Genomic DNA, 139,938 nt, shown 5'->3' with positions numbered 1-139,938 from the left:
GCAGGTTTCGAGAAGGGTTTTAAAGGAATCTACAGGGTTGAAACCACATTTTTCCTTGGTACCTTTGTGGCTTCCAGCTCCTTGTCAGTTACAACTAGCTCTGGGGAGTTCTTTTTAGAGAGAAGCAGGATAATGAGTCACTTTTTCAGGCACCAGCCCCGTCTCTTCCGCAGGGGCCTCTCCCCCTAACACATTTTACTTCCAGCCACCAGTTAGATAATTGCCAGTAAAGCAGCTGACATTTAAGGGACATCTCTGTCTTCTCGACAGGTCGTTTAGGCTTTCCTGGTCCCATCGGCTTCAAGCGATGAACAAGATGTCCGTTCCAGCCTAAATTCCATCTTGGATGGTTCTAATTTTGCAAGTGATGCTAAACATCAGGACTTGTACACTTTGTTGGCTGAGGTCTGGCCAGGCCTCTGTTATTTGCTTGCTTGCTTTGGCTGCTCAAAGCAAACGATGATCCTCTCCACCTCCATGCCTTATTGCATGCCACGGAACATCATGGGGAGAGCCCATTCAATGAATTGAGGATTGACCAGGGCATGATTTTCAGTGCCTACGACTCCTTGCCTTCTCTTCTCTTCTTGTCCGTGGAATCACGCCCTGTGTCCCCTGTATGGTCTTCCTCCCGAAATGTTGGGAGCGACTGAGCCTCTGAACCAGTGAGCCAGATGGCCTTGGCAACTTTGTGGGTGTTCAAGGATGGCCCTACCATTGGGTGAAATACAGCAGTTGCCTGTGGCTTCAAATGCTGCAGGAGGAAAAGAATGCAATAGAGCAGTGGTCCCCAACCTTCGGCCTCCAGATGTTCATGGACTGCAACTCCCAGAAGCCTTCACCACCACCTCTGCTGGCCAGGATTTCTGGGAGTTGAAGTCCAAGAACATCTGGAGGTCCAAGGTTGGGGGCCACTGCAATAGAGGACCTTTTCCAGATGACAACTTCAGCGTTCTCAGCCAACATGGGGCTTCTGGGAATTGTAGTCCCAAAAAGTAACTCTTCCAAGGCCTTGCTAGAGGACAGAGCGATATCTACAGCTCTTTTTGTCCGGGGCCAAAATTAGACTGCTGCCTTTGACTGTGCTGGAGGACATTGGCATTTCACCTGATGGGCTTTCAGATTTTTTGGACCTCGAAGCGCATCAGCCCCAGCCCACAGAATGAATGGTGAGGGATGGGCTGAGTTGTCATCTCAAACATCTGCAGTTGGATGAAACACCCCCAGGGTGTTTCCCCTCTCCCCACATCTGCATTTTTAAAAGCTCTTTCTCTCTTGTTTAAGAAGAAATTTGCAATTTTTTGCAAGTTCATAGAGTGGATTAATGGATAGTAGACCGTGCTCCATCTTAACCGAAAGGCTGGAAACAGTGGCATGTTCATACAGCTAGACAAAGGTACAGATATATATATAGAGAGAGAAAGAGAGAGACTTTTCACCTGTATGCATCAGCCAAATTCGGAAGCCACAGCACTTTACAGCACGGGTTCTTAACCTTGGGTTACTCAGGAGTTTTGGACTGCAACTCCCAGAAGCCTTCACCACCAACTGTGCTGGTTGGGGTTTCTGGGAGTTGCAGTTCAAAAACATCCGAGTAACAAAGGTTAAGAACCACTGCTTTACAGGATGGAGAAGGCTATGTATTCTACCTGCCAGCCATGTCGCTGCTAATGATGAGAAATATGTCAAGAAAGACAGAGTGATAACTTTTAATACAACCGCAAAAAAGAGGCATAAAAGTGCAATCAATCAATCAGGTTTAAAATGTGTAACTTTTCTGCTAAGATGTTAATAATGCTGAACAGCAAGGGGGAAAAATGCCAGAGTACACTATCATGAGGAAAACGGCAAGACTGCACAGTCTAGCTATATTAATTTCCTTAAGGAATACGGGCACATTTCAAGATCTTCAAATATGTAATTGGTAGCGAGAATTGCAGATGATGCCCTTGCTTTCACATGGTTTCATTTGCTGTCTGTTTCACCCTGGAAGTAAATTCAGTGAAATGTTAATTCTGAGCTACCAAGCTTTGCAGAGAGCATGTTTTTGCTTGGCAGGAGAGTGTGGAAATTGTCCGAGGGTTGTTGTTGCTGCTGCTGTTGTTGTTTGGACTACAGCTCCCTAATCCCCATGCTGGGTGGGGGATTCTGGGATCTGTGGTCCAAAACGTTCTGCTTGGTAGGAAGCCCTTGACGTGTTGTCAAGTCAGTTCCGACTTATGCTGACTCTTTCCAGGGTTTTCTAGGCAGAGAATACGCAGAGGTGATTTCCCATTCCCTTCTTGTGAGGGTGTCCTGGGACTGTGCAGCTTGTCCAAGGATACACAGGCTGGCCTTTCTCCCAGGAGGCACACTGGGGAATCGAACTCGCAACTTCTGGCAAAATTCCTTTGCTACACAGTAGATGTACAGGGACTTACAGAGAATAGTTACAAGTTCCCCAGAGAGCCCACACCTTTCTCCTTAATGGCATTTAAAGTCTCAGTAATGCCCACTGAGACATTGGTAAGAGAAAGAATAAAAAACATTTCTTTGCTTACAATTGTGGACAAGTCAACAGCAAACAAATGACGCCACTGCTTACAACAGGCTAAAGAGAGAGAGAGAAAGAAGCTGTCCTCAAAAAGGCAGGGCTCTCTTGGAATTCAGAGGCAGGAAATCACCACAGGCCAGAAAGGTCTCTCCCTAGCCATACCTACTATGGGCAGCATGGAAGATTGTAAAAACTCCAACAAGCCCAACCGACAGAAACAGGATAACTGTTTCATCCATCCTAGTTTCTCTCTTTTGCAGAAGGTTGTGTAGAAGCATGAGGCCGTGTGGCTCATCAGGGCTTCAGCCCATTAAAACCAAGCAAGAGGGAGAGAAATGGAAAATGCTGGTTCCCTCCAGCACTTTGGAATGCGCTCCTCCCTGTGCAGTTGGGCTCCAAATCCCATCACCCCCAACCAAGTCCATTGTTGTCTGCACCACTTGAAAGCTGCCAGGGAGGAGAAGACCATGAGCACAAGGAGGCTAAACCTTGCAAATTGACATTCCTTTAGAAGAATGGATGCAGGGCAGGATCCAGGTTGGAAGGGTGCCACCTGGGAGTGGCGTGCAACCCCCCCCCCCAGATCACGTGGCATTCCCACACTTCCATGTCTTGCTACTTCAAAAGGCACCTACCTTCCTTGCGGCCTCTGGGGGTGCCACAAGGAGCAGATTTGCTATTGGGGAGAACCTTGATTTCCAAACTGAAAATGGCATTGCAAAGCGGCATCTTAAGGAAAATAACACCGTGGTCTCTTGCAACATTAACTCATGGAATTAGCTTAGACTGCAGGGAATACACAACCCACAGCTCCCTGTTCTAGCAGAAAGTGTGGTCCTGATTCTTCGGCATCAGGGCATGTGCACGAATGCATAAATTCCCTCCTGGTTCCTTCATATTCTGTAGTTGTGGCTTTTCTGTCCTCCTTAACATTCTGCATGAAAGGTCAAACCCAGTCTGTTACCTGCGCTGTTGCTACCCCATCAGTCCGCTGATAAATTAGCATCCTTGGCTTATGAGGCAGTTATTGAATGGGGACATTTAGTCAACAAAAACTCTGTTAAGCTTCCTTCTGATGTCACCATCCCTGGATTGATGAGCTAAAAACAGTTTCCATAGCCACCGATGTACCAAGGTTTGTTGTGGTCCTCCTTGAGGATGTGTCTTGGTCCCACCAAGTGGTTTCCTGGTGCAATGAAAAACCTTAAAGTTACATGAATTCGGAACTGATTTTCTAAGAGTTACTTTGCCTTTCCAGTTTGACTCCATCCTTCCTCTGCCGAAGGATTCAGAGAACATCCTCATAAATCCTTTTTTTCCCCTTTAAAAAAAAAATTCTGCCAAGATGTTTTATTTATCCTTGTTTTTAAAAAAAGCACCCACTGCCGTTTCTTCAAGGCATTCAGGATAGTGGTTAGAGCTAAGCCACAGGCAGAATTTCGAGGCGAGAAAACCGGAACTGCAGGAAAGCACAGATAAAGAATGCAGTCTGAAAGCAACTGCCTTTGAGCTCGTACTGCAGCCTCCATTTTGGAATGGCTTTAAACAAGGAAACCCGGCCCGTATATCTGGCTGTGGATTTGAGAACTTATTGGTTTAGGTATCTGGTTGCAGAACCAGAAGTTGGGAGTTTGAATCCCCACAGTGCATCCCAGGAGAAGAGACAGCCTATATAGCCTTGGGCCAGCTGCACAGTCCCAGAAGGAGAGAATGGGAAACCGCTTCTGAGTACAGTGGTGCCTCGCTAGACAGTTACCCCACATGACAGTTTTTTCGCTAGGCATTGGCTTTTTGCGATGGCTATAGCAATTTGCAAAACAGTGAGTCCTATGGGGGAATTTCGCTGGATAATGTTTGGTCCCTGCTTCGCAAACCGATTTTCGCTAGACGACGATTTTGACAGCTCCTTCCGTGCTCGCAAAGAGGTGTTTTTTGGGACCTAAGCTTTGCAAGACAGCGATTTAAACAGCTGATCGGCGGTTCGCAAAGCGGCTTTCCTATGGCCGATCTTCGCTAGACAATGACGACTCTTCCCCATTGGAACACATTAAACAGGTTTCAATGCATTCCAATGGGGAAATGCTTTTCGGTAGACAATGATTTCGCTAAACAGCGATTTCAGTGGAATGGATTATCATCGTCTAGCGAGGCACCACTGTACTCTCTATCTAGAAAGCCCTGGGAAGAGTCACCATGTCAGGATGGACTTGACGGCACATGATAATTATCATGTTTCTTCCGTACTACCCCAGCTTTGTAATGCTTAGCCTGATGAAAAATACTGCTGGGGGTTGGGAGTTCAGTTCCCCCACGGTGCCTCCTTGAGAGCAGCTAGACCCAGTGATCCATAGGGTCCTTTCCAGCTCGGCAGCAATAAGAGTCCAAAGCAGCTTCTGCCTGAGCTATTTCAGTGATCTAATAAAGATATCACCCACATTTATCTTTACATTAAAAAGGGAAGTTTACCTTACCACTTTCTCATGAAATGAACTACGAGCCCTCCTATACACAATCCTGCTGGAGACATCATGGGATTTATTGTTCAACCCCCTAAATTCTCAGCTTGGCTGAAATTCTAGAGACAGACACTCTTATGACAGTGAACAACTTGGATAGTCATAGAAATGGGGCCTGTTTGAGGGGAGAATGAGAAGATGACTGTGCTGGCAAATAATACAGAAATTGCACCAGATTGGGACAGTCAGAGTTATATTATTTCCCATTGACTACCCAATGTACAGGTCAATGGGAATCAGCTCAGTGTTTCCCCCCTCTAATCCAAATTTCTTCCCTCCACTGCTGGGGCTTCTTTTTTTTTAGTAGCAGATGCATTCACAAGCTATCTCAAAGACCATGTCCGCCCCATTATGAGCCGACTTGGGTGTTGAGATCATCAGGAGGTGCCTTTATCTCAGTCCTGCCACCTTCACAAGTGTGTTTGGTGGGGACACAGGAGAGGGCCTTCTCTGTGTCAGCTCCCAAAGACTCTGGAACTCCCTCCCACTGGAAGCCAGGCTGGCTTCATCTTTGCCGTCCTTCTGCAAGTAGGCAAATATCTTTCTCTTCAGACAAGCCTCCCTTCAGGAACTGGCTGCTTGAATGTGATTTTCAGATGGCTCGCTACGCATGGCTGCTTTGACTGTGTTTTTTAGTACTGCTTGTGTTTACCCGTTTCTCAGAGTGGTATTCGTTTGTTCCTTTTTTCATATTTGTGTGTATATATATATATATTGTTTTTAGCTTTAATATTGTACTTTAATGATGTCCGTGCCTTTGTACACTCCTTGTTCCTCTTTCAATCATGTAAGCCGCCTTGGGTCCTTTTTGAGGAGGACGGCTGGGGGGGGGAAGTATTGTCAATAAATAAATAAATCCAGCCGGGGGACCACTTGGGCAGATGTGGAGGGATCGGCAGCCCATTTTATTTCAAGACAGACCACCCAGCTGCTCCAGCAGCGAGAGAGGGAAGGGCGATGGACCCCCTCAGATGGGAAACGGGCTGAACTTGCTTTGAATCCCCTCCTTTCTAAACCTGGTGCCTGCGTTGGTTTCTTTACCTCTGTCCTTTGCATTCCATTTTTTTTCCTCAAAAGAAGGCTTCCTGCCATTGAGTGAGGGCACCGAGGAGGACAAGGGGGGAAGGAGACCGAGGAATCCAGAAATTGCGAGAAAGGCTATTGCGTGTGTGCGTGCGGGGCGGCTATGACTCCTTGAATCCGTCAGCCAGCATGGCTACTACAAATTCTGCGATTTCTCCGCCTTCCTCCGAAATCTCTTTTTCCAATAGCAAAACTGAAAAGATACCCCCCTGCCATGATCTTGCACACATTTGCTCGGCATCCCAGAAGACAAGGGTATATAGACACGCTGCCACACAGGGGTGGATGATGTGTTTATCGGCTCAGCAAGCAAAATAACCTCCACTTTTCTCCCACCTGTGGTCTCTTCCCGCCTCAAGATACATTAAAAGCCGTGTATTGAGTTGGGCCTCAGGGCGAGCAGAAGACAGTGTGGATGCCAGAGAATGGAACAAAACTGCCAATAACTTATTTTCCCCCACCCAGAGACCTGAAATGGCACCATTGGAGTGCTTATCTCTGTTTGCCAGAGTGAGATCGTTTCTGATTTTCCCCCTCCAATACCTGCAACGCATGTTTTGTACAGGGATAACATTGGCACAAGAGGAAAGAAACATCTGAACCACAGAAAACAAGCCAACACAATGCCTTCAAGGTGCTCCAAAAATGCTTCATTTTGTCTGGTGTTTTTTTTTTAAGTTTCTTAGCTCAAGACCACCCTCTCGACACAATTCAAGCTAAACTAGATGTGACACGGAATGCTTCTCTCCACTCATGTAGCTTCCCATTGAACGCGCAAGGTGTTGCCGTTCTTGATTTTAAAGGCAAAAAAAAAAAAAAAAAAAATCAGATTGCAGGAGGAGGCTGATCAAAGGTCTCAGAATTATTGGGATTACAGGTCTCAGAAATGGGGGGGGGATCATCTGTACTTTTTAGTTCCTGATGTTAAATGATGTGGGGCAAGTGTTTCCTCAGTGTGAAGTATTCGGAAGTGATCAACCTTGCCCTTCTTCTGGGGGGGGGGGTGCTCTTAAAATATTATCTGGGTGGTTTACAGATTAATTTTGCAGGCTACACATTGCCCTCTCAACAAGCTGGATGCTCAGAAGACTGAGTGAACCTTGAGTTGGCTACCTGGGATTGAGCAGAGTTTTGACTGCAGTACTGCAGTTTAACCACTGCACCACAAGGCTCTAAACTGACTGGGAGTGACGAGGGGCTTCTTGTTGCTCGTTTAGAAATACAGTGGTGCCTCGCTTAATGATTACCTCGTTAAATGACAAAACCGCTTGACGATGAGGTTAAAACAATGTTTTACTGGTAAGAATTCACTTAACGATGATCGGTTCCCTGCTTTGGGAACCAATTTTTCGCTAAACAACAATTTTGAAACAGCTGATCGGCGGCTCTCAAAATGGCCGCCCGTTGTGCAAAATGGCTCCCCGCTGTTTTTAGGACAGATTTTTTCGCTGTACATGCACTGGAAAATGGCCGCCCTATGGAGGATCTTCGCTGGACAAGTAGGTATTTAGCCCATTGGAATGCATTAACTGGTTTTTAATGCGTTTCAATGGGTGTTTTTCCCCGCTTGACAACGATTTTACTCTACAGTGATTCTGCTGGAACAGATTAACGTCATCAAGCAAGACACCACTGCACACAAATATTGCAGCCCTGCCTTGTTTGGGCACTTTTCTCAGAAGCCAGTGCACCTCCTATTATTTATGTATTATTGTTTTTATTTACATTGGTGTATGCTGACCTATTGTGAAAAAGCAATAGATGAGAGATTCATTCATACGACAAAGGCATGTATCATATCCTGTTGGTCATAAATTATGAGATTAATATAGTTTAGTAAATTCATATTCTGCATTTTCTGTTTTTTTCTGTGCTCGTGTGTTTTTGCAAACTGGCAAAGAAACTAAGGATGAAGAAGCAGAGAAAACCTATTGTTAGTACCGTACATGTAGAAATGAAAGACAGTCAGCTTCAAAACTAATGTACATTCTAATCCATCCAGGGAGAAACAGAGATGACTATATTAATGTTTCAATTATTCATACAACCTATGGGCTAAGGCAGGGCAGATGTTCCAGCCAAAAGCTGTCACGGAGCTGTCATTGCAAATTTTCATGTTGACTCACAATTAGGAAATTTCCCCAACTCTTGAAGGGAACACCACTCAAAAGCTCTTAAATCATCTCTCCCAGGACATATGCAGAATATGTAATCCTGTGGTTTTTGTTTTTAGGACATATGGAGGGGAGAAAAAACTTTTTGGAGTATAAATCCCTCAAACCCTAATGTAGCATGACCATGTTGGCTGGGAGATGTAGTTAAAAATTCAGCTTTCCAAGTTCGGACGTTTCTGAACTACTGTGTCTTTTAACATAGCTCAGTGATGCGCTAAATTGAAAGTTGAGGTCTGTCACCTTGACGTCTATACTATGGCCAGAATGAATTGCATTTCCAGAAGTTACCATCCATACTACAAAGCTATCCCCACCCACCCAACAAAATTCAGTGGGTCAGCAGAGGCCAGCGCCGATACAGCTCCATCATAGAAAGTAATAGTCATTCTCCAACGTGGGGCCCCAGGTGGTCTTGGACGACAGCTTCCAGAAACCCTCGCCAGGCTATGCCCAACAACATCTAGAGCCCAACGTTCGAGAAACACTGCTTTATAAGACAAAGCTCTCCTCAGAGATTCTTCTTCCGTTTGTGACCTTATGAGGGGGATCTTGTCAAAGGTTTGCCATAAACTTGACCTCTGTTGAGTTCGTGTTCTGGATTCCGGTGAAGGTTACAGGATTCTGGCTACAGAGCTTCACCCTGGCCCATCTCTCTTCTAGAATCTGGGCTGGTGTGGACACCGTGGAAATGTAAAATGGCAGCTGGAGCCAGAAGCTCGAGAGGAACTTTGGCCATCATTCTCCATTCTGTGAGGTCTATCTACCTTACAGACACCTTAGAAACACCTGAATGTGGGTCACCTGGGAGAAGGCTTCCAATTGGAAGGCGTTGAGGGTTGACTAGGCCTAGCTCCCTGCAGACTTCCTGTTCAGAAAGAAAGCTCCCAGCGAGCACTGGGACAAGATTTGGAAACTTGGGCCTACGAGATAGGCTTAGCTAAGCCATGCTTGCTGAGGAAGGGGCTTTTCAAAAAGTATATTTGTAAATTATGTGCTGATTTTTAAAAGACACAGAAGGCTGTTACCTTCCCACCATAGTGGTACCTATTTATCTACTCGCCTTTTTACATGCTTTCGAACTACTAGGTTGGCGGGAGCTGGGACAAGCGACGGGAGCTCCCCCCGTTGCGTGGATTCAATCTTATGACGGCTGGTCTTCTGACCTTGCAGCACAGAGGCTTCTGCAGTTTAACTCACAGCGCCACTGCGTCCCTAAACCAGAAGAGGCTACACTTATGGTAGAACAAAAACAACACACCTTGTCGAGCAGAGGAAGGCTGAAAAGGGTCTCCCACCAGGACCTGATTCTGGCTGGACCCATTGGGAAGTCACTTAAGAAACTTCAAAGCAAAGATCAAAGGATAATCAAGTAAAATGGGGCAATATGGACACTGGACAATTTTTGTCCTGTGGAGAAATTCAATCAATGCAACGTTCATGTCCATCCAATTTATGTCCTACCACATGTAAAAAAAAAGAAAGAAAGAAAATCCAGCAAATGGCAGAGATAGCACTATCAAAGTAGTCCAGTTCTGATCAAAAATAGCCCGATTATCTTCACATTTTAATTTGGTTTTAATTTTGCCTATATCTCATATGCGTCCATCATTTTAAATCTTGCAATGCTCTGATGCAAATAAAGAAAGATTGCTAAATTGTGCTTGTCTGGATAAAGGTAAAGGTTCCCCTTGACATTGAGTCCAGTCATGTCCGACTCTAGGGGGTGGTGCTCATCCCCGTTTCCAAGCTGTAGAGCCAGTATTTGTCCAGAGTCAGTTTTCGTGGCCAGCGTGACTAGACACGGAACGCCGTTGTCTGGATTACTTCTACATAATTAGAGCAATTGCTTCTAATTATGTCCTTTTTACTGGAGAAAGGTGGGGGAAAACCAAATCAATTAACAAATGAGCAGGACATTTAGCAGCTGGATTTATACCAGGGTGGGCAAAATGTAACCCTCTGGAGGTTGCTTAACTGCAACTTCGGTCATTCTAGGCAGCATAGCTAAGGGTTAGGAATCCTGGAAGCTGCAGGCTAGCAACATCTGAAGGGTTGTTTTCCCCCCACCTGATCTAAATGCAATAGTGACATGGCTGGCTACTTCCACTTCATCAGCAGAAGCTTCAGGAAAGAAGGAAGAATTTTCAGCTGCAGTTGGATCCAGGCTCTCTGACCTGTGCTGCTTCTTTCTGCTGTGACAGTGGTTCCCAACCTTGTGTCCCCAGATGTTCTTGGACTCAAACTCCCAGAAGCCTTCACCACTAGCTGTGCTGGCCAGGATTTCTGGGAGTTGTAGCCCAAGAACATCTTGGGGACCCAAAGTTGGGAAGCATTGTCCTATAGTGCATTGGTCCCCAACCCTGGGCCTCCAGATGTTCTTGGCCTACAACTCCCAGAAGCCTTCACCACCACTTCTGCTGGCCAGGATTTCTGGGAGTTGAAGTCCAAGAACATCTGGAGGCCCAAGGTTGGGGACCACTGCTATAGTGGCCTTGATGCCAGTTGGTCACTGATGGGAGATTGTCTTCCAGCCACCTTACCCCTTACTCAATCCTGGAGGGTGAAAGCCTTACTCCTTTTCCCTCTAGTTGCTTGTCTTTGCTGCTTTCTTGGAATAGACAAGGAGTAACAAGAATCAGCCACGGCATCTTTATGGATTTCGGATAGCTCTTCCGAAGGGCAGTGCTGAAACATGAGTGTTCAGCATTGGGAGCTGTCCAGGGTACTGAATGCTGGATGTTTCCTATCTGACTGGGAATTACTTTGGAGATGTCCCTATGGTTCACCTCAGATGAAGAAGAAAGTCATTTGGCTCTTTCGTCCACTTTTTCTTAGAATGTCCAGTATACCTGGACCTAAAAATCTCGCAACTCAGATCCATAGTTTTCAGGATAGATAATAGTCTCCATGCCAGTGGGACTGATAATGATACTTATTTTATTTATTTATTTACAAGATTTATTTTTTTTAGTCGCGCCATTACTGGTGGTCTCCGAGCGGCGGATTACAGTATTAAAACTTTAAAATAGGCAATATTATAATAATACCCTACATTAAGAACAAATACTGTATTTTGAGATGTCAAATTAGCACCAGATAAGTGTCTGTTTTTAGACATTTTTAGAGCTAATAGTTAGCATCAATGTTTTTTTTTGTTTCATGTGGTAAGATTTCATCTCAGTGTTATTTTTATTATGTGATATCCTATCTCGTTTCATTTTTACCTGATTGGTGATTGTGTGATAAACTGAATATTAAAATGTGGAAGAAACTGAACTAGCAGATGACCCCGATTTTACCGATATAAAATTTAACAGATTTTATTGATATAAAAATTGAATGGATGCATGAATGAATACTTGTGTATTTTATTGTGAAGTGAGAGCTATCACCCTAGCGTATCTGGTAGTAATGCATGCTCTGACTACATTTCCTAAATTACATTTCCAAATGAGGCAACATGTTTGGGGGAGTCACATCCTCAGTTTTCTCTAGATTTGCTTTCGTAGTTATCTTTCTGCTTCTTCTAAAATTTTCTTTACCAGGAGAAAGTTTTGATTGCCAGTTTTCTCGCCAACTTTCCTTCCTTGGAGTACTTTTAACAGAAGAGTAATAAGAATATGGAGGAGAGGAAGAGAGATGAATCAGGAGAAAATGAAAGCAGAAAACTTCAAAGGACCATCAGATCATAAGATTAAATGTATAGTATTACAAATACAGCCCTTTGAATTATGTGTGATAAAACCTGTGTTGTTATATGCTGTCTTTTCTGACTCTCCCTCCCTCTTATCTTTCCACCCACAGCTAAAGACCCATCGCTTCAGGCGAGCTTTTAACCATCACGACTGAGTCCCCGATTGCCTTTTAAGAATTCAGATCCTTTTTAATGTTTGTTTGCTTTGAATTATTCAGTTCCATTTTAATGAACATATAGTTTGTTTTTTAATGTTTAACTTGTTATGTTTCTAATTTCATTCACGAAGGCTGACCGACGAAGAATTGATGCTTTTGAATTGTGGTGCTGGAGGAGACTCTTGTGAGTCCCCTGGACTGCAAACAGAACAAAACTACCCATTCTGAAAGAAATCAACCCTGAGTGCTCACTGCAAGGACGGATCCTGAAGCTGAGGCTCCAATACTTTGGCCATCTCATGAGAAGAGAAGTCTCCCTGGAAAAGACCCTGATGTTGGGAAAGAGTGAAGGCAAGAGGAGAAGGGGACGACAGAGGATGAGATGGATGGACAGCATCATCGAGGCGACCAACATGAATTGGACCCAACTCCGGGAGGCAGTGGAAGACAGGAGGGCTTGGCGTGCTCTGGTCCATGGGGTCACGAAGAGTTGGACATGACTTAACGACTAAACAACAACAACAACAACATGCACTGACCAACATTTTCCAGATATTTAAAAGGTAAATTTGGACAAGTTGAGTGGAATGTTTCTAATTTCATGCCATTCTCTTCTCAGTCCAAGGATATGTACTTTAAGAGCTATAGAAAAGAAGCAAAAAGCACTCAACACAGTGACTAATACAGCCACTTATACATCATGGCAAGGGCCTTATTATTTTTTGCTGGCAGAAGCGTAAGGGCATAAATTGTGCTAGTAAATAGCTGTGGATGGAATAGCTAAAAACTCACTTTCCTGGTCACCCACTGAGTCACAAGACGGTCACTTCAAGCCAGCAACCTGTTATTCAGCAGCCATTTCTGGCCATTATGTACACCATTACACTTACACCAGAGTAGATCTCCAATCCCACTGTAGGGGACTGTTGACCACGAATTATTCCTCCACATCTCTGTAATGAGGAATGAAAATTGATGACTGTCCACAAGGAACTCTTCTGCTCTGGCTTTGATGTTAGGCTAATGGAACCCCAACTGCCACATGTCCTCACTCAGTTATGGATGGCTTTATCCTGTTGCTATAGTTATTCTTAAAAGTCCTGTTTCAAGCTTTGGAAATATGCTTTTCTTTAAGAAGAGAAATTACAACGCTGTTGCTTACCAAGAATGCTCGTGATGATTCACTATACCAGTGGTTCTTAACCTCTTTGAAAGAAACGCCCCCTTGAGCCATTGAGGAAGTTATCACGGTGATGATATCTTATTTATTTATTTATTTATTTATTTATTTATTTATTTATTTATTTATTTATTTATTTATTTATTGAAGACACTTAAATCCAATGACCCCTGAAAACAAAATTCAATTGCAAGAAAATGAAATGACCCCAAAAAGTAACATTTAATGATTTAGTTGCAAGGGAATTTTAAGACGCAAAAAGAAATATGAAAAGGGTATAAAAACAAAGCGCAATGCAGGAATTAAAAATTTCAAGACGAAAACTCTGAAACTAAATTAAGATTGGAGGAAAATATATATTCATGCACACTGTAAAAAGGCTGCAGCCATCTTCACAGGTGTGGCTTGCTCCAGCGCCCCCCTACCGCCCCCTTCTGCTCCAGCGCCCCCACGCTGCCCCATTTCGTTCTACCGCCCCCCTGAAAAATGAAATCGCCCCCTGGGGGGCATTATCGCCCACGTTACGAACCACTGCACTATACAGTGGTGCCTCGCTAGACGATGATAATCTGTTCCACTGAAATCGCTGTTTAGCGAAATCATCGTTTAGCGAAAAGCATTTCCCCATTGGAATGCACTGAAACCTGTTTAATGCGTTCCAACGGGGAAGAATCGTCATCTAGCAAAGATCGGCCATAGGAAAGCCGCTTTGTGAACCGCCGATCAGCTGTTTAAATCGCTGTCTTGCGAAGCTTAGGTCCTGAAAACACTTGTTTTGCGAGCACGGAGGGAGCTGTCAAAGTCGTCGTCTAGCGAAAATCGGTTTGCAAAGCAAGGACCAAACATTGTCCAGCGAAATTCCCCCATAGGAATCACTGTTTTGCGAATCGCTATAGCGATCACAAAAAGTCATTGTCTAGCAAAAAACTGTCATGTGGGGAAACTGTCTAGCGAGGCACCACTGTACCTGAGATCCCAACGCATCTAGATCAGTGGTTCTCCAACTTGGGTCCCCAGATGTTCTTGGACTGCAACTCCTAGACATCCTGGCCAGCACAGCTGGTGGTGAAGGCTTCTAGGATTTCCAGTCCAAGAACATCTGCAGACCCCAGTTTGAGAACCACTGATCTAGAGTATTTTGAGTCAGAAAAAGTCCTGCGTAAACAGATCCAATATCATGAAAATGTCACGAATCCCCAGTTAATGCTCTTCAAAAGACCTTTGGCACTTATTGACTGGAGATCTGGAAAGCACAATGATTATTATTTGACTTTATATGGGCTTTGCTGGGCAAAGTCAATTAAGAATAATTACGTACCGTTAAGTCATTTCTGGCTTATTGCCAGAATTTCCAAGATACAAAGTACTCAGCAGTGGTTTGCCCGTCCCTTCTTCAGGTAGTGCTCGGTGCAGCTTGCCCAAGGCTACAAAGGCTGGCTTTCCCCCATAGAGGCACAATTGGAGAATTGAACTTATGAGTCGGTGCTCCAACATGCTGAGCTATGCAGCTAGCCGAAGTTGGGGTGGGGGCGGGGGGGAAGGTGACGTTCATATGTTTACTGCTGCAACACAAAGTTTTACATTCCAAAATGTGTAGGCAATACATTAGCACCCCCATATCCACGGGGGATTGGTTCCAAGCCACCTGCGGATGCAGACAGTAAATAATAATGAATGCTATACATAGCATGGTAAAAGGAAAACAAATCCAGAAAAACACTAGTTTCACCATGTATTGCCAAAACTGGTAAATACACCATGAAAATATGTATTTCTAGCATTTTTTTTTTCCTTTTCAGACTGCAGGTAAGTGAAATAGTGGATACCGATCCTGCGGATATGGGGGTCCTACAGAGATAGTAAAACATTACCTTTTGAGACTACAACATCCAGGATCCTACAGATTGTATGGCCATTGGATTGTTAGCTGGTGGATTCTGGGATTTGTTTATAAAAGTAACCTTTTCACGTTCTGGGAGATGGGAGGGTTCAAACCTGTGATCCTGCATGACACAGTACTGACTCAAGCCCAGGGTCCTGGAGATCAACGTTTGGTGAAAATATAGGTCTCTCTGTGTTTTGCACGAAAATTCTGCAACCACAACAATACGGTCTACCAGCTAGCACATTCAGCATCTCAAGTGTCATCATGATCTCTGAAATCTGCACATCCAAAAACTGCTCGTATTCTAGAAAATGAGTATTTCTACATCAGCTTCTTTGTACTTGATCAATTAAAAGTTAGGAAGATTGGGCTCCAGTTTCCCTATACATAAAGAAAGAAAAGGGGGGGAAGGTTAGGACCCCCATTATATGCAACTTTTAAGTACTTAGGAAGAGACCTTCAACAGGGAAAACTCTTGTATGTGAAGCTTGTACTTTATCTCAGCAACCGTTTCAGCCTCTTCTCCTCTGTTCAAGTGGCAATTTTAAATTGAGCCTAAATTCTTGAGAAAGATCACACCGCAAGTATTCCTGTATTGTGAAATTGCATTTCACATGAGTGGCTCTTTCACTGTGTTATCGGTTTTGAGGATGCTCTTGAAAGTCTATTACTCACTTGTTAACTTCAGCAATGAACTTCATGCTGGGAATATTTGGTGACATCAAACTGAAAAAAGAAAGAAAGAGAGAGAGAGAGAGAGAGAGAGAGAGAAGGTGAAGTTTGCTGCCTTGGAGAAAATAAATAAATGGGAAACTTGATGTATAAAATGGCCTTGCCTGTTTTACCACTCTTGCTATTCCTGGTGCATTTCTTTGTATCTTGTTTTTTTTTATCTTGTTTTTTCTTTCTTATTTTCATTTTCGGGTTATCATTTATCTTATTGTTATAAAATCTGTATTTACTTTATTTGTTTGTAAACCACTCAGAGTCGTGCCATGCACCAATGGGGCAGTATGAAAGTGGAATAAATAAATAAATAAAATTTAGGATTGTGCTTTGAGCTTGGAAATCATCTGGAATCTGAAGTGAAGCAGGGGTAGGTGTGAATTCCTGAACAAATCCGAAACAAAATGAGGAAGCCCAAATTTATGTATAAAGCAAATTGGGGGGGGGGGCCTCTGGAATGCAGAATATTCTTTTGATGCTTTAATAAAGCTGGAAGTGTAACAATAAAAACCAAAACGACATCTAGCCGGTGCAGGGATTCACAGAGCAGAATAGCTTCAAGTACATACCCTTTTATTCCACTCCTTTTCCTCATCAACTGGTGCTTAAAGTTTCAGTAGCTCACGGTGAGACATTAATAGTAAAAAAAGAATTTTTAAAAATTCTTTACTTACAGTTGTGAACGGATCAAACAGTAGGCTATCAAAACAACTGGTTGCTTTCAGCCAGAGGCCTTAAAAGACGTAATAACTGACAATAGACAACAGAGAGGGAGAAAACAGAGGAGGGAGGTGGAGTTCTCTTTGAAAATTGAAGGGAGAAGAAAGAGAAAGAGAAAACGGATGAGACTTTTCCCTGTGCATTAGAGGCTGAGCAGCAGTTGATAGCACTGATTATCACACATAGCCTATCCCAGCTCCGAGCCCTTTATTTGACTCCTTCTCATGCTTTTTCACTATTTGGACAAATATTTTCCAGTATTCAGATACAAATTGATGTCCGCTACTCACAAATCAGCTCCAAGCAGAACAGTTGTCATTTGTAATTCTAATCCTTTGGGTCAAATCAGGGCAGATGATATTTGCCCACCTTTAGTAGAAATTAACTTTTCCATTTTCTTTTGCAAAAAGTTACATTTTGAGGCTACAGTTCTCACAATCCTCCAGATAGTTCTGGTGAGGTACATCAGAATTTACTGCTGTGTCACTACAGATGACTCCTCAAAGGAGTGAGGGGAAAAAAGTATCCCCATCCATTGTTTGCTGCTAGCGGTGTAGTGGAGACAGGGGCACATAAGGGTGAAGCCCTGGGAATTTCTGAATGGCTGGGACCATGAGATCATGCACCAGCCCTTCACTGTTCTTTTTGAGCTTAGCTGCAATTCCCAAAGCAACCTGGAAACAGCTAGATTTTCCTAGGAAAAGTAAAGTTGCAAGCTATCCCTGCTGAAAAGCAAAATATTTGATAGTGATCTGGTCTTGAATGGGTAATTAAGAGCCATTAACTTTTCAAAAGACCTGTTTCTTAGCATGGACCTACTGGACTGCCTGCATTTTTAAAATTCTTCTTATGTGGTGCAGAGAGGCTGCCTATGGGAGTCTCACCATACACCTTCTGGGCTAGGACATTGTGTTTTTATCCACTGCAGATATGTTTGAGACAAAAACTGTCCAGCTTTTAAACTTCAAGGGGATCTCAATGTTCTTAGGCGAAGGTGAAGGATGCAGCGAGTGGGAAACAGGAAAGAGGTTCCCTCCTAGAAATCATTTTGGAAAAAAAAGCATCATGTCATCTGCAGGATTAGCAGCTTCCTTCTGTTGCAAAAGAATCTCAGGGGAGTCTTGTCAAAGCCACCTGTTATGAGACTCTGCTGATGTGAGCTGTCGGTTTCTCTGGACAGCGGGATAGGCGGAAAATAAAACATGGTGTGATGAAGAGTGGATGAAGGCTAGGAACATTAGTTCTCATGCATAAACGTCTCTGGTGGTGAGAAAGTACAGCGAAAGAGTCATATTTGGTCCTTGGAAGTAGGGGGTGTAACATCCATGGTCCTCCAGATAATGACAGGAGGACATTCCAGAATTCCCTTTCAATTGGCTGATGATGGACGTGGGCATTCTTCCATCTGGAAGGCCACACATTCCTAACTCTTGTGTTGAAATTTCCTTCCAGGAAGGCAGGGTACCCTGGGTGGCGTAGCGATAGAGTGATTGACTTGGATTCTGGAGACCCGGGTTCAAATCCCACACCCTACATATCTCAGCCATTTTGAAAGCCCTATTAGGGGCCCTACAAGTCAGTTCCAACTTGACGGCACATGACACACACGCATTAGGGATGCTCCAGCAGAAGACAGCAGTGCGATTATGCGTGGTGCACACCACTGTCCTGGAGGGCAAATGAAAGAGATGGAGAATCAAGCGCTTTAAAATTATTACGGCTCTTTGTTATCATTTAACCCCTGCATTCTTTTCTTTTCCAAGAGCACAGAGCTCCTGCATTTTAGCTTTCATCTACATGCAGTTATGGACTTTATACACAGTCTACTATAAAAAGGGATTCCCACTGTGGTGTCGTAGATAGAGTGATGGACTTGGACTCTGGAGACCAGGGTTCGAATCTCCACTCGGCCATGGAAACTCACTGAGCTAGTAAAACCACTCCTTAAATACCTCACTTACCTTGAAAGCCCGTCACGAAAAGTTAGTTCTAACTTGGTGGCACAGAACACACACATTATATAAAAAAAAAATAAGCTGAAATGTGGATTTATTGTAAGATGCTTAAAAAAGTTGAAGTAATGAGTGACCTGTGAAGGAGCACTATAATGCATGTTAAAGACCAAGACTCCTGAAACACATTAGTTACGGAAAGCTCAAATGCTTTAGTCATTTGAGAAATGAAAAGCCGAGATTGTTACAGCTGATCATTCAAGGCAAAAAAATAAATGTGAAAAGAGGTGCAGGCGGGAGAAAAAACTGATAGAACTAACAGTTTGGATACAAAACAATATCATTGATTGCTGCAACATCCAGAGTCAACATAACGGTGATGAGACCCAACTTCCTATAAGAAAAGAGAAACAAGCTTTATGATGATGCCCTGCCCGAGCGTGCATCTCAATGTAATCGCTGTTTGTCCTGATATTTAAATTTCACTGAGTTGTCTTTGGGAGCTGATTATTATTTTTTTCTTTTACCTGAAAAATAAAGGGATAAAAGTGTAACATAATCATAATTATTGAAATGTATTGGGTTTGCATGTGTGTGAAATATTATGCCAGTCATTTGGAAATTTAACAGGATTTTTATTTTATTTTTTACATTTTAATTGTGATTTTAGCCATTTTGTGTTATCTTTGCTTTGCAATACATTTTAGCTAAAAGCGTGATACATCTGCGATTAGTGTATGTCCTATGTGTTAAGACCCACCATACTTCTGTTTTGCTTTACTACATGAATACATTTTTTTAAAAAAAAATAATTCTGAAGGGTCAATGCATATGTATATTTATTTATTTAAAATATTTTGACTTCGCCTTTCTCCTCAAAAAAAGCTATCTACATCACTGAAAGACAACATTTAGAGCTATAAACACTAAGGACAGAAATATTTAAAAGGAATATGTATATGTTTTCGTTAGTGCATCCCTCAAATAAATCCAGAAAAGAAGGCACTGCCTGTTTCTCCTGGCCCCGCCCACTTCTCCTCGTCTCCGCCTTCGCGCCTAGTTTGAGCCCGGCGCCTTGCCGTAGCCACGTTGCCATAGAGACCACAGCGCTGCGGCCTTGTCTTGGAAAGCGCCGCGGCCAAGCCTAAACTAGCGTAGCCAAGAGACCCTCACACAGACACCCCCCCCCGGAACCAAGTGAGGCTCCCGGACCCACCATGTCCTTCCGCGACCTCCGGAGTGAGTCCAGCGGTTGTTTTGGGCCGGGGAGTCTTCCCACCTTGGGGGGGAAATGTGCGTGTGGAGGGGGGGGGGGAAGAGTCTGGAGCCATTGCTGTGAGCGAAGGAGCCGTTGCCTACTCGGGAGTAGCATAAGGTCGCCCTTTCCAGCCTCCGAGCGGCCCCGAGTCCTCCCGTCGCCTCTCAAGCGGGCTAAATTATCCCACCTCCTCTAAGGACCCCAAAGCAGAAGGAGGGGGGGGTTCCTCGCAAGCCCTCGCCTTTATGTCAGGCTTATTTATTCATTTGAAATACTTGCACCCCATCTTTCTCCTCAGGAGGACCCGAGGCGGATTAACAACAACCTTGTTAGGTCGGGCAGTCGGCGAGTGAAGGGTTGTTGCCCCCACCCCGAGTTTCATGGCTGGGGTGGGGGGAGAGGGTGTCCTTCAAGCCTGACTTTTCCAATCTGGCAGTAATTGGGCGGGGTATAAACAAACAAACAAACAAACAAACAAACAAATAAATAAATAAATAAATAAATAAATAAATAAATAAATAAATAAATAAATAAATAAAGTATTTGTGGGCCCCCCTCCCCGCTTGTTTCTCAATTTGAACCCAGCCTCAGAAACGAGAGTTGGCGTCTCGGGGTGCCTCAGGGCATGTGCAGAGAGCCCCTCGCCTCCTCATAAGCGGGCTTAGTTGGAAACCCTCATTTCCAAATAGGCTCTGTGAGCAAAACCTGCAAAAATTATTGGCTTGCAAAGGGGTGTGTGTGTGTAAATGATATGTATTGTTAGCCTTTGCCTATCAAGAGATCCCTGGTTGTTGTTTTTTTCCAGAGTTGGTAGAGAGAGGGAAGCCATTACAGAAACAAAGGTTTGGAAAAGTATTAAAGTTCATAGTTAATTAAAAAGTGTGGCGTTCGCCCTGGTGGCCCCTGCTTGTTTTGCCCTCACAAAAGTCTCACTTCGTTTTACACACACACACACACACACACACACACACACACACACACACACACACACACACACACACACACACACACACACACACACACACACACACACACACACACACACACACACCCGTGCCCCCTGGTTGTTGTTTTTTTCCAGAGTTGGTAGAGAGAGGGAAGCCATTACAGAAACAAAGGTTTGGAAAAGTATTAAAGTTCATAGTTAATTAAAAAGTGTGGCGTTCGCCCTGGTGGCCCCTGCTTGTTTTGCCCTCACAAAAGTCTCACTTCGTTTTACACACACACACACACACACACACACACACACACACACACACACACACACACACACACACACACACACACACACACACACACACACACACACACACACACACACACACACACACACACACACACACACACACACACACCGTGCCCCTGTTTGGCTGGACCGGTAAAGTATACTTCTGCCAGCTTTATTGTAGAAACAGCACACCAACGGATGACACAGGAGCATGCCCCTTAAGAGCTCCAGTTTGAAACTTGTCAGGTGCCTTGCAAACGGTATTTTAGCAGGAGACAGCACCATCTGGATAAGGGTTTCTGTGACTGCTGCATATGGGTCTTGGTCAGAGATTGAGTTGAAGCACATTGAAATTAGGATTTAATTAAATTAAACAGTTGCTTTTAGGAAACAGAGCTGAGAATGATTCCTTGACAAACGTGCATTCATTAAAACTATATATGTTTGTGCTAAAGACTTTACAGAGATGATGAGGGCTCTGGGTTATCCCCGGCTCATCTCCATGGAAAATTTTCGTACTCCAAACTTCATGCTGGTTTCAGAGATACTGCTCTGGCTGGTGAAAAGGTTGGTACTTTATCTTCATTCCAATATAAATAGAGTAAATGGGGTAATGATTCTTGTAAAGAGCTTGAATCTCTGAAAATGAGCTGATTTAAGGATGCACTTGAGATGTTGAAATATTCAGCAAAAAGTAATATAGGTTCTACTTTCTGAAATAACCTCAATATTATGTTTTGTTTTGTTTTTTACTGAAATTTAGTTATCACCTTAAACCTTTGTCTCCTCTAGTTTTAATTCAAGCATATTTTTGTATTTACAACACCAACCACAGTGGACTTCTATTGAAATTTAATATAGACATTTAACAGAAGAATTTCGTATCAGTACACAAAAAGGCAGTTCTCCAAACAGTGGTCAGATAAAGAGGAATACAGTAAATATAGGTCTCTGCTGCTGGAGGATGAATGCTCCAGTTGTGCTTTGAAAGCAAGATTTTTCATTACCAACTAGGCGAGAAGTGATTGGTGTTTGGATTGCCCCAGAAAAAAATGACAAAGCACACTGCATTTCTTTCTACTCAAGAGCTTTATAGGTAAAGATAGCAGTGCTAGGCGTTTTCAGTTTAACATTTATACAGGGTGTAAGGTGAACCCTAAGCTTTGATAATCAAGTTGGATGCAAAAGTTTGTAAAATCAGTCCTGAATATTATCTTTTACAACAATCCAAACCATCAGGTATTGATTGTTCTGCGGGCAAGATGTTTGGTTACTTTCATCTGGGGCAGTTTTTATTGCATGGCGTGCCACCTTATTTGTGATCTGATTCTTTGAGCGAAAACCTGCTGAAGGGTTGCTATAGGAAATTCTGTACTAGCCAGGAGCTTCAGGGAGTGTCCAAGCTCAGGATATTTTACCAACCTCAAAGTAAAAACCTGGGAGGAGCATGCACTGGATCAGAACATACTATTTCTTGTGCGTCTTGAGAGCCCTTAAGCGAGACATAAAAAGGGTGCTGCATAATACCTGTTTCTCCCCAGCCTCTAGTTAGTATTTAATGTACAAACACAGTGTCAGCCTTGGGAGTTCTTTTTGGCCGCCATAGCTTGATACCCTTCTTTGGCTCTTTTCTTAATTAGTTTGGGTTGATCTTGAGGTTTTTGATATGAATTTGCTCTGTCATTTTGCAGGCTCTTCATACAAAGCATTTCAGAAAATATGTGCAGCTGGACCTGTTGTTTAAATTTTCTGGATTTTATTTATTTATTGCAGATATGAGCCTCAAACGGATATCCCTTCCGATGTTGAGACAGAGCAGGACCGGGTTTTTTTCATTAAGGCAGTTGCTCAATTCATGGTAAGTTTATTTTAGGGTTCATCATGAAGGGATGTGGCTGGCAGTTTATTTCTTCCCTATAGCCCAGTTTTTGACATGATTTTATTGATCTGATGAATTTAAAACATCACCTTTTTTATCGTGGCCTATGTTACAGATTTTAAAAATCTACATGGATTTTAAAAAAACAATCTAATAATTTGTGTAACAGGACAGAGAAGATAAATTAGCACATGATTAAATGTAAAGATTTCGTTCTTAAGTTGCAAGCTGTGGATGGGTTCTCAGACTGAAAAGGTCTTTGCTGAAAAGGTCTTAACTGCAGTCGGAAATGCTGCTCATGGCTTGTGTTTGATCCCATTGGATTCAGGTAGCCAGCTCAAGGTAGACTCAATCTTTCATTCTTCCGAGGTCTGTAAATTCAGTTCCTAGCTCAACTGGGAGAGCAATATGGAGCCTGCATAATTAAATGTTAAACTATCCAGGGAGCGCTTTAAGCACAGTGGGGTGGTATATAAGCAGAATATGTTTTGCACTTTATAACAGCTTGTTTAAAGAAGCGGTGGAGCCATAGGCAAAACAGCGTGGAGAGAGGAGGCACATGTGTAGGCATTTGTGTGCTAAGCTAGAGAGCTCTCCAAGCCATGTGGGGAACTGGAATGGCACTATGTGAAGTGGAAGACTGGATTACCTGGATTACCTCTGATTCCATAGGCTGTAAGACTATGAAAACTCTTGGTAGAGATTCACTGCTCTAAATTTCTTTCGATCAGGCTGAATTGATCTGGATCCATACTGCCCTGATCCAAACCATTCTGGATTAAATCCAGATCCAAATTGGCACTCTTGATAGTTCAGCTGGCTTGGTTTCACAGCCTGGTTTAAAATCATTCAATTAAAAGTGCATGACCTATTATGTTTTCCCCTCTGCTGATATCTGCTGATACATGGAGCACTCAGTGCTCAGCAACGTCTATGAAGAACATGCTAAAAATGAACACAAACTATAATACTAGTGGATTTGAAGGTAGGTGAAGGTGGTGAGTCAGAAATGTGGAATGAAAACAGTTCAGGGAGGTCTTATATATTGCAGGGCAATTTGGTTTCCTTATATCAGGAACTGCCTCCGCCCAGCTGTGTGTCACATTCAGGTGTGTATGGTTAGCTACTGAGAACCAAGCTTGTTTTTTTCTATGTGTAGCTGTGACAAATCATTGGGCTCAACCAGCTTCAGTTTTGTAGTGTCACTTTTTGTGATGAAGGGAGAGAGAACTCCCCAACCGGCTGTTACATACATCCAGGATAGGTAACCTTTGAGATTCAAAGAGCCACAAGTGCTGCTGGTTTAAGGGTTGAAGATTAGGAAGGCAGTTTGCTGAGGAGAAGTACTGTATTAAGGATGTGTTCCTAGCACTGTACTAAGGCTCAGTTAGTGCACCACTGATAGATATGAATCATGGAATCAATTATGGGCTAGTACCAGCGTGGAGCAGAGGGGGTAGGGCAGGAGAGATGTTGTGTATGCTGTAATAATACATAAAATGGAATCAAAATCCTGTTGTGAAATGCTGGCTGAAATTCAGTAATGTAAAATTATATTATATCAGGCTGATGATGTCATCAGCCACAGTCGCTTTTTTAAAATTACACATTTCCAGTCCTCTCCTCCCTCCAGGTCTGCCTTGTGATCACTTTCATCTTGGAAAACCCTTTGGAGGCCACGAGATGGGAGGAAGTCTTTCATGTCCAAAAATCAGCGCTGCTCTTCCTGGCAACGGCCCTTTTCCAAAATGAAAGACTCTCCCCACCCTTGGCACTCAAAGGCTTCCCCAGCATGAACCTTGAAATGTGCGAGGTGAGGTGTGGAACCAGAAAGGTTTAATTCTCCCAGAAGAGCAGCTGATGTCATCTCGCTTGTACGACAGAAGGTTCCACGACAGCATTTCAGGCAGTATGCACGTAAGGATAATCATACATCTGACTTTCACATTTTGTGGTCTTTTAGTTGTTCCCCCAATCATCCTATAGATCAGTGGTTCTTAACCTTTGTTACTCGGATGTTTTTGAACTGCAACTCCCAGAAACCCCAGCCAGCACAGTTGGTGGTGAAGGCTTCTGGGAGTTGCAGTCCAAAACTCCTGAGTAACACAAGGTTAAGAACCAGTGGTATAGATTGTGCAACTAGAGGATAATTGATCATGCCTCAGGCAGCATGATGCCTCCCTTCATTTATACTTGTGCTTTTATGCATCACCATAAACCATAAGATTATGGCTATTGAACTATAAAACATATTTCTTCAAATGTGTGTTGTTACACACTGCTTTGACTCTCTGTGTTTCACTTCGTTGGTTTTATTTGTGTGTTGTTGTGTGCAGCACATCTGGATAAATGTATTCTGAGAGTACCATTCCAAGATGAAGATGGTTTTGAATCTCCCTTAAAGCAATAGACTTAGAACATCTGTTGACCTTTGCAGAGGGCTTTGCAATAGCTGCTCCAAGCATGACTCAGAACTTTGATTCCTTTAGATACTGGCTATGGGCTTCTGCTAAGAAGTACAGAAAGTACATTATTTTCTATTTTAGTACTTGGACTCTGTTCCCTTACCAGTAATTGATTTTTCTGCTTTGTGTTTTAAAGGGATCCAAACTACCTCATTCTTAACAATACCTCTAGAATGCTTTTCATGAACCATCTGGTGAACCTGTGACTATAGGTTTTCTGCTGAAATAAAAATTAAATTATCTTTCAAGACTTTATACTTGCCGTTGTCATGAAGCAGCTCTTCACATCCTTACTGCAAGATGAAAGTGAATGGGAAATACTCTGTCTGATATTTTGAACATATTCTTTTGTGCTATTTTGAAATGCCTGGTTTGTTTTAGTTTGGCTCTTAGTGTTGAATCTGACCCTTCATGACCTCTCAAGAGAGAGTATTAAACATTGCTCAGGTCAGTTTCATATCTAGAGACTCACTATTTTTTATCCATCTCTTTTGTTCCTCATTTCCGATGTACAGTACCTACTTTATCATATATTAGATGCTCCCTGATTATATGAGCTTTTATGTTCTCTAGAGAGCCCAGCTTGCAGTCCACTAATAATCTAGTATTCTATCCATCCAGTGATGTGGAGTCACTTTTAATTCCTGCTTTTGGACAGAAGTTACTTTTTCATAACTGGTAAAGAGTTTGAATGTCGATCTCACAGGCCATTCATGTGGAATTGTCCATGTTCATTTCAGCATGATCTTGGTATGAATGCACTGGATGAAGGCTTGAAATGAAAAGTATTTTATAAAATACGGGAAAGCTGCAAGAGCAAAAACAAGCTGAAGTTTCGATGCTTTGGGGTTTTGTCCTTTTGAGATCAATTTCTTGTGATTGCTTGTTTTAAAATTTTCTAGTTGCCTTTAAGATGGTGCAGTGGGGTGTTATTTGGCAAAGCAGTTTGATGTTTGCAGGCATTAATGTGTAATGGAAACTTCTTATCCTGGTTAGGAGAGGGAATTGCTCCCTTTCGGGCTCAGGGTTTCATGAATTAGCTTTCTTCTAACCCCCTAATCTTTCATTGTTCTCCCTGTGATCTTACCTCTGTGACTTAATTGCTTACATTATGCTTTAAACTAAAAGTATTATCCCCTGAATCAAGTGTTCCCTGAAGCCTACATATGATGACTAACTGAACTTTTTCAAGTTTATATTTACAACAGAATTTGTAAGGTTCATGTCTTTATTTAAAACAGAAGGAGACAAAGGAGCATGTAGCTTTGTTCATATAGCGGGAAATGATGGTTTCCCATTATAAATCCAAACTAGGTGTTGAAAGAGCAATAAAATAAACAAAATAAGTTCCCCTTTGAAAAATATAAATGGAGTAAATTCAGCCTTTATATTTTTCAAAGGGGAACTTATTTTCTTTATTTTATTACAGGGTCTAAGGTGAACCCTAAGCTTTGACAATCAAGTTGGATGCAAAAGTTTGTAAAATCGGTTCTGCAATTTATACCAAGATCCTGTTTCTGTCCTACAGCTTTTCTGAACCCTGTGTAACCCTTTTTGTCACGTGGAAGCTGCAGGAGCTAAAAAATATGTATTTTAATTACCAAAAATCACCCTTGTCTGCCAAGAATGTTGTCTAGTAGTGGCAGTTTTTGTTAACAAAAGACTACTTTCTACACAAAAAGTTTTTTATTATGAAAAACTGCTGCCATTAAGGCATACAGAAAACTCTGTTCACCATTCCACAGAGCATCTAGCATTCTGGGAGTTGTGATCCCCAAAAGTAAATTTCTTGAGCTCTGAATGTGGTGAGGCCTGGGGTCAGCAACCAGAATGGCAAGCTGGCTGAGAAAGAAGTTGGAAGGCTGAAGTGAAGCAGATTGGCAGAGAGATGAGAGAATAAGAAAGTAGCCAGGCAAGCAAAGACAACTAGCTAGAAGGCAACTGTGAAATATTTGGATCTGGCCAGTCAGTGCCTGGATGAGAGAGCGCCTGGAAACTTTTTGTGCATTGCACAGTAGTTCCAGCATGATGAGATGTAAATGTAGTTTTTAAAAAAAGAGCAAAGCACTACTTCTGTCTTTCCAACAGGCAACTAAAGCTCATATAAAGCTCAACACCAAGAAGCTCTATCAGGCAGATGGCTATGCTGTGAAGGAGCTGTTAAAGATCACGTCCATACTTTACAATGCCATGAAGACGAAAGGGATGGAAGCCACTGCAGTGGAGGAAGAAGATACAGGCAAATTCAAATTTGACCTTGGTTCAAAAGTAAGGAGCCTGGTGCTTTTTCTCTTGTGTGTGTGTGTGTGTGTGTGTGTGTGTGTTTTGCATCTTGTCCTTGTGGTCTCTTAGAGTGGCTCTTTAACCTCAAGGTAGTCCCATAAAATAGGAAAAGACACACTGCCTTCGTGAGGGTATCTATGAGAACTTCATGGAACCAAGGACTTCCCACATCCAGACCCACCAGTTCAACTTCTGTATAACACTGAAATCAGGCATTTCCTCTCCTGAATCCTAGCATTGGGCTTGTATTCTGCCTCTGTGGTCATTAGGGAAAGCCGACATATCACAGTAAAAGCTGCTGTGATGTATTGAAGCACCCAGGTCTTCTCAAGAGTCCGTGGTAGTGTTCTACATTCAAATGGTTCTCTGCTGTAATGTAAGACAAACAGATGCTTGGTGGGCAGCAGGACTGTTGGAAGCAACCACTTCGTAGTCTATAATTTCTGATTCTGATTAAGTGCTGCTGTTGCTTTCAGTGTCACGAGAGGTGCATTACAGGCTAGTTGTTGCTCAATTATTTTGTTTCATCGTGTACTCGTTTTGAAAGGTTTGTTTCCGTATTTAACACTGGGAGCCGAAACTCAATGGATAATCACAGACTGATGTCCTTTGTGTTGAGTCTGAATCAGCAATGACCACAGAGTTGTAGAACGTCCTGACCAGTGAGATTTACTATCAACATCTAAGAGTTGTCACCGAGAGCTCGCGCATACACCAGCAGTGCGTGGGACTTAATATACTGAAATATTTTAGTTCATTTTAAAATAGATGAGCCATTGTTAAAATATGTTGATTATGACATGCTGAATTGCATGAGTGCCATACTTTTAATCATGCTTCTTTTGTCGGGGGTAAATGCCACTGATTGCAGATGGGATATTTGTATTTGGAAACTAATATGAATATCCTGTGCTCAGATGACCAGGATCCCCCAATCCTACCTACCCAACTTGGCTGGCATCCTGCTCATCGGGCCAATTTCCAACAAAGCCCGGCTGCTGCTTCTCTGGCCACTCCAGACAAGTGTCTCCCTACTCAGCTGCTGAGCAGCCAGAAGAGCAGGAAGGCAGAGATATGGCAGCCAGGCTTCATCAGAGATTGGCCCAACAAGCAGGCTGCCAGCCACACGTGTTGCGTTGTGACCTGTAAGCGGGCAGATTGGTTCGGGAAGGTGGGACTGGGGATCCTGGCCACCTGGGCCTGAGACATTTGTATTCGTTTCCAGATATGAACATCCCATCTCTACCACGGATGTCTTCCTTCCATTTCTTGTCATTGTGCCAAAAAAGAGGAGGGGAGATGTATGTTTGATTGAAAAACCTGATAATTTAAATCCCTCTGTTTTGCTCCTAACATCTTGGCTTGCGGTTGTTGTGAGTTTTTCAGGCTCTTTGGCCGTGTTCTGAAGGTTGTTCTTCCTAACGTTTCGCCAGTCTCTGTGGCTGGCATATTCAGAGGACAACACTGTCCTCTGTTGCCCAAAAAACCCACAACAACCATTAGATCCCAGCCGTGAAAGCCTTCGCGAATACATTTTGGCTTGCACTTGTTTTGAGGATGTGGCCTAAGGATTGTGATCCAGCCTGGGTTGTTTTGGGTAGCATCGTGCATGATTTAGGGCCTTGACCCAGCCTGAGTTCTGTGCTGCTGCTTTTTCTTCCAAGCAGAAAAGGGCAAGAGTTGGATTAATAACATAAAATGAAGTTTGGCTTTTTATTCAGGAGAATGATGCAAAGATATCTATTAGCTTGTTTTGGGACAGGTCTTTACAGTTGTAATAGTAGCCAGTGGTGTTGCTTTTGCTAGCCATATGTTCCCCTTCCCTGGCTTTCATAAGTGGCAAGATAAAGCTCTTCTTCTCATGTTTGATCAGATTGCAGATCTGAAGACTGCCAGGCAGCTTGCTTCAGAAATCACCTCGAAAGGAGCATCTCTATACGATTTACTGGGCAAAGAAGTGGAGCTAAGGGTAAGTTCGGAAAGTGAACTTAAAGTTACTGGCAGACAAAGTTGAACACATTGTCTTCAGACATGCATGTTTTGAAATCTCCTATTTCTGATCTGTATTTATGAGTCTAATATTGCTAAATACTTGAAGTTCAGTTAAAAAAAACAAATGTGCTCACCTCTTTGTCAGATTGTGGTCATTTCCCTCTTAAACTGTGCTTTCTGGTCTTTTTCATCCATTCTCTATCTTGACCTCTTTTCTTATCCAGTTGTTACCTCCTTCATTTGGATCTTCCTGATCTTGGGGGAAAAAAGTATCTCAATAGTGCCACTTGATGAGAAGTGTCCTAAGCTGGAAGCTGCCTGGAGCAGGCAGAACTCAATCTCTTGGTATCCCTGACCATATCCATGAAGGGGGGGGGGGGGTTGAGGCAGGTTAGCAAGTAATTGCATATATATGGTTAGTACCATTGTTGTTCATTTGTATCAGACTGTCCTACACATGCCTCATTGTGTATATGAAATACTCCTTGGTAAGACAGAGGACAAGCCTGGTTTGTGCAAATTCTGTATCTAGAGATTCAGGATTCATAGAATCATACTGTAGAATCATAGAATAATTGAGTTGGAAGGGGCCTAAAAGGCTATCGCGTCCAACCCCCTGCTCGAGGCAGGAATCCAAATCAAATCAGATCTGATAGGTGGTTGTTCAGTTTTCTCTTGAATGCATCCAGCGTTGGAGTGTTCACCACCTCCTGGTTTCATTGTTGTACTGCTCTAACCATTAAGAAGTTTTTCTTGACATTCAGCCTAAATCTGGCTTCCTGTTGCTTGAGCCCTTTATCATGTGGTAGTTTAATTTCTCAGCACCGGAAATTGCTTGCCTAGCTGTTGGCAATTTTGTGACAAGTTCTAGGCAGTTCTTCCCTTATCCGTTGTGGCCCAAAGTACTTTCCTTCCAGAAGCAAAAGAGAAGATTGCACCCTGTTAAACTGTGAATTTTTATTTCAGCACTGGCAATGGGACAACGTACTTCAGGGGAGCAGGATAGCATTGCTACGGCTTCCCTCCTCTCCTGCAGAATCTTCTGCTCAAGACAAGCTGCCTTGCTCTGCCTAATGGGATGGCAGACTCTGCTGTGTGCAGAAAGATATGTCTAAATAAGGATTTCTTTAGCTTTTTTTCTTTTTCAAATCCATTACACTGTGCCTCTGTATTCTGTCCAAATTGTAGCTTTCTGGGATGTAGCAGGGTTTAGTAGAAATATTGTTATGGATGCATTGATAGAAACCGAGGATGTTTGGGTGATTTTTTCAGAAATCAAAGGGGGAAAAGAGCAGGGCAGTTTCCCAGAAAGCTTTTCTAATGAAAGGAAATCTCCTTTTAAAATTGCACATTCTAGCAGACGTTGGGATACACTGTAAGGACAATCTATTCTTCATAGCATGATAAGTTGTTGCTTTGTGTGGAGAGGCTACTGTTGGAGGCTTCTTTTCTTGTGTGATGAAAATACTTCCCCGATTGACCTGGCTGGGGCCTGCTAACAGCAGTTTTCTCTGCCTATTAGGGCCAGCAAGATCTCTGAAAGATACAAAAGGTACAAAGCATTCGACAAATTGTATGACCATCTCCAAAAAGATACCAGATTGGTTTTCCATGCACTGTTGGTAACAATGTATCTCTAGTTTTTGCCATCTGGGCAATTATTTCATTCATTATTTATTTGTTTAAAATATTTTTACTCCACTTTTCTCCTTACAAGAACCCAAAGTGGCTTATATCATTAAAAGATAATATTAAAGCTACCGTGTTTCCCTGAAAATAAGACAGGGTCTTATATTAATTTTTGCTCCAAAAATGCATTAGGGCTTTATTTTCAGGGGATGTTATAATTTTTTCATGGACAACCATCTACATTTATTCAAACACAGTCATGTCATCTTCTTCTGGTTGCTGCACAAGGGTGGAGGGCGGGGTTTCACTTAACGGGGGCTTATTTTGGGGGATAGGGCTTATATGACGAGCATCCTGAAAAATCATGCTAGGGCTTATTTTCAGGTTAGGTCTTATTTTCAGGGAAACAGGGTAACAACAATGAGTATACAGATACTAAAAAGGATCAAACAAATACTATACAAAAAACATAAGTAACCCCAAAACCCATTCAAAGCAGTAAGGTACAACTGTCTATTTAAAAACTTTACTCAGGAAGCCAGTCATTCAGGGAGAGCCTACCTCAAGAGAAAGGTCTTTGTCTGCTTTTAGAAGGACAGCAAAGATGGGGCCAGCCTGGGCAACGGGAAAGGGCATCAGAGGAGACTGCCATCAAATGCATCTCTAAAGAGCATCGTTTTCAGGAATCGCTTAAATGTAGGCAGGGAAGGAGCTCAACTGGGAGTGAGTCCCAGAAGATAGGCGCCACCACCAAGAAGGCCCGGCTTCTAGTTGATGTTTTCTTGGTCTCCTTTGGAGTGACTATCCGGAGGAGCCTGGCCAGAGTGGATCTGGGGGTGTGGATGGATGTTCTTGGGGGAAGACACTCTGCAAAGCAATGAGGTCCCAAACTGTAGAGAGCTTTATATGTGACCTTGAACCTGACCCAGGACACCACAGGTCCCGGATGAGTCAGTCTTAAGAGAGAATCATTGCTCTGGGCTCATTCAGGGAACATATATGAATGGTCTGAGTTGGTGCTGAATATCTTTATATTTTATTTAATTCTCTCTGCTTCCATGTGGCCCTTCCTCTTCTAGAGGGCTCAAAACAGCATCCACAGTTTTGTCATCCTGTGTGTCCCTATACTGGCCATATGTTGGTCTGGCCAAATGTTGAAGCTGAGTTTTTATATGTAAACATTTGATCCAAATAGCTTACCTTTGTTAGACATCAAGTGTTTTTCTTCACTAAGTGTCTTTCCTTTCACTCAGTAGGGGAATCAGTAGACACATTGATTGCCTAGAGCAAGAAACATCAATGCACATTATGAAATAGTAATAGTTTAATTTCATTTATCAGCTGAGGCAGCACGGCATGATTGCAACATCCTGTTTGGATAAAACCAGGATTGGCCGGGAAAAGATAAAATTGGATTAGGGTAGCAGAGCTTTCACCTGCCTTATCAGTCCTTTTCTGGTGTCACTTTGATTCATTACTGGCATGATATTACTAGTGCAGGCATTTGTGAAGAGTTTGAGGTGTGTGTGTGTGTGTGTGTGTGTGTGTGTGAGAGAGAGAGAGAGAGAGAGAGAGAGAGAGAGAGAGAGAAATTGGTTATGTTAGCTTCTCTCTTTGCCTGTGTTTTAAATTTCAGGTTCCCACACAGAGCCAATGTTGTTTTTGTTCCGTTTGGTGCTCTTGGTCTCTGTTCAAACCGAAATATATAAGGCTTGAGGAAATCATTTAAGGGCAAAGAAGAGGGCATAGGAGGAGTGGGCAGCTTTGACCCTCCAGATATTTTTCAACTACATCCCTCTTAATCCTTCTCAGTTACCTCTGCTGGCTAGTCAGAGAGTGGTTTATAGACTGAAAACATCTGGAGAGCCACCTTGGCTCACCGCAGCCAAAACTGATCCCTTCCTCAAGCATCCGTGTTTACTTCTCCAAAGCTGGTTACAAGTTGAGAAAATAAGAGAAATCCTGCAGACTAAGGCTGTGAGCCCTCTAGTCTGGCTTCCTGTTTCCAACAGTTACTAGCAGATGTTATTCTGATTATTTTTAAAAACCTGTGTATGCTGTTCTTCAGATGTCCAGTTTCATGTCAGTAAGTTTGCAAGTAGGGTATGAATTCAGGAGGAGCCATCTCCTGTCTGCCCCCCCCCCCAAGTATCTGGCTTCTAAAAGTACATTGCTTCTTATGAATTTATCATTTAGCTATTGTAGCCAGAGACTGGCTTTTTTGTGTGTTACAACTCTCAGAATCTCCTAACCACCATAACTGCCTAAATTATATTAATATGCATCCTTGGTAAGAGGCAGTTCTCAGCGTCCTCTCCCTGCTGCATATATGGCAGATTGAAAACACTAACATCCGTTGTTGCTCCCTTGGCCTGAACTCCGCTCGAAAGAACAGCTGTCCATTTAAGAATGGACTCGGAAGCCTTGATCACACAGTTGCTGTCACTTCTTGGCCATAATGATAAATGTGAGGGGAATGGTTTGCAGGATTTGTTGTGCTAAGTGTTTCATTTTTTTTAAGTGACCACTACAAAATGAGAGTCACAAAAGAAAATCCACATTGAAGACTGTTTGTTTTTTGGGGGGAGCTGTTTTCTGATAAATGTGGGGTTGTCTCTCAGTCTCCCACTGTGGCTCCCGTGAGTAGAGTCAGCCTTTCACAAAGCATATATTTGAGTACATATCTATAGGTTTCAGAGAAGGGTCAGGCTAAGATCTCTCTCTCTCTCTCTCTCTCTCTCTCTCTCTCTCTGTCTCTCAAAAAGTAACTGATCAATCTGACTTTGGTTTGTAATGCTGTGAGGCTTCTTCTGGGTTCAAACTTTATATATTTCTTTCGCATTCACTTTACATTTGTGCAGAATTAGTTCTTTGAAAAACATTATCGCTTACACCTTTCATAATGACAGCTTGCCACTAGTTGAGTTCCGGGGGCCGGGCGGGCGATATTTTGCCATTATCATAAGAAAATTGCCAATGCATCCTTTCAACAAGATCGGAAAACCCACTCTGTTTTCTAGAAGAAGATTTCTTACCACTTGAGCAGTTTTTAAGTGGCAAAAGGATGCCAGTTACAAACTTCTGGAAGAGTTTATCTATGGCACCTCGGGTCTCTTGCATTTATTGTGATTCCTGGGTGTTGTTGAAAGTACTGCTCTTCCTTATACGTAGTATGCAATGGGTTTGTCATAGAGAACGAATCTCAGTCTTGCAGCATGAATACAATGATCTCTCCCTCTCTCTTCCCCCCCCAGCTTAAAAGCATTAAGCAGAGCCAGCCACGAAATGAAATGGCAAAAGGCATCCCATTCCAAAATCAGAGTGCATAGTGCCCAAAGCTGGCCAAGTGATTTTAGGAAGGAAGGGATGATATCTCTCAAAACTCCTCTCTTCCCTAAAATAGCTTGCAATTTGCTGCCCTTTCATGACATCCAAAATCTAATGTCTGAGATAGCTGGCCCTGACACTGAGATTTTGTGATGTGTTCACTTAACACAACAATCCAGAATTCTAATGTTTTCTACCACAAAGGGGTCTGAGGACTGGAGGGCAAGGAGGTGATGTGGGGAGTGGGCTGAGTTTGTAAACTAAGAGTTTCCTGATGTTATAAACTACAGGCTGGAGTGATTTTTGGAGCTGTCTGAGGAACGTGTTAAACTTTTTTTTTCTCACAACAAAGGTGTTTTATGTCCAGAACTATGAGAAATGGCTTAGATCCTTTTAAGCCTAGACATCTCTTGCCCATTGTCAGGTTGGGAGGGGAGAGTTTTAAAAAAAAATCTAACAAGCTGAGCTGATTTTCAAAAATGCCTTTAGCCTTCACTGTCTGTCAAACATTTTATGGATGTGTATAGAGGGTCCTGTCAAGAAACTACTATGCTTAGATGTACCAAGATCTTACACACAGCAGGTGCCAAAACTAAACATCTGAAATATGTTCCATGGTAGCATTGTGCATTTTTTTAAGTGAAATATCCTTGGCAAAGTCTGGTGGATGCTTTCTTTAAAAAAACACATTTTAATGGGGTAGAGGAATAACTCTTGTGCAGTCTGAAGAGCCTTTTGGCTAATTCTTTAGTTACATGCTGAAAACGCATTGGTGTGTCACTGCAAATGTAAACTGGTATGTGTGTGCATGCGTGCATGCACGCGCATGTGCCATCAAGTCAATTCCAACTTTAGGGTGACCTTTTCAGGGTTTTCAAGGTAGCGAAAACTCAGAAATGGTTTCCCTATTCCCTTCCACTAGGGGCGCCCTGGGACTCCTGTGCAGCTTGCCCAAAGCCACCCAGGCTGGCTGTTCTCCGTGGAGGTCCAGTGGGGGAAATCGAGCTCCCGGCATCCAATACTGTACCTTAAACCAGTGAACTAGCTTAGTGTGGTACGGATGTGTATATAATGCAGCATCAGGACTGAGCTGGGGACGGCCTCTTGGTTCCCCTTGTTCCAATCCTAGTGCTTCATTGTCCCTGACAAAGTCCCAGTGGCTCCTGTCATCCACTTATCAGGGAGCTAATTCCAGAACTGTAACTTCGTTAGTCTCATGCAGCAAACACAAAGAGTCTTGTGATACTTTAGAGACTCGGATTTACAGCCATCATCCTCCAGCAAAGGAAGATGGAGAGCAGGGCCATGTTATCATATATCAGCTTCCTTGGAATCCTGGCATATGACGGCATCCATGCCGACTGAATCCTTGGAAGGAACTGCTATATAACTTTAACAATTTATCCCTGAGATTATTTCTTTTAATTCCTCTTTACCTGTTGACTTTATTTTTGTGTTGTCTGTTTTGGGTTATATGCGTGCAGACAGGGACGACACGGTAAGATCTACTATTGTTGCCATACTCTGGCAGCAGGAAGCAATATCTAGAATAGTAGATACAATACTGTAGTCACAATAGTAACTGTTGATTCTGTTACAGTTAGCTTTCCAGATCCTTGTCAAAGCTATGGACCATTCCGGGGCCTTCACAAAGAACCAATGTTATAGCTCTTTGTGATCATACAATTGAATTCTCAGACAAATACATACAGTATACTGTATGTACAGTATCTGCTCTTACTTAAGTGTACAAGAAGCTGTATCAGTTCTCTTTTCTGACTTGCAGAAGGTGGTGTGAAAAACATTTTTGTAAAATAGTTAAAAGCCCCCAGCAAGCCTTTTAGAAGAGAGATTGGCAACTGCTCCATTAATTAAGTCTCTCTGTCACTTCAATGCCAATTCTGTAATTCTGGGGGGGGGGGGAGGGGGGAATTTGAATACAATGTCCCAGTGGCTCCTGTCATCATTTAATTACCTACCAGGGAGGCCAAATGCATGTAATTAGAAGTGCTTGCCTTGATTCTTCTCTGCATGTTTAAAATGAAGAAAGGAAACAACGGATCAGCCCAAGCAAGATGCTGTTCTCTGCAGGAGAAAAGCTGGAGCCAAAGAGGCTGCTTTCACCCTTCCTCTTTCCAAAAACATCTCCCCACATGCGTCGGGGTTTTTCACCTCTCACCAGTTATCATGCAGCCTTTTTTGCCCTTAGAAGGTTTTTCACCTCTCACCAGTTATCATGCAGCCTTTTTTGCCCTTAGAATCTGTGTGATGGTTTGCACAATTTCCTTTTCCCTCCTCTGCCTTTTTCCTCAGATGTCTGTGTGAGCCACCTACACCTCTTGACATTGCCTTTTTCCAAGTACTGCCTGCGTAACCACTGACCTTTTAGCCTCTTTCTCTTCTTCCTCACTTGCTTTTACAATTCCTGCTTATACAATTAGTCATCTGATAAACATTCTGTTGCTGAGCACTTCATTCTGTGGATCAGCTGCTTGGCTGGGAAGCGAACCACAACGAACCAGCAGTTTGTGCCCATCTCTACTGTCGAGTCATTGGTCATATGTCTCAATCTAATCTAGTTAGACACAGGTTTGTTGTGAAGATAAAAATAGGGAAGAAAAAAGCCATGTAAGTCACCCTGAGTTCACTGGAGAAAAGGCAGGTTTTAACTCTAATAAATGGGCAAACAAAGGTAAAGGAAGAAGTGGATCGTTGATGCTGACTGCTGGTCGTTCTCCAGCATTTCAAGTAGAAGTCATTCCATGCTTTACTTGAAGATGCTGGGGATTGAACTGGAGGACCCTTCTGAGTATGTGAAGTATGCGGTGCTGTCACTCATCTACTGACTCTCCCATTTTTGCCATGCCACCACGCCAGCACTTGGGTGTTTTAAACAGCTGGGGGGAAAAGTTAAGTTGCATTGCAGGTGAAGTTGTATTACAAGTGCAAAATACATAATTAAATTTTTTGCTGCTGCTCAAAAATCTCAGTTGTAGAACAGTATCTGCTTCCCTAAAATGATTCACCTTCTGTATTTCTTGTGTTGCTCAGAGGTGATTTCATTGTTTTGTAATTTTATAAGGATTAAATCCTTTTGTTGGAGTGGGTACCCATTTTTTTCCTTTAGCCTGCTGAGCACAAAATAGACTTCCCTTTCTAAATTTATTACACAGAATCGTAGAATAATTGAGTTGGAAGGAGTCTGTCAGGCCATCGAGTCCTGCCCTGCCGCTCAGTGCAGGAATCCAAATCAATGTATTTGTGGGCTAGGAATATCTTCTCACAACTCCTCTGGCTTTGTGCTTAGCTCTATTAAACACTTCAGAACACAAGCCGTACTGAGTGGCTGCTTTTCTTGGCCTCACCTCTGAAGTCCCTTCATCCAGCATATCCCTTCTTGAAACTGAATTGGATGCTTTATGTGAAACCAGCTTTGAACACTCGTGATGAATAATGGGGCTGCAGGCATTGCTTTGACCAACAGCATTTTGCTGAAATCCACTTAGCTGGATTGGGGAAGGGCTAATCATATAGCCATAATAATTTGAGCTGAATACATTCAGTAGTAAATCCAGTCACAAAGCCAGTAGAACTAGACAGGTGCACGTTCAAAATTATGATTTAGAGATGTTTAATTAATTAACAATCTTTTACTGGTTGAAAAAGCACCGTGATTGGTTAAAAGCATAACTTTTTAAAATAGATATATTAATTTTGACTGCAAGATTTTATTAAGCTCACAGAATGCTGAGGATTCTCCTTTCTCTCACACACAGAGAAAATTCCTCTTCTAAAATGGTTGTGTGTGCTAAGACCTGTGTGTATGATTTAAAAACAAAGAGAACATGTTTCTTGCTTTGGAAATATTTATTTTTACCCAAAGGCATATTTAACTGATGGGATCATGAACAAATTTTTTTTATGATTAATCCAATTAAAATTAAAATCAGATTTCAGCCCCTGGAGAATTAAAAGTTTGCTTAGTCCCACATCCTGTTTGCTTTAGTTGTCAGCTCGATACTTTCAAGAATCTCATAGAAAGGGTCTCAAAGTGATATTTCTTCCCTGCTATTTCCATGTATGTCCTTGTATTCTGAGCTGAACTGGCTTTGAATCTAGAGTTTCTATCTAGCTGTCATGGCCATTGATAGATCTCTCTTCCATGAATTTGTCTTGTCCCCTTCTACCTTATCCAAGGCAATATTTTGACAATCATAAATTATATTGTTAAGCTGAGGTGTGCATAATTCTTCAGCCTATATATGCAGCCCCTTTGCTCCTCCCTTTTCAAGGCAAAACAATCAAGCCAGGATGTTCTCAGCTACACGTCTGCTCTAATTAACCATAGTTTCTCTTTTTGCCTATATTGGGCAATTACTGGTTATCGATCTTCGGGACAAGCCAGAGTTGAAGCTGTGCTTTGCAGTGGATTTAAGATTCTGACTTATTCTAAAACTGATAATCTACTTCTGTGGTTCACACATAACAAGAAACTGTGATTTAATGTGAATCTTCTTGGTTTAATTGCTGTGGGCTCGAAAGAAAATAATCGAAGGAGTTGGCTGCTTGGACAAAGCATCTGAACGCAAAAAGTCAAGATAAAATTATCCAAATCAGACCCAGGAGTCCTCATCTGCAACTGATACAAGACTTACCATATTTTTCCCTTTATAAGACAATACTTTTTCCCAAAATAGTTACTGCGAAAATTGAGTTTCGTCTTATACACGGAAGTACGCCGAAGCAGCAGGCGGAGGCAAAGGAGCAGCCGTGCTCGGCCGCCCCATTGACTGTGGCCATGGCCGCCCGGTCACCTCCTCCAGCACTACCCGCGGGGCTCACCTCAAGCTCACGCTGCCGCCTTTACCCTGCCCGAAGGGAGCCCGCGAATGGCACTGGAGGAGGCGATCGGGCGGCCGCAGCTGCAGTCCATGGTCAGCCGCGAAGGGTGGCCGAGCATGGCGGCTGCAAGGGTCAAAGTTGGGGGTCATCTTATACAGGAGGGGTCTTATACATGGGAAAATACTAATTGTATAATGTGTATTCCCCACTTCTTACCATGGTCTCATTTTTTTCCCAGGGTGGACTGAGATGTCAGTTTGGAGGCGCTCCAAGTCTTAGTGGGGCGTGTGTGTTCCTCATGTGGGGTTCTCACAGGCGTCTGGTTGGCCTCTTTGGGAATCGAATGCTGCATTCGGTCAGACCTTGGTTTGATCCAGCCGGGCTTTTCTCCCACTCCTAAATAAACCTCATCACGTCCAGTGAGACTTGCTTCCTTGAAAGTATGCTCTGTTGAAACTGCGGAAACATTGAACACTGGGCTTTTGTTAGCCTTCTTGATGGGAGTCCCATTCTGTGATGGTCACTCAGCCAGGCTGCATAAATATTAGACCACATTCCATTTATGATGCAGATCCTTTTGTTCAAAGCAGCTCAACTGCCTGTCTTCAAGTGCATATTAATTAGAGGCTCAGTCTTTGACGACTTTGGGTTTTTTTGTCTTTTAGGAATTGAGGGCGGAAGCGATTGCCAGACCTCTGGAGATAAATGAGACTGAGAAGGTGTTGAAGGTTGCCATCAAAAACATTCTGGTAAGAATGGTAGTCTTTTATAGCCCATGCCTTCCCGGAGAATGGGTCTTCCTATTTAGCATTCTTATTCTTTATGGGCTCTTGGAGAGTTTTTTAAAAATAAGTTGGTGCTTTTTGGAGTCGATCCTCTGACAAAACAGTTCTCCCATGAATGTTTCTTGGCGTCCATGTGTCACATGCTTCCAGTGGAACCAAATTCTTTGACAAGCCTGGGATAAACCTTTAAGGAGCTGTTCTGCAGATGGCAGCTGTCTTTGTTCAAAGCTGTGTTGTCTTCATAAATCAGGATAATGGGGAGTGGTGTCAATTTTTAACATCAGAATGGGTACCTGAATGTGGCGATGGAGCCCCTTCTCCCCTTAGCTTCATATGACCAGGCACTTTCGTTGCAGGCCAGCTCATTTCTGCTATCGAAACCTGGAGAGGGGAAAGGAATCTGTGTGGCAGCAATCAACAGAAATGATAGAACAGGGGATTAGAAAGGATAATGTCTTCTATACCCATTTATCCAATTTGCTGTTAAATTCAGCTCCCTCGCTTTGCTTTATAGGTGGTTAAACTTATGTAGCTTTTACTACTACATCCAGGTTCACTTTCTGTAGACATAAAGTTCTGCGAATGTTCTTCCAGACTAGTTGGCAAAATTAAGGGGGAAAATTATAATAATCATCTACCTTCAAGTCAATTCTGACTTCTGGAAACCCTTTTCAGGGAACTCCAGGCAGAGAATATTCAGAAGTGGTTTGCCCTTCCCTTCTTCTGGGGATGCTCTGGGGCTGTGCAGCTTGACCAAGGCTACCCAGGCTGGCTCTGTTTGTAGGATGCCCAGTGGGGGAATTGAACTTCCAGCCTCTGACTCTGCCACCAGATACCGAAACCTCTGAGTTGTTCAGCCAGCTAATGGGGATATTGCAGCTCCTTGAAGACGGTCAGATTTCTTTCAATATGAGTTTTCATGATTCAAAGTCCTTAAGATGCGGATTTCGATCTGCAAAAGCCTCCATTATAATGGATCTGTTAGTCTTTAAGGTGTCAAAACAGGGGACTCTCAAGAGCCTCCTCCAGCACCACAATTCAAAAGCATCCATTCTTCGGCGGTCAACCCTCTTTATGGTCCAGCTCTCACTTCCATACACTGCTACTGGAAAAACCATAGCTTTGACTATGCGGACCTTTGTCGGCAAGGTGATGTTTCTGCTTTTTAAGATGCTGTCTAGGTTTGTCATCGCTTTCGTGGCTGCTGTCACCACCATTATTTAATTATTATACATCAAAATATGTTGCCACTAAGCTTTGATTTCCCCGTCCAGTCCGGAGAAGAAATCTTGCAAACCCAAACTATATTTTAACATCTGCTGATATTCCAAACAGCAGCTTGAAGGAGCTGTAGTATTACAGCACTTCATTTCGTGGGAAATATAGCCATATCGCAAACCTACTCAGTTAGCTAATTCGTCTAACACAGCAAACAAATACAGCAAATCCCATTGGTGCTTGAATGTCAAAGTGTTCCTTCTTTGCTAATTAAAAGCTTTTAAAGACAGAAGTCAGGAGCACTTGGGTCCTGTGTCGCATGTTCTTTGGCATTCTTCCCATGCAATTTATAGGAGAAGTGGTTGTACAAGAATTTTGCATTTTCTCAGATAAGTGATCCTTCTGAAGAAATTCCTACAGTTACAAATCAGAAATGTTTGCAGAGGCTTGGAAGTTCATTGAAACTCACTGTGAAAACAATCATTTCTTCAGTTTTGTATGCAGATCTTCGGCTGAGTTTTGATACTATCCTTTTTTTAGATTTTCACTAAAGAGATTTTGCTTCTTTGAACTCCTTACATTTGCTTGAAGTGTTTTAATTAAAATCAACCAGATTGTGGTGGAAGCCATATATTAGTACTAGTTGTTCGGCATTCCCTACCCACTTGCCCTCAACATGCAGAGCCCTGCACTTTGACAGGGAGTTTGGAGCGTAAACTGGCATTTGGTGAGCTGTCAGAAATTGCAGCTAATTCTGCTTCTTGTAGGAGCAGGTCCAGAAAACCAAAGACATGCTGAATAATGTGGCGTCAGATGAAGCCAGCTTGGAGGCCAAGATTGAAAAGAGAAAAGCAGAGCTCGAAAGGAATCAGAAGCGCCTTCAGACACTACAGAGTGTTCGGTAAGGATCAATAGAGTTTGCCTGCTGAGGAATCTAATTATCCCTAGGTTTGCATGTTAAGACCGTACTCTTTCCAGGCTCACTTAATCCATACTGACCTTCTCCTTGTTATTTTCCTTCTCTCCTGTTCCCCCCTCCCTTCTCCTCTTTTTGCATCCTGCATTACGAGTACAGCTTTAATCCGCTTCTCCCATTTCTGCTGGGTATGATGGTCTCACAGAAGCCTTTCTGTGGGCCAGCTGGGAAAAGGAGGAACTGGATAGTTGAAAGCTGGATGGGTAAGAACTCATCATGTTGTTCTGTCCCAACTCTTTGAGCAGATGTATGTGCTTCATCCTTACTGCACTAGAGGAAGAATAGCTGCCACTGAACCTGTGAAAAAATGTGGTCCAAAAATGCTACAGGCGCAGCCTTTCTCTCTTCTGCGAATGCACACCATAGAAGTCCACTTATGTTCTTACCTAATTTGCCCAGCCATTAGATCTTACATAACTGACCTTCTGCTGCTAGAGCCCTTTTTTTGATGATTCAGCTTTAAAACCACCCATCCCCCAATAATTAAACAAAGATGCAATCTCTGAGGTTTGAATCTTTGCTAATGAGTCTGTGTTGGAGATTGCCGGCCCATTTTGTCATTTATGAGAAAAATATACACAAATATTCTCTTTAACAGTCTTCCCACCAGTCTTCCACTCCCATAAGAGCTGAAAAAATAATGAAGACTGGGGACTTATTTTCTCTGGCTTCCTTTTTTTCCCTGGGCCTCCAACATTTCTTTGGCATCATCTTGTGAAGTGCACTTCCACAACCGTGATGACGCAGAGCAAAAACAGAGCAAAAGCTGGGATTCTCTTGGACATTTAATGTGGCATAAGAGGCCTTAACAGACTCATTTTGGCATAATTGTTTGTGAAATATAATGCACTTTATCAGATACGTGGAGCATTATCTAGGTTTTAGGCGTATGTACAACACATGGTGTGATGGGCTTGAGAGGAGTAAATGGTGAGGCTGGAGACAGGTATATCATCATCATCATCATTTTAGAATGATGAATCATCAAGTCCAGCTCCTCTCAAGGAGTCACAGTGGGGAACTGAACAACCAATTTCTCCAGAGGCCTAAACCACTCAGCTCTCCAGCAGTTCATAGAAAATATCGTTGTTAACACTGGCCGTTCTCAAAACCATTGTTTTGTGAGTTCAGCGTAAACATTCTGGCGTTAGGGAAGTCTGTTACCAATTGTAGCATAGGAGTGGCCAGGCTGCAGACTGCCTCCCACCCGTCGCACCGCCCGTTGCTGTTCCTATCATTTCTCACCACTGACTGTCCTGATGGAGCGGCAGTCCTCCTTTGTGATCTCAAGGACTGCACCACCTCTGATTTTAGCCCAATTATTGCCTCTGAAAATAAACTGCAACCTGGTGATAAATTGTAGCTGAGCAGGCTCTAGCTTTCATCTCTGTTTGAGATTTATGTGTCCCAAGGCGGCCAGCTAAGATTGTGATTGAGTGCCCTCTCGGAGACTGAAGTGTTTTCCCTTGGCTCTTTGAATCATGCCATTTCTGATATCCAGTTCATGCCCTTTCATTTTTTCCTCTAGACACTGGCTTATTAGCCTGATGTAGAATGAAGAAGAGCACTGCTGATTAAAAAAAAAACACACCATATTCTTATAATGTGTCACAGAAGAGAACTGTATTTGTCTTGCTGAGTGAATATTATAGCAATCTTCCATTGCCTCTAGGGGAAAATGGCTAATAAATTCCTCATACGAGAACTTCCTGAACTATAATTCATTAAAAATCAGGCTTTTCCCTAGAGGTTTATGCATGGTCAACTGAATCTTTGCGGATTAGGCACCTAGAAATTTTCTTGTTTGCTGGTTCCTGCGGTGCTTGGAATGGTAGTTGTTTGAAATAAAAGAAAGTAATTAGCTATCATTTGTTTTAATAATGCAGAATAGAGATGGGCATGAACCGCTAAAGCAGCAGCTTGTGCCAATTTGTTTTTTGTTTGTCTGTTTTTTGGCTGAAGAAGTGTTTGGCGCTTCCCTGCCCCGCCTCCTCTGGGCGCTGCCTCGGAGTGGGCGGCTGCTGGAAGAGGCAGGGCTGGGAAGCACAGAACCCCCTGTTCGGCTGAAAAACAAACCAGTACAAAGCTCCTTGGTGGTTCATGTCCATCTCTAGTGCAGGATGCTACCTTACTGACCAGATGAGTCCATGGGCTTCAAAGTTATGCAACCTGTGCAAGAAACAAGCTGAATGTTAAAGTTTGTCCACTTAACTGGACCAACTTCATATTTCTAAGGCCTGGAAAAATCCCATTCTCTGCCTGGTTGTGTTTTCACCCATGTTGTTCCATACATGAATCAAGTGTTTGTTACTTCCCAGTGTCATGGTAGACTGATTTTCTGAAATATATTCAATTTTAGTTTTTTTTTTAAAGCCCTCTGACTTGGGCCTTTGCCCACGCTTGGCCGTCTCATCTTTGTTCAGCTGTCCAACTAGTGGAAACGTAGACACGCTATTTGCAAAGGGCTTCTCTATCTACAAACACCCTTAAAAGCCTGGTTCAGACAGTTGAGGTGGCACCTTGTGTCCCTAGCTGGATAGCTGTGTGGTTTAGAGGGAGTACGATTCTCCACTGTGCCTCCTCTGAGTAGAGCCAGCCTGGGTGGCCTTGGGCAAGCTGCACAGTCCCGGGATGCCTCCAGAAGAAGGGATTGGTAAATTTCTCCGGAGTATTCGCTACTTGGAAAACCCTGAAAAAGGTTGCCATAAAGTCAGAACTAACATGACAGCATGTTGTTGTTGTCGTTGTCGTCGTCATCACCTTTGGGAAGGGGCACTGAGGTGAAACTAAGAAATAACATTCTTTGCCCAGTTTGTCACAGAAGAAGGAATAACAGTTTTCTTTGTTCTTTTTCCTTTTGTTCCACCAGCCCAGCCTTTATGGATGAATATGAAAAGATTGAGGAGGAACTGCAAAAACAGTATAGCTCTTATCTAGAGAAGTTTCGTAACCTTGCCTATTTGGAGCAACAGCTAGATGACCAGCATCGCATGGAGCAGGAAAGATTTGAGGTGAGATTTTTCAAAACCACTCAGTTTCCACCACACTTCTGCTCTCTACAGTTTTAACCTCATTGCAGCACTAGCTGTGCATGTCTTCCAGTGCACCCCAATGCAGGTGTCCATACATAGCTGTTCTAAACGTAGAGGCTTTATCCTTTTTATAAACTTAGAGAATTATTTGTCTTCCATGGAAACCATTTCTAGTTGTCTCATTCTTTCGTACTGTGGTCCTATGCACATTGGCCTGAAAGCAAGTCCCATTAACATTAGAAAGCCTTACTTTTTTGTAGACATGTCTAGAATGCTCCAGCTATGGATATCCATCTTCTCAGAATTTAGTCATTTGAAAGGAACTAAGAGGCTGACAAAGACTGGTAAAAATGAAGTAAATAGGATTTTAAAAGTTCACCTCTCTGGGTAAAATTGATGCAGCGAAAAGAAAAAGAGGGGAGAATCAATCATGATGTGACCACAGCTTCATTCTGGCTATTTAAGTTCTGTGAAAAATATATAGATCAATGCATTAAACTGCTGTTTGATCCTTTGTTCTTGCTTGTCTTGTTCTTACTTTTATCTGAGCTGCCTGAGCTATTTATATTTACTGATTTTTCATCTTAAAAACATCCATCATCAGCCAACATTTTAAAAACCATTGTAAAAATGCTACGGGCATTGTGTAGGTAACTGATAGTGAGAGCTGGATGATTATCTCATATGCCAGTGCTTGCCTTCTGCAGGTTGGTCTCCCCCGCTGCTTTGAAAACCTGCCCACGTTGTGTTCTTCAGCTAAAGTGGCTATGACCATCTCCCCATAGCACAGCAGAAGGGAGACCCAGCTGACCTTGAATCCTTTCTCATCCATCTGGCCATTAAGCTTTTTCACTTCCCTCTCCCAGGCAAGCTTCTGTTCAACCCATTCATTATTCTCTTTCAACTTCCTTGTTGGACCAGCCTTGCCGGTGTAGCCAACACAGTGGTACGTAACCCTGAATGACATGCAAAGAGAAAGCTCTCTGTGCTGTGCCCACCCAGGGAGGCTAGCCATTCTGGAGCAGGTCCCTCGCCATCCACACCAGGCTCTCACGTGGTACCTTGACCTTGGATTGGTGTCACACCCATTCCCAAGAGACCACCTTCCCTACAAAGGAACGGGCACCTAATTTGCTAAGAACAAGCAGCAATTACAGTAAGTGAAATCTGCTGGAACTGTGTTTGAGGGTGCAGTCGCCACTCATGTTGTACAAGGGCCCAGCGCTCTGGGAGAAAGGGAAGGGCCTTAGTGATGCTTTTACCGGCACAGACATGTGTCTGGAAAGGAGCCAATTAGTGTGTCAAAGGCTGGCTGGGGTTAAGGGAGCTGATGCCTAGGAGTTTGCGGGATCCAAGGAGAGATGTCAGGCAGACAGCCCGAGAGCGACTTTCTGTGGGGTTAGCAGCAGGTGGCACCTTTGCTTCGGGAGGATCTGGGGATGGGAAGCAGCCGAGCAAGAAGGACCGAGCACATGGAGGAGTGAGAGAGAGAAGGGAAGCAGCTGCTTTCCTTGCAGAGGGTACAGCGATGAGCTGGTTCACTAGGGCAGAAGACAGGCAGCCACTCAACTCCTCTTACGCCCTGCCCCCCCCATCAGTGTAAGGGTGGAGGCAAAGCAGGTTGGCCAAGGCCTTTCTAGGAGCATTGCCGAAGCTGTCATGAAAATAAAGGCAGACTCTAGAGGCAAGTTGCCGATGGGAACTAGCCCCGGCTGCCCCTGCTTTGCAGAGCATCCAGAGATAAAGCCAGATAGCAAAAAAGTACTTGGCTTTCGGGGAGGGGGAGTCAAAGGGCCAATGGCTAAGCCCGCTCTCCTTACACCCTTGATTTGCACAAGCGGAGGTGCCCCACAGCCCATGAAAGCCACTTCCAGCTAAGTTACTGAAGGATGTCCATCACCAGAGATGAGGTTGAGCAGATTTTCTAGTTTATATTACTGGAACTGAGACTTTCAAGTGTCTGAGAGACATAGCTCATACTCATCATCATCATCATCTTAGAACTGCAGAGCTGGAAGGGGCAGTATGGATCACCAAGTTCGGCCCCTGTCAATTGAACTCTCAATCGGAGATCTGAAGCATTGAGCGATCATAGTGGTCAATGGAATCTACTGTCAGAGGGTGTGCTCTGTGTCATTGGCTAAGGTGGCTTTGAAGAACTGGGCGGGTTTAGCCTCTTTCATGGGTAAGAGTTCTATTTCTGACTTCTCTTTGCAGAAGGGGGATAAAATGGGAGCCCAGGGAGTTCTTGAAAGTCCTGGGTCACTCTTCCAGTGCTGCTTAACTGACTTTCCTTTCTGACAAACACAAAACCGTTGGCAAGATTGCATTGATTTGGTGTCAGATTACGCTTGGCTTGCTTGGGGAAGCCATTTGTTCTTCCTCTGCTTTCTAGTCATTTTCTTTCATTTTCACACTGACAAATTAAAATAGTAACTAAAATTAGATTCCTACCTTTGTCATGTCTCAGTAGCCAAATGGATCTTGGAGGAATTTTCCAGTAACGACATCCCCTTTGTCCCAGTTAACAGATTGCTAGCAAATCTTGGGCAGAAGAAGTGGTATCTCTTTTTTGCTAGATTTTTCTGCATAACTTGCTAGGAAAAAAAAGGAAAGTGGCTGTGTGGGTTTAGGTTTTCTTCTCTGGAAGCCTTTGTAATGTGAGCATGTGGATATTTAAAAGATGAAATTGTGCATTCATCTAATCATTATTGAGTAATGGGGCCTTCATGTCTGGCACATTTTGTAGACGCAGTGTTAATCTTTCCTGCAGTTGTTTCCACAACTGATGACATCTAGTAGATTGCATTTCCTAATTAGAAAAGCAACTGAAAGACTGAGCACAACATTTTAATTAATGTGGCACTTCGGGTGACCTGTAGGCCCCTTGTAATGTCATCTTCTCCAATGGACACCACCCACTGCAGATCTAAAGGAGCTGGAGACAAAAGTTGTGTTATGAGTAGTATCCTGCGGCTTTTTAATTTTCCAAAATCTCTCTCCCTCTCATTTTTTAAACAAAAGTAAAACCTGTTGGCATTGAATCACTTTGTTCATCATTATGTAGATCTTATAACCACCCCATCTAAGAGGCTAGCATTCCAAAACAATGTTATGGCCTCTCAGTTGGAACATGTACGTGGTGGCATTAAAAGTGATTTTCTCTTGGAGAGCTCCGTGACTTTCCCCACCGAGAGTACAGTGGTGCCTCGCTTGACGACGTTAATTCGTTCCAGCGAAATCACTGTAGAGCGAAAACATCATCAAACGAAATTTTAAAAAACCATTGAAACGCATAAAAACTGGTTAATGTGTTCCAATGGGTGAAATACCTAATCGTCCAGCAAAGATCCTCCATACGGTGGCCATTTTCGGGTGCCTGTTAAGCGAAAAATGCCTCCTAAAAACAGCGGGGAGCTATTTTGAGCAGCCGGCGGCCATTTTGAAAACCCGACGATCAGCTGTTTTGATCGTCATAATGCGAAGAATCGGTTCCCGAAGCAGGGAACTGATTGTCGCAAAGCGGGAAAAAACAATTAAAATATTGTTTTGCGATCGCAATTACAGGGTAATCGTTAAGTGGGGTACGAGTGTATGAATTTAAGAAAAGGTACCATTTGCTCTTTCATTATGATTGGGAAATTGGTCGGGAGAGTGACGCAGGACCTCCTTGGCCATCGTCTTTATAAACTCCCAACTCCTGGAACTGTTCATCCTTGATTTTATGAACATTGGGAAATAGAGTACAAGAAAAGGGAGGACTTCAAACACCCCCTGCCCTGCCAGCCCTCTGTGGAGGGTGGGACTGAGTTACCACCCCTAGCCACCACCCCCGACAGTCCTGCTTCTGTCCACCCCCAAGTTCCCATCACGTGGGACAGGTGATCGTAGTCGGTGGTATCAGGGCTTCAAACAGTCCCAAGCCACCCGATGCCCTTCAAAGAAGGCTCGTACTGCCAGCTGCTCACTGGCGTCCATACTTATTCAGTCCCTCCTGCTGCTGTTTCTGCTTCTTCTTTTTGCCACTTGTTAAAAACTAGAATCCCTTCCCCCCTATTTCCCCCCCCTTGCCAAATTGGTGGCTCCAAGATTCATGGCACCAGAATATATGGCAAAATGTCGCCACACATACTTGGAGGTTAAAGAGGGACTTTTTGATCCAAATATATATATATTTTTTAATGAAAGGATGCTGGGGGATGCTCACTGCAAAAGTGAGCCAGAGGGCTGCATGTTCCTCACCCCTCCTCATACAAACTGAGAACATGCCTTAAAATGCACTCCACATTTGCATTTCATGGGAAGACCAGCAGCGATAAACACACTGTTTTTCCGGGAACCTTGTCCATCATTACTAATATTCTCATGAAAACACATCCCTGATAAAACATCTAAGGAACCCTAGGATTTCCTGCAACACAGTGTGAACAGCCTTTGCATAACCTCTAGAAAGGAGCCGAGTGTGTCTAAGGTGCTGGAGGGCTAAGAAAGCAGACGTGTGCTGCAGGGAACCCCAAGGTCTGCAGAATTACAAGTATTTTTTGAAACAAAATCCTCAAGGGTCAAAAAAACAGATGAAGAACCTCCCTCCCCAAATAATCAGCACGTTCACTCAGTAGTTACAGAATGTTGAATATTAATTGGAAGAGATAACTAGAAAACCATATTTGGGGGTGGAATTAGAATTTATTTACAGCCATGCCTCGCTTTACGATTGCCCCGCATTATGACAAAAACGCATTACAACCATCTTTTTGCGATCGCAATTGCAATCGCAAAACAATGGTCTAAATGGGGTTTTTTCGCTTTGCGATAATCGGTTCTCTGCTTTGGGAACCGATTCTTCGCAAAACGACGATTTTAAAACAGCTGATCGGCGGTTTCAAAATGGCCACCGGGTAAACAAAATGGCTCCCCGTTGTTTTCTGGGATGGATTCCTCGCAAGACAGGTAGCAAAAATGGGTACCCTATGGAGGATCTTTGCTGGACGGTGAGTTTTGACCCCATCGAAATGCATTGAAGGGTTTTCAATGCGTTTCAATGGTTTTTTTTTTCACTTTACAATGTTTTCACTTAATACCGATGTTCCTGGAACAGATTATCGCCGTCAAGCGAGGCACCATTGTATTCAGTTTTTATGTGACTAATCTCATGCTAAGGACTCAAAACAACTTTGGAACAGTCTACATACAATTAAAGGATAAAATAAATGAAAGTATTTTAAAAATTAACAGAACACAGCACCCACCTAGTTAAAAAGTCCTTTCTAACATCCAGGTTAGGTCAGTTGCCCGCCACCTGTCCTGATTCAATGGAATGGCCTGGCTACAACCCTGAAGAGGAGGAGAATCGCTGTTGGGGGTGGGGGGAGTGATTGATGTAGGGCCAGATTTTGACAGAAGCCTGGGATAAAGAGTTGGAGGAAAATAGCAGGGAAGACGCCCTCCCGTAAACGACGGCTGGGCTCGAAAGACCCAGCAGAGCGTTTTTCCGTTTCAGAGGCCAGCAACAGCCCAGAAATACCAATCTGGCCCAGTATTATTGCCTTCAACTCCCTGAACATCTGCACAGGTGAAAATAAGCTGCTCTTCTCATTCCATAAGGAAGGGAACTGTAATTCATGCTCTCGCGTAACCCAATCAGTCCTGAAATGATTAAGTCCCTTGAATGGCGCTTCTGTTCACAATAATGCGCTTGCAATTAAATTCTTGTGTGTACAAATTGTTCCCGTAGAACGTTGGCTTCTGTACCCGTGCTGCCTATCACTGTACAAGTTGCCATTCATTGGGCAGCTGTTAACACAATCTACAGTTCAAGGGAGGATCTCTCCTCCTCATTACGGTCTCTTAACGAAGCATTCGGATATGAGAATGCTGAGGAGCCCATCACCAGAGAAGCGATGACACTGGCTAAGAACGTGGGGTGACACTCCCAGCCTGCTGCTCTGATGCTCTAATTAACTTTGGTGGTGCTTGACTTTCAGGTAGTTTTGCAACGGCAGCCTCTTTTAGCCCTTGTTAAGGCTAAATGATATCCGAGTGGCCAGCGCTGGTGCTTTGATACATTGAGAGAGTAGAAGTGTGATCTAGCTAAAAACAGGGGCGGCTGCTTTTTGTGCCACACTGTGTAAGTGTATTTTGACTTCTGGAGGACACCCAACCTGTCGTCTTCAGATGTGTTCGAAGTTTGCTAGCTGGGAAGTGATGGGAGTTGTCTCCATAGAAAACTCTGTAAAGGAGTGTCATGATTCGGAATTGACTTGATAGCACATAATTACTATTACTATAATTAGAGGGTGCAAGGTTGGATAAGGTTAAGAACCTACTTTGTCTCTCCGGCTTTTAAGCGGCTTTATCCCCAATCTAAAAGTTGGAAACGCCTCTCCTGAGATTTGAGTATGGGCCATAAAAAATTGCAAGCTAAAATGGGCTGGTATTTCTTGTCCCTTTTTTTTGCCTTTGGCACTGCTCGCCATTGGAATGCACGCCTTTTCCAGAAATTAGATTTAGCTGAGAAAGGATGCCACCCTTCATCTAATATACAGAGTGGACAGATGCCAGTGGCAGCTAGGGCAGACTAGGAAGCTCTTTGCACAGAGGAGCTTACCTTGCCAGTATCTGAGCCCATGAAAGCAGATCCAGAAATAAAGATTCTTCCCCATAACCTCCAGGTTTCCACCCCTTCCTCTGATCAGGACATCTCCCCAACAGGTCCAGGTTCTGTGTCCCGTAGAAAATGGCCAGCGGCTTTGAATGCAAGATGTATTATAAGAGATCAGGTTGCTCAATATTAGTCCATCTGCTAAAAGTGGGCTGCAGTGCATGGAAGCTTATCCAAAAGTAAACCTTGAAATTTACTCGCCTATTTCACCTTTGGCAATAGCACGACTCTGTAGATTAACAGTGTGGCTATGTCAACACATACGGTACCAAGTATGCAAACATATTTATGGCTGACCTCTGTGCGTACATTTCCAGCAGGCACTAGGTGGGGCTGGCAAAAGTGAGAGAAAACTGAATTAAAACACAACGCTTTTAGCACATTTCACCCAATTTTAACTGTATCTGGAATCTATACAGACACTGGATGCTGTTTCTTGTTATGTCTGACATGATTAGACATACTGTAGTGCCTTCCGAAAGGACTATGGGCAAGACTGATTGATTGATTTTTTTTTTACCCCACCTTTCTCCTTGAAAAGGACCCAAGGCGTCTTACAACAGTGAGAGACAATATTTAAAGTTGAAAACAATGAGTACATAACAGTGGTTAACACTGTTAAAAAGCGCTATTTAAAGATTATGAACAATGAATAAGGAGGCCTCTTACATCAATTAACAGGCAATATTAAGTCAAAGATCCATAAGTATACAATTTTTTTTTTAAAAAAAGTCACTCTGTGAGGAAAACACGAATAGTACTAACAATCCGGTGAAAGCAGTAATGCATAGCAATCTATCTAAAAATCACACACAGGTAGCTGGTTACTGAGGGAAGGCTTGCCTGAAGAGAAAGGTCTTTGCCTGCTTGCAGAAGGAAAGCAAACAGAGGGCCAGTCTGGCCTCCTGTGGGAGGGTGTACCAGAGGGGTCATTTTAACAGCTGATCGGCGCTTCGCAAAATGGCTTCCCTATGGGCAATCTTCGCAGAACGACGATGATTTTTCCCCATTGGAACGCATTAAACGGGTTTCAATGCATTCCAGTGGGGAAATGGTTTTCACAAGACGACGTTTTCGCTAAACAGCGATTTCTGTGGAACAGATTATCGTCATGCAGGGCACCACTGTAATCCAGCCGAGAAGTAATTTAGGGTATGTATCACAGCAGCCAGATCAGATTGCTCAATGAACTGTCTTTCTTTGTGTAGTGAATTATACTAGAATAAACCCATTGAATCAATGGGGTTTTCTGTGGATCGTCTCCTCCATAAGATCCATTGATTCAAATGAGCCTACTCTAACTGCGACATACTTTGGCATAATTAATCAGCAGCAGTTCAATTAGAGGAGGCTCATTTGAAACAATGAAACATAGGGAGGAATTGACCCTCAAAATCCCTATTGATTCAGTGGGCCTAGTCTAGTCAATTTAGTACACTAAGCAACCGGGTTTTGGCCACTGTGTAATAAATAGCGGAAGTCCTGTCTGTGAGGCAGAGTAAAATGCAACTTTTTCCATTGTCCCCGTTTTTGCAGTATTCCTCCTCCTCCTCCTGTAGCTTGTCATTTCTTGAGTATAATTATGATGTCTTGTGGTGGTGAAGATCTCTTTCTCCTGAGAAGCCTCAACTGTTGCTGTAATTTCCCCATCAATGTTAATTTTATTGTCGTACATCTTCAAAGCAGGCAAGCTGATGGTTGTTTGCATACCACGGACTCACCGACGGACACATAGAAAGGCTGGGTATCCGAGTAGCCAGCCAAGTAAATGAGTACAACGGAACTGTAATAGATCAGGAGAATAGCAAATGAGTTTTTATTGCCTCGTTACAGTGTGTACTTTCCCCAGGTCCTGAGAGAGAAACAAGCAAATAAATTGAAGAGCTGTTGAGCCAATTTCTGTTACAGTGGGAGCATGTGTGATTTATTCAGAGATGTCCTCGATTGATCACATTCTTGTTAAGCGGAGGCCACTGAGAAGGGGATTCATTGTTTTGAGTAGTACTTTGTTCACATGGCATGATTCCTTGGTGGGCTTCTTTTAATGCCACTCATTCAAATGTTGCTTCCTCTTCTGATTATTGTTGCCCGATATTTGCATCTCGTGTCTTTCCCTGTTGATTTTCCCCTCCCAGCCAGAGGTTTTCAGAGCGAGGCTCTTTGCTACTGAAGACATTGTGTTCCAGCAAGGGTTTTTTGTTTTTTTTGAGTCCCTGCAGGTAGGAAGTTGGCATTTCTTGTCCCCTTCCCAGCACACCATGCTTTTCTCATAACTGTTAAGGCGAGATAATCGCACAGAACCGATGCCTTCTCCTCTGGCACGGCTGAAGCAAAAGGGATGCTTAGAATTAGAAATGCGTTGATGGCATTGGAAGAGCGCAAGACAGTCAAGACACGAGAGATTGCAAAGGGGGAAACAGGACAGCAGGTTGAAACTAGCAAGGTGCTAAAAAAAGAGTGGCAGGGTTTACAGCTGACCTTTTGAAACCTGGTGCCTTCCAGATGGATTGGAATACAACCTCCATCATTCCACTCAGCAAGGATGTTGACCATGGGTATTGTAGCCCAACAAACCTGAAGGGCACCATACTGGGGGAGGCTGGCTTTAAGCCTCTGATTGTCGAATAATGCCCAAGCCTGATGTTGGACTTGGTCAAATGATGGAAGAATGACATCTAATATCCTAAATGGCTCCCTGCCTCTCTGCCAGAAATGACCATGAGTCACTTCAGACCATTCTCCCCGAGAGATCTGCTGAGACTTTCTGTTCTAGGTCTGTTGCGTTATCTTCTGCAAATGTTCTTTTACTGAACTAGCTAGTTATCTACAAAAAAAAACCCCACCAATTTAAGTGTGTGAGTTTTCTGATATGATCACTGTTTTAGGAAGAAGAATAACAGAGGAGCATGCACAGTTCCTACTGTTCCTCACTCTGGGGCTCTATCTGGTTAAATAGAACATCTCTACTTTTGTCTTTCGTGGTGTCCCACTCGGTGGAGCCGAGCTGGCTTAAAAGCCTTTGTTCTTAACCCTAACAGCAAGTTGGCTTGTGCCTGCTCTGTCCCTTCTCAACTAGGTGATAATGGAGCTGTCATTCTGGATAATGGAGTTACCCTTCTGATTCCGGTGTTTTCCTCTTCCCCTGCAGGAAGCAGAAAATACCTTGCGGCTGATGCAAAACAAGTTGAAGGAGGAAGAGAAGCGGTTGCTGAAGACTGGAAGTGAGCGCTCTCTTTTAACTCATTTCGCCACACCTCGGGAATCCCCCTCCACTTGCAGATGGTGTTATTTGCTGATATACAGGAAGGGGTTGCCCACAGGGCTAAAAGACTACTCTCTTTTAGCCATTTGTAGCCAGATGACAAAACAGTACACAGGAGGATCAGTGAGGCTGGATAAATTACTGTGGAAAGTTGTTAAAATCCACCAGCCAGGATGCCAATGGTAATTCTAGACCAAAAAGGTCATCTTTACACCGTCTGGCTGAGATCCAGTAGTAAGTCACAATTAGAGTAGAACCATTGAATCCACAGAACGTATGACCGAGATGACCCACCAAACGCCCACTGATTCATTGAGCCTACTCCAGTTGTCTCTTATTACTGGATTTCAGCTTCTGGGAGATATCCCTGTCCCCTCTTGAGGGCAGGTTTGGTTGGCTCTCATTCTAGATAAAAAATTGAATAGCGTGACATTTAAGATGGCCTTCATTCTGCTGTCTTAATCCGATCCTACCAGGGAGCAGAAGGCGAGTCTTCACAAATGTCTCCCATTACTCAGACTTCAGGAGCATTTTAGTTGTTTATTATTTCTTCAAAACAACAGCTGTGGAAACCGTAGCCGGGTCAGGATGGCTGTGTGGCAGCTTGTTTCCCTCAAACAATTTCAGAGCAACCGTGGGCGGCAGAAAAGCTCCCCTCGTACATCTAATGAAAGCAATTTGAGTGGAAAGAACCGAGCGTGGCTTCACTTGGTGGAGCACGCAGCAAAGCACCTTCTCCTGTCTTGGGGATGCTGAGACTCTCCTCACTTCTCTGGTACCTTCCCTCAAGCTTTCAGGAGCAAAGGCATAAAAAGGTCCAAATTTGCCCTATCAAAATATGCCAGTAGTGCACCATCAGTTTTTCCTCATCTCTGTAGGGTTTGAGTTCTTGAAAATTCTGCTGTCATGAAAACTTGGTTGGCACCACCTTTTTTTTCCTCTGAGGGTTCAATTTCTACCTCTTCTCAGTGCCTTTTTATAAAAGAGTTTCTCTGAAATGCCACCAAAGTCAGAAGCTGCTCCTTCAGAAAACGACAAGCTTTATTTCATCTATAATCATTGTGTTAATGAGTCTTATCCTGTAATTCTGGACGGTGTTCTTTTCAGTCAACAGTAAATATCAGGTTTAGACCCAGATTCAGCCATACCTGGAGTAGAGCCATCAAATTCAGAGTTAGTTTCGAACAAGGCTCACTTAATTCTACACTACGCTTTGATTAAATTTGGATCCAACCGCTATACTTTTTCAAGAACCTGTTTAGGTGGTCATTTGCTAGTTTTTTTTTCTTGGCTAAGGAGAATTGCTAATGGACTGACATTTTAAAGGTTGTATCTGAAAAAACTAGACCAACTGACTGATTAAATGTTAGTCCACTGTTGTCAGGTGTTTACAGAGTCAATTTATTTGAACAGTAACCAGAAATAATTGCCCTTGAGAATTACAGGGACTTATAAATGCTCCTGCATGCCAAGTAACTGGAGACTTTTGGCAACAGGAGCCCTTGTTTTTCTTAGCAAATGGCCAGGCCAGCCGTCCACATTGGCTGAACATTTTTGCCCAAAGAGGCACTGTGGAAATTTATTAAAGTTGAGATGCTTTCACAGAAAATTCTTGGTAACCTTAACAAACTGCATCACCTGTGGTAGGAACCCCCCCAGATGGTGGAATTATAGAATCATAGAATAATTGAGTTGGAAGAGACTTCCAACACAGCAGGAAGTTCAGGAGAGAGGCTGTGTGATGACACAAAGCATGATTTCATGTGCCCTCTGCGCTCCGCTCTTGAGAATCAGCTTATCAAAGTTTTTCTTGCACAGTGAACTCCTTTTATCATGTCAGCTGGTGATGTACCAAAAGCAGAGAAGGGTAGGCGGTAGAAAACACAATGTATTTGCCATCAAGCTGACCGATGAAAACCCACCCAGAGATGCCTATTTATTTGCTGCTCCTAACATTGTCTCCCATGGCTCAGTTCAGGCTAGAAAACAACCATTTGGAATATGCCAGGGGTCATCCCCAAGCTGTCTTCTGTCTCATCTCCCACACGTAAAAGACACTATTGATATTCATGCCTTTCTCAAAAGGTAGTGAGGGGACTTGGCAAATCAGGGGCCTGTCAACACACAGATGAATGCCGCCAGGGCAAAATGGCTCCTAATTTAAAAGGTACACCGTGTAAGATAGAGAGGGTTTCAGAATGCTTTCTCATGAGAAACAAATCTCAGACATTTCTGCTGGGCTGGGGATTGAGTATCATCAGGGCTAAACATCAACCTAAAGGACGGAGAAGCAGAGGGTATTATTTATGGGAGAGACCAAGGCATCCCTTATTTAGGAAATGTTCTGGGGTGTATTAAGGATCCTAAACTGGGTCACTAAGCTGGGGCTGGGTCACAAAAAGGTGTCTCTCACTTTTAAATGCCTATTAGCTTGAAACAGCTTTAAGAAGAATGCCAACAAACTGGAGCAAGTACAGAGAAGGACAACAAAGATGATCAGGTGACTGGAAACAGCCTCTCTCCTGAACTTCCTGCTGTGTTGAATCAGATTGTTAGAAGTAGGAGTTCTGAAATCAGTAAAGCAAGGGAGTCTCTGTGCTAGATCACCTGTTTCTGCTTATGTGTGAATGCGTATGTGGATATACAACAACGTGTACACTGTGTTAACGGAGCTTGCTGCATATTTGGGCTGTCGTGCTATGCGCAAGTAGGCTGCTTAAATGACACTGAAGTCAGTAAGATTCAAACACTCTGATTATGTGTGACAAGTAGCAGCAAGAAGCTCTAAACAGGTGTGATGTCGAGGGAGGGGGCCATGACAGATCACCTCTTTGTTAAAAGCTTAAAAGCAGTTTGGAGGGAGATTAGACTTAGATAGCAGGAGAGAAGGCTCTTCCTCTGGGTTTCAGAATTTACTCTTAGCTCCGCTGGGGGGAAATCCTTATACCTGTGTCATACCTCGCCTGTCCCTCAGGGGTGATAACTGCTGGGGGATGATGTACTGAAGAGGGAAGTGGGAAGGAAATGGTGGTTAAGAACACCTGTTTTGACCCAATCCAGACTGCATGGCACTTAACCCTTCTTGCAACAGCTTTTAAGGGGAAGAAAGAAGCAAGTGTGCCCAGACAGACACATGGAGGTGTAATCATGGACCTATTGAAGAGCCATGTCCTTGTAGGCCTCTTGGTGTCATGGTACTGCATTTCCCATAATCCCTCACCACTGGCTATGTTGACTCAGGATGATGGCAGTTGTGGGCCAAAGTCACCTGGAAAGCCCCAGTTCTCTCCTCCCCCCCCCCCCCCGATCAACTCTTATTGTGTCTGCTCTGGCACCGAGGTGTCTTCCTCAAAAGAACCGTTGGGTCATCCTTTAGAAGGTGGGCCACTCAGACGGCTTTACTTTGGCAAGAGACAGCAGAGGTGAATAGGTAGGTAGGTGCTCCCTCCCAAATGCAGCAGCTGGAGAATCCAGGAAACCACAAGAAAGCAGAGAACAATTTCAGCGGTACGAAGTGCTGCATAGTTTTGGAAGTCTCTGCCCATCCTTTGGAAAGGACCTTGGCCCAAGACTGACGGGAGGGAATTCTGTCTGATGCAAAGAAAGGAGGACTTACTGGTGGGAGACATCTGTGGTTTAGGTCTCTGGCTACAGAGCGAGAGGGGCTGGGGATTCAGCTCCCCTCTACACCTCCTGCCACCCCAAACATGTAACTGTGTGGGTGAGAGAGAGAGAGAGAATAAAGGGTCCCTTTCAATGACAGAATGGCAGAGCCGGGCATGGGAGGGGGGCCCCCAACAGGCCTCTCCAGAGCCAGTTGAACCCTCAGGTGGAAAGATGGTTCCTCATTCCTATTCACCCTTGGAAGTGGGAGAAAAGTGTGGCCGTGATGAAGCCAGGGAAGCTTTATCCCGCTCTTCTGTTGGGGTCCAGTTTCCTGACCTATAAATGGTAAGTACCTTTGAAGGAATCCATTTTATCCTGACCGAGGCCCTTGATGAGTCTAGCGCAGGACAAGTGATGGCAGCCCATCCAGGCCTTCAGGCGAGATTCTTTTCCAGGCCTCTGTGCTGAGCTCATTGTACCTGGATGTGTGCGGGGGGGGGAGCTTTCCATGTGCAAAAGCATGTACTTAACTGTCAACAGGGTTGGGCTCCCCTCTTCCCGACAGCTCAAAATTGCTCTTTCAATTGCAGCAAAGGAGCACAGGTGGATGGAGCTGAAAACCTGAGCACATTTTGATGATAGTCATTAACTCCTCTGCGTGTTCTTGTCTTTTTAAAAAAATATAGGTAATGACGACTCAGACCTGGAGATCCATGAGGATGAAGGGTCTGACAGTGAAATGGAAGACAGGCAGCTAATGAAGCAGCATACGGCCATGGAGATGTTGATGCAAGGTACTGCTACTTGCCTTGGTCGATTCTTCCCTAAATAATTTCTGATCGCTTCTGGTTTCCAGTTGCCATGTGTGTGTGCGCGCCAGCTCTTGGGTCTAAAGCAGCACAGAGGGAAGGGAATTTCCCATTGGCACTAGATAGCAAAGGGCAGCTTTTTGTAAGGGGTGTTTGGAGGTTACCCTTGAGCTACCAGCACGGGCTTGTGCAGCCCCTGGACCTTAAATGTGCATTTAAACTCCTGGTTTAAATACACACCATTTCTAGCTGGACCCTCAGAAACTCTGTGCTGAGCCTCCGGTTCTGTTCACCAGTTGTTTTCCACGAAGGGCACCTTTGCATTAGCAGCCCCCAGCGGTCTTGGGAAAGGTTGATCCTGGAGTGTAAGAAATGCCTTAAGGAAAAACAAGCACTTTTTCCTGCCACCCTCTCTCTCTCTCCACCCCACCAAAGCCAGCTTCAGAGCCTATACTGGTTCCTAGCAGTGCCTTTGGGTACACCTCTTCCTGACAGCTCAAACGTCAGAGCCTACACTGGTCCCTAGCAACCTGGTAGAGTAGCAGGATTGAACGGTGGCCTACCCTGCCTCTGTCTCTTTCCTCTGCTTTGTAACCTGTTTCCAAAGGAGAAGCGCTTCCTTTTTAACACCCCTGGCTCAGCAGGGGTGTTAATAATTGAGCATATGCATACACTAGAGTTTTTAGATCAGCCAATTTGAGAAGCTTCCCGAGGAGACCTGATGGAGCCGAGCGAGACATACACACAGCATGTGCCACGCTTCCTTTATCAGATCTTTTCCATTTCCTTCTGACCTTGTGTTTGGATTCATTGCGCATCTAGTTTGTTCACGCCCCTGGGAGAAGCGAGGGCATGCAGGAAATGTATGATGAGGTATCTGAACAAGCCCAGAGAAGATGATGCTCCAGATAGTATGTTCACTTATTCCTTTCTTCTTTTACTTTTGCTTGGGTTCAAAGGACGGAGTTCATTATTGCAGGTCAGGCAGCAGAAAGACGAAAGACGAGTGCTACATAGAAGGGGGAAGGGGGTCTCCTCCATGGTACAGGATTTGGGGGGGGCTTTCTAAAGGGCAGTGCAGTGTTAGCTTGACAGGTGGAGTCTTTGAAATCCTGTGTTGGCTCGCCTCTCCCAAACTGCTAAAATAGTTTTTGATAATTGCTGCAACTGCTGGTGAAGGTTTGTTTGTCTGTCTGTTGGTGCCCCATCTTTCTTCTCAAGAGGACCAAACGTGGCTTGCCGTATTAAAAACAAGCAATATAAAAACTGGAAAGGAGAAAACCGAACCCGTGAATGAGCAACAGCCGCCTGACTCTTAGCCAACGCGTCACGGAGAAAAAGCCTGCCTGAAGAGAAAGGGCCTTTGCCTACCTGCAGGAGGACAGAGAAAAGGGGGCCCACCCTGCCCTCCTGGGGCAGGGGGCTCCCCCAGAGGGGGGCGACAGCAGCAACAGAGAGGGGCCTCTCTCACATTCACCCCAAAGGCACCTGTGAGGGCGGTGAGAGGGAGAAGACACACACCCCAGCCATTTTAAAACCCAGGCAGGTGACTAACGGGAAAGGCATCCAGAGGGAGTGCCCTATAGGTCATCCTCCGTCCCCCACAGCTCCATTTTCATAATTTCAGGGAATAATAATAGATTTTACGTGTGCTGTCAACTCGGAACAGATTCATAGTGACTCCAAAAGGGTTTTCGAGGCAAATGAGAGATGTAAGGAGAAAAAGCTTTACCTGTTTCATCTCTTCCTCCTGTGAGTTTTCCCTGCTGAGTGGGGGAGCCGAGCCTTGATCTCCTAGTCCACCGCTCTGTCCACTACACCACACTGGGCATTACAGCTTGTGAAGTCTTTCCATTCTTTTTCGGCTTGACTGCACTGTCCTTCTTTCCTCTTCCCTTAAATATCACCACTCGCCTCGCTGCACTTTCGTGGTCCTGCACACAACCCTGCTGTGCTTCCTTGAAGCTTTTTTTGGGGGGGAGGAGTGCTACAAGAGAGGAGAGCAAGGGTATCCGGCGCAAAGCAGGTCTCCTGTTCTGCCCATCCAAAGGTTTCTGGAGTTTGCAACTGGCAAGGCTGCTCAGCGCTCCCAAAGGGCTGGCTGTTTGGGCCCATGAGAACCACAAAAGACCACGAGACAAGAGAGCGGAAGCCCACATCCATTGGCCCAAGCATGGCTGGTCTTTCCTCTCAAGTGCGGTGGTCCTTGCCAAGCCCAATTCCGACAGTCAGAAATTAACCGAGGAGAAAAACACTCAGGACGTTTGCCTTTGGGAAGGTGAACCGTGGAAAGGGGTAGACTGCTGTGCTACTCGCCCATTTACTTTATTTTTTTCAGAATTGGATTCCTGCTCTCCCACACACCTCTATACGTACATGATTGCAGCATGGTCTTGTTTAGATGGATGGGGCTGCCCTGTCACCTCTAATCTGGCACTTGTACTGAAACGGGACTCTAGAAGGCAGCATAGGTCGTTTCAAATGATTTATGTGTTTATCCAGCAGATAACTCAGTCCCCCTAAGAGAATTTGCTGAGGAGTGAGGGAGGCGGTTTCTTTCCCGTCTTTTTATCCTGAGTTTTTCATACGATGGCGCAGCTGAGTACGTACTGCTTTCGCAAAAGTTTCTTCCAAGCCCGAAAACAGGCTGGCCAAACAGTAACGTTCATACTCAGTGCTCATGTGAGAGCTGCCTGGGGGCTGCTCAGCCTGCCTTGTCATGTACTCTTGGGGCCCAAGAAGTGAACCTTCTGTTCCTTGCCAAAGGAATCGTGACGTCTGGCTGGAAAACAGAGGACAGAAACGCTCACAGATGGATTAAGCCAGGAATAGGGAAGCTTGGGCCCCATGGTAGAATGTGGCTCCTCTGGGGTTCGTTGTCGTTTAGTTGTTTAGTCATGTCCGACTCTTCGTGACCCCATGGACCAGAGCACAGCAGGCCCTCCTATCTTCCACTGCCTCCCGTAGTTGTGTCATGTTGGTTGCTTCGCAGACACTGTCCAGCCATCTCATCCTCTGTCGTCCCCTTCTCCTCTTGCCGTCACACTTTCCTAACATCAAGTAGCAGGCGTCTTTTAATTTCGTGGCTGCTGTCTCCATCTGCAGTGATCATGGAGCCCAAGAAAGTAAAATCTGTCACTGTCTCCATATCTTCCCCTTCAATTTCCCAGGTGGTGATGGGACCAGTGGCCATGATCTTAGTTTTTTTGATGTTGAGTTTCAGACCGTTTTTTTTGCATTTTCTGGACTACACAGAAACCCAGTCCTGCTGTCCCCACGACTTAATGGTTCCCCAGTTTTCGTGGGGTTTTCCACACATTCTAATAGGTTGAGATGCATCTTCTTAGACTTAGTTACTGAGATGAAGAGCTTTAAGCTAAAATACACAGTGATATTTTTGGCCTTATCTGCCACTTGAATGCACATACACCCCTACACACGCACCCCTTCAGAACTTCTCAGAAAATATACTCAGCCCTTGGGCAAAAAGAGTCTCCACTTCCTGTACTTTGATTTCAGTCCATGTGTTTCAGCTGAAAGGAGAGGGGGTGGACGAGGAGAGGGTCCCTTTGATGGAGCCCTACAGCTATGTGCTTTTGGAACAACATGATCTCAACAGGACTCTGAGACATGGGATGCCTAGATGCATTCCCATACATTGTGTGTGTGTGTGTGAGAGAGAAAGACTTTAGGAGCTATGGCACTTTTTTGAGGCAACACCCACTGTCAGTTCTAAGAAATCTAGAAGTTGAGTCATGGCAACTGGACTTCTTTCTTACTCAGACTGAAGAAGCCACTTGGAGGAGTAACAGAACATTTCAACCTAATAAGAAAGAAGCCCAGTTGCCATGACTCAACTTCCAGAGAACCTCACCTGGAGGACTGAGAGCCTTCACAGATATATTCTCCTAGGAAACTGTCATCATCCTCATCGATGGAAACTGCTCAGGAACTCAGAACTGGAGCTCTCTTTCCTTCCTTTGGCTCATTGGAGAAAATACCTACGGATTGTTCCTTTTATTCAACAAGGCCTTGAGAGTAAAGCTCGGGCGGCTTTAGTGTTGCTCCACAAATACCTCCTCAGGCAACCTCTTAAAGCCCACATGCGGGTGTGGGTGGGATGTCTTCCAGCCCGTCTAATCTTTCTATAAGTCTAATGTCATATTTTAAAGAGATTGTTATGGGACTGGGAAGCCACAGCATTGAAGGAGGGTGGAATGGGGTCGCCGCATGTGGTGCCCACACCCTTCCTGCTTTACTCCAACTCTAGCTGAAATGTTTTTTGAGTTACTACCCAAAACAAACAAATTTTTTAAAAATGCACAGACCATACGAGCAGGGAGGCCAGAGAACAAACGTGAATACCAGGCACCTGTCTTAGACTGTCTTTCACCTCGCTGGAAAAAAACAAATCTTGTCTTGTTTCCCAAGAAATGTAGGCGGCCACATTCTTACAGGTTCTCTTTCTTTCTCTACGACAGGGAGGCCGAGCAAGCGGATCGTAGGGACAATGCAAGGAGGAGACACGGAGGATGATGTAAGTAGTAGAGGACACTACCAACAACAGGTAAACACTTTTCATTCCACAGTAGATGGTCTGTTCTCTCCGTCATGCTTGCTTTACTTCTTTCTCTTTTTTTGGGGGGGGGGCGGTGTCTGGCTTTCTTCTTTTTCTCTGAGTTTCCTCTCCCCCCCCATCTGTCCTCCTTTTTGTCCCCTTCCTCTGTCCATGCCTGTGTCCCATTTTTGTTCCAACTAGTTTTACTAGACACATTTTGACAGATTTTGGAAGACTGGCGTCTGTACCTGGGGGATGTTCATCAGTCTTAGCTGAAACTCTGTGCCTGAGACCCCAGGAAATTAGGCTGTTTGGAGTTAAAGTATAGATTATAAATGTGAGAGGAAGTCTCAGGATGTAGAGAATAGAAACAAGATCTTTATTCTTTAAATGGGTCGTTAAAAAGCTCTGGCTGAACACATTTCGGTAAGCCGCCTTCAGGAGCGGGCTCCTTTATATTCTCTGCACCTTTCTTTGGTCTATAATAGCTCCAAAACCAACACTTCCAATTAGTTTTGGAGCTGCTACAGACCAAAGAAAGGTGCAGAGAATATAAAGGAGCTTGCTCCTGAAGGCGGCTTTGCCAAAAGTATTGAGCCAGAGCTTTTTAATGGCCCGTTTAAAGAATAAAGACCTTGTTTTTATTCTCTACATCCTGAGACTTCGTCTCTCATTTATAATCTGGACTTCTGTGGATGTGCCAGTTCCTTTAGTTTTGGAGTTAAAAGTATTCCGGGTTCTGAGCGAAAGGTAGCTGCTGGTAACCTGTCTCTTCCCCGGGCCTTCCCACTAACTGTTAGCTAAACCATGACATTGATCATATTTCCCTGTTCCTGCTCTTATCTCACAGCAGCCGCTGGCAGGGGACAAGGAACCCCTGAGCCCCCCTCAAGGACAGATCACATGATTTGCATAATCTAAATATTATTTGATAAATCTCAACTTCCTGCAGCCATACAACCCTTATACAGTAGGACCTCTGTATCCACAGGATCGGTATCCACGATTTCAAAATATTAAAAGGAAAAACTTTTTTTAAAATTTGCCAGAACTAGCCACTCAAGGGAGCCAGAGACAATGCTATTTATTCTTACTGGTGGGGTAGGGGTGTCCTATTGTAATTTGGGGCCTGAATACACTTCTGCATTCTTTCAGCTATCCTAAGTCTCATTGCTTTCAGTAAAGTTTTAGTAACCCAGAGTTCTGCTGAATTGTACACCGTACAATTCAGGATCAAAGCATCCTGTTGAGACTAGTACCCTACCTAGTATTTATACGTCCAAAAACTCCAGCTGCAGAAGCTGCTGCACCTCTCCTGACAAGGATACAGCTGAACATGACTAGGCATGAGACCAGCGTCTCACCAGATGGGCGGCTGCAGCAGCTTCTGCCATGAGAAGATTTCTGCAGGTGTAAACACTGAAAAAAGATCCTGGGCTGAATGTTTACAAAGTGGTTGCCTGAGCACTATAATTTCCAAAGTTATACTTCAGCCAAAATCGTTCTACCATTGGATTTTGGCCATTACATTTTAAAGGCGTATGCATAAAGGCCATCCTTGCATGAAAAGAAACAATTTGAGCCAGTTTTCCGGCAGCTCTCCCAGGAAGGCCTGCTGTACCTTGCTCCCCCTTGGCAGCTGCCTGTTTGCAACCGTGACACAGATACTCCCTCTGGTCCCTTTCCAACAGTACATGTGGCCCCCTAAACCCTGAGGTTTCTTTTTCTTGTGAGACAGTTTTCTGTTGGTATTTTGTGACATTACACCACGAAAGAAGGTGTAGCAACGTGAAGTGCATCCGTCCCTGTGTTGCAAAAGGCAGGTACGGACCGTGCAGAGCAGCTTTATAGAAAGCTAGCATTATTCCTGTAGTCCGCGAGAAGGCATTTCTCTGCCTGGTCTGGCGATGCCACTCCCGCCTGGAAGTGGCCTCTGTGGCAAATGGAAAGGCCCAGCCCGGCAGCCTTTTGGATGCTCCCGCAATGCCGGGGAGCACCGCCGGAGCCGCCCCGTCCAAAGGATTCCGGGAAGTGTCGTCGAGAAAGGTACACGTTCCAAGCCGTCTGCTTCAGTTACACCCCAGCCAGGAGCTGCTTCCTTTAGAACGCCCCAGCGGGCTGCTCAGCTGCCCCCTTTCCCTACCTCGTTGCGGGGGCGGGGGAGAGCCTGGCCTACTTTCTGCAGTGCTTCTTCCTTTCTGCTGGATTTGCTGGTTTCATTTCTCTCTCTAATTTCTTCCTGCTGCCATCTCATCTCGCGTTGCCTCTGCCCGCTCTTGTGGCTCCTTCTCCAAAGGTCGGGGCGCCCCAGGCCCGAGCCGGTAAACCCCGAGCCTCCAGAGCCAAGGCTAAGGTGGGTGCTCCTCTGAGCCATGTTGCTTTTCCTCCCCATTTCATGCCCTCGTGGCCGTGATGTTTCATGCCTTCTGCCGTGGTCTCGTTTTGCTGCGGCCGCAAAGGGTAAGGTATACGGGACGAACACCCGCTTAGCAAGCCAGCAGAAGCTTTAATAATTGTGATGACTGGATTCTTCGGTAGCAGGCAAGGGAAATGGGGACTGCGTTTATCATCTAATAACAAGGGAGAGGACTGAGGCTGGAACAGAATCCATGCCAGAAATAAGGGCTTCCTACTTTATGAGCAAGGGAGGAGTATATTTGCTGTGCGTGCTTAGAGATAAATTTATTGTTTCTCTCTGTGTACGGGGTGTAGTTTAAAAAGCAAGCCAATTCCTTTTAGTGTGAAGTCAAGGTGTGACCCTTTACCTGTTCCTCAGCACCAGCATGTGGTCCTGCTGACAGACGAGACACCGGGGGATCAAGACGAAAAGCCCATACATAGATTTTGCTCCACTGAAACCTTCCCTGACATATGAGAGTTTTTGTTTTCTGCAGATGTCCTAACACTTCAAAGTCATTTGAGTGTCCTCGTATATAGACTTCTCGGGGGGGGGGGGGGAGAAGAATAAGTTATATATCACTCCTGGTAAACTAATTCTCTCTTCAGATATTTTATCTTTTTATTCTCCCATTTCTGAGTTGCAAATCAAATCAGTCAAGCTGATCCTATTTCATATTCTGCTATTTACAAACTTGTGCTTTATCTGAGCCCAGTGACCTTCGTGAGGTTCGTAACACCCCTCATTTCTTATTCTCTAGCAGTGTATAAAATGCTTGCAGTATCTTCAGAATAGTCATTCGAGGAATCCAAATGGCCGTGGAAAATCCATGGTTCTAAGGATCAGCAGCCGTGAAGCCACTTGTGAGAGCAGAGAAAGAAGTGCCAAAGATTGATGAGACAGCACGAAGGGCCCGCCTTATTTTCTCACATCTCCTCTTTCCCATTGTGTCTCCCTGTGGAACACTTCATGTCCTCAAGATGCTTTGTGAGAAAGTTCCCTTGTACTTTGAATCCGAGTTGGTGCTGTCTGTTCTTTACACTTTTTAGAAACTCAGATGCAGACATCATGTCCTCTAATTGTCCTGTGGAGCTCCACTGGTGTGCTGGAAATGATGTCACTATTTGCTAGCAGATTGCTGCTAATTAAAGAGTTCCTTGTTCAGCTTTGGGGTGTGTATGACTCACACACAATGACACAAAGTCATGTATGCCCACAGTCAAAAAAGGAGCCTTTTAATTAACAACACTTGGCCACTGCAGATAACCTTACTCAGTAGAGCCCTACAAGAGGTTACATAGTTAAAACTGAAGTGGTTCGCTGAGTTTTCCTCCGTGTTATTACCTTAGTTCAGTGTTTTAATTATATGTGGCTGATCATTACCTACACTTAGCCCTCAGTGACAGAGTAGGTTTGTTTGTTTTTTAATTTTAAACCCAGCTACGTTGTTCTGTTCCTGCAGGAAGACTCAGAGGACAGTGAAATAGACCTGGATGATGATGACGAAGATGATGAGGATGACTTGGAAGATGACAGCTTGGATCTCTCTCCCAACAAGGCCAGCCGAAGAGTCAGGAAACCTGAACCCCTGGAAGAGAGTGACAACGACTTCTGAGGAGCCACAGACTCTCCTGACGCCAGTCTTGGGAAGCAGAGAGAAGCTAAGGAGATGTTTAACACATGCCTGCTTGTTTGTCCAACGGGATACACTCTGCAGCCAGAGGATACATGGAAATATTCTGTGGATCCCAGCCTGTAACACCAGCAAGAGTCCGCTGCTGAATTAGTTCTGTCTTAAACGTGCCTCAGTCTGCCTAGCATACGGTACAGTTTTATTCAGAGTCATCCTGGATACATTCCTGTGTTTCACAAATAAATGCCTTTTCCATCTTCTTTCTTGGCAACGTTTTTTGTGGGTCCACTTCATACTTGTCTGCACTGTCCACAGTTTTAACAGATGCCTTCAGCCAGGAATAGGGACACCGTCCACACTCTGGCCACTTGTCAAGATCCTTGAGCCACCCAAGCAAGCCTTGATGGGGTGCCGAGGCTTCCTCTCACCACGTCTTCAGCTTGAGCCTCTTGGCGACTTCTGTCTGCTGCCGCTTCCCGTCACTGCTTGGTGGCCTCTTCTTTTGGCACGTGGCTCCATCAATGGGGCATCTAGTATGGGGGGGGTCTAAACCCCCTTGGGTGTGGAGCAGCAAGGGTCCTCGTTACATCTTCACCACACAACTGGGGACGTTTGTGCGAATCGCATCAGCAATCACTTTGGCTCCTGAATCACCGATTTGATTTCCCTGCAAACTGTGGAAGGGAAGAGTCCTCTTTAGCACAGTGTCACTGGGTGCCGTGTGTGTGTGTGTGTGTGTATGTGTGTGTGTGTGTGTGTGTGTGTCCCACCTGCAGTTCCTTCTTTGTTTTTCATTTTAGATCATAATATGAATGGGACAAATTCATATCACGACCTGATATGAAATAAGGGCAGGAAGGAACTGCTGATGGGATTTTAAAGAATATAGCACTCTACGGCAGAAACTGTGTATATAAAACAAGGCTAGGAACAATATGCAGGTGTGATTCAGGGAAAAACAACTTACATGAGAGAGGTACTTTTACATTCCTAACTGTGGCTTCTGAATATTTTGCCAGACACTAATCTTGGTGTTTCAAGCTTTTCCTCCATAGCTGTCGTGCCAGAAGCTTACTTCTTCAAATGCAAAAGGCTCAGAATCTCAAGGAAATTGTAACGGAAAGGCCGGTATGGTCCTTAAAGTTACACAAATGCAAAAGCAGCTGATGTTTTTATTAGATCACTGAAAAAAATTGAACAAACAGCAAGCTTTTCGTGACTTAAGTCCACTTCTTCAGGCTACACACCAATACTGATGCATAGCCTGAAGAAGTGGACTTGACACACAAAAGCTTGCTGTTTGTTTGATTTTTTTTAAGTGTTCTAACAAAGGTATTGCCTGCTCTTACATGCAAGGAAATGAATTGTTTTTTTTTTTAAATTATACCTGTGAATATTATGGAAGGCACAATAATATGTCCATGATATCTTGGTCAAATGTAAAATGTATCAGGGACATTACTTTCTACACTAAAACTGACTGATGGAAAAGTTACTTACTTAATGTAAGTGAGGCTGTGGCTTCCAGTCAAAGCTGTGGCAATGCAGATGGCTCCATCCATGCCCAGGGAATTCTCCTGCAGGCTGTCAAGAGGAGACAATAAGTATGTCTAAGCCAATTCACATCTAAAAGCAGCTCCATTTATTCATTTGGTTTCCCTGAAATTGTATTACATAGCCATCACTTTGGCCCACTCAAGAAAAACACTTTTGTGTGTTCTATTATCACTTTCAAAAGACGGTAATCACACTGATGCACTATTTCCTTGGAGAGTAGGAGGAGAGGGGACAAGAGCCATTTTCTTAATAGCTATAAATAAAGCTGGTTGGATAGCTCAGTGGTTTAGGTCTCTGGCTGCATAGCCAGAGGTTGGGAGTTCGATTCCCCCACTGGGGCCTCCTAGGAGAAGAGCCATCCTGTGTGACCTTGGGCAAACTGCACAGTCCCAGAGCTGCCGCCCCCCAAAAGGAAATGGTGCACCACCTCTGAGTGTTCCCTCCATGGAAAACCCTGAAAAGAGTCACCATAAGTCAGAACTGGTTTGACAGCACACAGCGGTGCACCATTCCCTCTCGTTACAGCTATGAACATTTGTGAATTCTGGATGTTCTTTCCTTCTTGTGGATCAACATGGCCTCGTTTGTTTTGGGAACGTGGTTTAGTGTTTCAGAACAGCAGCCAACTATCACAGGCCAATAAGCAAGCCTTCTCAAACCGGAAACTGGGCTCAAATGGGAAAAACCCTCTCTCTACGTCAAAGGCAAGGAGAGTCGAGCCCCATCGCTGTATCGTTGCTCTTTTGCCCCACTTACTTCAGACTGCAGAGGGTGCGATTCACTTTCAAGGCACTGGCCATTGCCTTTGCTCCTGCTAGACCGATGGCGTTTCCCCTCAAGCTGGAAGGAAAAACATAAAAGATTCAGACTATTCGTTTGGTTTGATGCCCAAAGCAACACAAATTGGCCATCCGACCCCAGAGGCAAAAAAAGAGAGGAATAAAGAAATCAGGCTGGGATCCTATTAAGTTTCAAGATGGCACAACTGCACTCATGACAACGTTGCTCTTCAGACAGACACTTGTCGGGCAGATAGGAGGATACTTACTCTAGCACCACAAGGCTTTTGTTGATCACCAATGCATCCGCCAAAGCTTTGGCCCCGCTCTCGCCAATCTGTGCCACCTGAAGGCTGCAACAGGATAGAACGTCGTTGTTTAGGTCAACCAGTGTAGACGTTTAGGTCAACCAATGTTGCCCGAAGAACAACAGGCAAGGAGTGCCGCCGGTCCAGCCCTCCCGTTAGGCGAAGCTGTTCACTGACAACTGCCATCAGCTCTAGATAACAGGCGAGGGACGATGGATGGATTTTATTTCTCACAGGCCTTTGTATACCACCCAAACTACATCCTCCTTCCAAATGAATGTTAAACTCTTGATTCCAAAAACAATCCCAGCTACTATATACACAAACATACAGAGTGTTGACAAATGAGTCGAGCTCCAAATCAATGCAGGGGGGAGAATTGCTTCTACAGGTCTCCTCCATGAGACGTGCCTTGCCTCCCCCTCTAAAAGGTCTCAAGTTCCCCTCTAACCCTTCTGACTTCTGGTCTTTCCCCTCCAGTCTCCTCCATGCCATGCATGTGAGCTAAAAGCAGATTTGAAGCTCTGGACATCTTTAGAAAATTGCTGTCCCTTTTCTTCTTTCCCAAACAGGAAAGGTTTGGAGAAAGTGGCTGCTTCTTCCCTAGACTTAAGCATAGACCCGGCTCCCTTGAGCCACTTTTAGCTCACAGGTACGGACCACCCCCACCCCTAACCCATCCTGCATGCATGCATTTCCCACTGACGCTCACCCTCCCCTTGTGTGTAAGTGTGGAGACTTACGAGAGAGCTGTGAGGGTTGAGTTCACCCTCAAGGCAGAAGCAAGGGCCCCGGCGCCTTCATCCCCGATGGCGTTTTCCTGTAAGCTGAAACCAAGCAAGGCCGAGGGGTCAACCTCCCTGCAAAGCCCAGGGGCCCCCAGACTAGGCCTGGCAAGCCACAGACCAGCAAGGTGTGTCTTGAACAAGAGGAAGGAAGCTGGCCGGCTGACCTTTGGCCAAACATTATGTGATGGAGGGAGGCCATGTCAAAAAGGCACACCAATATCCCACAACTCCTTTCCCCAGCAACTTTAATTGAGAACTACTTAACGTCTGATGCTGTGCAATATTTTATGTACAGTCGTCATAATTAGTGGCTAGCACTGGGTTCATGCGCAAGGGTATCAGACTATGTGGGACCATGAAATACCTAAAAGAAACCCAATCCCAAACTATTATGATAATACACATTTTCTGTAAAAGGTTACCATTTGTTGTTATGTGCCATTAAGTCAGTCCTGACGTGCAGTGACCCTAATAGGGCTTTCAAGGGTTAGTGGGGCATTTAGGGAGTGGTTTTACATGTTCCACAACTTAGCCCAGTGAGTTTCTATGGCTGACTAGGGATCGGGACCCAGGCTTCCCGAGCCCTACTCTGTCACTCTACCCACTACACCACACTGCATACCCAAAATTATCCAAGGCAGTTCTGGACACTGCACTTTAAGAAGGAGCAAATTCAGAGGAGGGTGACAAGGATGATCAGGGGACTGGAAACCAAGCCTTATCAGGAAAGGCTGAAAGAACTGGGCATGTTTAGCCTTGAGAAAAGAAGACAGATCCAAATAGCACTTTTCAAATACTTGAGAGGTAGTCACACAGAAGCCCCACTGAACTAGGGTTTATGTCGTCCTGCTTTCAGTGCTGAACGACTCAACAGACTGTGCATTTTGGCTTCTGTGTATGGAACTGGATTGGGGGGAGAGGCCTCTTTGTGTCCTTCGCTTCAGGCAGAAAACGGACTAGGGCCAAACGGGCAGGGAAGAAGTGATTTCTCCACTCCCACCCTCTGGCCACAGGATAAAGCATTTCAAAAGGGAACTCCGCAAGAGAAGCAACGGCTTAACAAAGCCAAAATGGATGACGGCGCCAACAGACATTTGTAATTCAAGGAAGCGATTGGCTGGAAGGAGCCGCAGCGGTATTCCACTCTGAAGTGGATTCTCTAGCCATGAAAGCCCTTTTTGTGGCACTCGGGAGGTGGGTGGGCGCGACTCTTCAGTAAAGGCCAACCACAAGTTTATACGCACGGGTGGGCATTCAATGGAAGGGACCCACCCGACCTGTTCTCCAAAGCTATACAGTCTATATACACGATGGCTTCAGTATTCCTTGCACCTCATTCCACTTGGGTGCCTCGACCTTTTGACTGAGGGCCCGCTGGACAGAGAGAGGCACTTACTCCAGGACGGCAAGACTTTTGTTGACCTGTAGTGCTTGGCTGAGGGCCTTGGCTGCTTTCGACTGAATGAAGTTCCACTGCAAGCTGGAGGGAAGAAGACAGAGGAGATCCGGTGAGAACCGAACCCACCTTTGTGGAACTATCACATGGGACACGTTGCTCCTGGACTGGACCGTTTCTGAACACAAGGTCAGTTTCAGGTAAACATTTCCCTCCATGGAGCATGGGCTAGAAGCACCGGAACCCACCCATGTTTTGAATATAATGTAAGCTTGGGACATAGGAGGTACGTGGGGGAGACATGAGCGAGAATATGGCTATATTGCACAGTCCAGGCCTCCCTTTCTTTCCCAGGGAAAATATTGTTGGAGTTTTCTTTGCAACCTCGCATGCCGTCAAAGGTTTGAGAAACTGGGAGGGACTTTTCTGAGGTGACTGTCAATCTATCCAGCACTAACCAGTCATTCCCTCTGGATTCACAGACAGCCCTGCCTCTTTAGTGAGGGCTTCCTTTCCCTCTCTTTAGTTTCTTGGAAGCAGTATTTGTTCATTTGTTGTTGGTACATTCTCAGCTGTAAGTACTGAAAACCTTTTATTCTTTCTCCTACAGATGTCTCAGAGAGTGAGTTATTGAGACCTTAAGTGCCAGTTAATGAGAAGGAGGTGGACTGTCAGGGAAATTTGAAGCTGTTCTCCTCTGTAGTCTCTACACGGCTACTGTGCAGTAAAAGGAATTTTAACAGAAATTCAGAACTCTGCAACTAAAACGAAATTCCAAAGAATGATACTTGAGTGAATCTGTCAACGGATCCAAATTTAGACCAGGATCCCTTTTCCCAGACACACTAGCTTTCTGTGGGCAGGAAGCCAGCTCTTAATACAAGGAGACAGGTCAAATATGCCACATCCCTTCCCTCCAACCTGCCTTCTCAATGGCTACAATCAGAAAAGCTCCTCTCCTGATAGGGAAGGCTTTATAGTGACAACATAAGAGTCTGGGATTCCATTCACAAAAGTCACATGACCAGTTGCTCCACCTACAGCTGAAGTGGGCAACCCAGAGCCCTTGATCTTATTTAAAAACCCTGCAAGGTTTTTGCAAAACCCTCAGAGGCAGCATCCAACAACAACAACAACAACAACAACAACAACAACAACAACAACAACAACAACAACAGAGAGTTTCAAATCTTTGGAGGCAGACTTGCTCTCCGTTTCAAATCCGCAAGTGCCATAGTAATGCCATCCTGATGTGCCTATTAGGGGCTGGCCACTGAATTCAAATGAGAAACAACATAAATGCAGGCATTTTTGAATTCAGGGCTCCTGCACTAGCAGTTATAAGGCCTGGGTGCTTTTCCCCCAAATGTATTTTCCACAGGGACAAAAGATGAAAGGAAGTGTGGAAGCACAAGCAAATGATATCTGAAGCTCTCATGTAGGACCATCTCTGGAGCTCCTGTGAAATTCTGCAAAAGAGGCAGGGGAAGGGTGATCAACGCTTCACTGGGGTCCACTTAAAATCGACAGCCATTTCCCCTGGCAGAGAGCCATGGGGCACACTCTAGAATTCACCTGCTCCGAGTAAATGGGATACATCTCTGTGTCTCAGTACAACCTGATTGGCAACAAGTGGTAACTCAGCTCATCCACTGTGGCAATCAAGGACTTGATCACCATTTCTGCTGCCCTAAGCAGGCAGTTAAAACAGGAGATTTCTCTAGCCCTCGGCCCTTCCCTTACATGGCCAGTGAGTTGCACTCTTGGATCAAATGAAACTTCAACTCTCTCTGGAGGCAAAGATGTTGAAACTGAGGCTGCCCTACTTTGGGCACATCCTGAGAAGGCGGGATTCTCTGGAAAAGACACTAACATTGGGAAAGGTTGAAAGCAGCAGGAAAAGAGGAGGACCCAATATGAGATGGGCTGATTCTCTAAAGGAAGGCACAGGCTTGAGTTTGCAAGAGCTGGGCAAGAGCAATTGAGGACAGGACATTTTGGAGATCGCTCCTTCATAGGGTCACCTTAAGTCAGGGGCACCTTGACAGCACATAAAAAGTTTGCCTGGCATATGCTGTGGCCGGAGCTGAGCAATGTTATTATTTTGGACCACAACTCCCAGAATCTCCCAGCCAGCTATGCTAACAACAACAAGAACAAGAAAGCAAAAATTCCCAGCTCTAGATTTTCAGTGGGCCACGGAAGAAGGCCTCCTGTCCTAGCACAGGTTATTCCGATGAAACTCACTGCAGAGACGTGAGTGCCCGGTTCTCCTTCAGTGCCAACGCGATGACCTGGACCCCTTCATCCTGCAGCAGGTTGGCAGCCAAACTAGAAACAAAATCCAGGGGAAAAGAAAAGTTGACTTGGGGCAGAGTTGACTTGGCAGCTGAGTTCAAACAAGATGTTAAAAAAAAATACTGCAGTCACTGACATGGGAAATAAACATGTTCATCTTTAAAATGTCACTGTACTTTTTTGGTTGTTGCTGCTGTTGCTGAAACAGATAAAAGTCTCTCTCTGAAAACTCAACACCATCCCGTTTGCAGGCTCTCCTTTACAGCCCTTAGTGTTCTACACACACTGGCTTCTGAAGTTCCTCCTTGGTTATCTACTGCCCCCCAAACTCCACATTAGGAACCAAAAACATGTGGACTAAGCCGGGAACAGGAACCAGCTGATTTGCAAGGGCCTGTCTGTTGTGTTGTCACTCCAGGAAAAGGAGTGAACCACCCTGTCCCCAGACCACACCAAACCATGGTTCAAAACCCACCTTCCGTCCCAAGAAGAATTGTGGAATTCATGAATGCTCGTCTTGCTGGTAATTTCTCAGTGATCCAATAAAACCATTACGCAAGCCAGAATTTTGCTTCTGCTTGAAGATCACAGAGCTAACTTTGCTTTTTCAGTGTCCTTACTCTGAACTGCAAAGGTCGGGAATTTAAACCGTAGGACTCCAACAGGCCAACCAAGATCAGTGGCTCTGGGGCAAAGTGCCACAGAGTCCTACCACTAGCAGCACAAACATCCCACCTCAGGCACTTCGGCCCAGCCCGTGGCGTGCATCCCGCACCGCTATCTGTGTCCCAAAGTACCAGCTCAGGTACACATGTTCTTATTGCGCTGCCAGTCCATAAGACTACTGAAGAGAGACAAAAGGTTATAACCCAAGAGGCTCTATGTATGTTTTGAAAGGCCAAATGACTCACTCCAAATTCCTCAAGGTGCTGTTGACTCGGAGGGCGTTTGCGATCTCCCGGGCTCCATCTTTGCTTATGGAGTTCTCTCTCAGGCTAAAAACACAAAGCAGAAAGCTATTGTTATATTCTGCCATCCACCATGCTTCATGCGCCACACGGTCCCAAGTGGATAGGCTTTGACAGCTAGAAACGATAGAGCCTTCTGCATCCTAATGACTAGCAAGTCTCACAGCAGCCAGCCCCAAGCATCAAATGCAAGGAGTCTTACCTGGGTAGACAGATATGCATGCATGTGCTTTGGTGCATGGATAAAGGACAGAAATCCAACATGTACAATGTTATTCTTATCTTAACAGTAGCTGTTTGACAAGCAGTCATTTGGTGGTTACAAGGAAGGCCTATGCACCCATAGACTTATAGAGCTGGAAGGGATCCACTTAAATAACTTTTAATGTATTACACAATCCTTGGTGGTAATTTTCCTGCCACGTACAGGTCGTACGCATAGCAGTTTCCCGCCCCCTTAACTGCAAAGTCTGAAAAAAGGAGGAAAATTGGACTACAACTTCCAGAATCCCCAGTCGGTCATGGTCCAGAAGCCAACTGTGTCCCCCCATTCCCCAAACCCCTAACACCATCCAGGTTTTAAACCATGTCTGGAATCTACCAGTTCCTTACCACCAGACCTTAAACACCCTCACTAAGGCAAGGAAATGCTGGTGCATTTTTAAAATCAGCTTGGAAGGTCGAGAAATGGTTACCCCAGCCCAGCTCTTTTTGTGAGTTATAATCAAAAGACACGGATCCTGTGTGGATCCATGAGAAACTATGGGTTGTTTTTAAAAGAAACGAGTTTGCCTCTATACTTGATTCTCTTGATGCATAATCTATATTGTGGATAAGAAGCTATTAGTAGGGTGTGCAAAAGATCATCAGGTGCAAGAATGTGTCATTGGTGGCCAGGGCCTCAGCTGTTCCCAACCTTGAGTCATCCAGATGTTCTCAGACTGCAGCTCCCAGAAGCCTTCACCACCAGCTGTGGTGGCAGGGGTTTCTGGGAGTTGCAGTCCAAGAACACCTCGTTTACCCAAGGTTGGGAACCACTGATCTACCCTATTTTTTTTTCCTGATTATAGACGCAAAGCCTGGATAGTGAAGAAAGCTGGCAAGAGGGAAAACTAATTTGTTCAAAATATGTTACTGTGTAGACACCCTCGACAGCCAGGATGGCCAACAAGCAGGTCCTGGACCAACTCAAGCCCAAACCCGCTCTAGAAGCAAAAATGACAAAACCTTTGAGCACATCAGGAAAAGACAAGATTTGCTGGCAAAGACCATAATGCAAGGGGAAATGGAAGGCAGCAGGAAAGGAGGAAGGCTGAACATAAGATGGATTGATTCCTAAAAGAAACCACGGGCCTGAGTGTGCAAGAGCTGGGGGGGGGCTGTTAATGATAAGACATTCTGGAGATCTCTGATTTATCAGTTCCTCATATGTTGAAGACAACCTGATGGCATGTAACAACAATAATCGATCAGGGACCAAACAGGCAAGAGGAGATGCAGGTAGCAAATTGAAATCAAAACTTACTTGAGTCCAGTGAGACCTTGGTTGGAGCAGAGGGCTTTTGTGAGCGCAGTCACCCCTGTGTCACTGATTGAATTGCTCTGGAGGCTGAAACAAGACAAGGTCAGTGAAAACGAGTCAGCAAAGCAGGTGTCCTGGCGCGCTTTTCTCCTCATCTCCTTTCCCGACATATTCCAAACTTGAATTCTATCAAACCGACTCAAGCCCCTAGTCTTTTTTTCGGGGGGGGGGGCAAATGTGAGATCACAAAACATATAGACATCGCAAAACACATAGTAAACCTCTCCTAAGACGGCCCTGCCTCACATACCCACTAGGCTGGTGCTTCTCAACCTTGGGCCCCCAGATGTTCTTGGACTACAACTCCCAGAAATCCTGCCCAGCACAGCTAGTGGCCAAGGCTTCTGGGAGCTGTAGTCCAACAACTTTTGGGGACTCACGCTTGGGAAGCACAGCGCTAAGCTAAATGGTCTGACTAGTGACATCAAGCAATTTCCCCTGTTTGGCTAAAACCAAATAGGCGACTCTCTTGATTCACTCAATGTTCTTCCAGGACGCCTTGAATGTCCTTCTCCGAAGCTGCTTTCCAGGAAAGAGCGAACAAATGAACACAATAAACAGGCAGTGGAAGCCAAAGAGACTTACTCCAAGGTCAAAAGACTATGGTTCACTTTCAGGCCGTCTGCCAGGGCGGCTGCACCTGCATCTCCAACACAGTTGCTCGATAATCTAGCGCAGAAGCAACGGAGAACAATTTAACACACACCAGTTATAAATATCACAAGCCAGACTTTCCCTTCGTTTCATTTGTTGTTACCATTATTTCTATTTCGTCTTTCAGGATGCAAAAATCTTGTCAAAGAGCAGCATAAGTAATCTACAGTTAAAAAGTCATTTTCCAGAAAACAACGGTGTCGTCCTGAAAGAAAACTTTCCAAACTCTGAGATCCATAAAGCCACAACAAACAACGCTGAAATAAAGCAATCCGTAACGGGTTGGTAGGACAGCACCCAGGGGCCTCGCCCGCCTGCCTGGCTATAATTTCATGAATTCTCAGTAGCGTCGGACCAGCTTTCTCCCAGAGCATGGACTTCACTGGCGAAAAGGGGAGTTTGTTTTCTCAGTGTAGGCAGAGTGAAGGGGGTTCGATGGCTGGGGATGACGAGAGGAGCACCGTTTGGCCACTTGTGGATTTTCCCCATCAAAGAGACGGCAAAGCTGGGATTTTGCTTGATGGTCTCTCTCAATGTCTGCATTGGTTAAGCCTCGTCTGGAGTCCTGCATCCAGTTCTGGACGCTGCACTTTAAGAAGTGATGCAATAAACTGGAACAAGTTCAAAGGAGGGCAACTAGGACAAGCAGGGATTTGAACCCAGGCTTCCTGAGCCCTACTACAACACTGGAAGCATTCAAGAGAAAATTAGACAACCACCCTGTCAAATATACTTTAATCAGGATTCCTGAATTAAACAGTGGGTTGGAATCATTGGCCTTATAGCCCCCTTCCACCTCCATTATTCTATGATTCTTTGATTCCTCCTGCTTGTAGCAGAGATGCAAGATCCTGTCTTTTCTTCCACAGGTGAAATAAGAATCACCTACTAGTTCATCTTGTCTGCAGGTAAAATATTTCTGGCAGACCCTTTCTGCTATAATCCACATATATTGCCATATATTCACTGAAATTCTGTTCACGTATGTTGCATAAGTCAGATGATGTCATCTGGGATAATTTTCTGGAAATTAAGCACTTCCTCCTTTTGTCCTAAGGCACCCAAGATCCTGTGGAATCCCTTTCACTGTTGGGAACTCATGTATGCCATGGGATAGAAGGAGGAAGTCTTTAACTATTTTAAAAAAATCACTGCCACCAAGATAACTTTACCAGCAGTGGTAAAGTCTGTTGACTCAATTATGGACCTCAGAGGAAAGTTCATCCTTGTAGAGCATTGCGCCACTAACAGGAAATATAATATTCTCTTAATGTCTAGTTTGACTTTTCATCAGTTCTTTCAGTACTTACACTAACTCCCTGAGTCCGGAATTCTTCTTCAGCGCTTCTGCTATTTTCTTTGAACCTTGGGGTCCTACTGAGTTCTTCTGGAGTCTGAGGAAAAAGAGATTATAAAAGAACATAGAAAAGCAGGAGATCAGCCCCAAAGATAACCTACATCTGTAAATCAAGAGTACGACATCACCTTGCCGACAAAGATCCGCATAGTCAAAGCTATGATTCTTCCAGAAGCGATGTATGGAAGTGAGAGCTGGACCATAAAGAAGGCTGACCGCTGAAGAATTGATGCTTCTGAATTGTGGCACTGGAGGAGGCTCTTGAGAGTCCCCCGGACTGCAAGGAGGACAAACCTATCTGTTCTAAAGGAAATCAACCCCGAGTGCTCACTGGAAGGACAGATCCTGAAACTGAGGCTCCAATACTTTGGCCATCTCATGAGAAGAGAAGACTCCCTGGAAAAGCCCCTGATGTTGGGAAAGTGTGAAGGCAAGAGGAGAAAGGGATGACAAAGGATGAGATGGATGGACAGTAGCACAGAAGCGACCAACATGAATTTGACCCAACTCTGGGAGGCAGTGGAAGACAGGAGGGCCTGGCGTGCCCTGGTCCATGGGGTCATGAAGAGTCGGACACGACTGAACGACTAAACAACAACAACTCAAAACCACTCTCCAACACCAGAGATAATTTTTGCCAAGTCAAGTAGTTGCATATAGTTGCCTTTTTATTTTGTTAATGAGGTCACAATGAAGTTAATATTTTAAAATTAACAGAATGAATAGGAGCAAAATTAATTAACTAATTAGTATAATAAGAAATTGCCCTTAAAGTTAACTTTTTATGGGCATTCAGCTTGGATTGCTTCCAAGCGTGGGGAGTGTGGGGAGTGCCCAGCCTTCCCCAGCTGATCTGCGGGGTAAATAAGGTTGGGGACCCCTGGTCTAAGTGTTCTTGCAGTCCAAGAACATCCGGGTGACCCAAGATTAGGAACCACTGATTTAAGCCATTTCCCACTTTATACAAGACGTTAGCCACACACACCCCAAAAAAGTGACCGTTGTTGCCCAGGAAGGAATCGGGGAATAAAAACGAAGCCACCGGGCCGAGAGACAGAGGATACCTACTGCAGAGTCCTCAGAGTCTGGTTGTGGATGAGAGCCTCGCCCAGGCATTTGGTACCTTCTTCCTTGATCATGTTGTTCTGGAGACTGAAAGGAGAACATCCAGAGAAAAATATTCCTTCCGTTAGACAGACAAGCCTGCTGGGATGGGTCAGAGGGCTGGGCTGGGAATAGGGCGGGCCCAGATTCTAGCTCTCACTGAGAGATGAAATCCGGCCGCTGTCTCTCCACCTGGCCTCCCTTGCCAGGTTGTGAGGAGGATCAATAACATGGAGAGGAAGGCAGCCGTGAACCCATTACAGGAAAAGATGGGCACAAACGGGGCAACTAAAGCAAGGAAGCAATAGTTTACCGGCCAGTAATCAAGGGCCGCAAGGAGAAAACTTGTTGGGACATTGTCTCTGGTCTGTCCTGTGCCAATCTACACTCCACCAAGAGTGCTCAGGGGGTGATAAAAACTGCCCTTTGAGTATCTCATACCCCTTGAAATTCATGAAAACCAGTGTGGTGTAGTTGCAGATAAGAGTGACAGGCTGGCGCTCAGGAGACCTGGGTTCAAATCCACCCTCAGCCATGGAATCTCAGTCAGGGACAGGACTGGTTAAAAAAACACTCCTTAACTCTCTCACATAGTTGGGAAACTCTATTGTCAGGTTAGGTCAGAATCAACAAAGGTATTGAGGGGCTCCGTGTGCCCCATTGAGGCGCTATCGGATTCAGCTCCTGCACGTGTAACCTCTTGTGTTGGTCAGAGGCCAAATGGAAGGGAAAGCAGGTCTACTTACTTCAGAGAAAGCAAGTACTGATTGATTCTCAATGAGTCGGCGAGTGCTTTTGCTCCTTTGGGTCCTATGGAGTTATTCCGAAGACTGGCCCCAAAAAAAGAAGGGAGAGAGTCAGCATTAACTATGCAGAGGCCATCATAGGACAGCAGCCGGGATGGAAAGGCTAGCCTTCATCAACATCCGATGAAGGGCAGAGGTTATTTCTTGCTTCGGTTCCGCTGTCTTGAAATTATTTTGACAGTACATCAAATTCGGCAGCAGTAACAGCACATCAAGACACACATCGATGCCCAAAGTCCTTTGGATACATAAAGCAGACCAATATTTACGACACTGCAAGGGCTGGTGCTAAAGGCCATCAAGCCAGAAACCCAATGGGATTTAAATAGCAACCATCTTGGTCCTAATTAGGGTGGAGCTACTCCGTGAATGGGACTTGTTATGCCAACATCGCTGTAAGATTTAGTGGGTCTCCTCCCCCAACTTCAATTGAGCTGATAAAAAGCTTGCCTTACAATCGTAAGCACGCTGGGCTAGCATTGCCGTGAGCAGGCTTCCCATATTCCAATTCAACCAACATATAGCCTAGAAACCAGGTCAAATGGGTCACCATTCCACACCAAAACCATATGGGGCTTTCTAGAACTATTCAACATCCTTTTGTGTGGGGGGGGGGCTATAGAGGCAAAGTCTACAAACTTCTCACTGGTAGTAATGCCCTCCCAGCTCCCCCCCCCCCGTCACTCTCCTAGCCTCATTTCCCACTTGGGAAGGTAAAGATGGGCAGTCCTCTCTCGAGCCCCGATGCTCACTCAGAAATCGTACTAGTTTTTCTCAAAGCTTGGAACCATTACTTTTGGGGAGGGGGGGACTACAGCTCCCAGAATCCTCCAGCCACCTATGTTGTCTGCATGGTTCTTGGGGTTGTAGTTCACCACAAGGAACCCATCCTAGCTCTGCTCTCGCTCTCTGTTTCTCTGGAAGGGTGAACGGTCCAGGACAAGCCAGGTGGAAGATGAAGGGAATTTGCTGGGCCTGTTCCTGCTCATTGGCTGCCAGTTGCTGACCCCTGAAAAGCCCCAAAACATTTAAAGAGGGCACCTTAGAGGAGGACTTGCCAGATACTTACTCCAGTGACATCAGACTCCTGTTGACCATCAAGGATCTGGCAAGAGCTTTAGCACCCTTGTTACCAATCTCATTTTCTGCCAAGCTGTCCAGGAAGGAAGAAATGGTTAGCTGTGTTTCTTAAGCTCTAGGAATCCTCTCCTTAGAAAAGCTTGATAGCCCTGTTTGAAAATACAAAGTAGGTTTCTTCTTGCTAGACCTACTGGCCTCTAAATTTAAAAGACAACCATTAATGATTGAAAAACCTTTGCTGATTGGGGGATTCTGGGCACTGCAGTCTTTCAAAGTAACTCTTCCAAATTCTGAAAGAGAGTCCTACATACTCATCAGAGTTAGAAACTGGATAAACCAGATTTGGTCTGAGGATGGCTAGTGAAGGACAAAGGTAGCTACAAGTAATTTGGGGTCTTTTTTAAAAAAATCAGAAAAGCTGAAATACTGTAGGCTTTCAGTTAATAAGTCTACCTTTATGATTTTGGGGGTCTAGAATGCACTGGGATTTGCACACATAGCCAGCGTGATTGCTTGTGCAATTTAAACGAATGATAAACCAAATTATGATTTAAAAATATATTATTTCCAAGGCACCTTGAGATACTGGTGTTCTGTTTTCTCCAGAGTAATTTGTTCCTAGAAGTGCCATTTTAGGGAGAAAAAAATTGAAGATGAAGGCATTAAATAAACATACATATTCAAGCCAGAATTTGAAAAAGTTACTTTTTCGGAAATCGACTCCCATAATCCCTCAGTCATTGGCTAGAACTTTGATCCATCCATCCATCCAAAATATTTTTATCCTGCCTTAAAAAGGACCCAGGGCTGCTTACATCATTACATCTCAGACAATATTTAATGGTTAAAACAGTAAGTATACAAATACTAGTAAGGATCAAACAAATATTGCAATAGTAACAGTAAACAAAAGCAGCACCAAAAACTCATTCAAAGCGGTAAAGACACAACAATCAGTTTGAAAATCCAACTCAAAGCAGCCTGTCACTCAAAGCAGCCCGTAACTCAAAGTGTTGTGATCCACTTTTACTGGACCACAACAGAATCACACAAATTGCAAGCTTTCGTGAAGAAAACCCCACTTCCTCAGGCTCAGCACCACCCCTTCGTGAGCAGTGCAAATTTTTTTTAAAAAATTGGTGTTACATGTCTGAGATATTAGTTGTTAAACATTAGCTCCTACTCTTAAGGAACGGCATTCCTGCTCCTTGTGTTATTTTTGAAATGTAACTTGACTGCACCCTCACTACGCCACAACTAACTAGGTTAATGGCAATTACCACCATGAAATTAGGTTGATGGCCAGCTACGGCCCTTCCTTCAAAGGAAATAGATGTGAAACTCAGCCCTGATGACAGGCCACCTGTTTTGCAGCATACAGGATAGCTAAAAACCAAGAGGTTCCCAAGGGAATCAAGCACGACTGCCATCAGCTGCCCATCTCAAGGAGAGCCGTTGGTTCTACACCTGTTCAGTAGGGAGCTACCAACTTGAACATATTCCTAAAAGCTAGGTGAGTTGGCAGTGAGGCGTCACCTGATCTTCTGGATCTGGCAGTCTTTCCCGCTCAGCACGCTGCTCAGCAAGTCCATCGCGCCGTCCTTAAACTGGTTGCAGTCCAACCTGGACCCGACCACGGAAAGAGAGTAAAGCAACATGCATGTGAGACGAGAGGTAGGCAGGTTTCGTAATTAACTGCAGCAGGAAACGAAGCTGACCTGACCACATGCCTGGGACAGCCGGTGGACTTTCCTGTAGGTTGTGAGGGAAGGAGGAACGAACGGACACACCAGCCTTTTGAAAAAATAACCTTTTTGACTATAATACTCAGAATCCTCCCTGTCAAGACTTCTCATGCAGAATTGGGGGGGGGGGGGATTCTGGAAACCAAAGTTCCCCGGATTAACTTTTCCAAGCTTCATTTCATACCCTCACACTTACGTTCACAAGAACTTGTGCATTATCTTATCATACTGTGCTTATCTGACAAACCCCTGCGGTCTATATTATAGAAAGGAGGAATGATGCACCTGTATTAGGATTGCTGGCAGAGGGGCAAGATATATAGGTCTCCTCTACTCCTCGCTCCTCACCCCACACGGAAAGTGTAGGACGGTTTGGACACCCCTGCATTAAAAGAAAAAAATCCAGAAAAAACTATTTTCACATGTATTATCAGAGCCGGCCACTAGAGGAAGCCACAGCCATGCTATGAATACATGTTAGTGAAAAATACATAGCATGATATCTGGTGCCCTTGTGGCCAGATCTGGTAATGCATGTGAAAATATTTTTCTGGGTTTTTTCCTTTTACCGTGCACTCTCTCTCTCTATATATATATATATAGCATTTGCTATTATCCATGGTTTTCAGTATTCACGAGGGGCATGGACCCAATCTCCAGCAGATATGGAGGTTCTACTGGACCAGTATAATGGATGCAAGGAAAGCTGAACAAATACTCAACGTGGTCAAGCCCATGAAGAAAAACATCTGATTTTCCAGCATCAAATATGGCTGTCAAAGCCCAAGATATTGTATATCCCAACTTAATCCAGCCACATTGTTTGATTGTATTATTAAAGGGGACTATAGTTAAAGGTTATTTAAGGATTAATGGAGGATTATTAGCAAGTAGTTGTTGTATGCTGCCTTGTGTTCCTTTATTGGAAGAAAGGAGGAATATAGATAACATTCGCCTAGGTAACAGATTAATTAATTGGTTAATGAAGGAGAAGGGATGAACTCTGTACATATGCAAATAACTTCTTCTTTTTCCCTACTGCTTCAAAAGCAGAGCTAAAGTCCCAACATGAAGAACAGGCTCAGGGGAGCCAAGCGTATTGAACTCTGGTTTGTGGGAAGCGCTAGGTGTGCCTTACCTGAGATTACTGCAGTAGAGAAGCTGTGGGAGAAGACTTCGGAAGGCGTGGTGGGTGAGGCCGTTGGAGAGGTTCGCCTCTTCTGAACACACCTCCGAGGTCTGCAGGAGATAAGCCAGGGCGGAGCAATGGGCCGGTGTCAACACCCCAGCCAGGTTCTCGTTTTTCATCGCTTCCTCAACGACGACGGCAACTTCCAAGTGGTGCATCTCGTGTAAGCACCGCATGAGGTTTACCGTCCTGCAGGAGACATCTTGTTCCATCCCTAGAAGGTTCTGGAGGAAGCCAACGACATAACTCCGGTAATGGTGATGCTCGTCCCTCACCAAGAACCAATCAGAGAGGGCCTTGTTCACCTGGGAGGAGAGAAGACCAGCAAGGAAGCGCACGAAAAGGTCCAGGTGTCCGTCCTCAGACTGTAGAGATCTCTGGATGGTGACAGAGGTGCTGCGTTACCAGACTACGCCAGGGGGCGTAATGGTGAAGTGAACTGCCCAGAGATGAAACCAAACAGACACTGTTGTAGTGTTGAAAGTATTATTTACAATAAAGTCCATATATACAGGGTAAATACAGCTTCTCTTGGTCCTTTATACAGTCCTGGTCATACACAGTAGTTCTTCAGTTAGCAATGGTAAATTACAGTTTCCAGTAACCAAATATTGTTACCAATGTAAATAGTCCAGCATCCACGAAGTCTTCTCCTCTCACCACGGAGATAGTCTTCCTCCAGGATCTTCTCCTTGCAATATGGCAAGTCTTCATCCAACGATGCAGAATATTCAGCTCTCAGCAACACGATCACCAGCAACACAACAACCAACCAACCACCCAAAACTACCCAAACTACCCAACAGTTTGTCTCTGCAAGCTTGGCTAGTTTTATTCTTGGTTGTACCAATCAAATTGGTTGTCACACAGCTGCCTCAATTAACCCAGCTGTGCTCCTTTGTTACATGCTGCTTTACTAAATCCTGATCCTGTAACAACTTATACACTGAATTGCAATGAACAATTCCCTAGGTTGACTTTGAGACCTGTCAATCTCCTCCAATTGTTTATAGCAATTCTGTTACATATGTATTTACATAGTACATTGCCTTGAACATATACAGAGTTCTTTTTACATTCATATGTACATTATACCATTCCCAACATTTCACATGCTTTGTTATGTTTAGTTGGCCCCAATACTTTTGTTAAACAATCAGCTTTGTTATTTTCTGTTCCACAGTATACCAGTTCAATTAAACCATTTTCTATACTTTGCTTTACATTTTGGTATCTGATATCTGTGTGTTTAGATCTGCTTTTTACATTTGGTGAGTTTGCCATCTGTATGGCAGCTTGATTATCTTCAAAAACCTTTATTTGTGATTTTATATTCACACTCAGATCTTGTGCTAATTGTTTATAGAATACTAGATCTGTACACAATTCAGATAATGCTGCATACTCAGATTCAGCAGAAGACAACGATATAAATTTCTGTCTAGCTGTCTTCCAGCTTATCAAACTTCCTCCCAAATGTACAGTCATGCCTGATGTTGATCTTCTGGTTGTTAAATCACTACCATAATTAGCATCGGCATAGGCAGTGATAGACAGTTCTCCCACTGGTTCTAAATTTAGCTTTTTATTTTGTGCCCCTTTTAAATACCTAAGTACTCTTTTTGCTGATTGCATGTGCCTTTCATTCGGCTTGCTCACGTTCCTAGATAGCAGGTTTACAGCTATAGAGATGTCTGGCCTTGACCATCTGCTCAAATATAGTAAGCTGCCTACCAGTGATCTATATACATCAATATCACAATCTGGGCCACTAATATCTTCTTTCTCGAACTCTATGTTCATTGGAGTTGCTGCACCTTTACAATCCTCCATCTTATACTGTTTTAGGAGTTTTAATATTTTGCTCTTTTGGGCTATTTTAAATCCTTTCTTACTTCTTTCTATTTCTACTCCTAAGTAGTTACTTATTTCTCCTAAATCTCTCAATTTGTAATGTTTCTTTAACATTTGGATTATTTCTTCAGCCTCTTTCTTATCTTTGGTGAATATGGCTAGATCATCCACAAATACTAATATTATAGCTTGTGTTCTCTCATTTATAAATAAACAAGGGTCAGCCTTTCCTTGCACAAAACCATTATCCTTTAAAGTTTTAGTTAAATGTTGGTTCCATTCATGGCCACTTTGTCTGAGACCATATAGACTTTTTTTCAATATCCAGCATTTACCTTCACTTTCAATTCCTGGTGGAATTTCCATATAAATTAGGTGTTTCAGGTCAGCATATAAATAGGCTGTTTCTATATCAACATGCCTGGTCATGAGATTATGCTTGGCTGCATAGGTTAAAGCAAATCTCAATGTCTCTGGTCTTAGAGCCGGTGCAAAAACTTGATCATAGTCGTTTGAAGTTTGTGCATATCCTTTTGCCACTAACCTTGCTCTATACCTCACATTACCATCGGCATCCACCTTCCTTTTAAATACCCATCTGGAACCAATTACTTTTGATTTTTCAGGCAGTTTTACCTCCTCATAAACTTTCAGTTGTTTTAATGAGTTTAACTCCTTTTCCATTGCCTCTTTCCATTTTATTTGTTCTTTCTCAGGCATACTACATATGTCATTATATGTCTCTGGTTCAGCCACATTGAGACAATAATAGGTCTCAGGCTTGTACCTGTCAGGAGTTTTTCTCTCTCTGCTAGACCTCCTAGGTAATTCTCTGTCCTCCTCTAGAGTTTCCCTCCTTTCTGAGTTGGATGGAATTTCTTTATCAGATTGCATTTCCTCAGGTTCTTCCTCTCTTTTAATTTCTTGCTCTGTTTGTGAGTCACTTTCATCTGCACTATCTTCACTACTTTCATTCCTTTCATGCAATTTAATTATTGTTTCTGGGGGTTTACATATTTTGTCCCAGTTACTGTGCTCATTAAAAGAAGCACTGCTACTTATGACAAGTTTGTTGGTATTTGGCAACCCAAACCTAAATGCTCTCCTATTTTGCTGATATCCAAGGAAATACATCAACCTGGCTTTTTTCTCTCCCTTTCTCCTTATTTCTTTTGGGATGTGAACCCATGCAGGAGATCCAAATACATGTAAAAATTTTAAATTTGGTTTTCTCCCAGTCCAAACTGTGTAGGGTATATTGTTTATTCCACTGTGCCAAAGGATATTAATATAAAAATTCGCACAAAGTGTAGCTTCCCCCCAATATTTCTCAGATAGATTACTCCCCCTAATCATTGCCTCAGCCATATTCTGCAGAGTTTGGCCCCTTCTTTCAATAAAGGCATTCTGAGTAGGTGTATAGGGAGCGGCTCTCCTGTGAGTAATACCATTTTTCTTTAATATTGCTTGAAATTTGGCATTTGTAAACTCTGTTCCATTGTCAGTTTGCACCACCTTAACCTTTTTCCCTGTTTTACGCTCTACAAATTTGAGCCATTTTTCAAACTCTACATGTACTGCACTTTTATCTTTCATAAGATAACAGTATCCAAACCTGGACTTTTGGTCTTGGATAGAGAGAATGTATCTGGCTCCTCCTAATGATGCACTTTTGGGTCCAATTACATCAACTGACACAAAATCTAATATATTTTTCACTTGTACATCACTATGTTTCATTATAGGAGCTTTCTTACTCTTGGCTAATTGGCAAGCTTGACAATTCACATATTCATTGCATTGCTTTAAATTAACTCCTACTGAGTTTTCAATTGTTTTTCTCAATGTTTTGTAGTTTGCATGTCCTAGTCTTTGATGCCATAAATGAATACAATCTTTGTGTATACATTTGTTTTCATAGACATTGTTAGCCCTAGTACAGTTTAGTCTATATAAATTGTTTCTAGCATAGCAATTCAATTTTTCATTGTTCTTGCTAGTTATTACACATTTCTCCTCATAGAAAGTGCTAACAAACCCATTCTTTGCTAATGAACTCACAGAAAGTAAATTATGCTTCAAATTTGGAACATGTAAAACATCTATTGGTCTAGCAATATAAGGCAATTTCACTTTACCTTTTCCCAGTACCTTAGCACTAACACCATTTGCTAAGCATACTTGTTGGTTGGATACAGGTTGGTAGTTAAATATTAGCTGTTTGCTCTTACACATGCTGGCAGTTGCTCCTGAGTCGACAATCCACTCTTCACCCTGTTCAGAGTTATAAATTTCCTCAGTCAGGCTTAGTGTTTCTCTCTTGCGTCTGGTTTGTTTTTCTTTTCCTTTCTTAAATTTACAGTCTTTCATCAGATGTTTTCTTGAGCCACAGGAAAAACAGCGTTTTCCAGAATGAATGCTTGCAGCTGTGTCCCCCTCCTCCTCACTTTCTTTCAGCTTATCACGTTGATTAGTGAGTTTGGAGTCTCGGAGCTGTTTGTTATCTTTTCTCTTTTGTTCTTCTTCCAACAGTTTGCTCGTTATATTAATTACTGTTAGCTCTGCTTGAGGAAGAATTTCTAAATTGGTCACCAGCTGATCATATGACTCATCTAATGAAGACAGAATAATAAATGCTTCTTGTATTTCTGTAAATGTGATGTTCTTTTCCCGTAAGTCCATCAACATTGACTTCATTGCCTCTAAATGTTGAAGCATACACCCTCCAGCTTTCAGTCTAGTTCGAAAAAGTTTCCTGGCAATTTGAATCTGGCTTCCAACGTTATCTCTTACGAAGAGTCTCCTTAAATCCTCCCATGCCTTCTTTGCTGAGTTTTGGCCTCTCAGGTGGATAAGAAGACGGTCTTCTAGAGTTAACCCAATAATAGCCAGAGCTTTAAAATTTAGTGCTCTTTTTTCTTCATCTAGGACTGCTGGGGGATTTTCTACAATGTCCCATAATGCTTCCTTTTGTAATAGCAACTGTACCTTCTGCTGCCAAGTTGCATAATTCTCCCCATTCAACTTTTTTATGCACAGTCCAGCCATAGACATTTCGTTGGCCATTTTTACCACAGACTGTAGCCCACACTACTTGGCTCTCTCTGTTCAGCAGTTTCTTCAAAACTTCTTAAATTTATACCTGGATGCAGTCTGGTGCGCTGTCTGGGCCCATAACCAATTGACAGAGGTGCTGCGTTACCAGACTACGCCAGGGGGCGTAATGGTGAAGTGAACTGCCCAGAGATGAAACCAAACAGACACTGTTGTAGTGTTGAAAGTATTATTTACAATAAAGTCCATATATACAGGGTAAATACAGCTTCTCTTGGTCCTTTATACAGTCCTGGTCATACACAGTAGTTCTTCAGTTAGCAATGGTAAATTACAGTTTCCAGTAACCAAATATTGTTACCAATGTAAATAGTCCAGCATCCACGAAGTCTTCTCCTCTCACCACGGAGATAGTCTTCCTCCAGGATCTTCTCCTTGCAATATGGCAAGTCTTCATCCAACGATGCAGAATATTCAGCTCTCAGCAACACGATCACCAGCAACACAACAACCAACCAACCACCCAAAACTACCCAAACTACCCAACAGTTTGTCTCTGCAAGCTTGGCTAGTTTTATTCTTGGTTGTACCAATCAAATTGGTTGTCACACAGCTGCCTCAATTAACCCAGCTGTGCTCCTTTGTTACATGCTGCTTTACTAAATCCTGATCCTGTAACAACTTATACACTGAATTGCAATGAACAATTCCCTAGGTTGACTTTGAGACCTGTCAGATGGCGTTCTTAAAGTGGCTGTAGAAGCCCAGCTTGGGCCAAGACATCCCACTCTCGACAAAGAGGTCGAAGAGGGCGCGCTTGGCAGTACTATAATAATAGGAGGCGGCCAGGAATTCCTGAAAGGTTAAGTGGGGGAAATAGTAAATGGTTGAAAGGGGGGTCTCTTCCTTCAGGAGGAGTCTGTTTGACAAGCTGACGTGGAGGGACGAGAGGTCTACCCCATAGGCCTTTATGTCTTGCTCGTGGAACATGGTTTTCCTCTTGATCAGGCCGTAGAAGGCCAACCTGCCTAAACAGCCCATCGCTTTCTTGAAATTAGGGGCCACCTGGTCTATCCGAAGGACTTCTTTCTGCTTCCCTTGACACTCACCGTAGAGGGCCATTTTAAAATAATACGAGTAGATTTCCGACAATGTCTTTGGAACTGCTGAGGTTTCTGGAGAGCAATCGCTGTTCTTGAGAAAGTACCCCACCGAAGAGCCACAGATCCGACAGAACGCTGGGACGGCGCACAGGATATACAAAGAGCGGTTAGTCTTGAGATGATGCACCACAGCATCAGATAAGTGTTGGCTCTCTGGAAACATGTGTTCTATACAGTCTTTAATCTCAGCATCACCAAAGCCCTGTATTTCGGTCATCCTGTCCATGAGACCCGCCGGGATCTGGCTCGTTGCTGTAGGGCGAGAGGTGATCCAAATGGAAACCTCTTGCAATAGGTTGCCTCGGATGATGTTCGTGATCAGGTTTTCCACTTGGATCTCCTTCTGGAGGTCTGTGCAAACGATGGTGTTGGAAAAATCCAACAGGGTCTTAAATTCATCCAAACCGTCAAGAATGAGAAGCGTCCTGGCACAACCCACAGAGAGGAAGCTCAGCTCGGTTAAATGTGGGCACGCCAGTCGGACCAGCCTCTCAGCTGAAAGCTTTTCATAAGCGTTTAGCTCCCGGAAAGTGAGAGGCAGCACAAAGACGAATTCCTTCCCAATCTCTCCCTTCCCCCAGGCGTGGACAAAGAACTTTACCAAGGTGCTTTTGCCAATGCCCGCCACTCCGATGGTCACAGAGGTACGGGGCGGGATGCTGCATTTGGACAGGGGCAGGAAAAGCTTCTCCAGGGGGATCTTCTTGGAGGTGTTTCTCAAGCCTTTGGTGGTTTCGATCTGGACAAAATCGTGCTGTTTCTGTTGGAGATCAGTCAGCCCTTCCACCAGAAGAAGGCTGGTCAGCCTCTCCAAGGGGACAAATTCAGCGTTCATGCCACACCAGTTCTGAAGAGTCTCCATAGGGTTGGGCACCATCGGTGGTGGCTAACAGAAGAAGACCAGAAGTAATGAATGATGTGAAGGGGTTCCTTCACCCATGCCTAATCTCATCAACAGTTACTTTTCTGCCTCCCTCCCTTCTCTTCACATCAGTTCCTGATGCTTTTATACCTTCCTTGTCTCTTGGCATCAGTATCACCATTGGTCTTATAACCCTTTGGTTTCGTGTTTCTAAAATCCTAGAGGCTTCTAATTGAAAACTTGAAGACGTTCTTTCTCTGGCTACAATTTCCAAAATTGCCCAGCCTCTGGTCACTAAAAATATTGGCTGGAGGGGGACTGTTTCTAGGTGTGGTACTCCAAAAAATGAAAACAATGACACCTTTCGAGCTCTGCCCCCATCTGTTTTCCATTACACCCATAGAGGAAAGGGATGCTCACCTGCAACATTAACATTGTCTCCTTTTCTCCCATTCATTAGCCAGGCAAAACTTTGTTCAGCTTGAAAAGGACTAAGTTCATAGCCCCCGTCCCACCCCGAAACTAAGTTTGCGATTACTATAGCTTAAAGCAGGGAAGTTGACAAGACTTTGGGTCCAAGTCCCAAACCTGAGTCTTTTCTATGAAGCCCCAAGTCCCAAATCCCTATAAAAAATGAATTTTTCCCCCAGGAAAAAAAAGGGAGGGATGAGTGGAATCAAATCCGAGATATTGAGGGGAAAAAACTGAGTCAAATCAGACTGGAGTCCAACTCCCATCACTCAAATCCCCCCTCTCCCAATTACAAGCTTAATTTGGGGAGGAGGTATGAACTTCATGTCTTTTTTCAGCTGAAAGATGGCGCTTTTTTCTAAAGTTTCACCTAAATATAGAACTAGGACGGAGAACAAGGAAGCAACTTCAACGCTGTGATCTCACCTTTCCTTCTTTCCAAGCTGCAACAGCTGTCCTTAAGACTTTGGAAACAGAGAAAGAGCCGATTAACTATAATTGACACAAGTGCGGAACATTCAAGGGGCTGAAACAAGGCCAGCGTGAAACATTTCAATGGGAGATGCTCCCTTTGTTCAAGAGGAGAAGGATGAATCACCAGCAGGAAAGCTTTAGCAATTTGACTGAAGCACCTGTACCGTTAAGAGCCTGTTCACGAACATCATTACCTCTTTCAGCTCCGACTTTTTGTGGCTAACTGGTTTAACCTGCACTGTCCATATGGCCACTTTGAACTCCCTTTATGGAGATTTGGGTTCATTGCTGATCACGGAAATCTGCCAGCAAGTTTTCCCTTATTTTCCAGGCACCAGGGGCTGGATGGTATCTTGTGATACCTGGTGTCAGCCAGATGTTCCTTGTGCCTCACAATATTTCTCATCATTACTGGTTCAAACAGTGTTATATGATAGCAAATATTAGACATAGGCATGCCTGGACTGTATTAGGGGGAGTGTAGATTGAGGGGAGTTAATTATAAGACCAATTGTGCCAGAAACTATTAACATAATGTATTAAAGCTGAAGTACTTAGGTTTCAGCTGCTTACTTAATGGATAAATGCATTCGAAGAGAAACACACAGGAAGAGGAAAACAGTCATAAAATTCATATTAAAAATGAAACTTTGATCTAAGCACAGCATAAAAATAAATGCAAAACTAACTGAAAACACAAGTCAAAGCCAACACCCGAAGAGTGAGGTCCTCTTCAGCCACAGACCAGCCCACAAAGGTTCTCCTGAGTGAAAACATTTTTGTGTGGATGGTCAAAAGATAAACTTAGTGAATCACACAGGGTTCTTACTCTCACTTTTCTGGGTCCGTGTCAGGAGCTACTCTTTTTTTTAGGTGAGGGTAAGATTACTCTAGTTTTGTTGGATTCCAACACATGCAATTATTGGGATCGAAACAAAATGGCACTTACTGCTTTCAGTTTCCCAATATCATGAAGTGGCTTAAACCAACAGCTTAGCCACTAAATGATATTGGGCCCTTAAAAACCTCCTTCATTCCTCCATGGAGGGGGAGAGTGAGGAAGCAAATGGTTTGTTTTGTTTTAAAGTGTGTTAGGGTAAATAGAGTTGTTCTAGGTCTGTATGCCATGTTATTATTTTATTTTATTTATTTAATATCCCACCCATTTAGACAACGAAATTAAAAGAACCTGCTTCTTAGGAGGAAAACGATGACAAACCTAGACAGCATCTTAAAAAGCAGAAACATCACCGTGCCGACAAAGGTCCGCATAGTCGAAGCTATGGTTTTTCAAGTAGTGGTGTATGGAGGTGAGAGCTGGACCATAAAGAAGGCCGACCGCTGAAGAATTGATGCTTTTGAATTGTGGTGCTGGAGGAGACTCTTGAGAGTCCCCTGGACTGCAAAGAGAACAAACCTATCCACTTTGAAAAAAATCAACCCTTGAGTGCTCACTGGAAGGACAGATCCTGAAGCTGAGGCTCCAGTACTTTGGCCATCTCATGAGAAGAGAAGACTCCCCGGTACAGACCCTGATGTTGGGAAAGTGTGAAGGCAAGAGGAAAAGGGGACGACAGAAGACGAGATGATTGGACAGTGTCATCGAAGCAACCAACATGAATTTGACCCAACTCTGGGAGGCAGTGGAAGACAGAAGGGCCTGGCATGCTCTGCTTTTTAAGATGCTGTCTAGGTTTGTCATTGCTTTCCTCCCAAGAAGCAGGCATCTTTTAATTTCATGGCTGCTGTCCCCATCAGCAGTGATCATGAAGCCCAAGAAAGTAAAATCTGTCACTGCCTCCATATCTTCCCTTTCTATTTGCCACGAGGTGATGGGACATGGTCTTAGTTTTTTTGACGTTGCTTTAGTTTTTTTTTATGTTGACACACCCATTGTGGGTATTGCATGGCTAATACATTGTGGTTAAGAATGGAACCAGCTGTATTGGCTCTCGCCTTTCCATTGAACTATTTCAGCGATGTGGGGAGGGGGGGTTTGCTGCTTGGGTAACAGCCTATCCTCTATATTATTTTACCCAGGCTTTGTGCTCTGGAGAGGACACTCCAGCTTTGCATACAGAGTCGAACTGGCCTCTTCAGCCATACTAGACGCTCTTCCAATTCCTCTATTCAGAGCGCGTTACCATAGTCTCTTGCGACTGGTGTGGTTAAGACATCCTGTGGTCCCAAAGCTATGTCATGTCTCAAACGCCCTGCAGTGTTATCAAAAACTGTGCAGTATTCAAACAAAGTTTGTTTTTGTTTATACAGCATTTAGAAGCTGCTTTTTAAAAAAAACAGCATGCAATTGGATCCAAAATGTGAAGTTGCAGTTGGAAGTGGGAGCAGAAAAGTTATGTGCAACTGATTGTTAAAAACTGAAATGACAGGCAGAAGACAGTTCCCTCTCCTGCGTCCCCACCAAACACACCTTTTTGAGGGTGGTGGGACAGAGAGAAAGGCCTCTCCTGATGATCTTAACGCCCGGGCGGGCTCATGAAGGATCACAGAGGGAGATGTGGCTCTTGAGATCGCAGGGAGCCAAGACGTTTAGAGCTTTATGGATTAAAACCAGCCCTTTGAATTGTGCCCAGATATAGATTAGCAGTCAATGGAGCTGCTGTAATTGGGTGGCATTGTTGATGGAGGAAGTTTCTCTGAAGGGCAAAGCACCAGTTTAGAGAAATGCCTTTCTGCTCCTAACCTTTTCATCCTAGGCCCTTTCCTCCATTTTTTAAAAATATGGGAGTGTGGGTACATGTTTATAAATAAATGAATGGACTTTCTATCTTTATAATTTGTTCCTATGACTCATTCGTGCAAACAGTTACCCGGCTTTGTACATGTTCAGGGATTCAATTAACAGTTGTGGTGCTCTGAGAAGGAGCCCGGCGTAGGAGTGCCGACCTGGCAAACCACCGCTTGCCAGGTTGGCACTCCTGATTTCTCCTCGCCTCCTGATTCTTGCCATGGGCTTCTCATAGCTCACAGCAATGGGCTTGACGGAACTGGAAGTGCCTTAAAGGGAGCCACATCCCAATGACATGTAGAGAGTCAGTGGCTTTCCAGATGTTGTTTGATGATGGCCTTCCTGTAGGCAAGAATGGGAGCTTGACCCCAGGGACATAGAATCACAGAACTGCAAGGATGATGGGGGGAGACTGGAAGCCAAGAGCTAGGAGGGAAGACTGAAAGAACTGGGCCTGCTTAGCCTTGAGAAAAGAAGACTGAAGCACTTTTCAAATGCTTGAAAGGTAGTCCTACCGAGGAGGGGGAGAAACTCTTCTTTATCATTCCAGGGTGCAGGACATGTAACAATGGGCTCAAGCAACTGGAAACCAGATTTAGATTGAATATCAATGAAAATAAAATCTCAACTGCTGGAGCAGTGTGACAATGGAACCAATTATCTTGGGAGCTGATGAGTGCTTGGATATTGGAGGAATTCAAGAGAAAATTGGAGAGCCATCTGTGAGATCTGCTTTGATTTGGATCCCTGCCTTGAGCAGGGGTTAGACTTGATGGCCCCTTCCAACCCCATTATTCTGTGACTCTTCTATGATTAGAACTAGGAGGTCATCCCAAGGGGTCAGGTAGTTCAGCTAAGGATCCCTGACACAGTCCCACCCAACTGCCAGAGAAAAGCTCTCCGCCTTCTTATGCAGTCAGTTCCACGGCTTCTTCCAAACTCTTCCTAATGTTCTCTTGAAATCTCCTTTCTTGTAATTAGGCCTACAGTGACTGGTTAATTTATGCAGCCATCATCACATCTGTCTTTGCAAGATCAGTTGCTAAAGATTCATTTCCAAAGTATTATTCGTTTTAAAACTTATCTTTCTGGACATCAACCTTTTTTTTTTCTGAAACAAGCAATCTGCAGATTGCTTGTTTCAAACAAAGTACCCTATCCAGCTCCAACGCCTTGCACGGCTGAAGCATTCCTGATACATGGCCACCCAGCTGTGGAAGAAAGAAGGGCCATTGTTTCTTGGTCAAGAACAGGACCTTTACTAAAATCCCACTTTCTTATTATTTGCCTGCCTGCCTGCCTGCCAATTTAAATAGTCCAAAATATCAGATTTTTTTAAAAAAATTGAGATTAAAGTCAATTTGATTCAAATCAAATTTACCCTGGAAATTCAAAAATCTGCAACAGATTGTTTGAGGGAGATTGACAGGGGCCCTTTTCAGTGGCCACTCTCAGGCTCCGGAAGTCACTATCATGGGAAGCTAGGTTGGCTGAGGACTGCCCTTCTGATGTCCTTTCTGTCAGCAGACAAAGACCTTCCTACTAGGCAAGCCTTCAACTGAAATGACAGCTGAGGAGGTCTTAACAAATGTGCTGCTCATTTCTGTTGTTAATCATAATCAATGTTTTTAACAGAAATCCTTTTAATTGCATTCAAGTTTCAAAATAACTGACTTAACTATGTCTTGACATCATATTTAATATGCATTCTTTTAAAAGTCTGCTTATTTTTAACTTGTCATGTAAGCCACTTTGAATTTTTGGAGAAAGGCAGGAGAGAAACACAGAAGATGCAGCCATTTTGCTGAGGTTAAACAGGTCTGAGTCAGGATCCGTGCGTGGCTGGGAGGACCTTGTCTGATTCCCTCAGAGCTTGAAAAATTAACCTACGGCCCCTCAAATTTCTTAGTCAGCTTGGTCACTGGCTGGAAGATTTTGGGAGTTGAAAGACAGAACGTAAGCTGAAAGAAAGAATATAAACAAATGCTGCAGTAATCCATAAATATGCCCTTAGCTTTTCCCTGCACAGCCCCAAAAGGCTGAGGCTCATGACAGTACCCCAGTTTCGCACGGAGAAAAACATCTTGGGTTCAACGAGGACTGGGAAACCTCCGGACTGGAATTCCAGTGAGTGTTTGCCAGACGAGAACAGCCCAGACTTCCCTATCTTTACACCCTCCAGAGGTGTTGTATTACAAATTACATCATCCCCCAACAACGAGCAGCGGCTGTGTCATCAGGGGATAATGGGGAGCACCAACCCCCACTCATGAAGGACCCCACATTGGGGGCCTCTGGTGTTCTGATGATTCCACGCAATCTGAGCCAGTATAAAGCCGTTTAATATGTCCCTATGATTCTTTTCGTAATGATCTCACCAAATCTGGTGGCCAGAGGCACAGAAGTAAAGGACCATTGCTATGTGGCCTTGTAGATGAGGAAACAGCCCCTATTTGAACAGTTTACATGACAAGGTGCGCCTTTTCTACACAACTATCAAAGACACATGAGCCACCTCCATGTGGCCAAGCTACAGGTATAAAAATCATCTCTTTACAAAACCGCACTCTCCTGGTGAAAATATACTCCGCGTTTCCTCCTACCTTCCATACCTCAGGTTCTTGCTGTCTCCTGTGGGGTTCTTCCTTAGGCGGACCTCACATTTTGAGCTGAGTCTGCAGTGCCGGAAAAGGCTCCCTCCTTCCCTCCTCCTGGTGCCCGAAAATTATCCTGTCAGAATGCTGTAGGCCAAACGCGCGGTTTCTAGAAGCATGTTCTCCAGATACCTTGAATGCCTTTATCTGCTGTGGTCTGGATGCAAAAAGAAAGACGGGCACCCAACTGGCTCTTCATAGATGGATTTGTTGAGCAGATCTTTATTTCTGCAAAATAAAGATAGGTTTTAGTCTCATCTCGATGTTCTTGGCTCAAAGGAAGGAAAAAGAACAAGCAACGCCGACAGCTAATTGAGTCTCTTAATCTTCACTTCACTGCAGATGCTGTTCCAGTTGAGTAGCTTTTTTTCTTCTCAAACATCTCGAGACTCACCTCTTCCTGCCTTGTGGGTCTCATTTGTTCTTCCTTCCTGTTCATTTCAAAAGCTGCAAGACGGCCTCGTGCAGTGTCATGGCCAACTTGAGGAAAAATCGCAGCCCACACTTGATGGGAAATGGGGATGTTATGAATGTTTTATTGTGCTACTAGTGGTGGTTTACATTTTTTTGCACGTTTCAAACCGATGTGTTTTCCTAAATGGGTTGTGTCTAGCAGGTCAGTACTCTCAAGAGCACCGAAAATCCCCCATTGCCTGGTGGGAGGGAAGTAACCATGCCCTTTAAGGTTCATCCCAAACATGCATGGAACTAAATACTTTGCACTGACAGAGACCTCACTTCTTCCTTTGACTGACCTCACACTGAGGGTCAAACTAGACAGCCAAGGAAACGTATATGCCACCCACCAACTGGATTTCTCCAAAGTTTCATGCCTTGGCAGTCAGACTTGCAAATTCAGCCTTTGTTTACCTTCCTAGGCTGTCTGGATAGCTCAGGGGTTTTGGTATCTGGCTGTGAAGTTGGAGGTTGGAAGTTCGATTCCCCAGTTTGCCTCTGGGGGGGGTGAGAGCCAGCCTGTGGGGCCTTGGGCAAGCTGAACAATCCCAGGTTGCCCCCAGAAGAAAGGAATAGTAAACCACATTTGAATATTCTGCACCTGTGCAGAATAAGTCAATTCTGACTTATGGTGAAACTTTCCAGGTGCTTCTAGGTAAACTGTACTCGGAAGAGGTCTACCATTCCCTTCTTCTGGATCACCCTGGAACTGTGCAGCTTGCCCAAGGCCACACAGGCTGGTTTTACTCTCAGGAGGCACAGTGGGGGAATCAAACTCCCAACCTCTGGCTCCACAACCAGATACTGAACTCACTGAGCTATCCAGCCAGCTGACCACCAGCTGGGGGAAGGCAGTACTAGAAATCTGGCCTCCATTTTCTTGAGCAACAACATGCAGCATTTGGTTTTTCATAGCAACATTTCTCCCTATGCTGATGGTGCAGCACACCACAGAGATAGAGCAGGTAATTTGCTCCCCACATTAAACCAATCAGGCCCAAACAAAAGAAAAATGGGGGGGGGGGGGCGGAAATATAAGAATCTTTTCTCTATCATCCCAGAGTCCAGACCATGTCATAATGGGCTCAAGTGACAGGAAGCCAGATTCAGGCCGAATATCAGGAAAAAAACTCTTAACAATTAGAGCTATATGACCATGGGAACCCATGAGCTTGGGAGGTGGTGAGCGCTCTAACGCTGGAGGCATTCATGACAAAACTAGATAACCCTCTGTCAGATCTGCTTTGATTTGGATTCCTGCCTTGAACAGGGGTTAGACTTGATGGCCTCATGGGTCCCTTCCAACTCGATTATTCTAAGATTCTATTAAAAATATATATACCAATCAGCTCAACCGTTAAACCAACCAGTTCAACAACTCTGTTTGAACTCTGACCATTAAGAGCTGGGTATACATTTCAGCCACACGGAGCTGAATTCTGGAAACAATCCCAAGACCCACATTTGCATTTTACAATCATAAATTTGTGCATCAGCAGCACACACACACACACATACACCAATTATATATTCACTAGCTAGGAAATTCTAGGTCATTATTTGTGTTGCTCTGTACAGGCTGTGGCATGAGAGAATGCAAACATCAAGCCAATCTGCAGACAGGATGTGAGAAACCACATGTAAGGGGGCAGGAAGGGGAGCCGTCTCTGTACAATACTTGCAGTAAAAGGAGCAAGGAAAAGAAAATGCACCAATGTATGAGCACTGAGCGATATTTTTTGCTTCATTCAATACAATAATTGTGCTCTCCCTTTCTGGAGCTGAATGAATTACAAGCAGAACATCTGTATGAAGCAATAGAAGCAACTGACAAAGATTTTCAATGCTTGACTGGATGTTGGCAAAACATTTAAAAATTTGAAAGCCTTCCCAATTTTTCTTGCAAATTTGGAACGGTAAATGTAAAAGGGTGTTGCGTGTGTCACACATGAAATATGAACAAAATGAGGGCTTGAAATAGCAGCGATTTGCCTTGATAGTGGAGGGATCCCCCCCCCCAACCAAAGAAATCCTTGATCTTCAAGGTATTTGCAATTGAGGGGATCTTCTATACATTGGCATCACCTAATTGCTTCAAGTTTAAGATCAATTAAAATAGAAATAAAATGTCTTAAATATCAAATACACAGCGTGTGATTTAGTTCTGTCAAATATAAAACTCTATTACATGCAAAATATTTAATTCTATACTGCATAGATTTTTCTTTTAAAAGATACAAAGCACCACTACGGATCAACTATCAAATGCTACAAGTCAAATATCAGGTGACAAAATAGCTAATATTTACTTTGTTTATTTTATACAGCTTCCTTACCAAAGAAATTACTTAGCTGCTTACAATTTTCCTTGTAAACGGCAGATACATATTGAAGCATGTTTCCCATATGAACCTTTTGCTGTGGCTACTGTTTTTAATCCTTGTGTGTGTTTATGCGTGTTCTGTGCTGTCAAGTCAGAACCAACTTACAGCAACCCAAATAGGGCTTTCAAGGTAAGTGGCATATTTAAGGAGTGGTTTCACTAGTTCCACTCCCCTAGTGAGTTGCCATGGCCAAGTTTCGAACCCTGTTCTCCAGAGTCCTAGTCTGCCATTCTATCCAATAGACCACACAGGGATTTAATTAATACTTTTAGCGGATGTTAATTTATACGTTTATACAGTGGTGCCTTGCTAGATGATGATAATCCGTTCCACTGAAATCGCTGTTTAGCGAAATCATTGTCTAGCGAAAAGCATTTCCCTATTGGAATGCATTGAAACCTGTTTAATGTGTTCCAATGGGGAAGAATCGTCGTTGTCTAGCGAAGATCAGCCATAGGAAAGCTGCTTTGGGAACCGCCAATCAGCTGTTTAAATAGCTGTCTTGCAAAGCTTAGGTCCCGAAAACACCCGTTTTGCGAGCGCGGAGGGAGCTGTCAAAATTGTCGTCTAGCGGAAATTGGTTTGCGAAGCAGGGACCAAACATTGTCCAGCGAAATTCCCCCATGGGAATCACTGTTTTGCAAATCGCTATAGCAATCGCCAAAAGTCAATGTCTAGCGGAAAAAACTGTCATGTGGGGTAACTGTCTAGGGAGGCACCACTGTATACTTCTGTTTCTTCAGCATGATTTGCAAAGAATTGCTTTTGTAACTCATATTGATGGAATAAGCAGAATTCAGCTCAGAACAAACTATACTTGTTTCATTTAGAGTGCTAAAAATTAGCATTTCACCCCCAAGCTTAAAACTCCCCAGCAAGTATGGACATAAAGATTTTTTTGTTATTGTTTTTTGTTTAGAGAAGCCAGAACTTAAGGAAAAGATTCTATTGGATTACAACTCCCAGAATCCTGTATCTAGCACAGTGGCTAGCTATGTTGTCTGGGAGAATCTGGGAGCATGTTCGAGCTTTGCTAAGCCTCCTACATAAAAGCCACTCATTGCTACAGATACCAATTCATGATAATGTTAAGGTAAAGGAGAAATATCTGTTATTTTCCCGCTATTAAGGTACTGCTGAGGAACGTCTCATCCTTGAAAAGGCCTATTATTTCACAAAAGTGTCTTTGACTCAAGTGACCACATAGCAAACAATTTTCAGCCACAACTATGGAGGAAACTATGGTGTTGTATGAATCACGAGAAGTTGAGCGCCAATTGGAAGTTATTTGCTGGAGATGTACTGTAAATTAAGCTTTTGGTAGCAAGACGGGAAGCTTCGGTTTTAATGTATTTTGAAACTGAAGCTTTCTTGAAATGTTCTCTTGAATGCATGAGGCTCAAAATTTGGAAGGTGGATGAAGCTGAATATGCTGTCATCCTCCTCAGTTATTTAGACCTGAAGCAGAGTTGCACCACATTTGCTTAAAACCACTCTCTCTGTATAACATTTATTGGAGTTGCTAGCTGAACAGAGGTTACTTGTATTCAAAGAAACATACATGAGTGAACAGGCTTGGTTGAAAATATTTTTTGCTGCCGAATAACCCTAGATCAATGTTTCTCAAGCTTGACTAACCTAGGTGCAAATATTTATGCAAAGTATAATTAATTAATTAATTTTATATGCTGCCCACACTACCCAAAAATCTCTGGGCGGCTTACAACAATTATTTATTTATTTATTTATTTAACTTTACTTGTTTTTAATCATTCCATTGTATTTTAATTAACGAATAGTTTAATTTTTTTAAAAAAAATATTTAATTTACTGTTTTTAATTCTATTCCTTTTAATATTGCAAGTTGTCTTGGGTCCCCTTATGGCAAGAAAGGCAGCCTGTAAATAAATAAATAAATAAATAAATAAATAAATAAATAAATAAATAAATATTTAAAAACCTGAAGGATACTTCCCTTGGCCCCTGGAATTGATAGGAGAAAGGTATTACAAAATCCCCATCAAAATGTCTCTTTAAAGGCCCTTTCTTAGTAATTTTTTGAAAGGAACTAGCTTCTGCTTACTATACATAAGTAACCAAGGGATTGGTCATTACACATGAAAAACTAACTTTGTAATTACTAGTTACATCACTCATTATCCCCTCATGCAATTAGTTACAGGTAACTACTTCAGAACTAACTAGCTACCTGCAAGCTCTGAACCCTGTGACATGATAGTGGGGCCAACTAAGACAATGTCATAAACTACAGGGGCAGAAAACGAGAAACCATTATTTTTAATAACCACACTTTTTAACACTGAGCCCGACCGGGTTTCCAATGCCTTGGCTTTCCTTTTAGAAAGCCAGAACGTCCCAGCGGGCAGGAGACGTCCCTCAGCTTTTAAGAAGAGAAGACGGTCCGTCCTTCTCTGGAGCCAACGCCTCAGCCAAAGAACAAAATGGCGCCTAACTCCCACCCAATCCCTTGTAGAGAAGGCGGCGGCCATTTGCAATATGGCGGCGCTTGCCCCCCACCAGACCGGAGGGGACAGATGAATTTGGGGGCCCCAGGAAGGGCCCGTTTCGGCAGGTCTAGGGGCCAGTTTCTGACACACACCCCTCAGCCCCTTCCACACTGGCCTGAACTGGCTTCCCAAATAGAAAACCGAGAGTCGCTTCTTGGTTTGCTTTTATGGGGGTCCGGTTTTAGGGGCAGACCCTTCGAGAAGCTGAGGGAAAAGATTCTGCTCCGTCCTCTAAGACTGAGCCCCCACTTTTCCCTCTTCTCCGGACGGGACTCCTGAGGCGATGGCTTCCTTTCGCCTCACGACAGGGCCGGCTCTGCAGCCACCACTGAGGGGACAGACTCGGACCTGGGCTGGTAGTGGCCCTTCTCTGTGGGAAGCTGCCCCTCTGGCCACTGATAAAAGGGGGCTTAAAGCCTCCAGCATGGTTCACGTGCACCGTCCCCTCGCTGTGCATTCGTCCCACGTGAAAAAGGGCCACGGTGCACGTACAGGGGCACACACTCTGTGGAACTCCATGTGTGAAGGTGAAGGGTGGACTCTCTGAGAATTGCTAAGATTCTGCAGGCAACGATCCGGGGATACGTCGCCCTGGAGGAAAGGGTCGTGATTAAGATTCGTGTGCGTGTGAAGCCGCTTTAAAGGAGGGCTGCGCACACTTTCCCTGATTCAGTTTGAAGGCTTTGGGACAGATTCCCCAGTCAATCTGGTGTGAGTTTGTCTCCCAAACCGGATTCTGAATCTCCCCCACGGATTTGCGTTGGGAAAGCAAAATAGGTGTGTGTGTTTTTTTAAAATTGTAGTCATGTATACCACATTAGGCAACGCTAGGTCCTAAAAAGGAGAGTAACTCGGTCAAACAGGTGGCTTCAGAGAGGGGCATACAAGTTTTTAAAATTGGCTTTTTAAAAAAAATAATAATAATACAGGAATAAATACACCCAACCTCCACCCACCGACCCCGATTTGGTTTGTGCTCTCTGGATGATCCAAACCAACTCGTAAAATCAAGTTCTCTTTGCCCTGGAACTGCATCCAGTCATCCCATTTTCAATCTGGACATCAAATCAATTCAAAGCAGGTTAATTCAGTTTGCGAGGACACAGCCCTATGGGGAAGCCACGTCCAACCACCAGCAGCCATTCCTGGTTCATCAGAAAAGTGTTTCCACGGGTGTGCCATGTCAGAAAACCCAACAGCGAGGGAAGGAGCTCGAGGAGAAAGCTGGATCCAAGCTATGTGGAGAGACCACATCACCCTTTATGAGCCTGCCCAGGTTTTAAAATAATCAAGCTGTGGAACTCCCTGCCACAGGATGCCAGGCTGGACCCTCCGTTTACTGTTTTCTCTCAGGCTGGCTTTTTCTCAGTAACTGGGTGCCTAAGAAGGGGGCGGACATGGTTCCCCCCCGTCTAATGTTTATATTCTTTGTTTTCATATCATAATGTATGGATCTTTTTAGGACAATGTTGGATATAAATACTTTAGGTAAATAATAAATGATGATAATAAAGCAGATGGGTGTGTGTTCAGGAAGGGGAGTGGCTTGCACTCATTTGTGCAATGAGGTGGACCCAGAAATAGTCCCAGCTCAACTATGGCCTCTCACCACATGACATAAGAACGCTCCACCCCATGACATCACAGGGGTCCACCTTGTGATGTCATGACAGCCCTAGCAGGCTCCCCTTATCACCCTTGCCAACATAGGCTCCCAAACTTTCTCCTATAGGCAGAAAAGGGTGTGTTTATCTAAAATGCCCACTATTATCACAGAAACCAGTAGAAAACCAGCAAGTCAAGGGTTTTCTTCCTGATTCACGATGCACTGGTTTTCTCTTTGATACTGAAGGTATTGGCCAGGCCTGGAACCATTAATAGCTGTGAGACTGTGCGAGTTACAGTTGTTGTTTTTTAAAAAGTAATTTTTAAAAACATTTTGTGGGGTAGGATTTGTAAATCCCCATGTATAGCCTGAACTGCGGCACAGTTCAGATACAAAGTACAGATAATTTGTTTTATTGTTTTTGCGTAGATCCCCAAGCTTAGGGCATTCGTGGTGGTTTACAATCTATTATTAAAATGAAACAAACAGAAGGATGACCCAAACGCTTCCTGGCCTTCAGTCCTTTTGGACAAGAACAGTTGGTTCTCTTCCGTTGTCCTTCAGCGTATAAGAAACAAATGATCCCAATGAAGGTGTGTGTGTGTGTGTGGGGGGGGTCAGGTTGCTACTCATGTGTCATTCATTAAAACAAACATTAATGGAGCATAACCCATTTCAACAGATCAATTGATCTGCAGATCTTTAGGCTGCCCAATTACGAAGGACGAAGCGGGACCCAACAAGCTTTTGCTGAGTAAGTGTGCTAAGACTTCCTCAGTGTTCTGAGCTTTGATTTTAAAGACTCTGGTGCCACTCCCTGGGATGTTCTAGATTGCAATCTAGTCACCACATTTATTAACTACTTACTGCAATCCAATCCCCTGCCATTTCAGAGTATGGCCATGTAGCTATCTCCCCATCCACCCTCAAAGATAGTTCGAAACTTTTGGAAGATGTTCCAAACAGGTCTGGGGTGATCTGTGACCCATTCTATTCGATCTATGCCTGACCCGAGTCAATATGTAAACCTTCTCCATTGACTTGCACTGGAAAAACTAAAAAAACCCCAAAAGCTTTGTTTCCCAAAATTTTGTTTGCAGCGATATGGATGAAATTAAGGGAGAGAATAGACCCTCCCAAATCCTGGTACATACTAGGCTCCCTTAGGTTTGCTTCCTCCCCAACCCCCCCAAAAAGGGGGAAAATAAAAATGCTGAAGTGGGTTTGTGCCTCTTTGGTTCTATTGATGCTCCAAATTAATGTGTAAATTTGCTCCGCTTCACCCTTCCAGCAAAATCTGGCTGTTCCATTTTGATCCAGATCTTGTATCAACGGGTTTGAACCTCATCGATTCAGTTTAGAATTTGTGAATTCTCCAGGATTACTGCACATTCCAAGCCTTGTTTATTTCAACTTACCAGGTAGTGATCCATCGATGACAAAACATTGCAGAAGTTTCCTCCGCTCTTCGCGACTGTCCTCGCTTTGTCCAGGTCAGCATACAGAGGACCAGCAAGACTGACGGGTCCAGAAACAGACCAGCGAGCCTAAGGGCAGCAAACCCTGCTCTTTCTTCCTGGACTTCACCTGAATTCTGTGGCAGGCTATACACTGTTTTACAAAATAAATCCCGTGCCAGTAAAGAATTGCATTCAGGCTAAATGAATTAAAATAACTGTCTCTCTGCATTTCAGGAGTGGGGTTCTAAAACTACAAAGTTTTTTTCTGCAACAAGGCAGAACTTAACATTTTTAAAAAGGAATTCCCTTCAACCTGCGGACAAGGCTATACTGTTGTTTTTTCCATTCTCACATACCACCCAAAATGAATAATCTATTCTAAAAAAATACAGTATTTTATTTAGTTCTATAACCTGAGTGATAAGGCAGAATAAAGCTCTAAACTGCTAACTACAATCTTTTAAAAACAATGCTGCATTCTTTTAAAAATAAATTTTAAATTAGCAATAGTAGGTATAATTTTGCAACTGTCTCAAATAACTGAACCTGCTTCTCAGTGTGGGATCCACCTTTTTAAAACGGAGGCACTTTTCCTTACTGAAACCGGAGAATATTCTGGCTGTTCCTCACTTCCAACACATTGGTCTGAGAGAAGATACAGCTGCAAACATTTGGCGTTTTAACTACATGTGATCCACCTGAAGACCAAAATCTGCCTTAAAGGCTTTGGCCTTCCCTTTCTTAGCAAAGGCCTATGGAGATGATTTTCTCTTTTACCTGTCCTAATCCTCACGCCAGTCAACTTTAGGGGACTCTAGGATTATGAGATACTGTACAAAATGATTTTTTTAACCCACTTTTCTTTTTACGCAGACCCTGGACCCCAACCAAGCCATTCTACCTTTTAAGACCCTTAGGAAATCTAGCCACCTAGTCCTAAATCCCACATGCAGATCTTTAATCCCATTTCTAACAACTCTTCATTCACATCCATCCCACCCCTGTGATCTATTCTATTGCGTAGTTGTGACTTCAAACAAAAGAACTAGAGGAAACGAATGCAAATGTGAGGTAGCGGAGAAAAGTTACTTCGAAACAAGAGTTAAACAACCATTACGTCCAGTGATTCCAAGCATTAATGGGTTGCACTGAGAGAGAGAGAGAGAGCACTGTCCACACCAAGCCACAAAGATAAGCTTTTAATGTGAATCAGACTGGCAAAAGAACAGCATTTTACTTACATCTTTGTTACTTAGACCAAAACTCCTCAAAGGCATGGAAGGTGGGGGTGGGGGGGGAGAGGTGCTGTCAAGGATCGAACTGCTCAGAAGCAGACAGCAAACACAAAGATCTTAGGGCGGGAAGGATTCCCGTTACCCTGTACACGTCAAGTGATAGACCTCGTTGGCTTCTCTTGTCGGGCCAGCTGACTTTTTTTAAAACGGGGAATTGCCCTGTTTGCTACCCATCCCCAACGCAGATGCATAGGCTGATGCTGTAGGTCTGAATCAGATTTTTTTGGGGGGGCTTTCCACCAGAGCAATCTCACACGTCTGGTGCCCTTGCTGTAGGTTCACCAGCTCTGCTGGAAGCCTCAGGAGGCCTAGAGAACACACACACACACACTCTCCCCGTTATTCTTCCCAGAAAAAATGGTATTCCTTTAGGAAAGCCAAATGGAAAAGGAAACTCTAAACATATTTAAGAAACATCCTGCCAACCCCTGAAGTGCTAGAGAGGAAGCTAAAATGAACAAACTAAAAAAAGGGGATCAGAGAAAAAGGGTGTGTGTGGGGGAGAGAAATAAATGGGCCAGTTGGTGAGCTACGAGATAATTATACAAGGCAGGCAGGAAGCGGGGAGGAAAATCCAGTACACCGGATACAGCCCTGCTAAAGCAGCAGGAGGAGGTTTTCGCTTGCCATCATTCCGATGTTCTAAGCAACTGAAGGAAAAGGCTTAGAAACATCTTCACTGAGACAAGATGATGATCCTCCATCTATCACTTCCATCTCTCCCCACGAGCTCTCTTTTGGATAAATTTGCACTGCAGGTTCTGCCTCTCATGAGTCTCATCGCTACAATCTTTCACTCAACAAAACTGATGGGAAACTGGCTCTCTTTGGGATGGAGTGAGATGTGGGACGTCTTCGTTCAAACCTGCAATGGGGCTGCGGCGGCTGCCAGTTCCCAATCAAATCTAGACTTCCCAATGGGCAGGAGTCTTTGTATTAGACCAAGAGTTGCTCTTTTTGGGATGGCTTGACCAACAACTGCTAGAGAGCTCTCTGAAGTGGCTGGAATGGTAGATTTCCATTCTGCCTAAATCAGGGCTTCTCCATGAAAGCCGAGTGGACAGAAAACCAGTTTCGGGGGAAATGAAGCCCTTGAGTGAAAATAAAACAAATATACTATGAAAAAAATACTGATGAAGAAAGAACAAAGTAACCCAATATACTCTTTCCAATCTGAATCATTGCTACTTCAGCAGGTTGCAAACAGAAACTATCACAGATAAAAAAAAATTAAGGATTATTCTCCCACACTGTATGGGTTCTCTCCAACAGTTTTGTTCAATTAGGCTGTTGGAGAAGTCAACTTTGGCCAATTTGAATGGTTTATATTCATCTGAACGAGCCTGCCATTTTTAGAAATGAGAAAATAGCACCAGCGCTGCTGAGATTTAGTATGACATGAGCTAATTGTGCGCCAGACACGGCAGTCACATTTTAGAAGGACATAGATGGGGTGTGAGGTTTTTTTTTTTTTTTTTTTTTTTTTAAACAGCAGATTAAAATCCCATCCACAGGGCTCGTTTCCAGCTGCTGCAGTCTGCTTAAATCGCTAATCTAGGCCCAAGGTTGGTGGTTGGAACTGTTTGTTCCTAATTAAAAAGAAAGTTTTCAGTTAATGGCAGGGCACAGTTACACTACCAGCTTGGTTACTTGCAGAAACAATAGAAATTCAGAACTACAAAAAGATGTGCTGTATTCAGTTAATATAAATGAGAAATTGGGACTTTGTCGAATGTTTCTTGAGACTATGTACAGTACAGTGTGGCTCTCTGCTGAGCTCAGATCTCGCCGGCCTCCCTCTCTTCCGACCTCTTTGAACGAGATTTGCCGTTGGTGCTCTCATGTCGCCTTTCCGAAGAGGCCTTCTCCTTCTTCTCCCTCGATTTCTCCCTTGAAGACCGATCTCTAGAGGACCTGAAGCACAAACCAAATTGTCCTGTAAAGGGTCTACAACAGAAGGCACTCAATCTATACGAAGAAGAAAAAAAAAATCTGACCGAGGACAGAAACAGTGGAATGACTGGGTCATCTGCCTTTCTCAAGAAGAAAGAGAGATCAGCCGAGTGAGAACACCCACTCGCCTAGGTTATGAGATAAAGGAAGGTAAATGCTCAGTCAGCACAGGGTAGAGCGGAGCTACCTAGAGCTTGACAAGGACTAGAAAGCTAGCTGTTGCTGCCCAAATTTCACAGTCTGGCTCAAACAGCTAAGAGAGGTATAAATCCCAGGTGCAGTTCATCCTTGGCCAGTGAACCAGACGATGTGACCATTTTCCTCCGTTCCAGTGGACAGTCATATTTTTGCCCCCTGAACTAAGTGATTTTGTGTATTATGCCTTTACAGAAACACACAAGACTGCAATCATTGTGCCGTTTTCGCACTGACTATTAAACAGTGGCAGCAATCTGTCTCTTCTTCCCTCACTCAACCTGCCTGCCTGTGTGCACTCGGCCACACAAAGGGACAAGATGCCGTTCTGTGCTGCCCTGCCATTCCGCAAAGAAAGCTCTTTTAAGATCTCCATCTCGCACCAGAGCCGAGGCCTTTGGTGGTGCCTGGAAGATCCTCGAGAGGCTACGTCAAGACCACTTATCTCCACCAAAACCATTCCTCCACCACCACCACCACCACCCCTTTGCAGCCAGGCTCATTCAAGAAAAGGCAGATTATGCTAAGCTTTTCCCATGGCTGTCCCAGCCTGGAAATATAATTGACCGTCTCCCGATAATTGTTTAGTCATCTACTCCAAAACCCAGGACTGCTCACATCATACAGTCAGAGAAGCACGCAGTATTATTCAAGCTCTCAGGGGAAAAGCAGTCATGATTTCAGTTCACTTGTAAATTGCTGCTCTTTCCAATGCAGAACTCTGTCAGCGGGATCAGGACCAAACAGGCAGCAAGTTAGGCTTCTAGCCAGCCGCAGAGGCTCTTTGTACTGCCCACAGAGCACGGTGAGCTCCTTTGCTTCTCTACAGGCGGTAAATGGCATTTCTAAAAGTTCTTTTTAATGCAATCCCCCCTTTTTAACTTAACAGTTTGTCCTATATCTAACGCTTTCTAGTTTTAGTTGCCCTTTCCCCCAACACCATAAGCCAACACATTGTAGCGCTAAGACAGAATCTTTCTGATTTATTCCCCAATGCTTGCTGACACGGGAATTCCTCCAATAAAACCTGGCTCAAATCTACACTGCTCCAAGTGCTGATTCCAAGAATCGGGAGGTCTTTGGGCAAAGCTAAGAAATGCTACTTGTTTGGACTACAACTCCCAGAATTCCCCAGGGATTGCAGTCGAAACAAGTAACATTTCCTGCTATTCATATGCCTTCCTTTTCTCTTCCCCCCCCCCTGGGAGTGGGCAGCTGGCACAGTCTCACAGAAAGGGGAAAATGGGGCGAGGAGGAGACAGGAGCCCAAAGCCCCACCACCTACCTGTCTATTCAGAGACGGGAGGCGAACGGGCAGCAAAGAAAAAGATAAGGAGGGCAAGCAGGACCCAGAAACTAGCAGTGCCACCCCCACCACCCCCTGCCAGGATGCAAACAACTTGGCAGATGCCCAGGGCTGCCAGGTCCCGACACAAGCCTTGAACACTTCCACCCTTCTATAAAAGGGGGGCCCTTCAGATGTACCCCTAAGGATGGTGAACCTGGACAAGTCGTTCGGTCGCCTATAAAGCCCTGCAGGTGATGGTGGGCCCCACCTAACAGGGGATATACCAGAAGATGTTTCATGTCTTGGCTTCATCACTTCACAAAGAACCCTCTCGGCCCAAGGGATGATTGGCAGCACACAAGTTAATGAAAAATTAAAAAGGGGTAACAGAGGGTTTCCACAGAGGGGTGGGGGGAAAGATTCTGAATTTGATATTTTGGGACAACAGAGCGATTCTGCAACTACATCTTCTAAGGCCACAAAAATCATCCACTGAAGAAAAGGCACACAACAGCTCGTTACATTTCCGCTGTGACAGGGACCGATTCAGAAGCGGCATTGAATTTCTTTGCTGAGAGCAAAAGAATTGCTACAGAATGGACACAACGCATACAAAGCTAAGCGAGACTATCTGCACTTTCATTTTAAAAGAGATTTCCTCTATAGGGAACGACGTCTGCAGAACTACGCTACTGCTGATCTCCTAGAAAGCAATTAGTTAAAAAATAACACTGCCATTATTGGGCCTATACAATCAAGAGCCATGTGACATACTAATTAGCACACTGTATTTGATATAGGGTTCTGTGGACTGCTGCCCATTCCTTCAGATGCACCAGGCTGCACACATCAAAAGAGGAGGATTACAGGCTGCAAAAGCTTATGCCACATTAAACACTTTAGGTGTGAATCATGCTGGTTGTCCCAAGTGAAGGACGCCCATTGTATGGTGTGTGTGTTCACCATTCAAGAATGGAGTCACTGCGCCAGGTGTAGTTGGAACCACAAACAGGAGTCAAGTTTCACGTGCTTTGAGACAGTTCAATAGATGTGAGTCAAAGTTTTTAAGGTGCTGCACCCCTCTGTGTTGTTTTTGCTACAAAAGACTACTGATTATCCTTTAAGCATTTTGCACTACACATGTGACACAATACACTCGCACCGTGTGACACACAAACGTCACAGTGTCAGGATTTGTTCCTTTAAGTGAACAAGGGGTGAAATTTAATATTGCAGTGAAAATGCAAAGTCATGCCTGTAGCGTCAAGCCAATGGACGACTGATAGCATACAGATGGGACAAGGTTATGTAATGCTTGTCGACCACGTTCAGCTGCTAGGTCTGCAGTGATAGGCTGTTCTCAGTATTTAAGCAAGAGAGTGAGAACAGCACTTCACAACTCAGTCGTGAGTCTGGTGGTCCCTTTCCTTGAATGTGGAATATTATGTTGCTCTGAGATGTCTATGCCAATGTATATGTTGCCATGTATATATGCTTAACCAAGCCTAATATATAATGTATCAGAACTCCCCGTGCATTTTCTCATGTCTGTGTCTTTGCTAATGAAGGGGAGGATTTGAAGCAGCCAGATAAGAGGCTCTGTGTAACATGTTATCTTGCGTCCCAAGGTTTGTTTTTCCCAAAGAGTGCTCTTATAAGCTTCATATCCCAATCTGACTCCAAGGTTTTGGAGAGGCAATAGCCATATCTATCCTCTGGAGTTGGACCCACGCCAACACATTGACAACACAGAAGATGGGAATAATTCCATCCCTATGAATGCTTTATCTGTTTCCACATCATTCATCTCATCTATTTCCACATGTCTCTTGATCCCCCAGATGTTCTTGGACTTCAGCTCCCAGAAATCTTGGCCAGCAAAGATAGTGGTGAAGGCTTCTGGGAGTTGTAGTCCAAGAACATCTGTGGACCCAAGGTTGCGAACCACTGCTCTACAGCATTTTAAGAAGCTGATGTTTAGGATGGCAGCAAGTGAAAACTGTCACTGTCTTTTGAAGGAACAGATGATACAGCAGTCTCTTTCCAGATGTTTTGCTCCTTTCCATTCCCACCACCACCTCCCCGAAGAAATGGCATTTACAGTTTCCTCCCCCTAGGGAATGAATGCTTTGGGGTGGGCTAACATAAATTTGAGGTTTCTGAAGCATTCCCTTACCTGCTCTTTAGCAATAGTAATTACAGGGTCTTCCTCATTTCCTAATTGTCCAAACTTCTTTTCTTTATTGTTCATGTTCAAGACAGATTTAAAAAATGAATTTAGTATCTCAGCCATGACTCAATAGTTTCCACACACCTCACTTCTAACATTCTTTGTTCTTTTCCAGTACTCATTTCTGTTCACACAGAAGAGAAGGATGATTGCCCTTGATTCATTCACTGAGTGGCAAAAATAAACCCAGAGGCTCTCGAGGAACAAAGGCGAAGTTCACCGTATTATGAGCAGTCCTGACACAAATCTGCAGAAAGCTAAAAATGCGCAAGGACACAATTGTGTCCTAAAGAGAACAGGATAACATAACACACTTGTTCACAGTGAAAAAGAACCCAAGTGTTTTAGGTTTTGAGCTTCTCACACCACTCGGGTAACCAGAAGCCCTGTATGGTGCTGGGAAGTGGAATCTAGCCACTACGCGCTGTAAGCCAAGTCCAGTAAAGCTGGTGGGCAGCAGGGATCATGCAGCACAGGACTGGCCTTTCCCAAATAAATCCTACTCCTAATAGTGATTTGGGGGGTCTTCCCCCCCCCGAGAGTAATTTATCCCCCCCAATGGTTTGGGCTGTTCCTAGGTAACAAGTCCCGTGCAGATCTATAAATCCAGGAGGATTTCAAATAAATTATCCTGATTATTCACCATTACAGATGGGCATGAATAGCTTGCTAACTCCACCTACCAAAGGCCTTCCGCCATAACTTACTGACTTATCCAATCCTCTCTCCAAGTTTCAACTCCTTTTTTCACGGCTGAACTATAACAAGAAAAAAACCCAAAACCAGCCCTTTCCCCCAAGACAGCAGTTAAAACTACATGGGCATACTTGTGTTTCGAACTCCTGTCTCTGGATCCCCGGCGGTGACCTCGGCTGTGGCTGCCGGAACGGCTGCGGTGGCGCCTGTGCCTCTCTCGATCTCGGGACTTGGAGCGGGACTTCCGCTTCTCACGAGAGGCAGACCGTGAGCGTCTTCGCCTCCGCTCTCGAGACCGGGACCTGCAGCGCACAGGAACACACACACACACACAATGGTATGAAATACTTTCCCATAAGGAGCTGGTCTTCCTCCATGCAAGGATATGCCGTTCGGAGTTTTACATGATATTTACGCAAAACCTTTCTTCTAAAAAGCTAAAAATGATAACACACGTTTCTTCCTCCATTTTATCTTCATAACAGCACGGTTAAGTGGTTCAAAACCCAAGAGAAAGGCTCACCCAAAATACCCCAGAGACTCTGATAAAGGAGGTCTTTCCAGTCCAAGACCAATACTCCAGCCATCACACTCTACTTTTATAGAATTCTAACATCAATGTTGTAAAAGGAACTCAAGCCTTCATTTTCAAGTAAAATATTCCAAAAAAGTTTTCTTGTGATTCATGGTTTCCACAACAACAATAAGCCTTCAAGATGATTCTGAATTACAGTCATCTTGCAAGAGTTTTCTAGGGATAAAGTAATTTCTGGAGGCAAGAAGGGATTGCGTATCCTTTCTCCAGATGGAAGCACCAACCCCTGGTCTGCATTTGCACCCACACTTTCATAAGCTGGTGTGCAGTTCCGAGCAGGAGCTTCAACTGGCACAACTCAACCACAGATCTGACACACAATAAGGGAAACATGTTTGTATATCCATGTTATTCCTTGCAAATACTATTCAATGGAAGGCAGTCAACTTCACGCAGTCAACTGCAAGTCCTCAGGTATCAGCTGAAAATGACCCCAGACCTTTCAAGTCACGCATGCTTTCATTGGACCGATTAAGGAATTTTTCTATATTCTTTTAAACCTTATCCTACACTTTCTTTTCATCTGGAGAATTCTTCGTTAATCATTTTGAAGCAATCTACCACGACTGCATTTCCCAGAAATGGGTTAAGCACGCAACAATTAAAACTACAAATGGCATCAGGGGCTTTCCTGATCTTGTTTACTGCTCGGACGCAAGATCATATGCAAAGGAAGGAACTACAAAGCATTGCTAATCACAGCGACATAACAATCCCCCCCTCAAAAAATAAACCATATACCTTCTGCGGTCTCTATTTCTGGAGGCAGACCTAGAAAGAAGGAAAAGCCTTCATGTCAGAGAGAAATGCACGGAGCAATGACCGACCCACAATTATATCAACGTGTCAAAATAAACACCATTGGCTGTCCTTGACAGAATTTCATATACTCAAGGAAAAGAACTGTAATTCTAAGCAATAAGAATGAAGACCACAGAAACTAACAATGAGGGATGGATTAGGAAAAACAGTGAGGGGTGGCTTAGAAAAAAAGGCGGTCGGATAGACATTTTCTGAAGATTAGAGAAATCTGCAAAGCGAGGCACTTTCTGAGACATGTAACTAGTGTCTCACTTGACTGAGGAATCTGTTGGATGTGCTCTTTAATGGCAATCTGCATTTTCCCCCCTACTCCTTTCAAAAAAGGGGCCGTAGCTTAGTGGCACAGCACACTGTCCCAGGTTTCATCTGCAAGACACCCACGAGACACGTCCAGGCCTTGACTCTCTGCTTGAGATCTCACTGTGGCAGATGCCAAAACTTTCAGCCCTGAGTCATTCCTTTCATTGGCAGGAATCCATGGGGGTCATGGGGTGGGAGAGGAATTTCTTTCCATTACCACTTCCTCCCACCCCGTGCTTCTACTGTTTTCTAATTCTGTAGGTTGTCTTACACATAACTCTTCACACTACACATTTCTTCAAATTCTGAGGGAGCAAAATCTCCTCTAAGAACAGTATCATGGATTTCAAAATAAAAATTATTTCCAATGGGTTGTTTTTAAAATGTTTCCAACTTTTCCACCAGAAAAACCAAAAATGCATTGGGGCGGGGGGGAGCAGGACTGGGTTTCTCTGTAATTTGTTCATTTTTTTTAAAAAAAACACCTTGATTTCACATTGCTCCACAGCACAAATCCGATCACGCTCTGAATTCACACACCTCTTCTGCCACACGTGCTTGCACAGACTCACCGTTGGCCGAGGCGGTCTTCTCGCTCCCTTTCTTCTCTCCGTCTTAGCCGGTCTTGATTTCTCTTCTCCTGTTTTTCCGCTACAGTTTTCTAAGATAAGACCGGAAATCTTATTAAAAGTGGTTGCATCCTACTGGACAAGAATCCTAACATATGTGGCAATATTTCACTGCCCTTCAAAGATGAGATCTCAGAGCCTGGGTCCCCCAAAAATTGTGACTAAGTGCATGTTGAGGCCCAAATTAAAAGGCACAAATATGAGGAAGGCAGTCACGTTCTTTGGCCATGCAAAAGAATGACGGATACCCTTCATTTGTCCTGGTGATCAGGATGGGGGGAGCACGAAAGGCAAAATACAGTACCTCAAGATGGAGGAACATCAGTGTTCCCAAAGAGAATTCATTTTCACAGCTGACACCTAAGGGCCTTCGGAACAGGTGAAGCCACTGAGCCACAGCCTTTACCTGCAACTGTTCCAGCTTCTCGCGGATCTGAATGAAGCCCAAATGTAATTTGCCTCCGAAGTGGTCCGCAAGACGGCGATCATTGTCGTGGAGCCCAAGGTAGGCAGAGCAGACCTCACAGACGCGCAGCTTCTGCTGCTGGAAACTGGAGGCAGGCATGGAATTGCGATATTCTTCCTGCAGAAGGTCAGAGACAGCTTAATATCAGGTCTTCCCACAGCGTGCTCCTCTTACTTTTTTTTCCCCCTCTGCCATGAATTTCTTTCTCATAACTAACCAACCACCTATATATTTACTTCAGCAATGGTTCAGCAAAATCAAAATAATGGAGGCAGGCTAAATAACAGCTAACTGACTCAAATGATCACATACAATTCTGGTTATTAGATTACTAAAATGCATAGGTCATTTTTCATTGCTTAATATAATAGTTTATGTCCCAATATCTGATCAACTATGGATTTCACACAGACAAGGCCATAGAAATAATCAGATGCTGTCAGCAATCAGAAACACAAGATGACCAATACCTCTTTGGGACAACTCTGAATTTTCCTGCATTTTTCCTTTCTACTGTAGCTTTCTGCTACAGTAGACCATTGTCAATTAATTAATTACTTAATCAATCAATTAATTTTAACCTGCTTTTCTCTTTTAAAAGCACCCAAGGCAGCTTACAATAATTAAAAGGGTGCATTTGAATTAATAACAAAGTGTACAATACTAAAAATATCAATGAATAAAAAACCCCAAAACATAAGCAATACCAAAATAGATTCAATGCAGAAACAAACCCAAACAGAAATCTAAACAGGACGGAAATCCAAATTCCATATAACACACTGAAAGCGAAGCCAACCTCAGCTTCTTTCTTTTTGGCTCGAACTTTCTCAACTTCCATCAGTATTTTCTGGGATTCGTCCACATTTCCTTCCGCTCCCAGCTGCTCAGCTTTAGCCAGGAGTTTGCCAATGTCTTCATTTAGCTCATGAACCTTTTCTGCCTGGAGAAGAAGACAGGTTTTAGCTGTGACCATCTTTTAATACTGGGAGTCTTTCATCGGGATACACGATGCGTTCATTCCTTATGAAACACAAGTTTCCTAGGTTTTTGTAAGAATGATTTGAAGGAAAAGGTTACGGCTTTTTTATACATCATATTGCAATTTCTTTCTTTTTGCTTTGTAAGGCATTTCCAACGTCTTGAGCAGCAATATAAAGTCATGAATTAAACTAGAAAAGCAGCTTCTACCTCCCCAACACACAAAACGTAATACAGTGGTGTCTTGCAAGACGATGTTAATTCGTTCCTCGAAAAACATTGTCTTGGGAAAACATCGTCTTGCGAAACGCTGTTCTCCATTGGGATGCACTGAAATCTAATTAATGCGCTTCAATGGGAAAAAATCGTCGTCTTGCGAAAATCGTCCATAGAAAACATCGTCTTGCAAAGCACCACAGTGATCACCAAAAACAATCATCTTGCGGATTAATCGTCCCGCGAGGCAATCGTCTTGCGAGGCACCACTGTACTTTAGAATACAGGGCACAGAAAATAAGTCTTTTAAGTAACCCTTACAAACCATCCTTTAATGGAGCATGATGAGGCTTACATTTTATTTTTCATTTCAGAACATATGGCCTCACCTGATATACAGGTTTATAAGGTGCCTTGAATCTAAGTTTCCCAGCTTCTGAATTCATTGGACTCAACATTTATGACATCAAGGCTCTCAGCTGCCATGTTTATATGGCTAACACAAATGCTGCATGCAGAGAATCCATGAAAGACTGGAACATCTGGCACAGATCTCCTTGGGCAGGAGACCTCTGTCACAGCGCACCAGGATGTCCACTAAAGACTCCTGCGAGCTCAGGAAAGGGGGGGGGGCAACCACCACACTATTTTATGGGGTTTAAATACCTTTGCAGCAACTTCGGCGCTGATCTCTTCCTGTGTCTCCGCAAGGCGTTTTTTTGCCAGTTCGGTTCTTCTGTCACACTCAGCAATGAAAGATTCCAAGTGGTTCATCGCCTGAGAGCACACAAAAAGACAAAGCTGATGTTCTGCATGTTTTTTTTTTGTTTTTTTTTTTTTGCTTCAGGCATGTTCATTCAAGACCTTCCCTGTTGAAAACAGCCTCAGGAAAAAGGGCAGCAAAAAAGTCCTAAAGTGAATGTTCTCATTTCGGTGATGCAGAGAAGAGATGGGCACGAAACGCCGGGTAGGCAGTTCGTGTTGGGTCAGCTGATGAGCGTCCACTTGGACACAGCGCATGGAGGAGGCAGGGCAGCCAGAGCGCTGCCCTCTAGTGGGCATCCACAGGTGGTTTGTGCTCATCTCTAATGCAGAGCACATGGGTGTAGGAAACAAACATTTATTGTTGTCACAACTTATAGTTTTGAGCAATAAAGCTTGATCCAAGAATTTTACTATTTTTGACTATGAACAACACAAGAACAATATAATACAGAAATGTTGTATAACACTTTTGTCACACAAACTTTTAAACTAATCAAATAGACATACAATTTTATATGACACAGTATTGAAAAATGCTCAGAAATGGATTATTATCTACACAAAGGCAAATTTTAAACAAGCTTCAAAGCTCAGCATGTATTGCCAATATCTAAATATAAAAATGTAGACTATTCTGTTTGCTTGTAACAATTAACATAATACAACAGCAAAAAGTATTCTGGTACCCTTAAGATCCAACTGATTTATTTCAGCATGGGTTTTCCAGAGATTTTAATTCAAATAAATCTGCTACCCTTAAAAGTGATGCAACATTTTTAGTTACACATGCCAAAACATAGTTGCGAAAAATGCTGATGTATGCAGCCCCTTCAGTGCTTGCTGGTTGGATTCTCAAACCAGCAGGAACAGGTAAACCCACCAAGAAATCAAAACTAATTAGTAAACCTAATTTACTGTGTCCTGGCTTGTCAATGCCCAATAAGAATTAAAAACAAAGAGCAAACCGTGGTTTGCAACTGTGGACATGTAAGAGGGACAAAAACCCAATGCAGTGAACATTATAAGCTTTAAATCATGGCTAGTTCAGCTGCCTGTGTTCATAGGAGGGGACAGCTGGAGCCAATTATCCACGTCATGACTGATAAGCCAGGATCCGCTGGAATTCTGGTATCTTGTTACTGCCACCGAGATGAAGCTCCTCATTAAAATTTACTGCACACTGTAAAGTTGCTACCATTTGGAGTGCTACATAGCTAACAAATCACATGTGCTTTGTAAATTGTCTGGTGCATCTGCACTCATCCTTGCAGCAAGAAGGTTACGTAAGAAAAGCGTCACAAAATAAGTAAACACATCAGGGTTATGTTTCTCCCATCATTACCAGTAACAAAAACTACTCACATCCAGCTCAAAGAATAGGTCCCTTTCTTTACTGGCAATCTCATAATCAGCTCTTAGCGCCAAATCATGGATTTTTGTACACTCTCCCAGATCCATGCGCTGTTGAAAAGCAGGCAGAGAGGGGAAGAACAAGACAATGACACTGAAATTCTTTACGCCAGAGGCCCCCAACCCCTGGTCTGTGGCCTGGTGCCAGTCCGTGGCCTGAGCTGGACCAGGCTGCGGAGAAAGATTTCCCCACCCCACCCCCGCACTCCCCTCACACAGCCCGTCTGCACCTGCCTGCCCACTGGCACCCATGTTGGCGGTCCCCCACCCCTTCGTGCATGCGCATGAGAGCCCCCTGAGCACCGCACCACCCTTTGCGCATGACCACAAGCGTGCCTGCAAGAGTGCTGCACCACCCTTTGCGCATGCACACGAGCGTACGCCCACCCCGAATGAGTGCCCCCGCTCCTTTGCGCATGCGCACAAGCACGCTCCTTCACGCATATGCATGAGCCAGGGGAGTGCCCTGCCTTCCCCAGCCGGTCCACGGGGCTAACAAGTTTGGGGACCGCTGCTTTATGCCATTAGCATTAGATCTTGAAACACATGAGAAGCACAATGTTTAGTGGGTGGGAAGGAACAAGGAAACTGGTTACTTTGATTTTTCAGAGTAACCGCTTACACAGCCTCCTGCTACTAAGATGGAGGGTTCAAAGTCTCCAACTCTACACATGTGGCCTACATTTATGAGCAGGCATGGGATTATTGGATTTTTTTTGAACTACAGCTCCCATAATTCTTCATTCTATGGGTTCCATCAGACAGACACCTACATTTGGCTCACCTAGAGAAAAGGCCAAGCGTGGAAGGTTTCGTGGCCTACCAAACGTCTATCTCCACCCTAGCTTCCTGTTCAGAAAGGAAGCTGTCCCAAGGCCAGCTGGGAACTTTTTTAAAAAAAACTAATCACAAAGTGGGGATTTGAAGCCAGGTTTTCCGGAATCTTAAATCTATGGCTTTGCTGGCAGAGGACATTCTCCAGATTGGATGCCATCTTGAGAAACCTCCCTTTTCTGCATCTCCTGGTTGAGCCTTGAAAAGAATTCTGTGTGAAACCCTCTGCAGCTGACAATATACGGCCAGATAAACCAGTGGCCTGACTTAGTACCAGTCAGCTTTGTATGCTGCAATGCGTTTGCTATACCTTCATTTCAGCAATAAGCCTTCTACACCAGTGGTTCTTAACCTTTATTACTCGGATGTTTTTGAACTGCAACTCCCAGAAACCCCAGTCAGGACAGTTGGTGGTGAAGGCTTCTGGGAGTTGCAGTCCAAAACTCCTGAGTTACCCAAGGTTAAGAACCAGTGTTCTACACGCTGGTATCCAGAAAGGTACAACTGCCACGGGCTTTCAAGGCTGGGTTGCAACATTGTTTGTTCAGGCATTTTAATTTTGCTAAACTGCAATTTCACGGTCTGTTAACATCATTTTATGGTTGTCTGTAACTGGATTTATTGCAGTTACACTTAACTGTACGGAAACATATCAGTTTAGTAAGGGTAATCTAGAACAGTTTTAACTAACAAAAATGTTTAATATATTCGCGAAGGCTTTCACAGCCGGGATCTAATGGTTGTTGTGGGTTTTTCAGGCTCTTTGGCCGTGTTCTGAAGAGAGCACAGAGTGCTGTCCTCTGAAGAGGCCGGCCACAGAGACTGGCGAAATGTTAGGAAGAACAACCTTCAGAACACGGCCAAAGAGCCCGAAAAACCTACAACAACCAAAAATGTTTAATGTTTTGCAACACAAGAGTTTATGCAGACTTTTCTTACATTGCTTAGATATTCTTATACACAGTTCTCCTTTTCATTGGAATCATGTAAGGAAATGAAGGGTTGCCAGTGTTTCACTACGGGGTTGTGCATTTCATACCCACAGTTATATAAGATTGTTGTGGCATACTTTAGCTGCCAAGTCACATACTGCACAGACAGATAATGGCCCCTTGGTGCCATCAGAAAGCATACGTACCGTTCCTGCAAGAATATCATGAGGGCAACAGTCCAGAAGGTGGCTCTTGCAGACACGCTCATCGGTAAACTTCACCCTTTGCCTGGTCTCATCGCCTGAAATTCATGTTTGGTTATAAACACGAAAACACATTAGAAATGCTGATCACACCAGGCAAGCTGTGGTATGCTTCATTTTGCCTCATTACGCAGATTAAAATATTTCACGAACCCCAGAACTGCTGGGAAAACTACAAAAACATAAGTCATAGAATTTTTTTTCCTTTCACAGCGGAGAATTGAATTAAGCACAGCATTTAACGTCACATGCACCACTTACTAAGTATGGTGCTGACCATAATTATGTCCATTGCCAGACATCTATATGAAAAAAACAGCAGAGTCAGAAATGGGTAATCTGGATCCAGACCACAGAAGGGTGTTTTTCTACATTGAGAAGAAAGGTCCAGAGAAATCAAAACCCATGCTATCTGAAGGCCATGAATCACAAGACAGACCCATGGCTAGGAATTTTAAGAGGCAGCCATTTATGAATCCAGCATCTTTCGAGTTAGGTATTGCTGGTTCATACATATTAACATATAATGGGCTTCTAAAGGCTATGTTTTGTGTTGGTCTAAACAGTGGAATCTGTCTTTTCCCTTCCCTTTCCCACCCCCAGAAAACAATTTACATTTGGGAGCCACTTAAAACAAGCAAAACTAAAAAAAAAAGTTAGTTAATACACACTGCGAGCTCCAACACATACTATACCCATCTGCATTCTTCAAGACCTCAGCTGCAGAATTTTATGCCCGCTGTTGAAAAGTTTTAAAGGAAAAGTTTTCTTGCCCATACCTGCAGTAAGGAAGTCAGGGGAATGATACATAAAACGTAAAGGCAAAGTGGTAACGGTATGTGACAATTGATTTTTAAAATGCTAATCTGTGTAGGAATATAGATTAGGACTCATAAGCATCCAGGACTAATGTTGTGTCTATTGAATAGGTTCTCTTTTTTTAAATTCTTTTTCCTTCTTTCTAAGCTACACTTTTAAAATTACTTGTGAAAAAAAAGCAGCAAACACTCTTTTTTTGTTATAACAGCTTTAAAAATTGGTTGTGACTCACGGCTCGATGAACATGAGGCTTTTCTGCAACTCCCTTGCAGATTGATGTAGGCAGGCAAAGATACACTGAACCTTTATAAATAAAATAGAGGGGCCACAATTGTTCAGTTTGTATGAAATAAAAATATGGGAAGAAATTCAAATACAACTCAAATACACAAAGAAAGAACAAGCACTTATTCACTTATGAAACCAAGTGCAAAATGTTATCTGCAGAGTTTCTGCAAATGTGTCAGGCTTTTAAGTTTGCAGATTCAAGGAAGGAAGCAGATGCACACCTTTCCAGGAACGCACCGCTTTTCAAAGGAAATATTATTTTCCTGGGGCACATGCGGAAGTCCCGTTTCTATGCAGAACACGCCTACCTTCGTGCTTTTATACACGAAGCGATACCTCTACAGGTGAGTCTACAAAAGAAAAGCCTCACCACATAAGATCAGGGAAGCCAAGGTGTTTTAGCCCTACGACAGAGCTGCAGCTGATAAACTTGGCATTAAAAGCCTTCCATTTCTGGGCTCTTCAGCCGTCCAAGAAATCAATGTAATATGTATTTCTTGTTGTGACGTTTGTTCCACAGAGCCGCACAAACATTAAACAGGCTCCTCTGTTTTACTCTAAAGGCCTGATGAGCCCCCCCCTCATACCATCTGTACCAACGTTTTATGCTACAGAGCAGATGTTTCCAGAGATCAGATGTTACGTCAAGGGACGACACCACCTGCTTTGGCAGGCGTTTGGGCGGGCGCATCCCAGGTGAGATGACGCAGGTGCTGGAGACCTGGACGTCCCGTTTAGGCACCTGCCCACCGAGACCGGGACGTGCTGAGCATCGCCACCCACATGACCGCCACCGATACCTGCGCTGGCCAGAGTGCCACATGGCCAAGCTTTAAACTGGTCAGACTGGTTTGACCTTCAACTTGTTTTGCTTACCCTTCAGCCCTCAGCTTCTCGCTGCTAAAAACCAGACATATGCTGAGCAATAGCTTCGGCTTAGATGGAAAAATAAATCCATCTAGCCCCCCCTCATCCCATCCTTTGCCCTGGTTTCCTGGGAAGCCCATGCCTGCCGCTTCTGTCCCCCCCCCCATTTTGCCTCTTCTGCCTCTTCTCTCTTTCTTCCTTGATCTATCGCTGTTAAAATTTTCCTTTAATAAGACCAAGTTAATCTCCCTCTTCTTTTAAAGGTGCACCAAGAACTGAGCTAGATCAACCTCTCCCCCCCTCACCAAAACCCCTTTTTGGGCCCACCGTCCTTTGCTACCACGATCCCCGATGCCCAAATCTTAAACTGAGCAGGGAATTTCTCCTCCTCTGGATTTCTCACCCCCGGGGGAACCTGGGAAGCAACCGAGCAAAAAAATAATAATAAAGGGAAATGGGTCTCTGAGCATGTCCCGAGTGCTTCTCCTCCAGGGCCAACATTTCCTCTCCAGGTGAGCCCAGACCGTCCTCCCTCTCTCTCTCTCTCTTCCTTCCCCCCACCTCATTTCATATGTTTTAATTTCTGAGGTGATTTTGGGGGGGGGGGGGGGAGAAGAGAAATGAACGGCTCTTCGTGCCCAGGGAAGGCCCGGAAAGGGAAGCGCGGCCCTCCCTGCTCCGAGGTGGGGCTGAAGCCGGGCCTCGCCGGCGCGACGGGCGGGGAGGAAGGAGACGAGAGGCGGCGGCGGCGGCGCTCCGAGGCCGCCAAGCCGAGGCCTCGCCCCTCAGGCCGGGCCTGAGGCGGCGGCTGAGGAAGCGGCGGCGGCTGGGGAAGCAACGGCAGCAACGGCGACAGCGGCTCCTTCCTTCCTTCTTTCCTGCAGGCCCCCGGCCTTGCCCGCCCCAACTCACCGTCCCGGGCGGTGCCCATCAGCTGGTCGAGCAGCGCCCGCATCTGGGCCTGGGCCGACATGATGGCGGGAGCGAAAAGCGAGGCCTCCGCGGCGGCGCCGAGGCGGAAAACGAGGAGGAGGAAAAGAAGGCCGCGTCTCCTAGGAAACCAAGGCAAAAGGGGGAGGGGGGAGAGAGAGAGGGCCCCGGCCGCGAGCGCCAGGCAACGACTCCGGCTCCCTTCCGCTCGCCTCGGCCGCCGCAAGGCACGACGGGAGAAGGAGCCGCCGACGTCGACGCGCTCTTTCCCCCTCCTCCGCGGACGTCACGCCTGCCGCGAAAGGCCCCCTGGGAATGGGAGTCCGCGCCGCCTTCCGGCCGTGGGCGCAGCGCATTCTGGGAAGCGTAGTTCGGCGCGAAGTCTATGGCCAACGAGGGAGCGCGCCTAAGTTCTCCTCCTCCTGTTGGGGGAATTATGTCCACGCTGGGGGGGTGGGGGTGTGTTCTGGGTATTGTAGGCCAAAAAGTAACTTTTCCAAGCGTGCAGGCCGAAAAGTAACTTTTCCAAGCGTGTGGGCCGAAAAGTAACTTTTCCAAGCGTGTAGGCCGAAAAGTAACTTTGTGGGGGTTCCTGCCACAGACATACCATATGTGTCTGTAAGTGTATGTGTGTGTGTATAAGCAAGCCTTTGATTTGGACAATCAGAGGGTCATGCAAGGACACTTACTTGTTCTTCTGCTAATGTGATCTATGCCATCTTTTGCCAACAATGTCCCTCTGCACTCTACATAAGAGAAATAGGACAATCTCTAGGCAAAAATAATTAATGGGCATAAATTAAACATCTGAAATTGCATTACACAGAAACCTGTCTCAAATCACTTTAATCTCCAAGATACCAAATTCTGGAGAGAAAAAAATTACAAGAATCCAGAGGGAAACGTATGAGATAAAATGTATATACATGCTGGACACCCATCTCGGTGGATTAAATATTAGCCAAGGTTTAGCAACCAACATGAACCTGACACAACTCCGGGAGGCAGTAGAAGACAGGAGGGCCTGGCGTGCTCTGGTCCATGGGGTCACGAAGAGTCGGACACGACTAAACGACTAAACACACACACACAAGGTTTTTTAAGCCAACACTAAATGTGATGTTATGTTGTTGTTATTTTTCTTTCCAACAATCCAGACCCACCTTTTCAGAACAAGGCTCAAAGGTAAAATCTCATGATCTACATTACCATGGGGTTTTTTGTTGCTGTTGCTGTTGTTTCTTTTAATCATTGTTGCTGTTTATAGAACCAAGCTTCAAAAGAACTGAATACCAAACAGCAGTCTGAAATCATGCCTAGGTGTGAAATGCAACCAAATCCCATTGCCCCTTTATTTTAGAGCTCTGCATGAACTTTTTACCATGTAGCCTCTGTATTCTGATTCATATGTCTGATGAAGTGGGCATATTCCACAAAAGCTTACATTAAAATGTAACAGTCCTTATGGTGGAAGGATGTCTTTTTTTCCCCTTTTGGTTTGTGTTTCTTTTTGATACAGTTTGTGTTTCTTTTTGATACAGACTAACACAGCTACAACTTCAAAAACTACAATTTAAAAATGAAAGTATCTTCATAAGGATACAGTTACTTCATTGGTACAACGAGCAATGTTTGCTAGTTATTCTTGAAAAGTAACATTTTAAGAGGCTTTTAAAATGCATTTTCACAATAAAGTTTCAATTTCTGCAATTAACCTTGAGACCTGAGTGAAAAAGAGAGAGTGCAGAATGAGAGGAGCTGTATCTGGGTTTAAAATTCTGCTTTCCCAGCATGGAAAACGGCTGCCAGCCAAAGCATTTGCCTAGAATTACCTGGGATCATGGGAAAGGATGGGGCCGTTGCAGGTAAGCTAATCAGGGACTGTTTTCAAACCATGGAACCATGATGGAATTTGAAGCTCTAATAATAAGCACCAAGCAATATGTGCAGTTCTGATTCCAGTCAGCAGAGAGCATGGGAATACAATATTCCCTTCCAGACTTTCCAGCGGAACAACAAAAGTCACAGGGAACCTTGAAAGACTTTGAATTTTTACTGTAACATAGGCTTTTAGGAAACAGAGGGTCAGGGTGGGCAGCTGCATACCTCCAGATGTTTCTGGCCCCATAAGGCCAATCCTCTCTAGCCAGCAGAGCCCATGATGACAGATGATGGGCCCTGGTGTTAGGAGACATCTCAAGGGACTCGGTTGCCGACCATGTCCTCAAATCATGGAAACAGATTGTGTGTGTTGTCGTTTGGTCTCCCTCTCTCTCTCTCTTTCCAATCTCCTCTGGAGACCTGTTCTTGCCTGGTCCCTGTGAGAGTCGTAGCCGCTGCGTTCTCAACAGAAGTTAGGGATGCTAGACCCCCGTGTAGTTCAAAATCCATATTTAACTCCTATGCCCCCAAAACATAATTACAAAGTACAAACAGTTGATTCACACACACACAAACGTGTTGGAAGAAATGTGGCATATGAATAAAACTAATAAAAAATAATAATAAGCCCGAGACCCACTTTTCTCAGGCCACTTCCTGGAGATGAGAAGCAGAATACAGTTTATTGAATATTTATTTATGTATATATTGAAATATGTATTTATTCATTCATTCATTAAAAAAATGTGTATAACCACAACCATGCTCCTCAGATCTGTGCAATTCAAGGGAGACGTATACTCATATATAGTTGTGCACAACAAGAACACAGTGAATATATAACACATTCTTCTTCTAAAGAATCAGTAGGCCTCTGGACTTCCTAAAAATAGAAACAGAGAGCAATTTTGTCTTCTTTCGGAGAGTTGAAGACAGTTGTTGTTGATCAAACCACGTGTTGTGCTCAACACGGAGTACGCAGTAAAAGAAAAAGGTATATTTGTAAAATCCGATGTTCCCCTCGTCCGGTACCCCTTGGCCAGAGATGTGTCTCCTTGAGATTTCGGCTGGCACCCCAAGACTTCCCAGCCCTAGGTGGCTACCAAGAACGGGATTTGTTTGACAGACCCACTGAGGCTTTCGTCAGTTATAGGAAAAGAAAGCTTTCTGAAAATTGCTTGAGAATATCCTCACCCAACAGGACGCCAAGATTAACCACTGGAGTGAAAACTGATGCTGAACGCTGAAAAGCTGAAGGATAAATTCAAGAGAAAAGTCACTAAACCCAGATTTTAAGGCAAAGCTGGAAAACCAATGGCCCTCCAGGTGTTTTGAATTACAGTTCCCATAATCCCTCACAACTGGCCATGCTGGCTAAGGCTTCTGGGAACTAAGGTGTAAAATACCTCGGGACACAAAGACTATCTGTTCCCATTTACGAGCCTGCAGGGGCAAAGGTGAAGCTCACTGGACTCACTGGGGCTGAAAACAATGACAAATAATGCTCTGAGATTTGGGTGGTCTGATTCATATTGTATTTTCTGTTGACTAGGTGATGTAGACGTCCATGTGAATCAGCCTGGAGTTTTCCCTCCCAGTCTGTATTTTTCCCCTTCCCCACTGGAGTTTCTACCTTTTTCCAAATCAAATGAATTCTCTTCGGTTCAGAAGGTTTAATCCCTGGAGTCGAAGCAGGTTCAAGGCTCAATAGGCAACCAGAAGCGGGCTCTCCCAGTGTCCTCATTCAAGGTGGGGAGAGAGGAAGGAAAGGTGCACTCATGGAGGGGTCAGTTTGCTTCAACTGAGCACCCATTGTCTCCAAACAATTTTTTGTTAAAGGCTTGGTACAACCATGGATGGGCTAGGGCAGCTATGAAACAAGAGAGAGAGGAAACTGGAATACAGCCATTGTTTGCAGCTAGTTAAGGTAGCTCCACGATGCCTTCTGAAAATCTGAATGACTGCAATGTGCTTAACAAGCGCACATTTCCGCCTCTTTCTCCACTGACTTAGCAAATCCACCCAGGGAAACCTGACTTCCCCATACAAATTCACAGGGGACTACTTCACATTTTTCCCACTGTGCCGTCACACTCTCTTTTTGGGTGATCACAAGCTTGCTTGATACAAGTTCAAGGATTCAGTGTAGAGAATTTTCAAAAAAACAACAACAATACTGCAACTGATTTGTGGTTCAGGCTCTTCTAAAGATCCAGGCAAGAGAGAGAAAGAGAGACTCTCCCACAGAGGTGTGGTGTGGGAGGAGGCCAGAAAGAAGACTCTGAACCCTTGTACTGGACCTGCCAATGAAACAGCTGTTGCGATAGATCTGAAAAAAATGATGTGCATATATATTCCCTAAATAAATGTCATGGATGCTTTTCCAAAGCTAGGCTTTAGCACAGGTGAGGACATTTAACTTTCCAGATGTTTCAGGTAATAAAATCTCTTCCCATTGGCCAAGCTGGATGGAGCTAAAATTCATCACATGCCAGATGTCATCTGTCTTCCCTTTAGGAAAACCTGATGCTGCTTTATAGTTTCATACTGTCAACCTCTTTTCCTCAGTTGATAGAGTACATTGGTGATGGTGATGGTGATGATAAGTCAATTCTGACTTAGGGTGACCTTTTCTGAGTTTTCCAGGTAAAGAGTCCTCAGAAGTGCATTACCATTCTCTTCCACTGGGGGTGCCCTGGGACGACTGTGCAGCTGGCCCAAGGCTACCCAGGCTGGCTCTTGTCCCTGGAGGCTCAGTGGGGGAAATCGAACGCCCAACCTCTCTGGCTCCACAGCCAGAGGCCTAAACCACTGAGCTATCCAGCCAACATGCAGTGCATATTACAGAATATTTAAGCCTCCAACACAACAGGGCACCTGTGAAATGTCTTATCTGCAAGGAAGAGGGGAGCACAAAGCGACATGCATTTCCCCCAACCAAGGGCTGACCTTCCATCACGCGGCCCAGAGACCGAAGCCCTGCCTCTTTGCTTTGCTTTGATGATCCCGGGGAATACAAGCACGCCAAGCAGCTACAACCTAATGCCCCTTCTAATGGAAGGAGGTAATCGGACTGCTTGTGTGGTTAATGGCCGGTGTAATATAATTGCAGCTCCTTTGGAGTGCTAACATATTGGGACTATTGATTTTTCTTGCACAGAGACCAAGAAGAGGGGCCAGAAACCCTCCTGTAGGGATGGAGCGCCGAGGCCTCGCCCAGACGCAGCTTGGCTGGCGGCTTCCAAGCTGAAGTGATGATAAGACAGAAGTTGGGCTGGCAGAAAGACGAGCAAGGTTTTTTTAATTTTATGAGAAAACCCTGGCCAGGGGAAGAGGCCACCCCACAGAACCATATGCCCGGACATATGCTCCCTGGCCCCCACGGTGTTCTGTCGAAACTCTTGTGAGTCAAGAGAGAAGGGGGAAATACGGTTTCCTAATCAGACCGCCTGGGCTTGGAGAAGATTGAGCCATGAGCCAACCTCCATCCATCCACCCCATCAGCTTTGGCTTGCTTTCCTCTGAGGTCTCAACGGAGGTTCAGGATTCAGGCCTGGTCAACTCTGAGTAGGTGGCGGAAGGAGTTCCAGGCTACTCAGGAAATCTCTTAAATGGGGAAGAAAGCCAACATACTTTAGCCCCTTGGAACAAAAAAGGGTTGACATTTAGGGACATTGTGTCACGACAGCATTTCTCAACTGCAGCTCGCTTTCTCCGTTTTATACAACAAATAATGATGTGCTGTCAAGTCAATTCTGACTTTATAGCGACCTTTTTCAAGGTTTTCCAGGTAGAGAGTACTCAGGACAGGTTGATCATTCCCTCCTTCTTGAGGTATCCTGGGACTGTACAGCTGGCCCAGGGCTACCCAGGCTGGCTCATCTCACAGGAAATCGAACTCCCAGCCTCTGGCTCTGCAGCCACATAGCGAAACCACGGAGCCAGCCAGCCAGCTGTTGGTGGGCCTTGTAGCTTTCTTCTCCCATTCCATCCAAATCAATGATACAGGATCCACTACGGCATCCTTTCCCCCTCCTCCATAGAAGTGAATGGACCAAAACTGCCCACTGCAACTCCTATTCCATGCAACCGAATGGTGCAAAACTGCAACCACTTTTTCTTAGTCTATACGTGTGAATAGAGCAACTTGCCCATTACAGTCCCTGCTCCATATCACCGAACAAAACAAAATGCTACCAGGGTGCAGAACTTCAACTAGAAGATTTCCTGGTTGGTAAGAGTTTGGTTTGTAGATACATATATTGGTTGGTTTGTGGATGGATGGATGGATGGATGGATGGATGGATGGATGGATGGATGGATGGATGGATGGATGGATGGATGGATGGATGGATGGATGGATGGATGGATGGATGGATAGATAGATAGATAGATAGATAGATAGATAGATAGATAGATAGATAGATAGATAGATAGATAGATAGATAGATAGATAGATAGATAGATAGATAGATATTCTCTTTTTTATTTTTACATCCCTCCACCTAAAAGATTTCAGTTTGTTGTTCAACTGAGTTGTACAGTTCATAGGTCTCATTAAAGATGGAAAAAGTTCTGAAATGATTTATCTTTGTCTCATTTTTTTACATCACAGACACTTGACATTTTAACAGGGGTGTGTAAACTTTTTATATCCACGGTATGGAACACCAGGCATTATTTAAGGATCTTAACGCCTCCCACCACAGCGTTCCCTGTAACCTTCTATAAAAGGGGACAATGAATAAGACTGTCAAGTTTGCAAATGCAAATACACTCTCCCTGTCATCTCTTTTCGGAACGGCTTGTTGATCTTACATTAGAAAAGAGCTAAATCCAATTATTAGACCCAACTAAAGCAGACCATTGAATGAATGGAACTTACAGGAGTCAGCAAAGTCTCACTAATTTGGTGATTCTGCTCAAAAAATCTGATATAGTACCTTATGTTGGATCTCTAAAATCTACATTTTGTTTTTTTTAATCATGAGGGTCATAATCATCCCCATCATCCTTCCAATGGGGGCATTTCCACAGAAAGGTGCATTGAATGGGAAGACCTGAACCCTTAGCCAGCTACCCTCTGGCCTGGCATTTATTATTTGCACATGAGTTGTTAGAGAAGCATTACTTTCTTCTGGAGATGATGCTACTTCTGAAGTCAAAATACCATGAAATTTAATTTTACGCCTGTTTGCCGAGGCTTGATTTCGCGCACACACACCCCATCAGCGCTGGCGATAAGGGTCCTCTGCCAACCTGCGTTGGAGGCGGCTGGGCAGCTGGGGTGGCAGACCTAATAGGGCGAATCAGCAGGAATAACACTCGAAAATCCCCCAGGAAGTGGGCCATTAAGGTGAGCCCTATCTCCTCTCCTCCCCGGCTCCTTGTCTGCTGTGTTCTCCGGTTGCTGGGCACTAAAGCAAACCAGAGTTTTGTTTACCGAGCCTGCGATTACAATACAGCCACCAAATATTTGCTAGTTCCTCCGTTCTCCCAGCTCCACTATAAATACTTCAGCCCCACCTGGGCGCTGGTATAGGAGGAAGGAGGGGGCTTGAGCGGCCGGCCGATCAGGTAAGTGGCAGGGAGTCTCGGGAAGGGGGGGAAAAAGAATCTCCTGGGGACGGTCCTTCGCCGAACGTGGTTCGGCAATTGCAGTCCAACAAGCTGGCAGAGGGGACCCACACCATTCAGCCCCCTGTCTTATATCCAAGAAGGGGAAGGCATCAACGGAGAGTCCCACGCTCTACCCACAACAGCCCTGCAGGGTGGGTTAGCTTGAGAAACGGCAGATCCCTTTTGCTACCCAAGGCTTCGCTGTCCTGCTGGTTAAGCTTGGGTCTCAGGAGATTGACATGCGCCAGGAGAGGAGGGCACGCTCTGGGCATGTGAAGGAGCTATTCAACTCGTCCCTGATGTGCTAGATGGCTAGATGCAGGGAACATTCCATGTGCGGGCCTGAGCCTTTCTGCCAGCCCATATTTGGTCCCTCTGAGTTTTGGTAACCTTAGGTCTGTCTCATCCTTGTTACCCCTCTGGTCACTGCTGTAAACTTTCCAGCTGAAAGGACACACGCAGAGTTCTCCAGGTCGGAGAATCGGTTCAGTAAATCATCTTGGGAAAGAGGCTAGCTATCTCATCTAAAAGGGCAGCCAGGGACAGAAAAAGAAGCCCAGCCAACCTCTTCTGATGCTATTTTATTATCTGTTAGGTTGTGTGTGTGTGTGTATGTGTGCATGTATGTGTATGCACATTATAATTATTTAAGATATTTTCACCCCATCTTTCTCCTAAAACAGGACCCAAGGCAGCATATGCCATTAAAAAACACAATACTAAAAGCTAAAAACAGTAAATTATTCTAATGTTAAAGAAGAATTAATAACATATTTTAAACGTTAGATAAAAACATTATTAAAACCAGCTTTAGAAGCATCAAAATATAAACCATCCCATTTATCGTCTCCTAGACAGGCAGTCACTGGGGTAGTCTACGACTTCTATCACTTCATCCCATAATGCACGCAAAGTAAACCTTAGGCTGAAGGCCTAGACAAAAGCAGATTCTTGAGAGTGGGCTGTGCATGAAAAGGGACACCTTTCCGAACAAGCCCGCACATGGAACGCTCCCTGCATCTAGCAATCCAGCACATCAGGGGCAAATAGCTCCTTCCCTGATACACAGGCTTTCCACATGTGGGGAGCTTTTGACATTGGAGAAGCACGTGGAGTTACGTAGGACCTTGCGAGGGGTGTGAAGTACAGCCATGACACTCCTGTCTTCCTGTGTCTGATGATGTTCTGTCCTCCCTAAGGTGGTTCTGTCTAGAAAAAGCCGAGCGGGAGGAGTTTAAAAATGGCTGCCGGGGTCATCCAAAGCCTGAGCAAGTTCAGGCTCGCGCCAGGCTTCCAGCATCTTTTCCTCTCCAGCACCACCAGCCAGGAGATGGCTTTGCACGACTCGTCCGAGGAGGAAGAAATGGAAGAGGAAGAGGAGGAAGCAGAGGAAGAAGAAGTGGAAGGAGGAGGAGGAGGAAGAGGAGAGGAAATGGAAGCCACAGATGATGATCTGGAGGGCCACGGTCCTCGTGGAAAGCAAGAGACCCCCACTGTGGCTGCTGACCTAAGCGGCGCAGAAATGACCGCACAGCTCCTTCAGTTTGCCGAGCGCGTCAGCAAGGACATCCAGAGATACTTTGGCAGGAAAAGCCAAGACGACGACTCGGAGGCCTGCAATATCTACGAGGACCGGGGTTCCCCCCAGCTCTCAGGGCGCCTGTTGTACTACACGGATCTGGTCCGGATTTCTCAGAGCAGAGCGCCGGAGGAAGACAACGAGGACGACGAGGACCTTCCTCCCGCCTCGAAGCCAACGTGGAGGTCTCTGGGGAGCAAGGCGGAGGAGGATGAGAGGCTGGGACCCTTGGCCGAGCTCTTTGAATACGCCTTATGCCGGTACGCCAAGCCCCAAGCCCCGCACGACCCCGAGAAGCTGAGGATGGAGAGGAAGTACGGCCATCTCTCCCCCATGCACGGCAGGAAACTCCCCCAGTCCTTCTGGAAAGAGCCAGCCTTCAGCCCCATCGGCGTCCTCGGCAGCAGCAACCCTCCCGATTTTAGCGATCTTTTGGCCAATTGGACGTCCGAAACCAGCCAGGAGGAACTTCATGCCAGCTGAGGGCATGGCGGCCATGGGGGGAACCGGAAAGAGGATGACACGCATCACTGTGGTGGTTTACGAGGGTCCAGAAGCGTGGGAACCCCTTTCTTTCTCCCGCACTGGCCAAGTACGTTTGGTACTTAAAAATCCCCATCCTCGCCTTGTATAATTTGTAAATAAACACTTTAGGAAACATACCAGCTTGCTTTGCTACTTTGTCAATGTAGGTTGCACCGATAAAATAAAAGAAAATACTTTGACTTGGATTCCTGCATTGGACTCGATGGCCTTATAGGCCTTTGCAAGTCCATTGTTATCTGTTTCTATGAAAAGAAAACAAAATAAATGTTTGCTGGGCCTCTATTCCCTGGGGTTGGAGCTCAAAACAACATTAATTTGTAGTAAAGAAAGGGTCTCAGTTGGCAGATTTACTCACGGTCTGATATCACCACCACCAACTACCCGTGGGAACATCAGGTAGAGAAGGTGTCAGAAAATGACAAAGTTGAGATCTTGTGGGATTTCTGGATCGAAATTGATAGACACTTTGAACATAACACACCAAACACAGTATTCATACAATGAAGAAATGTCTGGATCATTGACATTGCAATTCCAGGGGATGTTAGAGCTGAAAATAAAAAAATTGGAAAAACTAACAAAGTACAGAGACCTGGCCATCGGAAGGAAGAAACACACTTCAGTAGTCCCCGTAGTCATTGGGGCTTTGAGAACAATATCAAGAAACTTCACACAGCATTATAAGCCGTTGCAGATCTCAGAAATCACACCATCAGAGCTACAAAAAATGGCGTTATTAAGAACAGCATACATACTGAGCTGATATTGAATAGATACTTAGGTTTTTGGTTAAAGCATGTATCTGTTGTATAATGCCAGTCAATATTTTATTAAAATTTATTGACTGTGCCTGGAGTTTTTGAATATAACAACAACAACAACAACAACAACAACAACAACAACAACAACAACAACAACAACAACAACAACAACTGTTGTTGTTTCATTACAGTCTAGTTAATTTCTGAATCACAGCAGGAACTATGCAGGGCCCCAGACCTAAAGAGAAATTCGGATTCACGATTTAAGTCTGTTCCTCTGTGTGTCTCAGAAACAACAGAACTTGAGAAAAATATATCTTGACGGACTACAATTCCCAGAATCCCCTAGCCCAAGCTCCTGGGGGCATGGACTGATCACGTGACACCAGTCATACCAAACACAACAGAGAAATATTTCTCTTAAGCTTCATATTTAGATCTGATCTAACTAGCAGAATTTGACCCTTTCCCTAAGGAGGGGGGAAAAAGGTTTTGTTTCCCACTAGAAAAACTGAAAAATGGTCCTAGAGAAAAATCATAATAATGGGGAAATGCACTCACATCTAATTTTGCACGCCCACACGCACACACACCGGTGATAATACTAACAATATTCTATTGTGATTATTAAACTTCACTGGGTTGTTACTTAAATACAAGTAAATGCATAGCAAGTGTTCGGTGGTATCCAGCCTACATAAGGGGAATTCTATCTTGTTTGCTGTGATTTTTTGTGTTTTTTGAGCCAGTGGTGTTGCAAAAATTAACAGTGGCTTTGAAATATAAATCCTATCAGAAGCATGTGTGTGTGTGTATGTGTGTGTGTGTTTGGTGTGTAAAGACAGGAATGTCTGGAGGCGAAGGAGGTGCTCGGTGGTGACACATTCATCTGTCTTCTGCTAAGCAAACCTCTCCTCTTTGCTCAGAAAAGGCTCTTATCAGCAGGAAGACAAGCCTCGCCTCTCTTCCCCCACCTTTTTCTAGGGCAAGTCAATAAATCCCTGGCAGATGGAGTTCCTTACACGAAGGAAGGCAGAGAACTTATAAATCTCCAAATCTTCTTATGAACACTCTCTGTGCCCGGCTGAGATCTTCTGCTACCTGAAGGAAACAGTGCTATGGACACCCACCCGTCCACCCGCATTTTGTATTCAGAAGGGAACTGGGTGGACAACTGTTTTCCCCCCCACCACTTCAGTTTTCCCATGCAGAGCTTGGAAACGATTAATTATGGGGACTACCACTCCCATTGGTCACATCGGGCTTGGGAATTATGGGAGTTGGAATGCCCAAAATATATATCTATTTCCCCCCCCCCTCAAGTTCTGGGGATGTCCTCAGCTTTGCCTTCCAACAGAAAGGGTGCAGCCGAGAGAAGAGCTGCCATGGCGACCACATCATCCTCACCCCTGGCAGTGGTCTAGGTCTGGTTACTGTGAAATGTAGACAGAGCTGTTTATTTCCTGAAAAGCCCACAGAGTGAACAATGGAAAAAGAAAGACCGTTTTTCAGCTTGAGAAAGAACACAGAAGATGATGATGGGCTGAAGAAGAACTGCGCGGATCTTCCATCGCTAGTTGTGTTCGGTGAACGAATAGCTCATCACTGCTCTCTTGTGGTTACTGGCGCCACACTGAGCCTCTTCACAAAGGAGGGTGAGTTGCATAGCTTCCCTTTGAGAAAACCAGGACTTGTACGATTGACAGGAACACCACGAGGGGAGATTGCGCTCTCTGTCTTTTTCTGTGTGTGATGGGATCAGCAGTCGCTAAATTCCTCCCTTCTTATCAACTCAGGGACATTGCGAGGAATTTTTAAGGCCAGTGAGATATTCTGCCTCCAGGGCGAGAGTGAGACAAGGAGCACTTTCCCGATCACCTATGCATCATGGCCTCTCCCAATTTGAAGAGACCCTTGTCCAGCAGGCCGAGGCAAAGAGGCAGTCCCGAAAGCAACAAAATCAGGGAGCTGGACAGGGGACAGATTGCATTTGTCTGCAGTGTGGAAGGGACGGTCACTCTCGAATTGGCCTTCTCAGCCACACTAGATGCTGTTCCAAGTCCTCCATACAAAGCACATTACCATAGTCTCTCGAGACTGAAGGATGCCTAACTAACTAAGCCTTACAATTTGTGCAAAGATATTGCTGGGCAAAACAACGGGATCTTTCTCTCCGAGAAGCAAAGCGCACCTGATCCAGCAAGCCCTGAACGCAAGAATAAATCCAGAACGGGTTTCTAGCCTGGATTTGAATTTGACATTTTGGCAAAGAAATGGGATATAAATCCAATTTTGTTTAAAAAGCAAATGAAGTCAAATCTGTCTCTGCTTCAGGCTTCGAAGTAGGAAGCCTTCCCCTATAGGAGTCTGTGAGCCTGCTAGTTTCTCTACCTTATTAACAAAGCAAAAGCCGCACCCATTAACAACCTGAGTTGATAGCAACCCTCCCAAGGACAAGGAAGAGCGCTTGGTGGAAACGACCGATAGAATTCTGCTTGGTTTCCTGCTGCATTTCCTCTTTCCAGCTAAATCAAGGCCCTCCCGTGCATGGATTTCGAAAAAGGACCTGAAAACAACACCATCAGCACTTTACGGGAGCAGATCCGGCGCCTCACCAATGAAAACGCAAGTATCCGATGAAATACCTGCCCTGTCTCCAGTAGAGATGGGCACGAACTGGGAAAACAGTGATTCGTTCATCGTTCGGGGATACTCAAATATATTGACTCCCTCCCAAAATGAACTAGCTTGTGGTTTGTTTTGGGGGGTTTGTGCCAAGGGTGAGAAAACTGGCCCAATGTTGTTAATGATGATGATGATGATGATGATGTGAAGCTTTGAACTGCAGAGCTGGAAGGGATCCTTTGGATTATCAAGTCCAGCCCCTCTCAAGGAGGCGCAATGGGGAATTGAACACCCAACCTTTGGCTCCCCCCCCAGCCAGAGACCTCAGCCACAGAGCTGTGATGATGATGGCTAAAAGCCTATTG

The 139,938-nt window shown here is 44.3% G+C and overlaps 5 protein-coding genes and 1 long non-coding RNA gene across 10 annotated transcripts in view; 4 read left to right on the top strand and 2 right to left on the bottom strand.

The window, feature by feature from the left end:
* Nucleotides 1–19,695: 19,695 nt before the first annotated feature.
* CLUAP1 (clusterin associated protein 1) lies at nt 19,696–68,722 on the top strand. Of its 2 annotated transcripts, XM_072982498.2 has the most exons (13): nt 19,696–19,860; nt 21,563–21,674; nt 22,881–22,965; nt 27,540–27,719; nt 29,608–29,703; nt 40,190–40,273; nt 42,295–42,428; nt 45,373–45,514; nt 55,345–55,417; nt 59,751–59,858; nt 64,355–64,410; nt 66,728–66,784; nt 68,292–68,722. In XM_072982498.2, exons 1-13 carry the CDS (start codon nt 19,839–19,841, stop codon nt 68,442–68,444), a joined length of 1,302 nt encoding a protein of 433 aa, XP_072838599.2. In that variant the 5' UTR covers nt 19,696–19,838; the 3' UTR covers nt 68,445–68,722. The 2 variants fall into 2 exon arrangements, with proteins under 2 accessions (XP_072838599.2, XP_072838600.1); XM_072982499.2 differs by lacking the exon at nt 66,728–66,784 and having other exon boundaries at nt 19,699–19,860.
* Nucleotides 66,921–107,815, bottom strand: NLRC3 (NLR family CARD domain containing 3). The gene is given in 18 exon segments (XM_078381497.1): nt 66,921–69,136; nt 69,963–70,046; nt 70,776–70,859; nt 71,068–71,151; nt 71,850–71,933; nt 73,291–73,374; nt 75,538–75,621; nt 76,500–76,583; nt 78,082–78,165; nt 78,724–78,807; nt 80,103–80,186; nt 81,218–81,301; nt 82,000–82,083; nt 83,129–83,212; nt 84,676–84,762; nt 86,023–86,450; nt 91,711–93,030; nt 107,747–107,815. Coding segments are annotated over 18 exon segments (3,033 nt in total). The 5' UTR covers nt 107,762–107,815; the 3' UTR covers nt 66,921–69,045.
* LOC144584716 (uncharacterized) lies at nt 73,351–107,974 on the top strand. The gene is made up of 2 exons (XR_013539143.1): nt 73,351–73,479; nt 107,750–107,974. It is a non-coding gene; the product is annotated as an uncharacterized LOC144584716 (long non-coding RNA).
* Nucleotides 107,975–108,972: 998 nt separating this feature from the next.
* LUC7L (LUC7 like) lies at nt 108,973–126,797 on the bottom strand. 3 transcript variants are annotated; one of them, XM_020812479.3, is made up of 11 exons: nt 126,545–126,797; nt 123,602–123,696; nt 121,582–121,680; nt 120,121–120,231; nt 119,057–119,200; nt 118,198–118,374; nt 117,735–117,823; nt 116,782–116,811; nt 115,577–115,747; nt 114,696–114,757; nt 108,973–110,997 (listed from the first exon to the last, which is right to left on the bottom strand). In XM_020812479.3, exons 1-10 carry the CDS (start codon nt 126,603–126,605, stop codon nt 114,730–114,732), a joined length of 1,005 nt encoding a protein of 334 aa, XP_020668138.1. In that variant the 5' UTR covers nt 126,606–126,797; the 3' UTR covers nt 108,973–110,997; nt 114,696–114,729. The 3 variants fall into 3 exon arrangements, with proteins under 3 accessions (XP_020668138.1, XP_020668137.3, XP_020668135.1); XM_020812478.3 differs by lacking the exon at nt 114,696–114,757 and adding an exon at nt 123,920–124,780 and having other exon boundaries at nt 126,545–126,793; XM_020812476.3 differs by lacking the exon at nt 114,696–114,757 and having other exon boundaries at nt 126,545–126,796.
* Nucleotides 126,798–133,871: 7,074 nt separating this feature from the next.
* Nucleotides 133,872–136,303, top strand: PERCC1 (proline and glutamate rich with coiled coil 1). The gene is made up of 2 exons (XM_020812501.3): nt 133,872–134,020; nt 135,262–136,303. The coding sequence occupies exon 2, from the start codon at nt 135,303–135,305 to the stop codon at nt 136,122–136,124; it is 822 nt and encodes a 273-aa protein (XP_020668160.3). The 5' UTR covers nt 133,872–134,020; nt 135,262–135,302; the 3' UTR covers nt 136,125–136,303.
* Nucleotides 136,304–136,798: 495 nt separating this feature from the next.
* Nucleotides 136,799–139,938, top strand: part of CCDC78 (coiled-coil domain containing 78) — a 16,360-nt gene continuing 13,220 nt past the window's right edge. For both annotated transcript variants that reach the window (XM_072982487.2, XM_020812500.3), the window contains exon 1: nt 136,799–139,573. In XM_072982487.2, the coding sequence (XP_072838588.2) occupies nt 139,496–139,573 (78 nt within the window). In that variant the 5' untranslated portion in view covers nt 136,799–139,495. The remainder of the gene's footprint in view (nt 139,574–139,938) is intronic.

Source organism: Pogona vitticeps, chromosome 13 (genome assembly GCF_051106095.1).
Source record: "Pogona vitticeps strain Pit_001003342236 chromosome 13, PviZW2.1, whole genome shotgun sequence".
Classification (NCBI taxonomy): Eukaryota; Metazoa; Chordata; class Lepidosauria; order Squamata; family Agamidae; genus Pogona; species Pogona vitticeps.
Note: the sequence above shows the minus strand (reverse complement) of the source record. Positions and strands in the feature narration are given on the sequence as shown.

Bases quoted from the DNA above. Each gene is read 5' to 3' on its own strand.
- CLUAP1 (XM_072982498.2), top strand. From the start codon at position 19,839: ATGTCCTTCCGCGACCTCCGGA. The intron at 27,720-29,607 runs GTAAGGAGCCTG...ATGTTTGATCAG, and splicing joins AATTTGACCTTGGTTCAAAA to ATTGCAGATCTGAAGACTGC. The intron at 45,515-55,344 runs GTGAGATTTTTC...CTTCCCCTGCAG, and splicing joins TGGAGCAGGAAAGATTTGAG to GAAGCAGAAAATACCTTGCG.
- LUC7L (XM_020812476.3), bottom strand. From the start codon at position 126,605: ATGTCGGCCCAGGCCCAGATGCGGGCGCTGCTCGACCAGCTGATGGGC. The intron at 121,681-123,601 runs GTACGTATGCTT...GCTTTTCAACAG, and splicing joins ATGATATTCTTGCAGGAACG to CGCATGGATCTGGGAGAGTG. The intron at 119,201-120,120 runs GTATTTAAACCC...CTTCTTCTCCAG, and splicing joins GCGCCGAAGTTGCTGCAAAG to GCAGAAAAGGTTCATGAGCT.
- PERCC1 (XM_020812501.3), top strand. From the start codon at position 135,303: ATGGCTGCCGGGGTCATCCAAAGCCTGAGCAAGTTCAGGCTCGCGCCA.